Here is a 133707-nt window from a genome sequence, read left to right as displayed (position 1 = left end):
GGGGCTTCCCCCGCTCCCCAGCAGGAGCGCCAAGTGGGCAGAGTGGGGCAAGACCCCATGCCCCAACCCCACTCCCCAGCAGAAGCACTGGGCGGGCAGAGCAGGTCGGGGGACAGCGGTGCCCATTTTTCCAGGGCCCCCCAATTGCCTGGGGCCCCTGGGCCCAATCCCCATTGGCCCAGTGGCTAATCCACCACTGTTCATAGCTCAGGTTTTTCTAAACTTCTTATCATTTTCGTTGCTCTCCTCTGGACTCTCTCCAATTTCTCCACGTCTTTCCTAAAGTGCAGCACCCAGTGCTGAGCAGAGCGGGACAATGACCTCCCGTGTCTTACATACGACACCCCTGTTAATCCAACCCAGAATGACTTGTACCTTTTTTGCAGCAGTATCACCTTGTTGACTTATATTCAATTTGTGATCCACTGTGGCCCCCGATCCCTTTCTGCATACTGTTGCCTAGCCCGTTATTCCCCCGTGGTATGTGTGTGTTTCCCCCGTGCAGTACTTGGTACCTGCCTATACTGAATTTCATAAATTCTCTCAAATTTATCAAGAGATTCATCCGGGGAGTCTTCTAATCTGACATCCGTGTCACCATCTCTCCCTGTAGCTGTTTCCTCTGTGCTCAGCCCTGCAGTATCTGAGCTTTCTACACAGAGCTGAAAGCTAGGACCACTCTCCCCCACAGGCCTGAGCCTGGGACATCTGCCCCCCTCAGTGCCTGTCGCTCAGCATCTTAGGAACTCAGTGTCCGGCCAGTCTGTAATTCTGTCTGCTGCTCCGAGGGAATCTCATCCCCTCACCCTGGCTTTGCTGGGGTCAGTCCCATCCCTGTGCCAGTGGCTCTGACAACGGAGACGTGTTTCTATTGGTCCCGGTGTCAGGTCACGGATGAGACAAACCAACCCACTGCCTAATGGGTCAGGTATTTCCAAGCACCCACTGCCCCTGCTCCCTTCTCTGCCGGCTGCCCGCACTCACCTCCAGATGCAGGCGGCAGCTGGGCCCAGAGGGCCAGGAGCCCCAGGAGCAGGAAGATGGCCCCTGACGTCATGGTGCTGCCAGGGGCTGGGTCTGAGTCCCCATGGCTGAGCCGGGCAGGGATTTAAACCCTGTCCCTGCTGCAGCTGAGAGGGGAGGTGACTCATAGTGACCTTTGGGCTCCTTCCCTGGGCCAGCATGCAACTCACTGCATTTCACAATAAACCAGTTTCACCTGTAATTTCCCCTGCATGGAACGAGGAAACAACCCGGATCTTGTGGTCTGAGAAACCCCCCAAAGGAACCTGGAGAAACAGGTAGGCCCAGGCTCCACGGTCCCAGTCAGATCCAGGGACTGATGGCAGAACATGCCCACCCCATCCTAGGGGACAGTATCTGCTCAGTGCCCAAGACAAGGAGAAACCCTGGCATAAGTGTGTGTGTGTGTGCGTACTCGTGATTCCTTCCTGATCCTAGGTCTGGGGACAACCCAGCCCACAGAGGAGTGCGAGTCACCTTTTACTCCGGACACAGGGTGGGAGCCAGGTCACAGCCCGTTCCTCACTTAGTCCCCAGTAGCTGGTTCTGCCAGCCCCGCTGGGGCCCAGGATCCCAGACGGGATTGGCTCTAGGTGGATTCCATTCCCAGCACTGCCATGTCACCCCTGGCTACTGTTTCAGCCTGACAGATCCTCATCTAGCCATCACCCCTCCAGAGCTGCTGGTCCCCAGGCTGCCCAGGGTTCAGATCTCTAGCTGAGACCCTCAGCAGCTGCTCATCTCTGCACCTTCTCCAGGATTTCTGCTTCCCTAGGGAGCTGACATGCCCGGAGCTGCATGCAGGTGTCCAGGAGGGGCCTGTCCCTGGCTTTGGGCGGGGCTTCAGTAACATGCCAGGCGTGGAGGATGTTTGCTTTGGCACACGCTGCGGCAGGGCACTGAGGAGACTCCAGCAGGGCTGAGCAGCGCAGGGGGTGTGACGCCCTGGTACCAGCAGGGCAGACAGCCTGTACCATGTCACCACGCCTTCGTTACACCATGTCGCCTGCTACCCAGAATCCTCTTGGCCTTCTCAGCCCTGCTGCACAACGTGCCCCATCTCCATGCCCTGCTCACAGGAACCCTGGGCTCCCCAGCTCACCTCCCCGTCAGTCTCACTTTGCACCAGGCTGTCTCCCCACAGGGCGCTCTGGACCTTCCTGTTTCTCCAGGCTCCTTCGAGGGGGTTTCCCAAACCCCGGGATCCGGGTTGTTTCCTCGTTCCATCCGGGGGGACTGATTTATTGTCAGACAGCGCGTGCTGGGAGCTGGAGCATGGCAGGAGCCGATAGGTCACTGCGGGCACCTCCCCCCGCTCCTGACCAGGTCCCACGTGGACTAGGCTTTAAATCCCAGCCTGGTTTAGCGCTGGGCACTCAGACCCAACTCCTGTCAGAACCATGGAGTCAGGCAGCATCTTCCTGCTCCTGGGGCTCCTCGCCGTCTGGGCCGAGCTGCAGGCTGTAGCTGGTCAGGGAGATAAACGTAAGTAAGGGAAGTTGCCCATGGCTCAGATGAGGGTCCCGGGAGCTCTCTCTTTTGTAGAGGAAGTCACAACTTGCAGTGCAAGAATTGCCCTTAAATGTGCTTTCCCTGGGGCCGTCACTCCCAGACCCCAGGGCTCAGAGTCTTTGCTGGAGGTGGAAGTGGATGTTTCTCTCCTGTGGCACCCACTTTTCTTGGAAGAGCTCTCAGGTCAGGAGTGAACGGCCACAGCATGCAGGCCAGAGGCACCCTGCCGTCGCCTCCTCCCAGAGAGCACACGCGTGTGTTCAGGGCCATCCAGTGCAGATCTCTGCTCTCATCACAACCCATCTCCTCTCCCCAGGTGACATTTGCCGACTCCCGCCTGAGCAGGGCCCTTGCAAGGGACGGATCCCTCGCTACTTCTACAACCCGGCCTCCAGGACGTGTGAAAGCTTCATCTACGGAGGCTGCAAGGGCAACAAGAACAACTTTAAGACGAAGGCAGAGTGTGTGCGTGCCTGCAGGCCTCCTGGTGCGTGGGACAGAGCCCGGCCTCTCCCTCGGTGGGGCGGGGGCAGGTGCTGCCCAGATCCATACCATAAACTGGGGGGGCGGAATTACACTGGGGCTGGTCTCCAGCAGTTTAAGGAGCCCTGGTATCTCTCACGGTGGGAGGTCTGGTCAAATAAAAGGTCCCCTGAGTTCCAGCCCTGCTGTGGCTGGGGAGGGACCTGGGGGGTCCTAAATCACAGGGCTCGGAGCCGTGGCCCTGTTAGCCAGGAAGTCCTGAGTTCCAGTATAGCCTCCTACTGCGTGGCCCTGGGCAGCCACTGCCACCCTGTATCACGGTTTGACCTGCCTCCTGAAGAAGCTAATGGACACATGGGGCAGCCAGGGCCCCAGGGCCCCGGCCAAGAGCCTGGGCAGGGGAGACCGCGCTGCCGGCATCTGACTCCAGTTCTGGCACAAGTGGGCTGTTCTACTGGGGTTGTGCTGGAGGCTTCACTTCCACCCGGAAATCCTGACAGCAGAGACTAAACGCCCGGCCCCTCGGACCCAGCTGCCCGCTCTGTCCGTTGTGCAGCATGGTCTGGCTACGCTGGGTAGCAATCGCGGAGCTCTGAGCGAGAGCTGGCTGTGCAGTGCCATGGGCTGAGGCTGTCCTCACACCTGCATGCAGCACTAGGGCTGATAGCACAGGGGAAGGGTCCAGAGCGCTGGGCGGGGGGACAGGCAGCTCTGCAGCGGCAGGGGAACAAAACCCAGTCCCATGAGCCTGCCATACCCGATCCCAACTCCCAGGCCCCCCAGCCCAGAGCTGTCTCAGGAAGCTGGAAGTGTCTGCTGCCCTGGACCTCTGCCCAGGGAGCTGCCAGTTCAAGGTCCTAAGGCAGAGGCTGGGAGTCCCTTTGGCTGGTGCAGCTAAGTGACAAGACTGGTGTCTCCCTGTGTGCTCATTCTGCATTGCAGAGAGACCCGGGGTTTGCCCCAAGACCTCAGGCCCTGGCATTTGCCTGCATGGCTGCGACAGCGACTCTGACTGTAAAGAAGGACAGAAGTGCTGCTTTAATGGCTGTGGCTACATCTGCCTGACGGTGGCTCCATCAGGTGAGTCCCGTCTTCCGGCCACAAGGACACCCTGCGGCTCAGCAGCCGCCCAGAGACGCGCTGTGGCCCCATCCCTCCTGGCATGGGCACCTGTCTGCCTGGGATGGTGTCACCCTCACCAGCTGCCCTGTTGCCACGCCAAGCACAGGGCGATACGGGACCAGGGCGCTGACGGCTTCCTCCTATTTTCCAGGGTCTCCCTGACTCCCGTCTGCCAGGACGAGCTGCCTCAGCCCACAGGCCAATTGCCAAGATCGGATCAGCCTGAAGACAAAGCCCCAACCCCCAGGGTCTCTCCCCCATCCCCGGTGCTCTTGCCAGGAGAACAGGTCGAGGTTTCCTGGGATTCCTTCTCTTCCTCAATAAACATTTCCTGATGTCCCAGCACCTCAGCCTCTGCTTCCGTTCTCCAGGTCAGGCCTCCCCCAGCCTGGGCAGCCCCCACCACCCACCCCACCCCTCTGGGCCTGTCAAGCTGGATCCAAGGCAGCTGCTTCTGTTCAGGGCTGCAATCCAGAGACTGAGAGACGCTGATTGTCTATGGGGTGCTCCCGGGGGTGTTGTGTTTAAGCCCCCAGAGGCTGGGCTCGCCCTGTGTCCTGGAGGGAGAGGGTATTAAGGACCACCAGCCTCCGGGGGGGTCAGAGCCTAGAGGGGAGGGCACCTCATACACCCAGACACATTGCTGGGGTGGGGACGCACAGCTGCTCAGCACCTTAAGGGGAGCAGGGCTGTCTCCACAGGACCCCAGACAGCACCTCTGTGAGGGGTTCAGGGGACACAATCCAGAGTCGCTGGGGAACAGGCATTTGAGGTGAAAGGGTCGGGGGAGGATTTTCCAAGCCGGCCCCTCCCCAGTAGCTCTGGGGGGAGTCGCTTGGGGGAGGAAGCCCCAGCTCAGAGCCTGTCAACCCCACTCTCCCCAATGGGGTCGGTCCCTCTCCCCAGCAAGACCCAGTTCTGGGGATCCAGCCATATTATTGCCATGCAAGTCAGGCACCTCCTCCAGGTGTCCTGGTGGCGAGTGTCTCACGGAAGAACAGATGGGGGGGGCCAGGCGGGCTCCTCCCTCCTCTCTGCATCGCCCTGGCTGGTGTGGGCAGGTCGGGCCGGTCCCCTCAGGTGACCAGGCCTCCGGCCCTGCAGGGCTGCTCTGGACCCATCTGGCTGGTTTCTCTGGGAGGGCGGCTCTGGGGGCTCTGGGCCCATGTCAGGCTCTGGCAGTTCACAAGGGCAGCAGCACAAGCCCAGTGTGTCCACGGCTGATCCCCCGTTGCTCTGGGCCATGGCCATTTCCTCGTTCCCCTGGGCAGGGTTCCCCGTGTTGGAAATGGAAGGGACGGGGGCTGGGCCGTGGCACCACAGTCCCTCTGGTCAGTCCCTGCTGGACAGACGCAGCCAGGCTGCAGGGCAGGGGCAGCTGAGCAGTAGCCAGGGGTCCAATGGGCGCTGCTGGGGATCGAATCCCCCGCGGGGACTTTTTCCAGAGCCGGTCCCGTCTCCTGGGCCCCAAGGGGGCTGGCGGAACCAGCTACTGGGGACACAATGGGGAAAGGGCCGTGACCTGGCTCCCAGCCCATGTCTGGGGTTGAAGGGTGACGCGCACTCCCCCGTGGGCCAAGCTGTCTGTACCCCTGGGGCCAGGAAGGAACTACACATGCACACCCCGGAACCCCTGGCAGGAGCCAGGGATTTCCCTTCCCTTGGGCTCTGAGTAGGGTCTGTCCCCTAGGATGGGGCGGGCATGTGCCCCCATCAGTCTCTGAGACTGCAGCCAACGGGACTTTTGGGCCTGGACCTCCCTGTTTCTCCAGGCTCCCTTCAAGGGGGTTTCGCAAACCCCAGGATCCGGCTTGTTTCCTCGTTCTACCTGGGGGAGCTGATTTATTGTTGGACAGCACGTGCTGGGAGCTGGAGCATGGCAGGAGCCGAGAGCTCACTGCAGGCACCTCCTCCCCTTCTGACCCGGCCCCACCGGGTTTAAATCCCAGCCCGGCTCAGGGCTGGGCACTGGACCCGGCTCCCGGCAGCACCATGAAGTCAGGGGCCATCGTCCTCCTCCTGGGGCTCCTGGCCCTCTGGGTCCAGCTGCCGCCTGCGGCTGGGGGTAAGTGCAGGCAGCAGGCAGTGGAAGGGGAAGGGACCAGGGGATGAAGGGAGAAACCCAGCTCAGAATGGCTTTGCTCTGCCTTTCAGACACTTCTCTCTCTGCTCTGCCCCTCAGACCTTTGTAGACTCCCTGCTGACCCCGGGTCCTGTTATGCCATGATCCCTCACTGGTTCTACAATTGGCAGGCCAAGAAGTGTGAGAAATTCACATATAGAGGTTGTGATGGGAACGAGAACAACTCTGAGACTCAAACAGGATGTCTCAGGAAGTGCGGAGGGCACGGTGAGGCTCAGGGCTGGGGGCTGGGTCGCCCCTAGTCCTGCAGGACAGTTTGGGAAGATGGCCGGGCCACTGGGGCTGATCTCCACTCCCTGACCTGAGGGCCCTGAGCTCTCGCATGCTGAGGGCCCCTACACCTGCTAACTCAGGTCCAGCCCTGCTTTGTACAGGCCACAGATGGGAATGGGGGCGGGATATTCTAAACACGAGCGGTCGGCACAAACCTGTCCGACCCCGCGCCCTGTTCCAGCCTGTGACACAGGGCTGCCCGTAGGCCAGGGTACCTCCCTCTCCCACTGGGAGATAGGAAGAGAAATCAGTTACTGACTGACCGTGGCCTGAATGATCCAATGAGCTCAGGGGCTTGGGGTCTTTGCTGAAGCAGGAAGAGGGTATTGGTCATTTCTGGGCTGAAATGTTTCCACAGTGAAGGAGTGAGTCTCTTCAGGGCTCATCCCGATCTCTCTTGGGTTTCACACTCACGTCCCTAGGGACTGCAGTGGAGTCACCCCGTTTACACTGAACTCTGCAGTCACAGAGCTGCTGAGTGCAGGGAGGTTCTCAGACCCGGGATCCGGGTTGTTTCCTCGTTCCTTCCGGGGGGACTGATTTAGTGTCAGACAGTGCGTGCCTGGCGCTGGTCCATGGCAGGAGCCGAGAGGTCACTGTGAGCCACCTCCCCCCATCCTGACCAGGTCCCACCTGGGCCATTGTTTAAATCCCAGCCTGGCTCAGCTGGGCAGGGCACTCAGACCAAGCTCCCCACAGCAGCATGAAGACAGGGGCCATCTTCCTTTCCAGGGACTCTCAGACTTCCAGACGTCCATTTCCGTGTCCACGTGCAATCCTTTGTGCCATTCCTCTAGCGCTGGGAGGGGCAATGCCAGCTCTGCAGAGGCAGGAGGGACTCTTCCATCCACTGGAACACCCTTGCCCCAGGGTGCTGAGTCTCTGCTGAAGCTGGACACGGATATTTTTCCCTGATGATTTCTCACTTTGGGTGGTAAAGGCCACATCACATTGCACAGAGACGCCCATAGGACAAGCCTCTGCTCCTGCGTGCTCATGCCTACCCTCTTCATCTGGGTGTGCGGGAGACAGATCCTTGGCAGAAGTCCCTGCTTCTGAGTCCCTTATCTCTCTGTCCTGTGTCCGCAGATATCTGCAGCCTCCCCACTGAAGTGGGCCCCTGTACTGCTGCCATTCCTCGCTGGGTCTACAACTGGCATTCTAAGAAGCGTGAAGAATTCTCTTATGGTGGCTGCAATGGGAAGAAGAACAACTTTCAGAGTAACAGCCGTGTTAGTCTGTATTCGCAAAAAGAAAAGGAGGACTTGTGGCACCTTAGAGACTAACCAATTTATCTGAGCATGAGCTTTCATGAGCTACAGCTCACTTCATCAGATGCATATCGTGGAAACGTATCACTTCATCAGATGCATATCGTGGACGTTCCACGATATGCATCTGATGAAGTGAGCTGTAGCTCACGAAAACTCATGCTCAAATAAATTGGTTAGTCTCTAAGGTGCCACAAGTCCTCCTTTTCTTTTTAAGAACAACTTTGAGACTAAAGAAGATTGTCTCCAGGCCTGTGCAGGCCAGGGTAAGACCCATGACAACCTGGACAGGTGCTGCTACTTATACAGTGCAATGCTGGGAACACACCAGGGCCCCCAGGCTGCTCTCCAGTAAATGGGGCCCCTCGTGTATGTTCCCTACCTAATCCGACGGTGCCTGGGTGTAGTCTCGGTGTGTTTCAGGGCTTCTGCAGTTGGTATGGAGCATAGAATCATAGGACTGGAAGGGACTTTGGGGGCTCATCTAGTCCAGTCCCCTGCACTCATGGCAGGACTAAGTATTATCTAGACGTGGAATATGCACTGTACACGCACAGTGCGTGCATATCTGATGCGTGGAGACGGTGAATGTGTGTTTATCTGTGGTGGAAAGGGAAGCCCTCACTGAAAATGCCAAGGTCAGGACAGGCTGAAAAAAAAAGACAGATCCTCCCAAAACTGGAGGTTAACACTGAAGTCAGATTCACCAATCAGTCACAAACTGTGCTCCTGATCCCCCACACTGGTTATCAAGAAGCTAGAAAAGAAATCACACAGCCCCTTTATTGCATTCCAGTTCCCTGGCTCCCAATCAGCAGCTCAGTGCAGTAAGGTGAGGAGTTATTTGAAAACTCTTCTCACTCTACAAAATGTTCTTCTGAACCCCAAAGGGCCAGTCACATTGCCAGGTGAATATTAGGTTGGATCTTACCCAAAATACCAAACTGCCAGCCCATCCTTTAGCGTCTAAAACTAAAGGTTTATTAGAAAAGAAAAGAACAAGAGAGCTGTTAAATGGTCAAAACAATCAGGTCCATACATATGACTTCAGAGTCCATATATCAGGTTCTTAGTAGCATTGGGGAGTTTGCTGACTTGTAGAGTCCCTCTGGAACACATCCACAGCTTGGATGGGTTATTCAGTCCTTTGTTCAGAGCTTCAGTTTGTAGAGAAGTTACTCCAGAGGTGAGAAGCAGGATTGAAGACAAAAATGGAGAAGATGCAGCTGCCATTTTATATTCTTTGTCTTGTGGCTTGTACATCCTGTGTCCCAAACACAAACCTACAAACACATGGGCATGGAAAAGCAATTGCAGGCCCCTGTCCACAGACTCGTCCCTACATGTCCTGCTGACTCATAGGTGTAACCCCTGCCATCTCTCCGTGGGTTCATTGTGTAGCTGGCTGGATAGTGCTGATGCCAATCTGTCTGGGGGTGTCACCCAGAAACACAGCACAAGTTTGAAATACAAATATACCACACATATTTATAACTCACAATACAAATAGGATCCATACATATAAACATGATTATCATATTTAGCCAATCATAACTTTTCCACTGATACCTTACAGCGCATATCTTGTACGATTCATTGCAATTTTGTAACACTGGTATCAAGAACATTATAAATGGTCACAGCTAGTCTATACAGCATCACACACTGCATACATGGCCCATCTCTCACCGTCCCATAGCTGCAGACTGAAGGGAGCCCATCCCGTCCTGTCCTCCCACCCGCCCCCACCCTCCAGAGCTGGAAGAGTCTCAGTTCCTTTCTGCCTGCAGCTCTAGCCGTGCAAGTGACTAGCCAAGGAAATGGAAATATACCTGCTGGGTGTGTAAGGCACCTGGGGTCAATGCACCCTGATGCCATGTGCTGCTGAGGGTCAGCTCTGAGTCCCCAGTGCTGAGCCAGGCTGGAATTTAAACCGTCTTCAAGGCAGGACTGGTTAAGGAGTGGGGGAGGTGCCTCACAGTGCCATGGTACAAGGGCTCTGACGGCTTTGTCCTATTTCCCAGGGTCTCCCTAACTCCCGTCTGCCAGGACCCGGACTCCTCAGGGGACGAGCTGCCTCAGCCGCACTGGGGTCAATTGCCAAAGATCGGACTAGCAGGAAGACAAAGCCCCGACCCCCAGGGACTCTCCCCCATCCCCGGTGCTCTTGCCAGGAGAACAGGTCGTGGCTTCCTGGGATTTCTTCTCTTCCTCAGTAAACATTTCCTGACATCCCAGCACCTCGGCGTCTGCTTCCGTTCTCCAGGTCAGGCCTCTCCCAGCCTGGGCAGCCCCCACCACCCACCCCACCCCAGCCTGTCAAGCTGGATCCAAGGCAGCTGCTTCTATTCAGGGCTGCAATCCAGAGGCTGAGATGCTGAGTTGCCTGGTGGGAAACTTTCCCAGTAAGCACAGACAAGCTCTGGGATGTGCCTCGGGAGCTCTGGGAGCAGCCACATGGAGCAGACCAGTCTTTACACTAGTGCCCGGGTTTTCACAATTGTGCAGGTTTTGTGTCTAATTTGGCCTGTGCAGCTGCACACCTGGCTGCCTAGTGCATGTCACACATTTGCACACACAGTCATGTGCACTGGGCTCCCAAATGCACTTGCATATTTGTGTACAAGCAGCTCTGGGAACGTGTCCCACTGCCTGCTCAGTCTGAGGCGCTTTGTGAAGCGGCTGCTTCTGGGGGAGGTCTGGATCTCCCACCATTCCCACCTTTATTTGGCTGCCTCTGTGTGGCTGTTTTAATGAAACCCTGGGGAGGGCTGGGTCCGGCGGGCAGGCTCCCCAGGGGTCTCGGAACGCTCACATGCCTTGGGGCACTCAAACCACCAAAGAAGAAGTAGAATCCCTGGCAGATGAGTCCTGGCACACGAAAGCAGTTGCAGAAAGACAAGGTTCTTTGGCTCCCATCTACACTCGCACCCTGGTCAGGTGTCTTCTCCCTAACAGTGCCATCTTCCCTTCCTCCTCCTCTGGCATTTTGCTTTGGCCTTTGGCCTTTCACACGTCGGGGGGTGCCCTGACTGGGCTCGGGGGATAGAATGTGCTGGTCACTGGAAGGGGTGAGGGTTCATATTAGTGCGGATCTAATTTGCCACTAGAAATTGTACTGCAGGGACTAATTTTGGCCCCACTCCTGCAAATACCTCTGTGTTTGGCTTTTGGCCCATGACTAGTGTGATGAAGTGGGACTGTTCTTAAGCTTTCCTCTGAATAGTGTGGGGGTGCCTGAGTTTCCCCTATGCAGCTCTTAAGTATCTAGGTGGTGGGATAAGGGTGTTTGGTCGTTGCAGAGCCCTAGAGGGCAGGTGTGTGCAGGGATCTGGACACAGAGAATGGCCAACACCCTGTTTCCTGGCAACTGATGGCCTGGGCCCTTCCCCCCTGCAAGGTGAGAGCTAAAGGGTTGGAGAACAAAGGAATCAGGTGACCTCCTGGCCCGGGAAAGGAACAAAGCCCAGAGGAGGAGGGGCTGGACAGAGTTTCAGTTTGGGGCTGGCTGGGACATGGAGTGAAGTGCAGACGTGGTTGTCTGGCTCCCTGCCCCCCAAAATGGACCCAGCTGAGGGGTCCTGTTCTCTGTACCTACAAGCTCTGTTTTAGACCGTGTTCCTGTCCTCTAATAAACCTCTGTTTTACTGGCTGGCTGAGAGTCCCGTCTGCCTGCGGAGTTGGGGGGCAGGACCCTCTGGCTTCCCCAGGACCCTGCCTGGACGGACTTGCTGTGGGAAGCGCACGGAGGGGCAAAGGACGCTGAATGCTCCGAGGTCAGACCCAGGAAGGTGGAAGCTGGGTGAGCTGTGTGCCCTCCAGACAGGCTGCTCACAGGAAGGAGACTTCCCCAGAGTCCTGCCTGGCTTCATGGGGAGCAGTTCCAGAGCATCGCCCAGGGACTCCGTGACAAGTCCCATTGAAGTTAAGCATCTGAGCACGTGCAGGATCAGTGTGTTCCTCTGTGTTCCTGGCCACTGGCTGAGGAACTAGTGGAAAGGGCATCTCATGGTACCCTGAAATTAGGCCCAAGAGAGAAGAGAAGCTCCTGTCTGGGAGGGCAAGGGGAGAGCACTGGCCAGGGACACAGGCTTATGAAACCACAGACAGACATTCACAGCAATATCCTGGCACGGGTTATTTTTAATATCCACATTTATTGAAGAGAGGTTTTCATTTCTAAAAGAAAGAGACCAAGCTACCTCCCAGCGCACGTCACGTGGCAGAGAACACACGCTGCATCAACCAGACAGGAAGGTGGCTCGGACACCCAGCTACACGCAGAATGGTGGGCAAAGCAGCAGAGATAAACACACAGCTCCGTTAACAACAGTGTTACGGGGAGGGGACTTTTTACTTCAAGGAAGAGAATGGTGAAAACAAGAAGGGTTTTTACAAAGCCGGGCTCTTTGTGTTCCCTGATGTAGAACATACGTACGGCCTAACTCCCCAAGGACACTGGCCGAGCACCTGCACAATTGTGTCTCTAATCTGCAGGCACCATTACGACATCTGTCCGTGCAACGTGCAGATTAGCCGCACGGGTGGCCATTTGAACACCCAGTTGCCAAATACACAGCTTGAAGGTGTATCCTCAACGCTTGTTCATGGAAATCAGGCAGCCTACGACTGCACCCAGCACTGGGCTGGTGACTTGTGGAGAATCAGCCCCTACAACCCTACACACAATTTCTTCCCCTACATTCTAAGAGTTACATGTACACATTTACTAAGTGCTGTACTGGTGGGTCCTCAGAGTCCCCAGGAGATAGGTCCCCCCCATTCCACCCCTGGGGAAACCTACACACAGATAGACAATGTCTTACCCAAGCCAAACAGAAAAGGAGTACTTGTGGCACCTTAGAGACTAACCAATTTATTTGAGCATGAGCTTTCGTGAGCTACAGCTCACTTCATTGCATGCACACTGTGGAAACTGCAGAAGACCACAGTATGCATGCGATGAAGTGAGCTGTAGCTCACGAAAGCTCATGCTCAAATAAATTGGTTAGTCTCTAAGGTTCCACAAGTACTGCTTTTCTTTTTGCGAATACAGACTAACACGACTGTTACTCTGAAACCAAGCCAAACAGTTACACATGGCAGAGCTGAGGTTACAAACATAGCAGAGCACAGAGGGAATATACCCAGACCCAACCCACTAGGCCATCCTGGCTCTCTTTTTGCACGTTTCGTAAAGACATGACCTAGTCACACACTGTTAACCCTGGATTCGGGCGCCAAGTGTAAACAGCCCGTTTGCTCGCTCCACAATCCTTTCTCAGTAGCCTGCCAGGAATGGAGCTCAGTTTTTATGTGCACAGCTGGGTAACGGAGTCATACGTATGGTTTCCAACACGTTACCTCAAGTCTACACCGTCCCCAGGAGAATGGAGCGGCAGAGGCCCATCCAAGCTGCCCAAACCAGGGCTATGATTGCTCTTAGCCAGAAGGTCTGGCTGACCTCGGGGCAGGGGGAGCCACATCAGCAGCGGAATTTATGAGTAAATGAGTTTTCCTTCAGCTCAGCATTCCGGCTGCTGGAGGAAGACACTGGCCCCAGGCCCAGACTGAAGGTGTCCGGAGGGAATGGCTCTGGGTGCACCATGCGATGGGACAGGTATCAGAGAACTGGCCTGAACCTGGAACACCGCTAGGAGTGGAGAACATCAGTGCCAGGGGCTGGCTAACCCATCAGGAAAGATTTAATAAGACAGAAAATATATCCCAAGAAAAAGTGACCTGAAAGCTGAATCAAAGTGCTCAGACACTAGGGTGACGAGCTTAGAGTAAGAGCCTAGAGAGAGAACCCCAACGTCCCCTTGCACCCTACTCAAGCCAGGGAGCGAAGATCCCTGAACATTGATTTCCTTCACCCAGAGAGAGTGATCCCTGAGCAGTAACCTTGTCATTCGAGGAGGCAGCTTGTTCCCAGGCAATCACTGGTAAAAGAGAAGGGACAGCTGGAAAACATCAAACAGGAAAGAGAGGCTCTTGTTGCCAGGAATGTATTTGCCGGCTGATCTGATATCAGAAGGTTTCCAAACCATCAGCTGTTTAGAGCCACCATCCCACAGGTCAGAATTATCACCTCACTTGTCACAGTCTTCAGCCCCATCAGAGCCCCCATCCCTCAGAGAAGAATCCTCGCTCAGGTCAGCATCGCCAACTCCCCCGTCCGAGTCATCCTCGCTCAGGTCAGGGTCGCCATCTCCCCCGTCCAAGTCATCCTCGCTCAGGTCAGGGTCGCCATCTCCCCCGTCCGAGTCATCTTCACTCAGGTCAGGGTCGCCATCTCCCCCGTCCGAGTCATCCTCGCTCAGGTCAGGGTCGCCATCTCCCCCGTCCGAGTCATCCTCGCTCAGGTCACGGTCGCCATCTCCCCCGTCCAAGTCATCCTCGCTCAGGTCAGGGTCGCCATCTCCCCTGTCCGAGTCATCCTCGCTCAGGTCAGGGTCGCCATCTTCCCCGTCCGAGTCATCCTCGCTCAGGTCAGCGTCGCCAACTTCCCCGTCCAAGTCATCCTCGCTCAGTTCAGGGTCGCCATCTCCCCCGTCCGAGTCATCCTCGCTCAGGTCAGGGTCGCCATCTCTCCCGTCTGAGTCATCCTCGCTCAGGTCAGGGTCACCATCTCCCCCGTCCGAGTCATCCTCGCTCAGGTCAGCGTCGCCAACTTCCCCGTCCAAGTCATCGTCGCTCAGGTCAGCGTCACCATCTCCCCCGTCCGAGTCATCCTCGCTCAGGTCAGGGTCGCCATCTCCCCCGTCCGAGTCATCCTCGCTCAGGTCAGGGTCACCATCTCCCCCGTCCGAGTCATCCTCGCTCAGGTCAGCGTCGCCATCTCCCCCGTCCAAATCATCCTCGCTCAGGTCAGGGTCGCCATCTCCCCCGTCCGAGTCATCCTCGCTCAGGTCAGCGTCGCCAACTCCCCCGTCCAAATCATCCTCGCTCAGGTCAGGGTCGCCATCTCCCCCGTCCGAGTCATCCTCGCTCAGGTCAGCGTCGCCAACTCCCCCGTCCAAATCATCCTCGCTCAGGTCAGCATCACCATCTCCCCCGTCCAAGTCATCGTCGCTCAGGTCAGCGTCACCATCTCCCCCATCCGAGTCATCCTCGCTCAGGTCAGGGTCGCCATCTCCCCCGTCCGAGTCATCTTCGCTCAGGTCAGCGTCGCCATCTCCCCCGTCCAAATCATCCTCGCTCAGTTCAGGGTCGCCATCTCCCCCATCCGAGTCATCCTCGGTCAGGTCAGCATCGCCAACTCCCCCGTCCAAATCATCCTCGCTCAGGTCAGCGTCACCATCTCCCCCATCCGAGTCATCCTCGCTCAGGTCAGGGTCACCATCTCCCCCGTCCAAGTCATCCTCGCTCAGGTCAGGGTCGCCATCTCCCCCGTCCAAGTCATCCTCATCATCTTCTTCACCAGACACAGGTTTTTCATCAGATCCAGGTTTTAAAACAGACACTGGTTTTCCAGTTGACTCAGGTTCTGGTCCAGACACCGGTTTTGTTGTCCCCAACACAAGTTTTTCCTTCAGCTTGTCTTCTTCTGATATGTGCTTCCCTGGGTCATCACCATGGAGAGGAGAAGCTGTGCCAGAGATCCCTGAAAAGGGAGAGAAAACAGGAGAGTCAGAGACCCAAATATGCCTCAGTCACATATGGCTGCTGCCAATCCACCCTATGCACTTTCTTCATGCTGCAGCAACCTGTCCACAGGATATGAGCATTGCCCCTTACCTTGGATAGTCCCTAGGTAGTTGTACATATGGTACCTGATTCTGTTCTATTCAGGTTCTTATACTGCACCCATCCCTGTGGTATCTGAGCAACTTCCAGAAGTGCAGTAAGTGACACGACTGAAGCCCGTTGCTCAAGCTCTGTCTGTCTCTCAGTCTGACCTCCTTGGTCAGATGCCAGGTAAGAGCCCGGGCTGCTTCTAGCAGCCAGCTCTTCTTCCCCCACCTCACCCCCTCCAGTCCTTTGTTCTGGCCAGGAGATAGGGAGTTAGAGACTGACAAAAAACAGATACTGGGAGTCAAGGCAGGCTGGAGACAAGGAGGATTTTTACAGGGATGCAGTGTCTAAGGAACACTCCTCCTCGTGCATGATGTGCTTGCTTTTAGACAATGGTGAGCCCCAACCCAAAATGGAGTCACATGTGTTAACTTTTCCTTAACAGTTCTCAAGCTGGGGGATTGTGCTCAGCTTTCCTCATGAGAGGTGGAGAAATCTATATCCCTCTGCATCACTGGTGGCTAGGTGTCTATGACTTGGTGATTGGATTTTCCATTGTCTTCTTAGGTACTCCATTGGTATGGGGACTGAGGCCCAGACAGCGAGGTGACACTCATATTTATGTTTTTTTAGCCTGCCCTGAGAGCAAACAGTCCTTTTCCCCTTACTTGGTAACAATGCAGCATACAGGGGAAATTGAGGCACACACCAGAATCATAAAAATATTACAGAAAATATCCACTTTGTCACACTGAAGTATTGCTCAGACAAGGACCTCATCTGTCAAGATGGCATGGAGTCTCCTAGCCCATCAGAGACAGCAGAAACTGACCTGGAGACGCTGCCCTGTGAGAGCTTAACATCAACAAGGAATCCTAACTCCTAAACTACAGACTGACTTGACTTGACTGGGGCATGTATCTTCAACCAGAAGAGGATGAATGGGGGCTGCAAACTCCAAATTACTTCCCCCTGATAACCGTGCCTGCTAACCAACATGACTGCTGTCTTGCTAGGTTTCAGTTTCAATCAGTTCTTCTTGGATGAGCTGACCCCAACCAAGCAGTGGGCCAGCTTAGTGACGGTGCTGTTGTTGTATGTTGTGAAGGATAAGATAGAGCGATATGTTTCAGAGTAACAGCCGTGTTAGTCTGTATTCGCAAAAAGAAAAGGAGGACTTGTGGCACCTTAGAGACTAACCAATTTATTTGAGCATAAGCTTTCGTGAGCTACAGCTCACTTCATCGGATGCATACTGTGGAAAGTGTAGAAGATCTTTTCATACACACAAAGCATGAAAAAATACCTCCCCCCACCCCACTCTCCTGCTGGTAATAGCTTATCTAAAGTGACCACTCTCCTTACAACCTTACACAGGGTGCTTTTACTGTGTTGTTAAGCAGTTGTAGCTAATAACATAATACATGCATCCGATGAAGTGAGCTGTAGCTCACGAAAGCTTATGCTCAAATAAATTGGTTAGTCTCTAAGGTGCCACAAGTCCTCCTTTTCATAGAGCGATATGTCATCTGCATATTGTTGGCATCTGAGTGATGTCTCATCAGTTCTCCTAGAGGCTGCATGGAGATGCTGAATAGGACAGGAAACAGAATTGATCTTTCAGGCACTTCACAAGTGAGGGTCTAGTGGCAGGATTGCGACTTCCATCACCATCCTTTGGGTGCGTCCTTCCAAGAAAACTCAGACCGTTTTTCTGCCTCCTCCTGAGCCCTGCGTCCACCTTCAAACAGGGAAGAAGTATCTGACAAACACTGCAGAGAAGTCCAGAAGAATAAGAATGGACGCCTGCCCTCTATCCACAGCAGCAGATCATCCATCAGTGCCAGGAATACTGTTTCGGTTCCATGTCTTGGGCTGAATCCACACCGTGCTGGGGCTAGGATATTGGCTTTGCCTACATAAGCTTATAAGCAGCTTTCAGCTAACATCTCTGAGCTTGCATAGGAATGGTGGGTTTGAAACCAGGCAGTAATTAGCTAGGTCCAGTGCATCCAGGGTGGGTTTCTTTATTGTTGGCTGGACTCTTGGGAGTTTGAAGGAGGGAGGGAAGATTTCTTCAATAATGGAGGCACTAGCTGTTTCAGTCAGGAGAGGCACCAGTTACTTGTGGCCCTTTTTTATTAGCCAGGAAGAACAAGCCTCAAACTCCCAGGTTTTTGCTTGAGTCTCCTTCAGGGTGTCTAGTGCTCGTGGCATCAATGAGCTGAGCTCATGGAAGCAGGTTGTTTCTTGGCTGGCACAAGGGGATCAGATCCTTGAAGCCCAAGAAGACTTCCTGGATGTAGGTGATCTTTTCTCCTCATAGAATCATAGAATATCAGGGTTGGAAGGGACCCCAGGAGGTCATCTAGTCCAACCCCCTGCTCAAAGCAGGACCAATCCCTAACTAAATCATCCCTGCCAGGGCTTTGTCAAGCCTGACCTTAAAAACATCTAAGGAAGGAGATTCCACCACCTCCCTAGGGAACTCATTCTAGGGCTTCACCACCCTCCTAGTGAAAAAGTTTTTCCTAATATCCAATCTAAACCTCCCCCACTGCAACTTGAGACCATTACTTCTTGTTCTGTCATTTACAACCACTGAGAACAGCCAAGCTCCATCCTCTTTGGAACCCCCTTTCAGGTAGTTGAAAGTAGCTATCAAATCCCCCTTCATTCTTCTCTTCTGTAGACTAAACAATCCCAGTTCCCTCAGCCTCTCCTCATAAGTCATGTGTTCCTGTTCCCTAATCATTTTTGCTGCCCTCCGCTGGACTCTCCCCAATTTTTCCACATCCTTCTTGTAGGTTGGGGCCCAAAACTGGACACAGTACTCCAGATGAGGCCTCACCAATGTCGAATAGAGGGGAACGATCACGTCCCTCGATCTGCTGGCAATGCCCCTACTTATACATCCCAAAATGCCATTGGCCTTCTTGGCAACAAGGGCACACTGTTGACTCATATCCAGCTTCTGGTCCACTGTAACCCCTAGGTCCTTTTCTGCAGAACTGCTGCCGAGCCTTTCGGTCCCTAGTCTGTAGCAGTGCATTGGATTCTTCCGTCCTAAGTGCAGGACTCTGCACTTGTCCTTGTTGAACCTCATCAGATTTCTTTTGGCCCAATCCTCCAATTTGTCTAGGTCCCTCTGTATCCCATCCCTACCCTCCAGCGTATCTACCTCTCCTCCCAGTTTAGTATCGTCTGCAAACTTGCTGAGGGTGCAATCCACACCATCCTCCAGATCATTTATGAAGATATTGAACAAAACCGGCCCCAGGACCGACCCTTGGGGCACTCCACTTGATACCAGCTGCCAACTAGACATGGAGCCATTGATCACTACCCGCTGAGCCCAACAATCTAGCCAGCTTTCTCTCCACCTTATAGTGCATTCATCCAGCCCATACTTCTTTAAATTGCTGGCAGGAATACTGTGGGAGACCATGTCAAAAGCTTTGCTAAAGTCAAGGAACAACACGTCCACCGCTTTCCCCTCATCCACAGAGCCAGTTATCTCGTCATAGAAGGCAATTAGATTAGTCAGGCATTACTTGCCCTTGGTGAATCCATGCTGACTGTTCCTGATCACTTTACTCTCCTCTAAGTGCTTCAGAATTGATTCCTTGAGGACCTGCTCCATGATTTTTCCAGGGACTGAGGTGAGGCTGACTGGCCTGCAGTTCCCAGGATCCTCCTTCTTCCCTTTTTTAAAGATGGGCACTACATTAGCCTTTTTCCAGTCGTCCGGGACTTCCCCGGATCGCCATGAGTTTTCAAAGATAATGGCCAATGGCTCTGCAATCACATCTGCCAACTCCTTTAACACTCTCGGATGCAGCACAACCGGCCCCATGGACTTGTGCTTGTCCAGCTTTTCTAAATAGTCCCGAACCACTTCTTTTTCCACAGAGGGCTGGTCACCTCCTCCCCATGCTGTGCTGCCCAGTGCAGTAGTCTGGGAGCTGACCTTGTTCGTGAAGACAGAGGCAAAAAAAGCATTGAGTACATTAGCTTTTTCCACATCCTCTGTCACTAGGTTGCCTCCCTCATTCAGTAAGGGGCCCACACTTTCCTTGACTTTCTTCTTGTTGCTAACATACCTGAAGAAACCCTTCTTGTTACTCTTAACACCTCTTGCTAGCTGCAACTCCAAGTGTGGTTTGGCCTTCCTGATTTCACTCCTGCATGCCCGAGCAATATTTTTATACTCCTCCCTGGTCATTTGTCCAATCTTCCACTTCTTGTAAGCTTCTTTTTTGTGTTTCTTTTTTTCTTTTTTTGATCAGCAAGGATTTCACTGTTAAGCCAAGGTGATCGCCTGCCATATTTACTATTCTTTCTACACATCGGGATCGTTTGTTCCTGTAACCTCAATAAGGATTCTTTAAAATACAGCCAGCTCTCCTTCTGTGCGAGTTAGGAAGATCCTTCCTAGCAGGTGGCTGAACTGCTTCAGAGGAAATGAAAAGAGGCCCAAACATCTGACATGTTTGTAGTTCACCTACCCCCATTCCCAACTGGCACCAAAACCTGTTACACTACCTCCGTCCCACTCCTCCTCATAGGCACAGAGCAAAATGTCAAAAGCTTCAATCTCAGTTCTGCCAGGAGCTTAAAACAATACTGCTGAGCGATGTGAACTGTCCCTATTAATCTTGAGGTAGGTTCCCCCTGAGTCCCAATGACAATACAAGTTTCAGAGTAGCAGCCGTGTTAGTCTGTATTCACAAAAAGAAAAGGAGGACTTGTGGCACCTTAGAGACTAACCAATTTATTTGAGCATGAGCTTTCGTGAGCTACAGCTCACTTCATCGGATGCATACTGTGGAAAGTGTAGAAGATCTTTTTATACACACAAAGCATGAAAAAATACCTCCCCCCACAAACCCACTCTCCTGCTGGTAATAGCTTATCTAAAGTGATCACTCTCCTTACAATGTGTATGATAATCAAGGTGGGCCATTTCCAGCACAAATCCAGGGTTTAACAAGAACGTCTGAGGGGGAGAGGTAGGAAAAAACAAGGGGAAATAGGTTACCTTGCATAATGACTTAGCCACTCCCAGTCTCTGTGTGGGGGACGGGGGAGAGAGGAACCTAAATAAGTGGCCTCATTATCAGAGGTGCTGAGCATCCACAGCTTCCATGGAAGTCTGTTTAGGGGCCTAAACGCAGAGGAAGGAGCCTGATCCCCGGCACTCAAATTCGAGCCTTTGGGCTGAATTAGCTAAAAGGACTCTACAGGATGGTCAACATGGACCATGGCAATACGTGGCTGAACAACAAAGGACCCGATCCAGCTGACTCCAATGGGAGCAGTAGCAGGCTCACAGAGGTGCAGGGCATTTCTCCAAAGCACATGGACAGCATGGACATTTCCACCATTCAGGACTTCGCAATCCCCACCTTTGATTTTCTTCAGCCACAGGAAAGTGACCTTCTTTCCCTGAGTATATGCTCTGGGCCAAGGGAGACATTTCCGCTCTTGCCCTTTGGGAGCTAACTGAGGGCCTAGCAACATGGGCAGAGCTGATCAGTCAAGGAGGAATCAAGTGTTTTACATAAAGCGCCCCACTGGGAAAAAAGCAGAATAGATTTTGTTTGCTTTTTCTCCAAATACCCCTTTGAGCTGACACACGGCACACAATGCTCCAAACCAAACGGACCCTTTCTCAGAGATCTGAGCAAATTACCAGAAGCATTTCAGTGGTGGCTCAGGAGTGTCACTAAGGGCTGCGCTGTTATATGGGGATGCTTTCCAGGTCTGCAAAGTTAGTGTTTGGCTGCTGAAATGCCAGCAGGACCCCAAGGTTTGGTTTGTGTTAACAAACCCTGCCAAGAAGAGGGTACGTTTGAAGCAGGTCTGTGTGTCCTGGGCAATCAGGAGCACCCAGCAGCCCATGTTTGAGACGAGAAACAGAGTTCAGAGCAAAAACAGCCTTGGGGACCCATGTGAAGTACCATGGGTAGAGCCTCCCCTCTTCTCTCCCATCTGTACCTGGGTTCCTCAACCTTAGACAACCCTGTTCCCCTCGCTGACTCCTGCCTGCCAACCTACAACCAGCTCAGATTGTGGCTACTTCCCTCCCACCCATTTACATGCCCACAGCTTCTGGGGACTGCTCTCCAAGAATCAGAGAGTCGGTAGGTGCAGCTCTGATGCGTCTTCCCGAACAGGGAATTGGGGAGGGCAGTTAGGGACGATGTTCTGTGCCAAAGGCCACAGGAGCTGGAGCCAGGTGCCAGTGTGGATGAGGAGTCTGAGATGACGGAGATCTGGCTGGCATACTAGGCATGAGCATGGTGCACGGCCCCCATAAGACAGTGGGATGTTGTAGTGTAAAGTTTGGGCTCCTGCATATTCTTATATTGATAATAAAAGCCTCCAGTTAAAACAGTCCAGAGCCTGCCAGCCTGAGCCCTCGGATGCCTGGCCCTCAGTGACTGTCACTCCGCATCTCGGGAACTTGCAGTGTCTGGCCAGTCCAGCTGGTCTGTAATTCTGTCTGCTGCTCCGAGGGAATCTCATCCCCTCACCCTGGCTTTGCTGGGGTCAGTCCCATCCCTGTGCCAGTGGCTCTGACAATGGAGACGTGTTTCTATTGGTCCCTGCGTCAGGTCATGGATGAGACAAACCAACTAAAGTGTCAGGTATTTCTAAGCACCCACTGCCCTTGCCCCCTCCATGCCAGGTCTCCCCTCCATGCCCTGCTCCCTTCTCTGCCTGTACTCACTTTGTGTTGGAGCGCCCTGCAGCGCTGTCCAGAGGGTGAAGAGCCCCAGGAGGAGAAAGAGGCCCCTTGACTTCATGGTGCTGCCAAGAGCTGGGTCTGAGTGCCCAGAGCTGAGCCAGCCTGCAATTTAAAGTCGCACCCAGGTGGAGCTGGTTCAAGTGTGGGAGGAAGCAGCTCACAGGTGATCTATAAGGACAGCCCATATTTTAGCCTAATTCCACATTCTAAGGAGCCAGCTCCAGATATCTGTCCCTGCCCACACAGAATAAGGATATGAACAGGTCCTCGTCATGCTTAGAAATTGCCTTGGAAGACAAAAGCAAAGAAACCTAAGGAGGAAAGCGGAGGGACTGAGATCCACCAATGCCCAGGGTCATTGGCGACCGCAGAAAACGGGTCATGTAGGATATACTCCCTTGAGCCCAGCAGAGAGTCCTTGCTCCAGGCTTCAGAGGAAGGCAGTAGCTTCCCAAGTTCTTTACCAAGGCCACCTGTGGGGGACTTCTTCTGGAGCCCCAAGAATCATGCTGATTTGCACTGGGCTATGCACCGATTAGGAGACTGATCACATTTGTTTACTGACAAGCCATGGGCACACGTACGACTCCCCATTTCCCGGGAGGCCCAATCAGTTGGACTGTATCAGCGCCTCCCTGGGCTGTGGATTGGAAACAGCAAAAGCCCTCTCTTTTTAATGCAAATATCATTTCTTTTTCATCCCCAATGACAGGAATTTCCAGGAGTCCCCCTTCCTCACCCAAGTCCCTAAGAGGTGCTGAAATGCTATAAAATCTTCTCCTCCCCACCCCTCGGAGCAGAGGTGGGCAAACTACAGCCCAAGGGCCAGATCTGGCCATCAGGGCTTTCAATCCATCCCACGGGATTGGTAGCCCTGCGGCGCAGTGGGGCTAAGGCAGGCTCCCTGTCTGCCCTGGCCCTGTGCTGCTCCCACAAGTGGCCGGCACCACATCCCTGCGGCCCCTTGGGAGGCGGGGCAGAGGGCTCCATGCGCTGTCCTTGCCTGCAGGCACCGCCCACCGCAGCTCCCATTGGCCAGGAATGGGGAACTGCGGCCAATGGGAGCTTCAGGGGTGGTACCCACAGGCAAGGGCAGCACACGGCAGAGCCACCTGCCCCACCCCACCCCCAGGAGCCACTGCCAGACATGCTGACCACTTCCGGGAGCAGCACGGGGCCAGGGCAGGCAGGGAGCCTGCCTTAGCCCCGCTGCGCACCACTGCCACCCTGGAGCCGCTCAAGGTAAGTGGCGCCAGTCCAGAGCCCACACCCCAAACCCCTCCTGTACCCCTCACCCCAACTCCCTGCCCTGAGCCCCCTAACCCCCTGCCTTGAGCCCCCTGCTGTACCCCTCCTGCACCCCAACCCCCTGCCGTAAGCCCCCTCCTGCACTCCTCCCCCTTTCCTGCACCCCAACCCCCTGCCCTGAGCCCCCTCCTGCACCCGCACCCCCTCCTGTACCCCAAGTCCCTGCCCTGAGTCCCCTCCTGCACCCCGCACCTCTCCTGCACCTCAACCCCTTGCTCTGAGCCCCCTCCTGCACCCTGCACCTCTCCTGCACCCCAACCCCTTGCCCTGAGCCCCTTCCTGCACACCGTACCCACTCCCACATCCCGCACTCCCTCCTACACCCAAACCCCTTGCCCCAGCCCTACATTCATGACCTTGCATACAATTTCCCCACGCAGATGTGGCCCTCGGGCCAAAAAGTTTGCCCACCCCTGCCTTGGAGTCTTCTCTTCTCCAGACTGTACAGACGTAGGATCTCTAGCTTGTGATCAGAACTAAGGCTTTCCATAGATGTGATTAGTTCAGCAGCTCTTCTCTGCCCCTTCTCCTGAATTTGTGATTCTGTAGGGTGATGATGTGCCCTGAACTGGATGCAGGAGTCCAGGAAGGGCCTGTCCCTGGCCTTGGCCAGGGCTTTATAACATGTCTTGTCTGCTTTACACAACTCCTTCTGGTGCAGAATACAATCCTCTTGGTCTTTCAGGCTGCAGCTGAACAAACAGCAACCACTTCATGGCAATGCTAACATAACCCCATGAGTCCCTTTCATTATCCACAAAGTCATCCTTTGGTCCAAGTGGATGACTTCCGATTTATTCCTGCTATGCCCACCAACCCTTGCCTAGCCTCTCCTGTAACAGGTTGAAATATTCTGGATAGTGTCTGTGACCGTTCTGCTCTACGAGCTGGTGCCATTTACAGGGTCCTTTTGTTTCAATGACATCCATTTAACTATGCTTCTGCTATACCCAGCTTACATGGCTGTCTTCTGCTCCCAGACTGACTTGTGCAGGTTATGTGGCACATTTGCTAATGCCTAAATCTAAGGGCCAGATCTTGAAGCCCTGAAGCAAAGCTCCAACTGAAGTCAATGGATAAAGAAAGAGCCAAGACAACATGGAAGGACATTCGGTAACCAGCATTATCCACATTCACCTCATCAGGAGCGTCTTTGCCCTCTTCAACAGGAGATTAGATCACTCCGGCATGCACCAAATTGGTTTCTGCTAATAATTCCTGTCTCTGCAACCTCTTCCCTCCACCCGTCCTTGCTTATGGTCTCCAGAGTTTTACTGACAACTGAATTTAGATTCACTGACCTGCAGTTTCCTGGTTTATATTCTTTCCCTTTTTTAAATTGAGAGGCAATATGAGCCCTGCCCACATGTTTAGGTCTTGCGCACAGTACACTCTACCAGGAACAGGCTTCCTACTACAAACGTGCCTAACAGATGAGTCTGAAGACACTTGGATGGCAATGGGTGCACCATCAAACCTAGACAGACAGGGCCATTCATAGCGACTCTGCCTAGCATTCCATGGTGTACCCAGACAACCATGCAGGACCCCTAGTCTTCCACTCCCTGGGACCATTCGGGGGCCGAGGGGAGAGGTGACGCGTTCGGAGCATCCACAAACTTGACCTAACAGTGCAAAGAAAGTGGCATTAAAATACTAGAAAAGAAAGTACTGAGAGAATCCAGAGGCAAGCCAGCTTAGAGTAACTCCCAAAGCGGAGTCCCTCCTCAGCCGCGTGCCCCTGCAGTGGGAGAACGCAGCAACCAGCACTCAGACATACACACACCTTGTCTCACCAGTTCTGGTATGCAGTTGTATTTTGAAACAATATACAGAACTCTGAGAAAAACAACAGAAGTCCACGTCCCACAGAGAGCAGATGGCACCTCTCTTTCTCCAATCTCACCAGCTTCTTCTCTGTTGATCATGTTCACTCCCTGCCTCAAAGCAGCTGCGGAGAGTGGAGTGAGAGTCTTGTGTCTGGATATAAAAGTTCCGCACATCCCCCAAGACCTGAGCTTGGCGTTGGGACATTCAAGGCAGACACCGTGTTTTCCAAAAGGAAGAATTAAAAGCAGACTTGCAGCTGTGGGCAAAGTTAGCTGACTTCAAATCATTCAAAGCTACTGGAGTCGTTTAAGCTCTGACCCTACTTACAGTGCTAAAGGTTCAAGCTGCAAATACAGCTGCTCCTAGTTCCTGCAAGCAAGTTCCAAGTCCTCTGTCAGAGAAGCAAATCTCGGTCTTTCCATCGTCTCCTCACTTCTTCCTTAAAACCTTTCTCCTGCTTTTTTCCTTCTCTTTCCTTTCAGAATGACGACAATCGCCTAGAGAGAATCATTAAAGCAGAGAAGTTATTAGCTCCTGAAATGACAGCTTCAGCCTTAAAGGCCACACTTTCAGCTGGCCTCCACTCACCGTCAGATTATGTGCACATAAATGGCATTTGCACAGGCAGATCTGGAGGCTGAAGCCTAATTCTCCCCTTTGCAAAGGCAAGTCCCTTTTGCATTTATGTTGTTGTTCCATATTCAAGCAGCTATTCACATAGTTTTGCATTTACAATATTTTAAAAGCCAATTTTGGAAAACAGGACCTTTTATCTGAGACTTGCCTCAGTCCATCCTTACCCAGAGTACTCCAGGCTGGATGATGCTTTGCTCAGTGTGCTGTTGGAACCCACTGGGGTTTGGAGTCTGGATTAATGAGGGCAAAAATTTCATTGCTGAGTGGAAGCTCAGATTATTCCGCAGCACCCTGGACTCCCTCCCCACTTGTTCTCTCTCCGCTAGGCTTGTCCTCCGTCTGACCCCCTTTGGCTGTAGTGTAGCACAAAGGGGATAGACACATACTCACACAGAGGAAAGCAAACTGTATTCAGGATAGCCATTCTCCCAGCCCTCTCCAGGAGGCACTTCTTCCTGCAAGCCCCAGGAGGCACCATCCCTGGAGAGACACGGCAGGGGGCTGGCAGAGCAGGTTCGCTCTGAAGTTGCTCTCGGTTTGCAACTTGATTCCAAGTGCAGCATGTTTATAATTTTCTCAAATCCCATCAGTAAGCAGCTCCTCTTGCCCCAACCAACTAGAGACTCATTCCCAGTGGGGCTTCATGTCATTTGGCTGGGACTCTCTTTCAGAGGGGGATTCTCTCCCTCTCCCCCTCTCCTCTCCCTCACAAATTGCAGCCTTGAACTCCCATCTTCGCTCCCAGGCCAGTTGACCCTGTAAAACTCTCCTGGCTACACAGAGACTCACCAGAGTGAAGGCAAGACTGAGCAGCCCTTTCCCCAAGTTGACAGCCAACAGCCCCAGGACAGTAGCAAGGACAGGAACCGGTTTCCCCCAGCAGCAGGTGGAATTAGGGCTCACGCTGCTCCCTTGCTCTGAATCCAGCAGCAGAGTCTCCCTGGATAATGTGGCTGACTGGAGAGTCGAGCACTCTGAGAAGACAAAAAGACAGGTACAGGCAGTGCTAGCCCTAGGGCTAAGGTCAGACCAAAAGAAAGTGAACTCCCCCAGCCCCTACTACTGACAGCTAGACTTCATGCTGGGGGAGACAGGGGTTCAAAAAGCTGGGATCTATATGAGGCTTCCACACTCAAGTTACAAACTGCCACAATTGGTATCTGCAACCCCACCTCTGATTACTGCGAGGGGATCTGGTGCATTGTTATTCATGAGTAAATTAAAAATAAATATACTGTCACCAGATTTACCCTCCTTTACCTTGGGTGTGATTTCAGGCTGACGGGCTATCTCTAAGAAGTACCAGTTAGTGGGTCAGATGGCTTCCGTTACTGGGACATTAACTGATTTAAATGGAGTTACTCTGCATTTACACAAGTTTCAGAGTAGCAGCCATCTTAGTCTGTAACCGCAAAAAGAAAAGGAGAACTTGTGGCGCCTTAGAGACTAAATTTGTTAGTCTCTAAGGTGCCACAAGTCCTCCTTTTCTATTTACACAAGTGTGACTCAGGTCAGACTCTGGCCCAGAGCATTTGAGGGCAGACAAGTAGAGAAAACCTCCCTACTCAATTAACTGGCCAACAGGAGGGTGGGTGAGAGAATGGGGGATGAAGCATGTCAGAAGGTCCTAATGATCAGCCTGCACAGGACACAAATGCACCAGGCATGGGGAGGAGATGAGATACCAAGCCCAGAAATGGCTGAAGTTTGAAAGCTGCAGCTTGGCCTGGCAATAATTTTTATTCCCCCGAACCCCCAGGAACAAGGTATGCAGAAGGAATTAGTTGGAACTGGACATTATTTCTATACCTCTGAACCACTATGTGGCTCTTCACATGAAACCTAGAAAGACAAGAGTCCTCCCTGACTCAAAGTGCTTCCAGTCAGACTCAGCGAGAGGGAGCCATTCAGGGTGGCAGGCTGCTGAGGAAATCTGTGTGGGAAGGCTCCTTGCAAGAAGCAGGTTTTAAGTACAGGTTTACTCCACTCTTCCCGGCTGTGGCTCAATTCTGATGTCAGCACTGAGTGATCCACCACCTTCTATTGCATTTCCAGTATTCCACACTTTGCAGCTTCATGGCTTTCATCCCAGACAGTCAGTTGTTTATCCTGCATTGTTGTTATTAATCGTTGTTAGACTGAAAACACCATTGAGTTAATTGCTCCATCTACGTGGCTGATGCCCTGAGAGGTGAGAACTGCAGCAAATACATCCGATGAAATGAGCTGTAGCTCACGAAAGCTCATGCTCAAATAAATTGGTTAGTCTCTAAGGTGCCTCTAGTCCTCCTTTTCTTTTAGCAAATAACAGTTCACTCTGGACACACCCAGCTATTGATCTGAAATATCAAACTACCCAGCAATAGCACATAGTGATCAGATTTCAATGTACTGAGACTTCACAGCCCGAAGCCACGCTACTGAGGCATGGTGTTAGATCTCAGAGCTAAGTATGACCAGGCCAGGTCAATGCTTAGATGAGAGACCTCCAAGAGAAACCCAGGTGCTGCAGGCAGTGGCCCTGGTGTTACTCTTCCTTCTGAGGCAGTTCAGAACCCATACTCCACCCTTAGAGGTCCCTGGATCCTTTTCTCAAGAGCAAGGGTGTTTGCCTTGGTTTCTTGGCCAGATTCCAGTGTAGGAAGTTACAGTTTGGCTCCCTAAATCCCTGCCTGGATTTTCAGATTAATCAAATATGAGGTGTGCACTGGAGAATAGAAAGTTGTACAGACATGGCTGCATATAGCTCCTGGGGGAAGTGACATCTATCCAAGTTCCTATACGGGCCTAAACTGTCCGTCAAGCACGTTGTATGACAAATGTTATCAGTATTCAGGGACTGGTGGTAATAATTAGGCAATCATTTCCATAACCTGGAACCCAAACCAATTCCTCCTGCCTGCCCCAGGGCACTTTCACAAGTTAGCAATGCAGCAAACAAAGACACTGGGCCAAATTCAGCCCTGAGCAGATGTGACTCACTGATTTCAATGACGTGGCACACACTTACACCAGGGCTGCATTTGGCCGCTCGGTGGACAGTCCCACAAAGAAGTCCAAAGGCCCTTCTCTGGGAGGGCACTGTCCTGCAGCGCTAGGAGCCAGTCACAGGCTTCTTGTGTTTGAAAACAACTCACCGTCTCTAGCCTGCATCCTTTTTCCACTTTTGTACATGTTAATCGTTTTGAACCTTTGTAAAATGCTTTTGTTAGTGTCAGTAACTCCATCATTGTAACACACATTTCGTTACTGAAACGCGCACAGAGGGGTGAATCTCGCACCACTTCGTTTTCACACACATGGGGCAAGATTGTACCCTGGCCCTGTGTGGCTATGCAGGGGAGCAAGGCCTCACGCCCTGTGGGTGACCTTCCTGGGCCCAGGTGCAGGAGCAGAGCAGAGGCAGCCCTCTTCCCCTGGGAGCAAGTGGGCAGAATCATGGCTGGCCTGGCCAGGCACAAGCAGGGAAGTAAGCTGCATGCTCAAAAGGTGTCACAGCTCACTTCCCCCACCCAGTGCAAGAGCGGGAGCAGGAGGGGAATGGTGACTCTCCAAATCACAGGTCCTTCCTGGGCAGGAACAACTCTCTACTGCCCCCTACTCAGGGCTGAGCTTAGAATCATAGAATCATAGAATCATAGAATATCAGGGTTGGAAGGGACCCCAGAAGGTCATCTAGTCCAACCCCCTGCTCAAAGCAGGACCAATTCCCAGTTAAATCATCCCAGCCAGGGCTTTGTCAAGCCTGACCTTAAAAACCTCTAAGGAAGGAGATTCTACCACCTCCCTAGGTAACGCATTCCAGTGTTTCACCACCCTCTTAGTGAAAAAGTTTTTCCTAATATCCAATCTAAACCTCCCCCACTTAAAGGCTCAGTCCAGCCCATGGGAACTACAATGAACTGTATCTGGGTGACAGGTTTCAGAGTAACAGCCGTGTTAGTCTGTATCACTCCAAATCTCACTAGTTTCTTTAGCCCATTGCCTTTTGCTGGAGGAGGGCAAAGCTCTGTGCCACAATGTCCTTTTTCAAAGCTCTTTTGTATCCCTGTGATGTTTGGCTGTGATTCCAGCCCTATTAATATGGTGCTGCCAACTCACCTGATATCTGCAGGATAATGTCTGCCTGCTGATTGAAATGCCCAACTCTGGCCCACAGGGAACAGCGGTACGCACCAGAGTCCTCCGGCTGGACCTCAGGAATGACCAGCGATTGCTGCACATCCATCAGGAACTCCCTCTGGGTCCCTGAATACACATGCGTGCTGTTCTCATGTCTCCGAATCAGCCCCATTTCATGACTCTCATTGGCTACCTGCAGTGCCCCAACAGAAGCCCCATTAGCATGTCAGACATTGAACAGGGATAAGCAATGGACTGTGTTGCCAGAGATCTTAGGTCCAAACATGCTGATTTCCATTTTTGTGCAAACATTTGCATGCACAGCTGACTGTGATCATACAAGTGGGTGACCCCCCATTTGCTTGTATAAATTAGATAGTGGGTCATCCAGCTAGCGGAGCTGCATGTGCAAATGAATGTTTCTTTCATATGAAACAGGTGCAGCCCAATTGAGACAACGTGCTAAAATGCACCCCCAAACCTGGAAGCTGGACATGAAGATGAGGCCTTTAATGTCACTGAAGGGAGAGCCCACAGCAGCTACATGGAGGAGCTACCATCTCCTCCAAGAGTCAGGAGGAATAAGACAGAAAGAAGCAATGCCACAGTCCCTCTCTGGGTCTATTCCCCTATCTGCCCAACATTCACAGCTTGTGAAATAATGTAGGGAGGACAAGATCCCAGGGAGACATGCGCTGGGTTTGGTGGCCACGAGAAGCTTATAATTAAATTTGTTTTGGCTCAGAATGGTTGTGACTTTCCAGGACGGTTAATAATGTGGTTACCTTGTACCAGCCAATGGCCCAGTAGTTGTGCATCCCTCCAGCAACAGTGGGACACGGTAGGACTGCTGTTTCCCCACACTGGACTTTTATGGACCCAGCTGCCACAGCTGTTCTTTGCAGGAGAAGCCATAGGCAACAAAGAGCTAGAAATGAAAGGAGAGAATCAGGGTTATGAGCGGCCTGCTTCCCCAGACTTATATCCAGGAAAGGCCACCAATAAATCCGCTTCAGAATTCCTTATAGCAACAGGAGCTGTTTCCACCAGGGCTGGAACCCAGGTCACTTTGGGAGGGTTTCTCGTCAGTTCTGTGCCTACCCACTCACATGCCTCTTGCACCTACTGGCGCTTACAGGTTCCAGCACACCTTCTCCATCTCTACGCGGCACACGCCTCGCCCCCGAGTCCTCTGAGCTGTCAGAGGAGTTACAGAAAGGTGACTGTTGTTTCTCTGAGTTGCTATTAATTTATTTGAAAGAGACTTCTGACATTTAAAGCACCTTGACAACAGCAGAATGAGACCGAGGTCACTCAGTGGCCTTCAAAATGTGTTTTTAAATTTTACAACTATTATAAAAATCACTGTTTGCCTTTGTTTTACATACTGACCAACATCTTCAGACCTGGCTGCCTAAAGGTAGGCCCCTACGTCCAAATTTAGCCACTTAAATTAATTCTCAGGGTATGTCTAAACTACAAAATTAGGTTGATTTTATAGAAGTCGATTTTTAGAAATCGATTTTATACAGTCGATTGTGTACGTTCCCACTAAGCGCATTAAGTCGGCGGAATGTGTCCTCAATACCATGGCTAGCATCGACTTACGGAGCGGTGCACTGTGCGTAGCTATCCCACAGTTCCTGCAGTCTCCGCTGCCCATTGGAATTCTGGGTTAAGCTCCCAATACCTGATGGGGCAAAAACATGTCGCGGGTGGTTTTGGGTACACGTCGTCAGTCGCTCCTCCCTCCGTGAAAGCAACAGCAGAGAATTGTTTCGCGCCTTTTTTTCTGGGTTACCCATGCAGACGCCATACCACGGCAAGCATGGAGCCCGCTCAGCTCACCGCTGCTGTTGTGAGCATTGTAAACACCTCACGCATTATCCTGGAGTATATGCAGAACCGGGCTAAGAGACACCAGCACGAGGGTGATTGTGATGAGGACATGGACACAGACGTTCCTGAAAGCATGGGCTGTGGCAATTGGGACATCATGGCAGCAGTGGGGCTGGTTGATACAGTGGAATGCCGATTCTGGGCCTGGCAAACAAGCACAGACTGGTGGGACCACATACTGTTGCAGGCATGGGATGATTCACAGTGGCTGCAAAACTTTTGCATGTGTAAAGCCACTTTCCTTGAACTTTGTGAGTTGCTTTCCCCCACCCTGAAGCACAGGAATACCAAGATGAGAGCTGCCCTGACAGTTGAGAAGCGAGTGGGGATAGCCCTGTGGAAGCTTGCAACGCCTGACTGCTACCAGTCAGTCGGGAATCAATTTGGAGTGGGCAAGTCTACTGTGGGGACTGCTGTGATCCAAGTACCCAATGCAATCACTGACATTCTGCTACCAAGGGTAGTGCCTCTGGGAAATGGGCTGGTCATACTGGATGGCTTTGCTGCAATGGGGTTCCCTAACTGTGATGGGGTGATAGACGGAACGCATATCCCTATCTTGGTACCGGACCACCTTGCCAACCAGTACGTAAACTGCAAGGGGTACTTCTCAATGGTGCTGCAAGCACTGGTAGATCACAAGGAACATTTCACCGACATCAACGTGGGATGGCTGGGAAAGGTACATGACGCTCGCATCTTTAGGAATTCTGGGCTGTTCGAGCAGTTGCAAGAAGGGACTTACTTCCCAGACCAGAAAATTACCATTGAGGATGTTGAAATGCCAATAGTTATCTTTGGGGACCCAGCCTACCCCTTGCTCCCATGGCTCATGAAGCCGTATACAGGCAGCCTGGACAGTAGTAAGGCGCAATTCAACTATAGGCTGAGCAAGTGCAGAATGGTGGTAGAATGTATCTTTGGCCGTTTAAAAGCGCGCTGGCGCTGTTTGCTGACTAGGTCAGACCTCAGCGCAACCAAGATTCCCATTGTTATTGCTGCTTGCTGTGTGCTCCACAATATCTGTGAGAGTAAGGGGGAAACGTTTATGGCGGGGTGGGAGGTTGAGGCAAATCGCCTGGCTGCCGATTTTGAGCAGCCAGACACCACAGCGATTAGAAGAGCACAGCTAGGCGCACTGCACATCAGAGAGGCTTTGAAAACCAGTTTCATGACTGGCCAGGCTATGGTGTGACAGTTGTGTGTGTTTCTCCTTGCTGCAAACCCGCCCCCTTTGTTGATTTTAATTCCCTGTAAACCAGCCACCCTCCTCACTTCGATCACAGCTGGCAAAGGAAATAAAGTAACTATTGTTTTGAAACCATGCATTCTTTCTTTATTAATTAAAAAAAAGGTGAGATAACAGACAAGGCAGCCCAGGTGAGGTGGGGTGCAGGAGGAGGGAAGGACAAGGCCACATTGCTTATTGTAGCCACACTACAATTCAAAACTGTTTGAATGACAGCCTTCTGTTACTTGGGCCATCCTCTGGAGTGGAGTGGCTGGATGCCCGGAGGGGGGCCCCCCCCCCACGTTCTTGGGCATCTGGGTGAGGAGGATATGGTACTTGGGGAGGAGGGCAGGCGGTTATACAATGGATGCAATGGGGGTCTGTGCTCTTGTTGGCTTTCATGTCATCACGAGTGTGGTTTTTTTTTGCCTTCTAATCTGTGATAACCTCAGGGACGGAGATGATGGGGGAGCATAGAAACATATGCACCTGGGGGGAGATAAAAAGGGAGAGTAAAATTTCAGATGATACATTTCTGAGAACAAAAGGGAGACCCTTTCACAGTGAATCAAGCAATTCACAGCTGACAGCACATGTGCTTTAGGTACAAGGTGGCATTTTGCCTTTTATATTGAGTGCCTGCCAGTATGGTGACACATCACACATGGCTGGGCAACAGAATTCGGTTTCCAGACAGCTATGGTAAGCCTTTTGGTACGCGGGGTTGGCTTCTTACGCCTTCATAACATGTGGGAATGGTTTCAAACTGCAGCGCCATCCTTTCCCACAGCAAGCAATGCTGGGGTTGGGTTTCACATTTAAAAGGAGGGGCTGCGGTTTTCGGGTGGATGTGCAGCACACACCTCCCTGCACCCCACTGCGTGGCTATTCTCTGTGATGATTCCTTCACCCCTCCCCCCACCGCGAGGCTATTCTGCAGGATGATCCCTTTTAGCCCAGCGCAAACAACCCAGCATGAATGGGGTCTGATCCCTTACAAAAATTCCCCTATTTCAACCAGGTGACCATGAATGGTATCACTCTCTTGAGGCTAACACAGAAAGATAAAGACCAAATGTTGCTTGAATGCAACCAAAACCCAGGACCATTCGCTGCCATGTTTTGTGCTGCAATGATTCCAGTCTACTTGCTACTGGCTTGGCATGGTAAAGTGTCCTACTGTGGAGGACGAAATAAGGCAGCCCTTCCCAGAAACCTTCTGCAAAGGCTTTCAGAGTACCTCCAGGAGAGCTTCATGGAGATGGCCCTGGAGGATTCCCGCTCCATCCCCAGACACGTTAACAGACTTTTCTAGTAGCTGTACTGGCCACAAATGCATCCCAATTCTTCAGGGCAAATCAAACATTAAACACTATTGCTTTTAAACCCTGTACTGTAGTTACAAATGTGCACTCACCAGAGCTGCCTTCTCTGGCTTCAGGGTTGGGGATCCCGCCTTGGGAGGGTATTGGCTTCAGGGTGATGAAAAGGTCCTGGCTGCCGGGGAGAACGGATTTACTGCTTGCCTGCTGCGCATTCTCCTCCTCCTCCTCATCCACAAAATCCTCCTTTCTGTTGCGTGAGACTCCCCCCCTTGCAGGTGTCCACGGACAGTGGTGGGATAATGGTAGGGTCCCCCCACTAGAATGCCATGCAGCTGATATAGAAGCAGCATCTATGGGGCTCTGATCTGGAGCGACCATTTGCCTCCTTTATCTTTTGGTAGGCTTCCCTGAGCTCCTTGATTTTCACATGGCACTGCTCTGTGTCCCTGTTATAGCCTCTCTCCACCATGCCCTGTGCGATTTTGGCATATATATTAGCATTTCTTCTTTTTGATTGGAGTTCGGCCTGCACAGATTCTTCTCCCCATACAGCAATCAGATCCAGTGTCTCCCATTCGTTCCATGCTGGAGCTCGTTTGTGATTCTGGGGGGACTGCATGGTCACCTGTGCTGCTGAGCTTGCCACGCTGACCAAACAGGAAATGAAATTCAAAATTTCCCAGGGCTTTTCCTGTGTACCTGGCTAGTGCACCGGAGTTGAAAGTGCTGTCCAAAGCAGTCACATTGGAGCACTCTGGGATAGCTCCCGGATAATTGCGTCTGCACTACCCCAGATTTGACCCAGCAAGGTCGATTTTAGCGCTACTCCCCTCGCCAGGGAGGAGTATAGAAGTCGATTTTAAGAGCCCTTTAGGTTGACGGAACGGGGTTGGTTGTGTAGACACATTCATTTTAAAATCGACCTAACGCAGCTAAATTCGACCTAACCCTGTAGTGTAGACCAGGGCTCAGAGGAACTGAGCACCAGCCATTCCCACTGGCTTCAGAACAAGTTGTGGGTGATCAGTGCCTCTGAAAATCAGGCCAATTTTATTTAAGCCCCTAATTTAGTTTTTGTTTTGTTTTCTTCCTTTTCTTACCTGCATCAAAATACTTATTAAAATGCTCTCAGCATGGCCAGTGACCCATGGACACTTACTCATCTCTAGGTGGGCTAAGAGTTTTGGTCTCTTGACTCAGTCTAGTCTTCTATGTGGCAGCCAGGAACAGTTGACATGTACTTACTTAGGGCTGGTCTACACTTAAAAGTTTTGCTGGCTAACAGAATGTTGGGAATCATGAAGAAAGGGATAGATAATAAGACAGAAAATGTCATATTGCCTCTATATAAATCCATAGTACACTCACATCTTGAATACTGTGTGCAGATGTGGTCACCCCATCTCAAGAAAGACATTTTGGAATTGAAAAAGCTTCAGAAAAGGGGCAACAAAAATTATTAAGGGTATGGAACAGCTTCCATTTGAGGAGAGATTAATAAGACTGGGACTTTTCAGCCTGGCCAAGAAATGACTAAGTGGGGATATGATACAGGTCCATAAAATCATGACTGGTGTGGAGAAAGTAAATAAGGAAGTGTTATTTACTCCTTCTCAGAACACAAGAACTAGGGGTCACCAAATGAAATTAGTAGGCAGCAGGTTTAAAACAAACAAAAGGAAGTATGTCTTCACACAACACACAGTCAACCTGTGGAACTTGTTGCCAGAGGATGTTGTGAAGGCCAAGACTATAACAGCGTTCAAAAAAGAACTAGATAAGTTCATGGAGAATAGGTCCATCAATGGCTATTAGCCAGGATGGGTAGGGACGGTGTCCCTAGCCTCTGTTTTCCAGGAGCTGGGAATGGGGGACAGGGGATGGATCGCTTGGTGATTCCCTGTTCTGTTCATTCCATCTAGGGCACCTGGCATTGGCCACTGTCAGAAGACAGGATACTGGGCTAGATGGACCCTTGGTCTGACCCAGTAGGGCCATTCTTATGACATATCTATGTCAGTTAGAAGTGTGAAAAAAATCACACCTCTGACATCGCTATGCTAGCAACAGGTCCAGACACAGTTACACCAGCAGAAAAGTCATTTTGTTGATAAAGCTTATTTTGTTCAGGGACTAAATACAAACTCTACTGGCAATATACTGGCTTATATCTTTTGCCAGTATAAGTTGCATGTCCACTAGGAGGGTTTGCTGATATAGCTAAACCGGTATAGCTATACCACAAACACTGTCTAGTGTAGACAAGGCCTTAGTAAAAAAATAAACAAAAAAGTTGAAAACTAGTAGGAAAGAGAGCCATTGCACCCTTGCAAGCCAGAGGTATGGAATTCTACACTGTCCTTCAGATGTTCTGTTTCAATTAATCTGTTTGTTTGAGTCACACTACAGGATCATAACACAGGAGTCTCAGACACCGGGGAGAATGAACGAGAAAGCAGTGCTTGGAGGCACTTCATAGAAGCGAGTATCTTCAATGGCCCCCATTGCTGTAGTCTCTGAGCATGTCTCAATCATTACATGATTTATCCTCGCAACATCCCTGAAGTAGGCAAGTACCATTATTCTCATTTCACAGAGACTATCTGACATGCACAAGGTCACACAGGAAGTCTGTAGCAGAGCACGGAACTGTGACTTGGGTCTTGTCTACAAAGAGACTTAGAGTATGTCTACACTTTGAGCTAGAGGTGTAAATTCCCAGCTCAAGGAGTCAGACCTACACTTGCTCAGAGTGAACTAGCGTATGAAAAATAGAGCATAGCCACAGCGGAACAAGCAGGGAGTGGGGTTAGCTACTCAGAGTATGCACCTAGTGTCTCGGGAGGATCACATTCAGGGCAGCTAACCCTTCCTGCTGCTCATGTCGTGCAGCTATGCTCTACTTTTAGTGCGCGAGCTTGATCAGAGCTAGTGTGGGTATGTCTCCTTGAGCTGAGAATCATCCCTCCAGCTCAAAATGTAGATGTACCCAGAGTGAATGGCAGGCCCACTCACTTTAGATAAGCTATTACCAGCAGGACAGTGGGGTGGGAGGAGGTATTGTTTCATAGTCTCTGTGTGTATATAAAGTCTGCTGCAGTTTCCACGGTATGCATCCGATGAAGTGAGCTGTAGCTCACGAAAGCTCATGCTCAAATAAATTGGCTAGTCTCTAAGGTGCCACGAGTCCTCCTTTTCTTTTTGCGAATACAGACTAACACGGCTGTTACTCTGAAACCTGTCACTAACAGTGTGTGAGCTTGCCACGCACTAACTGGCCGCATAGACCCTGCTACCACGCACTAAGAGCTCCGCAGAGTAGGGTTTTTGTTATCATAGAGCCTTGAACACATCACAACCACTACTGTATTTAGTCTCAACCCCTCTGGAAGTAGGAAAGTATTATCCTCATTTTCCAGGTGGGAATATTGAGGCTCAGAGAGATTAAGCAACTTGTCCAAGATCTCAGAGTGAGTCTGTTGTAGAGCCAGGAACAGAACCTAAATCTTCTTAACCACAAAATCATCTTGCATCCTTCTTTAGGAGACACCTGGGGCAGAGGATAGCTCCCCATGTATCTGGCATATTATTGGCACTGCCAGGATGCAAATAATAAGAGAGGAGACTATTAGAGGAGAGGCTCTGATTGAATTTGGATTTAAGAATAAATTCCACTCCCAAGTTACAGCCACTCAGACAAGTAATAACATTCCCCCTGGAATGTACAAATAAGCCACACAACTCACGATCCCGTAGGGCAACAGTTCTCAAACTGTGCGTCGGGACCCCAAAGTGGGTTGCGGCAACCCCATTTTAATGGGGTCACCAGGGCTGGCTTAGACTTGCTGGGGCCTGGGGCCAAAGCCCAAGCCCAACTGCCTGGGGCCAAAGCTGAAGCCTGGGGCTTCAGCCCTTGGGTTTCGGCTTTGCCCCTCCTCTACCCCTCCCATGCCTGGGGTTCAGTCTTTGCCACCACCACACCTTCCTCCCACCCCACGCCCTCGGCAGCAGGGTTCGGGTGAGCTCAGTCCCCACTCCTGGAGTCATGTAGTAATTTTTGTTGTCAGAAGGGGATCGTGGTGCAACTGAAGTTTTAGAAAACCTGTCCTAGGGAATTCCACTTAACATTGGCCTGATCTGCTTCACTGTCAGGCCCTCATCTTGCTGGAACACACAGCCTGTTGTGGGGTACACTCCCCACCCTCCTTGCATGGAATACAGCCAACAACAAGAGAAAGAAATACAAAGGTGATGAATAAACGCCTAATGAGGACTCACCCAAATACAGGATCTGCATGGTCTGGGCAGCTTGCACTTGCAGGAGTACTTGTGCCCTCTAAGCTTCCTGTTCTAGTAAATGGAAACAAGTGGGCTTGGCTTTTTAGAAAATGAAAGCTGGCTCTTCATCAAACCCTGCAACACAATATGACGTACTAGCTGGAACCCTAAATGCCACACCGCCTGAGCATGGGGACAGAGGAATAAGACACAACTTCATCAGATTGTGATAAGGAATTTATTAAATTGTAACTGAGCATCTCCCCACTCACACTCCTAGGGCCATTATTTCTTCCTTTCAGACTTGGGCAGCCATTGTTCTGCTCCTCCCACAAAGGGTTTCATGCTCCCTCCGTGTTGCTCACTACATATAGAACTGATCCGTAATGCCAACACATTCTCCTCTTTCAGACTCCTCATCCACATTTCTGCTGGGATGTTGTCAAGAAATCAGCCAGTTGATGGTGGCCATGTTGAAGGGTGCTTAGGAAGAGCTGATATTATTGATTGATTGTGGGGGAAAAAAATTCTAATTATTTCAAAACACCACGTTACCCAGGAAATGCCTAATCCTGACCCAATTAAGTCAAGGACAACACTCCCATTGACTTCAATGGATACAGGCTCAAACCTGGGTTGAGCCTATGTAGCAGTATGAGCTTATTACTAGCCTTGTCCTTCCTTCCCACTTCTCTCCTCTTGTTCATCACACTCACCTCCTGTGTCTTATCTTATATTAGACTGTAAACTCTTCAGGGACAAAGACAGTTTTTTCCTGTATGTATGAAAAGCGCCACAGTACACGGGGGTGCCAATTCTGACTGATGTCTTTGGGTGCTATTTTAATGCATGCTGATAGATAAAATATAAGCATAGACAGATAAAATCTGGCCAACAAATTAGTAAATCTTTGTCAAACAACATAATACAATATAATACACGGTAATGTTTCTTTATATTGTAGGCTGGAGGCTTTGGAGAAGTCCAGTGCCACCAGCATCTGTGAACCAGGCCTGAATGAAGAGTTTGAAAGAGACAATCCTCTCAACACTTGGCTCACTTTACTAGAAGAAATGGTAATGTTTCACCCACCCGTATCAATAGAAAGGGTTTTTGTTTGCCTATATCCAAACCTTTATTGAAGCAAAAAAGTTTAGTTCATAAACGCATATGTTGAACCCTTCTAATTGTGCTCTGCTTTGTAACTAGAAAAGGAGGACTTGTGGCACCTTAGAGACTAACCAATTTATTTGAGCATGAGCTTTCGTGAGCTACAGCTCACTTCATCGGATGCATACTGTGGAAAGTGTAGAAGATCTTTTTATATACACACAAAGCATGAAAAAATACCTCCTCCTACCCCACTCTCCTGCTGCTAATAGCTTATCTAAAGTGATCACTGTCCTTACAATGTGTATGATAATCAAGGTGGGCCATTTCCAGCACAAATCCAGGTTTTCTCACACACACACACCCAGCTTTGTAACTGATCAAGATGAAGTTTTAAATCAGATTACAACACAGAAGAGAGACATCTTTCAGGTTCATCAGATCCTAATGTTCCCTGGGCTATTGGGGGAGGTGCAAGAGAGACGACAAGCTCCAGCTCCCAACGGAGGATTGGAGCTGCAGTAACTTTTTTTCCCAGTTAAATTCCAGCTTATTTTAGATGGAATGAGGGAAACATTTACTGATGATATGATGAAGCAAATGGGTTAATGTCTATGTGGGGGGAGGGATAGCTCAGTGGTTTGAGCATTGGCCTGCTAAACCCAGGGTTGTGAGTTCAATCCTTGAGGGGGCCATTTAGGGATTTGGGGCAAAAATTGGGGATTGGTCCTGCTTTGAGCAGGGGGTTGGACTAGATGACCTCCTGAGGTCCCTTCCAATCCTGATATTCTATGATTGTGGTCCCTCTAACATCCAAAGGGTGAACTGAGTTAGAGACCAAATCCAGTCTTTATAAGATCCCTCTATTCCTGATTTGGAATTAATAGTACAATTTTTCTTACATTTTTCAAGTTTAAAGCTATCTTAATGGGGAATATTTTACTAGGCAAAGCATCCCACTGCTCTCGTAAATTTAGCAGTTACAAGCTGTGTACGATTTTGGACAACTACTTGTTTTTCTTTGCATATACATCAGTTTTTATAGGTTTAATACAAATGACCTTGTGTAGAAAGACTGTTTCTTCATGTAGCATAAGATTTAAAATATTTAAATAGTCATGCAAGTTCTAAGGGCTGGACTTCCTCTTCATTAACTCCCCATGACATGCTTGTGTTTCATCTGCACACTAAACGGCACTTTTCTCTCCGCTTGGTTTATTTATTTGTATCTTGCTGCAATACTGCTTTAGCAAAGACACATTTCAAGGACTGTAAATGATTGTAAAGGTCTCTGCAGCTGCTCTGAGTATGGGTTACACTCTCATGCTCCCCTGAGCAAATCTATAGGCAGTTTAACACCTAGCTGCTTTATGGAACCAGCACCAGACAGGAAGTGGGAGAGATGACAAATAACCACAGCACACAGTCTCCAGTTCGTGTTGTCTTCTTTATGAGCCCCTTTTGGGTTGGTGGAAAGAAGACCCTGCTAATTTGCTTGATTTAAAAATCATCTTATGTAAATTTCTAGTGCCAAATTTCCCCCAGACTGGTCTGTGGGGAGCCTGTAAGGATGATCTTTGAATGGCACTGGGTTCCAAGTGCAGCAGCTTACACCTTGTCCAAAATCCTTCTTGTGTCCCAGGATATATCTACAACATCTGCTGCCCAATGCATGCCTGCGAATTCTGATGCAAAATCCTGGATTTTCATACACACACACATGCAAAACCGGCAGAGTGCACATACATTTGAAAATCAAAATCTGTGTTGTTTAAAGGGCATTTGGAGGGGTTGAGGTGGAGCCAGCTGCTTCTCATTAGCTGCCCAGCATGCTGGGCACAGGCCATGGCACAGTAACACACAGACTGCACCCTGGCTGCTAGCATTTCCAGATGTTAACAAGAAGTTAGTTAGTAAGAGTATTGCCAGCAGATCAAGGGAAGTGATTATTCCCTTCTATTCAGCACTGGTGAGGCCACACCTAGAGTATTGCATCCAGTTTTGGTCCCCCCACTACAGAAAGGATGTGCACAAATTGGAGAGAGTCCAGCAGAGGGCAATGAAAATGATTAGGGGGCTGGGGCACGACTTATGAGGAGAGGCTGAGGGAACTGGGGTTATTTAGTCCGCAGAAGAGAAGGATGAGGGGGGATTTGATAGCAGCCTTCAACTACCTGAACGGGGGTTCCAAAGAGGATGGAGCTGGGCTGTTCTCAGTGGTGGCAGATGACAGAACAAGAAGCAATGGTCTCAAGTTGCAATGGGGGAGGTCCAGGTTTGATATTAGGAAACCCTATTTCACTAGGAGGGTGGTGAAGCACTGGAATGGGTTACCTATGGAGGTGGTGGAATCTCCATCCTTAGAGGTTTTTAAGGCCAAGCTTGACAAAGCCTTGGCTGGGATGATTTAATTGGTGTTGGTCCTCCTTTGAGCAGGGGATTGGACTAGATGACCTCCTGAGGTCTCTTCCAACCCTATTATTCTATGATTCTAAATCTCGGCATAACATATGGATTGGTAACTGGTTAAAAGAGAGGAAACAAAGAGTAGGAATCAAGGTCAGTTTTCAGAATGGAGCGAGGTAAATAGTGGTGTCCCCCAGGGGTCTGTTCTGGGACCAGTCCTATTCAATATATTCATAAATGATCTGGAAAAAGGGGTAAACAGAGAAGTGACAAAATTTGCAGATGATACAAAACTACTCAAGATAGTTAAGTGCCAAACAGACTGCGAAGAGCTACAAAAGGATCTCACAAAACTGGGTGACGGGGCAACAAAATGGCAGATGAAATTCAATTTGATAAATACTAAGTTATGCACATTGGAAAAATAATCCCAACTATACATATAAAATGATGGGGTCTAAATTAGCTGTTACCACTCAAGAAAGAGATCTTGGACTCATTGTGGATAGTTCTCTGAAAACATCCACTCAATGTGCAACGGCCGACAAAAAACCGAACAGAATGCTAGGAATCATTAAGAAAGGGATAATAAGAGAGAAAATATCATATTGCCCCTATATAAATCCATGGTACACCCACATCTTGAATACTGTGCGCAGATGTGGTCGCCCCATCTTGAAAAAGATAGGGGGTCTGGAATGGCTCCCGTATAAGGACAGATTAATAAGACTGGCACTTTTCAGCTTGGAAAAGAGACGACTAAGGGGGTTATAAAATCATGGCCGGTGTGGAGAAAGCAAATAAGGAAGTGTTCTTTACTCCTTCTCATAACACAAGAACTAGGAGTCACCAACTGAAATTAACAGGCAACCGGTTTAAAACAAACACAGGGAAGTGTGTCTGCACCCAGCGCAGAGTCGACCTGTGCAACTCCTTGCCAGAGGATGTCGTGAAGGCCAAGGCCATGACAGGGTTCAATGAAGAACTAGGTCGGTGCACGGAGGACAGGTGGCCATTCGCCAGGCTGCGCAGGGAGGGTGCCCCGAGCCCTTGCCTGCCCGGAGCTGGGGATGGGTCAGTCCCTGGTTCCCTGTTCTGTTCACTCCCGTGGGGGCGCCTGGCCCTGGCCGCAGTCGGCAGACAGGAGGCGGGGCAAGAGGGATCCGATCGGATGGGCTCACAGCGCGCCTCTGGGGCGAGCGGCACCGGCAGCGGCAGGCGGGTGGGCCGGCCTGCGCGCTCTGACGGGCCCAGCCGGGAATCATAGAATATCAGGGTTGGAAGGGACGTCAGGAGGTCATCTAGTCCAACCCCCTGCTCAAACCAGGACCAAACCCAATTAAATCATCCCAGCCAGGGCTTTGTCAAGTCTGACCTTAAAAACTTCTAAGGAAGGAGATTCTACCACCTCCCTAGGTAACGCATTCCAGTGTTTCACCACCCTCTTAGTGAAAAAGTTTTTCCTAATATCCAACCTAAACCTCCCCCACTGCAACTTGAGACCATTACTCCTCGTTCTGTCATCTGGTACCACTGAGAACAGTCTAGAGCCATCCTCTTTGGAACCCCCTTTCAGGTAGTTGAAAGCAGCTATCAAATCCCCCCTCATTCTTCTCTTCTGCAGGCTAAACAATCCCAGCTCCCTCAGCCTCTCCTCATAAGTCATGTGTTCTAGACCCCTAATCATTTTTGTTGCCCTTCGCTGGACTCTCTCCAATTTTTCCACATCCTTCTTGTAGTGTGGGGCCCAAAACTGGACACAGTACTCCAGATGAGGCCTCACCCATGTCGAATAGAGGGGGACGATCACGTCCCTCGATCTGCTCGCTCTGCCCCTACTGATACACCCCCAGATGCCACTGGCCTTCTTGGCAACAAGGGCACGCTGCTGACTCAGTGATAGGGGCTCACTGAGCCCCAGACAGATGGGACCGGGGGCGGGGGCCTGGCTCGTGCTGTGCGGCCTCAGGCCCCGCCGGAGAGCGCGGGGGGCAGAGCCGCGGGCACTGACTGGGACCCAGCCCCCAGCCCCCAGCCCCGCAGCAAGATGGCGGCGCGGTTGCCATGGCAGCCCGTCGCGCTCCCTCCGGGCGAGGCGTCGCGGGTCTGATGACGTCCGCTCGGCCCCGCTCCTTCCGGTGCGGCGGGTCGGGGGCGCTGCGCAGCCGGGATGGGGGCCGCCCGGGATCCCGAGCAGCAGCCGGGGCCGCCGGGGGAAGGGGGCCCGGAGGAGGGGGACGGGCAGCTGGTGAGCACGCTGAGAGCCGGCGGGGCGGGGCGGGGCCGTCCGTGTCCGCCCGCCCCGCTCCCGCTCCCGCTCCCGCTCGGCCGGCGCCGTAAGGCAGAGCCCGGGCGCTCCAGGCCGGGGCCGGGGCCGGGGCCGGGCGGCCCCTGCGCTCGGAGCGGCCTGTAGGGTTTGCCTGACAGCCCAGAGCGCCCCCCCCCCCGATCTAGGGGGGCCGTCTGTGCCCCCCCCCGCCGGGCCCTGAGGTGGGCGGGGTGCGGGCCCCTCTCTGGGCACTTCCCGCTCCAACCCCCCTCTGCTCCTCCCCCTGCAGAGCCCCTGGAACATCATGATCAAGCACCGCCAGGTGCAGCGGCGGGGTCGGCGCTCGCAGATGACAACAAGGTACCAGCTGCCCCCGGGCTGGGGCCGTCACGGTGGGGTGCTGCCAGGAGGGGCCGCGCTGGGCAGCCAGCGCCCAGCCTTGCTCGTCCCGACACAGGGCTCTCCTGGCAGACGCGAGATGCCTTGGGCTTGCTGACGGGTCTCTGGCCTGTGAAGTCGCTGCATCCCGAGGTGTGCAGGTGCTCAGGGATTTTTCCCCTCTCGGGCAGTTAAAAAGACCCTCCCCTGCCACCCACCAGACCCACTAAACAATAGGATTAAACCCAAACAAATGGGGTTTGATATCAGGAAGAAGCAACGTTGTCTAGAGGACTGAGGAAAGGCAGTGTATGGGAGCTCCCAAATTCTAATCCTGGCTCTGCCATTAACTCCCGATGCGGCGCTGAGCAAGGCATTTTGGTGATCTGGGTCTTGGTTTCTCTGTCTGTAAAATGGGGCTTTTTACCCAGGGAAGTAATGTGCATAAAGTTCTTTGAAGACTGAAATGCTCTACAATTGCTAAGTGATGGTGGTCACTGTGAGATGACCCAGAGTCTAGTGGTAGCACAGGTCACTGGCTCAGCAGCCTGTCCAATCCTGGTGAAATGGAGATTCAAATGAGTATAAGAACGCCTGTTCTGGATCAAACCAATGCTCGATCCAGCCCGGTACCTGGCTTCTAACAGAGGCCAATGCCAGATACCCCATTGGGAATGATCCCAGAAATTGTCAAGTGATCCATCCCCTGTCATCCAATCCCAGCTTCTGGCAGTCAGAAGTTTAGGGACATCCAGAGTGTGAAGTTTGGTCCCTGACCATCTTGGCTAATAGCCACTGATGGACCTATCCTCTCGGAACTTATCTGGTTCTTCTTTGAACCCAGTTATACTTTTACATCACTCCTCTCCAGCTGACACTTGAAGCAGTGATGAATTCAGAGGGGTGTTATATCCAACACTTCTCTTCTGTTGGGAGACCTAGGTTTGGAGTCAGCGGGTAATTGTGCTGCTAGATTTGGTGTGGAAATAAGCTTGCAGCCTGTGTTGTTAGAGTTATGTCCTTTGTTAGAAGTCTGTGAACTCTGATGGACATCCATGTGGGTGAGAACATTTGGAACAGCATTGTAGAGTGGGATTCTGGGCCTTGGGGATTTTCTGAGCTATGTGGGGCAGTAAGGGCGGGTGGAGTAATTTATCTCGTGTTCAGCTTTACAGATCCTGCTGTCTCCATGGATTTGTTGCGAGCTGTTCTGCAGCCTAGTATCAATGAGGAGATCCAAATAGTCTTCAATAAATACATGAAGGTAAAAGCTCACTAGGAAAGGGAAATCTCTTGGGTGGATCTCAGCCTTTTCCTGCCTCCAGCCTGTGCTACTAGGCACTGACCCAGTGAAGCCCCAGCCCTGTAGCCCTCTTTACATACACACCGCAACCTTGTGAACTGGATAAGAAAGGCAGGTGGGGGCTGCTCAGTCTAACCCTGAAAGGGTCCCACTCAGAGGGCTCCCAGTCCCTTCTGGAGGAGTCGAAATGCGCACAGTTAAGATGAAACTTTAAAAACAAGTTCTGGTGGACAACAGCGAGTGACCAGAGAGGATGGACTCTGCTCCCAAGGGGCACAGAACTTCCTGATGGGATTGCATCCCGGGTGCTCAGTGCTGACCCTGATGACCATACAGTATTTGGTTGTAGCATGAGCAGAAGTGGCTCCTGGAGTCACCAGCCCCTGACTTTGTCTGTGCAGATGAGAGCCTTGTCCCCAGGAGGCAGCCTCCTCTGGAAAGAGGTTAGAGCAGCCAGCGTCATTCTAACCATCTCTTGGGCCCCTTTCCAGTTTTTCCAGAAGGCAGCGGTTAACGTGAGAGAGAATGTCGGGGAGGAGGTGGACCCAGAGCAGCTCATCCAGGAAACATGTCGGAGCTGCCTAGAACAGGTAGGGCTGTGCCATTGCCAAACACAGCTGGGGTCACCGCCCTCTGGGAGTAGCCGTGTAAGAAAGAACACAGGGGTGGAAATATCTGCCCCACAATCTCCTGAGGATGCAGAGACTCACAGGCTGGGTGCCCAAAACCTCACAGTACAAAATGTCCTTGCTAACATGCCTTTGTATCTAGGTCAGGGATACTCAGACTGTGGCTCACCACCCACCAGTGGCTCCTTATTGTGTCTCCTGCAGCTCTTTGCAGCACACAATATTAAGAGGTGTGTGACTTAATTATTAACCAATCAGGGTGCTTTTACTGTGTTGTTAAGCAGTTGTAGCTAATAACATAATACATGCATCCGATGAAGTGAGCTGTAGCTCACGAAAGCTCATGCTCAAATAAATTGGTTAGTCTCTAAGGTGCCACTAGTACTCCTTTTCTTTTTGCAAATACAGACTAACACGGCTGCTACTCTGAAACATAATATATGGTCAGTCATTTTGCTGTGCGAATTATACAGTAAATGAAACAATGAATTCACACTCCTGTGGCTCTTTTCGGTAATGTTGATCGCTAATTTGGCTCCTGAACCACTGGGGTCTGAGTATCCCTGACCTAGGGAGAGCTGGTTGTAGGGATCAGCCAGCAGAGGGCTCTGGTGGAAGGAACTGCATGCTCTTCTCCAGCTCATGCACACTGTGGTGATGTTGGCCTCATAAACATGACATGGATGAGGAGCCGGGGTATGGAGCCAGCTCTGAGCTGCTTCTCCTCTCCCACCCCTTTCTCTAGTTCTCTCCAAGTCTGGTTAATGCAAAGCCAACCAACAAGGAATTTCAGGGGTGATTCTAGGCCCCCAGCAGCAGTGGGATGATCCCATCACCGCTGTAACCCAGTCAGCCTCACACCAGCCATGCCTGGCCAGGAGGTGGGGATCTTCCCTTTCACATCCCGATCTTGACACTGTTCTCCAGGCCTGAGGCACCTGAAGATCAGACTATTGCCGTGTGCTCGGCATGGGGCTGCCCCTTACAGCCAGCTGGAGACTGGCGGTGGTGCAGAACGTGGCACTTACTTACTGAGCGGGGCCCTTTTCTGGGAGCACATGACCCCATGCTCCGGGTTCAGCACTGGCTGCCCATTGGTCTCTGCAGCCCTAAATAGCCTGGGACTGGCCTTACCTCAGGGATCCACACCTCTCTCCCTGGGCCAGGCCTCCACCGCCTCTGTTGGAGGGGTACTCAAATTGGATCCCTTTAATTATAGAACGGAGAGGGCGGTTGGCAGGACACTGTCTGTGAGGGCCCCCCCGGACTCTGGAACTTGCTCTCCCTGGTCTGAAACACCCAAATGTGGTGACCTTGGAGGCACTGTGCCCAGTCCTCTGTTTGGCGTGGGTTTGGAGGGGCTGAGGTTCTGCTGCTCAGAATGAGGAAGTGGCGGGGAGGAGCCCACTGTGTAGGTGGCTGACTGACTAGTTCCTATCTCTGAGATTCTAATGCTGCTAGGGTTTGTTTGTGATATTAATTATCTGTTGGGGCATCTACATTCCAGGAGAGGCGTCTCTCCGATCTTAAATTGAAGTAAATAAATTGATCTTAATTAGATTTCACAATTTTCTGCTCATTAATAGAAAGGAGCTACAACCTCCCAGTGAATGATCAGCTTTGCCTTTCCTCTGCCAGAGTTTGCACCCTGTAGAGTTGGAGAGCGCTTACTAACATGTTACATCAGAATGGGCACATTGTGCAGGGCAGCAGAAGCCACTCTCTGAACTGAAGCATATCTGAGTCTTCTGACGGGTCTGACGTGAGGGCTCGACTGATACATAGTTATTGTGCCCTCCTTGAAATCATGCCAAACAGAGTGGGCTTACGGGAAACAGATCCTGTGACACTAACTTGGTATCTTTTTGGTGAGGTTACAAGTGTGGTTGATAAAGGCAATAGTGTTGCTGTACCTTGTACACACTAGTGTGGCTGTAAAAGGCATTCGACTACGTACCGTACATTTTGATTAAGAAACTAGAATGATACAAAATTAACATGGCACACATGAAATGGATTTCAAAAGGGGTAAGTGACAGCTCTCTAATGTAAACGGGTACTCATCATCAAGCAGGTGTGCTTTGAGTGGGGTCCCGCAGGGATCAGTTCTTGACCCCACCCTGTTGAACGTTTTTATCAATGACCTGAAAGAAAACCTAAAATCATCCTTGATAAAGTTTGCAGATGACACAAAAATGCAGGGAATGGTAAATAATGAAAAGGACAGGTCACTGATAGAGCGATCTGGATCACTTGGTAAGCTGGGCGCAAGCAAACCATAGGCATGTAATGTGGCTCAGTGTAAATGTATAAATCTAGGAATACAGAATGTGGGCCATACTTACAGAGTGAGGGACTCTAGCTTGGGAAGCAGTGACTCTGAAAAAGACTTGGGGGCCATTGTGGATAATGAGCTGAACACGCGCTCCCAGTGTCATGCTGTGGCCAAGAGGATAAATGTTATCCTTGGATGTAGAAAGAGGGGGAAATCAAATAAAGCGGTTACATTAACTCTGTATTTGGCACTGGTTCAGCTGCTTCTGTGGCCAGTTCTGATGTCGACAAGTCAGGAGGGATGCTGGACAGGGGGGATCCGAGATGAACTATGGGAATTATTAAGGGATTGGAAAACCTGCCTTCAAGGAGTTCAATTTGTTTAGCTTAAAGAGAAGGTTAAGAGGTCACTTGATCCCAGTGTATAAGTACCCAACTAGGGCACAGAAGTTTGATGGGGGCTCTTCAGTCTAGCAGATGAAAGTCTAACACAGTGCAATGGCTGGAAGTTGAAGCAAGAATATTCAGACTGTAAATAGGGTGCAAATTATTAACAGCCAAGAGTAATTAACCATTGTGACAATGTACGAAGGGTCGTGGTGGATTCGCCATCACTGGACATTTTAAAATCATACTTGTATGTTTTTCTGGAAGATCTGCTCCAGTTCAAACAGAAATTAATTCAGGGAAGTTCTCTGGCCTGTGTTATTGGGGAGGGTGGGGGGGTGTCAAACTAAATGATCAGCCAGGTCCCTTCTGGCCTTTGAGACTCTGTGTTCATGTTATTCCAGTGATCTGAGCCAAATAGGCCGCGTGTAAAAGCTGTTATAGGAATCAAACCCATCTGTGAATGCCTCTCGGGGAGAGAACCTGTCCCACATCCAGCCTCCTTCCTGGCCCTCCTGGAGGCCCTAAAGTACAGCAGCTTCCTGGAGGCAGATAACCCTTCCCTCTCTCCCCACAGGCCAAGCTGCTGTTCTCTGATGGCAAGAAGGTGATACCCAGACTGACCCATGAGCAGTCAGTGCCAAAGGTAGAGCTGCTGTCGCAGAGGGCTGAACTTCAGGGACCTGGCCTGGGAGACTGGGGTTGGGCTTCTGATTGCTTTTTCTCTAGCAGTGGCTTGGCAGGAGCTAGGAGAGGCCCCTAGCAGTATTAGATTCTTACGTGCTGGTAGTGATGATCAAGAAATGGAACCAGAACAAGTAAGGGGGTGGAGCAGGGATCTCCTAGCCAGTCTGTCCTTTGTAAAGCCACCTGACTGCAGAGGAGAGCTCTGTGTAAGTGGATTTCTTGCCTTTCTGTCAGTCCTTCTGATGAGGAAATGGAATTGGGGAGAGTGAAGGCTGGGAGAGGAGGGGCCCAGGCCTGGTCTCTGCCTTGGGCAGGTAGAACCCCGTGTGCCCATCTCTAAGGATCAGGCTGGGGTGGCGCTACCTGTTCGAGTGGCACACGTTTCTGGGTGCAACGGAGAAGAGGGTAGTTGTCTGAGTGGCTAGGGTGGTTCTGTGAGAGAGAAGGGCTGTGTTCATCCCATCGCTAATTTCTTCGCCAGCGTGCCCGGCAGATGGAAGAGGAATCCAGTCGGCGAGGAAGCCCTGTTCCCAAAAAGGTAAGGCCCATGCAAGGACTCCACCCCAATACACTGCCTCATGAGGAAGCTTGGCCCTCATTTCTTGTGCAGGCCTCACTGGCTGCTCCCTCCCTATAGCTGAGAGAGGGTTAGGAAGGGGGAAGCCCCCAGGGCAGCCTGTGGCCCCGACTCTACTCAGGAATGCTGGCTCCTTTTGCCCAGTCTCAGCATTTCTTAATAGCTACTCTTAACAGGTTCCTCATGTGGTTGGGAGACCCGCCTTCCCAGCAGGGAATGCACATGTGTGCTTCTCAGGTGAGTGAGCTAAAGAGGGATTTCTCTCTTGCAGAGGAAGGGGCGACCTCCAGGGCAGAGCCTGCTGAACGATCGTGGAGCCTCAGGTGTGGCCACGTAAGTGTGGAGATAAGAGGCGAGACACAAGGTTGGCTGAGGAAGGGCGTAGGGCAGCCCAGCTCTCTCTCTCCTGGTGTGTCTCATGCAAATGGATCATGCAAGTGGGCGAGATGCTTTCAGCTGAGGTTGACTCGTGCTCTCTCCGAGTCCAGACCCTACAGGGAGGCAGTTCCAAACATGAGAGCCGCAGGGCAGAAAGTTCTTGGCTATGGTGAGATTGTGCATATGGGCAAAAAGAAGGCTCAGGCGAGGGGAGTGAAGATACACGTGGTTGGCTGGAGCCTGGCCAAGCTCAAACAAGTGAATGAGGAGCCTGTAGATGGGAGCGCTATGGCCCCGCTCCCTGCCAGTGAGAAGGCAGAGGCATAGTGCCTGTGCTAGAGACAGGAGGGTGGGGACTCAGAAGCCATAGAGAAGGAAATTGCAGTAACAGAGGTGACGAAGCTCTGCCGAGAAGATGGAGACTTGCGTAGGATTTGGGCCAAGTCAGGGCAACTGCACACAGGGGCAGTGTGTCACGCAGGTGGCAATGACAGATTTGCAGCCATGGGGGATGTAGAGAGAAACTCATGGTCAAGCATGGCATTCAGGGCAGGGCCTCTGGACGGAAATGGAAGGTCTGAGTCAAGAAGGAAGAGGAGTGTCTGGAGCTCAACGTGGGGGCTCCTCCTGGCCAAGAGAAGCATTTGTGTGTGTGAGACCTGCCAGCTTTTCTTCAGCTAAATGAGCCTGGTCAGGGAGGTCATGGGGGAGGGTTACGGAAGGCCCTGAAATATGTGTGGCTGAGTATTGTCAGGGTAAGGCTCAAGGCAGGGATCAGAGGAGCCAGGGGAGATACAAGAGAGTAGAGGGCTGAGAGTCTTGTGGGACTCTGGAGAGGAGAGGGGTTGATGCGGAAGAGGAGCCAGCACCAGAGAAATGGGTGTGTGGGGGAAGAGGGATATTCAGGGGTGCTCTGTCTGTCTGGAGAGGGGGAGGGGATGTATGTCCCGATCAGGAGAGCAGAATCGTTTTAGGCTGTAGGCAGCTTGGATTAGTAAAATCTATGGCTGGCAACACACTGTGGATGACCAGCCCTCCCCACAGGATCTGCTCCTGGCAGGCCCTTTCCTAGTGCTTTTTATCCAGTGTTGATTTAAATTCTTTTGTGGCTTCTTGGCATGAGCCTTCTGGGAATTCAGGACTATTTTGTGTTCTTTCCCCTTCAGGTGGAAGCTCAAATCCTGTGAGCCAGTGCGCCGGGAGGGACCAAAGGTACAGTGTGCAGCTGGCTGTCCTTTCTCTGGGCTTGGCTCAGTAGTGCTCCATGCAGCCTCCCTTCTCCCCATTGCCTCTGGCAGTGATCGTGCTGCCACCTACAGGAACAGAGGCTGATTCTAGGTCAGGCTTTACCCAGCTCTGCCTCCTCCCTGCAATGACAAAGGGGGGAGAGCAGTGGGCTGGGTGGAGGCCCTCATCTGCTGCCTCCATATGCACAGCCTGTGAGCACTCCCCGGTGCAGCCCAGCAGCTCAGAGGAAGTAGATTCCTCCTGGCTATGGATGAACTGTCCCAGGGCAGCACGTTCTGCTGGGAAGGCCAGAGAAACTCCACTGCCTGTTAGATCAGTCAAGGTATGAGGCGTATTTTCCCCTCCATGGAGCCCACCAGAGCCAGCGGGGCCCCTGCAGGAGTTTGCTACAGAAATCTGAGGCTCAAAGAAAGGGTGTTGGATCTGGATCTATTGGGTTTCTAATTTCTGCCCCTTTCCCAATCACTCTTTAGTGGGATCCAGCCCGGCTGACTGAGTCCACAACTTTTGTGCTGGGATCTCGAGCAAACAAGTAAGGAATCGCCCTGTGGGGTGCTGGCTGTGTGCCCCAGGGTTCTGGGTAAGGGGAAGAAGGGGGCAGCAGCACTGCCTCTGGGGCTGGAGCCCATGGTGCTCCTCTCACGAGTTAAATCTCTCTGCACTCTGAAGCAGAGTGGGAAGGGCACAGGCTCTGGGGACAGAAGGAAGCCTCCATACATCACACTTCAGCTGCCCCTCTGCACAGGCCTAACCCCCTCCCCCCACCATGTTCCTGTTTCAGGGCCCTTGGAATGGGAGGAACCAGAGGGCGACTCTACATCAAACACCCCCATCTCTTTAAGGTCAGAAACCTCAGCACAATGCTTCTTTTGGGGTTTGCTCAGAAGTTGCCTGTGATGGGGGTGGGGAATGTCTACTTGTGCTTGTATGTTCTCCCCCCTCACACCCTGCTGACGTTGCTTGTTGGCTCCCAGGGCAGGGACTCGAGTACATTGTGGACGTTACAATTTTTCAATCTATTGTGAAGTATTAAAGTGAATGTAATACACTAGACTTGCTTCCTGGTGGGTGATGAATTTGCTCGGCACAGGAGGCTTTGCTTTGAGGAGTAAGCAGGATGGGGCTGAGTCCTTATTCATAGGAAAATCTCTTACTGGGAGACATGGGGTTACCCCCTGGGTTTCCACAGAGGACTGGGCCTAGACTCTGTGTCCACACCCAGAAGTTGCCCCATGATGGTGGCTATAGATGTTGGTATGTTGATCGTGGTGTTCTCACCTTGCTGCTCTGTTGCAGTATGCGGCTGATCCTCAAGACAAGCACTGGCTGGCAGAACAGCAGCACATGAGGGCCACAGGGGGCAAGATGGTGAGTGTGGCCAGGGCTGGCTCCTGCCGCAGCCTGGGATCTTGGTGGGGACAGGGAGAGAATCGTAAAGTAGACTGGCTCAGAATTAAAGTGTGCAAATAAGCTGAACCCAGTGCAGTAAGCAGCCCGGATTCCAGGGCTCTGGGTTTTCTGATGGGCTCATCCATGCTGTAGCCCCTTCAGAGCACTGTCTGGCAGGCCACTCTCTGCTCCTCATCACTTGGGGCTGAGATTTAGCGACTGTTGCTTCAGCCGAGGAAGTCATCAGCTTTGATGCAACTGTTATGACGATGAGGGTTTGGAAGAGTGAGCAAGGTGGAACCATGAGATGCAGAAACCCACTTCCCCTGGACTCTCAGGAGCAATTCTGCTCACACCTGACCTGGTTTCTTTGAGGTATTGGGGTGTGGGTGCTATTTACAGAGCTAGCGCCACTACTTCATGCCAGCAGATCTCATTTCTGAGTAGCCAAGTGGAAAATCTTCTTAGCCTGTGTATGTTCAACCAGAATGGCTCCTAACCATCTCTTGTTTCCCAACTGCTGCAGGCCTACCTCCTCATAGAGGAGGATATTCAGGATCTGGCTGCCAGTGACGATTACAGGTGAGGCAAGGAACCAGGACTTCAGCTGTGCTGAAACCCCTGCCATCTCCCCTTTATGAAACTAGAAATGACAGGGGGAGGGGATGGGGGAGTCGTCATGTCCACAGGGAGCAAGAGAGCGAGCAAGGCAGGAAGCAGAGTGGGTCCTGCCTAGTATTATGCTCTACCAGATGACCTTGTGCTCAGCACCCACGACTGGGATGAGACTTCTCAGCACCCAGTGTGTGCCCACCATGCTGCACTCCTGAAAATCAGGCTTCTCATGGGAGCCCCTTCTCTGGAAAATCTTACCTGAGTAGTGGGTGCTGAGCTTTCCTGAATCTGACCAGACAGTGTCTGTGTCCCTCCCACATGCTCACTCCCGTCTCCCACTTGCTCACCAGGAGCTCTCTTGATTTGAAGCTGGAGGAACTAAAACCTTTTATCCCACCTGCCTGGATGACTGAAAAGATGCAGAAATATATGGAGACACTTCGCCATGAAGGGGACCCACAGCCTCCAGAGGGAACCCATGAAACATAAGAAACCTCACCCTCCCTCCCAAGCGGCATCCAGTCACAGCCTGTCAGAACATGGACTCTTGCCCGGTTTTTTTTATCTTTCCTTCCTTGGTGTTTCACTGGACATGTTGGGGCTTGTGCTTTCAGGGGCCCAGGTAGCAGAATGCTGCCCACAGGGAAAAGCAGTGCAGCAGCTGGGATTAAACCTCCTGAGAGCTGTTTGGGCCCTTCCCCTGAGTGGGTGGTGGCTGGCAGTAAGCAAAGTTACTGGCTGCTTCCTGCTTCTCCTGGGCGCTGCACTTTTCTGTGTGAACTTCCTGTTTCAGCTCCTCTCCGTGTACAAAGAGATTTGTAATAAACGCTGGTGCTGGAGCCTGCTGGAGCCTGCTGCGCCTATGCGAGGGCCGGGGCCGGGGCCGGGCCGGGGCCGGGGCGGGGCCGGGCCGGGGGGGGCTGGGGCCGGGGCCGGGGGGGGCCGGGCGGATAGCTGCGTGGGAAGGAGGGAGAGGGAGCTGTTGGTTCCTTAGCCAGGGCCCGTGAGCGAAGGAGAGTTTCTCCCCCTCCTTGGGGCCAGGAGCCGGGGCCGAGGGCGGGCAAGCGGCTCCTCCTGGGGAGGGTTCTTGAGGCGCTGCCCCCGGGGCTGTTCTAGGCCCAGGCTGCCCCGGTCCTCCGTGCTTGGGCCGCAGCCGGCCCGGTGGTGCGGGAGGGATCGGCCCTGCGCCGGGGGCGACACGGGTTCGGGGCCCGCGCCAGGGGCTGGAGTCGGGGCGGCCTGGCTGGGGCGGCCCTCCCCTCCCGGCGCCCCGCCCGCCAGCCCCGGCCGGGAGGGGGGCGGCGCTGCCGCCCCGCGGGTCACTGGCCCTTTAAGGGCCCTGCCCCGCCCTTCGCGTCACGGCCAGTTCCGGGTAACTGACGCTGCCTCGGGCCAATCCTGGGGCCCATCGGGCGGGAGGCCGGTTGCCCGGCCGCCCCCGTGCCCGACGAGCCGCGATTGGCTGGATCGAAACCAAACGGGCCGCTGATTGGCGGAGGGGCCGGGGGTTCGTTTCAAACGCCGGCGCGGGAGCGAGCGGCCGCGGGAGCGCGGGCGGGGCGAAGTAGCGCCGCGATGGCCTCGCAGAACGCGGACCCCGCCGCCCGCCCCAGCGCCGCCCGCAAGGGGGCCGAGCCCGGCAGCAGCGCGGCCCGCGGCTCCGTGGGGAAGCGGTGAGCGGGGGGGCCGGGCCTGGGCGCTGGGGGGCCGGTTGGGCGGGGGAGTGGGGCCTGGGCGCTGGGGGGCCGGTTGGGCGGAGGGCGCCGGGCCTGGGCGCGGGGGGGCCGGTTGGGCGGAGGGCGCGGGGGGGCGGGGGAGTGGGGCCTGGGCGCTGGGGGGCCGGTTGGGCGGAGGGCGCCGGGCCTGGGCGCGGGGGGGCCGGTTGGGCGGAGGGGCCGGGCCTGGGCGCGGGGGGGCCGGTTGGGCGGAGGGCGCGGGGGAGCTGGGGCGGGGGAGCCGGGCCTGGGCGGGCCTGGGCGCAGGGGGGCTGGTTGGGCGGAGGGCGCGGGGGGGCGGGGGAGCCGGGCCGGTTGGGCGGGGGAGCCGGGCCTGGGCGCGGGGGGGCCGGTTGGGCGGGGGGGCGGGGGAGCCGGGCCTGGGCGCGGGGGGGCCGGTTGGGCGGAGGGCGCTGGGGGGCGGGGGAGCCGGGCCTGGGCGCGGGGGGGCCGGTTGGGCGGAGGGCGCGGGGGGGCGGGGGGGCCGGGCCTGGGCGCGGGGGGGCCGGTTGGGCGGAGGGCGCGGGGGGGCGGGGGGGCCGGGCCTGGGCGCGGGGGAGCCGGTTGGGGGGGGGCCGGGCCTGGGCGCGGGGGAGCCGGTTGGGGGGGGGCCGGGCCTGGGCGCGGGGGAGCCGGTTGGGGGGGGGGGCCGCCGGGCGCGGGGGAGCCGGTTGGGCGGAGGGGCCGGTGGGGCGGGGGAGCCGGGCCTGGGCGCGGGGGGCCGGTTGGGCGGGGGGGTGGGGGAGCCGGGCCTGGGCGCGGTGGGGCGGGGGAGCCGGGCCTGGGCACAGGGGGGCTGGTTGGGGGGGCTGCGGGCCACGCCTCACCGCCCATGTCCCTCCGTCCCCGCAGGCTGCAGCAGGAGCTGATGGCGCTGATGGTGAGTAGGCGGCCCGACTGGACCCCAGGCCCGGCAGGGCTCAGCTGGGCCGGGGCTGGCCTGGGCCGGGTCCTGCGGGGCGGCCCCCGGCCTGCCGGGGGGGCTGCGGCGGGGGGGGCAGTGTCGCCGGGGCGTTCGCTCCTGACCGTTGTCCCGTCTCTGCTCAGATGGCCGGCGACAAAGGGATCTCCGCCTTCCCCGAGTCGGACAATCTCTTCCGATGGATCGGGACCATCGACGGCGCCGCTGGGACGGTGAGCCTGCGGGGGCTGAGGGGGGACAAGCGAGCCCAGGGGTCTGCCTGGCCTCCCTGAGGCACGGAGGGGCCTGGGTCCGTCCTGCTAACTCTCTATTTCCTCCCTCCCCCAGGTGTACGAGGACTTGAGGTATAAGCTTTCCCTGGAGTTTCCCGATGGGTATCCCTACAATGCCCCCACTGTCAAGTTCCTCACCCCCTGCTACCACCCCAACGTGGACACGCAGGGCAACATCTGCCTGGACATCCTCAAGGACAAGTGGTCTGCGCTCTACGACGTCCGGACGATCCTGCTGTCCATTCAGAGCCTGCTGGGAGGTGAGGCTGCCTGGGGATTGCCCCATGGTGTCCTGCAGCTCTGAGTTCCTGGGCTTCCCCTTTCCCACTGCAGTCTCCTCTCGCTCTCCTCACTCCCCTTGCTTGCCCAAAGCATGTTCTTGCCTCCAAGTGATTAGCCCACAGGTGGGCTGTGACTACAGCCCATCAGTATTGCTTCATCATTTCCTTGTGTCCCCGTCCGTTGTCTCATCCGATACTGGGACCATCAGCTCGGCTCGCTGGGGCAGGGACAGTGCTTTTGTTAGGTTTGTACAAGGCCGGGTGTGATTGGGGCTTTGTCCGTGGCTGGGGCTTCTAGGCGCTACCATGATACAAATAGAATGACAGCTACAGCTGACAGCAAGCAGGCTGGGGTGTGAGCTAGGGGAGGAGGGCACAGGGTGTTGAATGGAGCAGGGCATCACGGGGAGGGGGGGAGCATGTGACCAGATGCTAAACAACCAGTGGGGCCACTGGACAATCGAGGTGCTAAAGGAGCACTCAAGGATGATAAGGCCATTGTGGAGAAACTAAATGAATTCTTTGCATCAATCTTCACGGCTGAGGATGTGAGGGAGATTCCCAAACCTGAGCCGTTCTTTTTAGGTGACGGATCTGAGGAACTGTCCCAGATTTGAGGTATCATTAGTGGAGGTTTGGGAACAAATTGATAAATTAAACAGCAATAAGTCGCCAGGACCAGATGGTATTCCCCCAAGAGTTCTGAAGGAACTCAGTTCTGCAGTTTCACATTTACTAACTAGTCTGTAACCTATCATTTAAATCGGCTTCTGTACCATATGACTGGAGGATAGATAGTGTGACGCCAGTTTTTAAAAAGGGCTCCAGAGGTGATCATGGCAGTTACAGGCCTGTAAACCTGAGTTCAGTACCTAGCAAACTGGTTGAAACTATAATAAAGAATAATATTGTCAGATACATTGATGAACATAATTTGTTGAGAAAGAGTCAACATGGTTTTAATAAAGGGAAATCATGCCTCACCAATCTACTAGAATTCTTTGAGGGGGTCAACAAGCATGTGGACCAAGGGGATCCAGTGCACGTAGTGTAGTTAGATTTTCAGAAAGCCTTTGACAAGGTCCCTCACCAAAGGCTCTTATGCAAAGTGAGCTGCCACAGGATAAGAGGAAAGGTGCTCTCCTGGATTGGTAACTGGTTGAAAGATAGGAAACAAAGGGTAGGTATAAATGGTCAGTTTTCAGAATGGCGAGAGGTAAATAGTGGTGTCCCCCAGGGATCTGTTCTGGGACCAGTCCTATTCAACATACTCCTAAATGATCTTGGAAAAAGGGGTAAACAGAGAGATGGCAAAATTTGCAGATAGTTAAAACCCAGGCAGACTGCGAAGAGCTACAAGAGGATCTCTCAAAACTGGGTGACTGGGCAACAAAATGGCAGGTGAACTTCAATGTTGATAAATGCAAAGTAATGCAAATTGGAAAACATCATCCCAAGTATACCTATAAAATGAAGGGGTCTAAATTAGCTGTTGACACTCAGGAAAGAGGACTTGGAGTCAGTGTGGATAGTTCTCTGAAAACATCCACTCAATGGGCAGCAGCCGTCAAAAAAAATAGATATAAGAGAAAATATCATGTTGCTGCTATATAAATAAATCCATGGGACGCCCACACCAGGAATACTGCGTGCAGACGTGGTCGCCCTGTCTCAAAAAAAAAAAAAAAAAAAATTGGAATTGGAAAAGGTCCAAAAAACGGCAACAAATTATGTGGGGTATGAAATGGCTTCTGTATGAGGAGAGATTAATAAGACTGGGACTTTTCAGCTTGGAAAAGAGACGGCTAAGGGGGGATCTGATTGAGGTCTATAAAATCATGAGTGGTGCAGAGACAGTAGATAAGGAAGTGTTGTTACTCATAACACAAGAACTAGGGGTCACCAAATGAAATTAACAGGCAGCAGGTTTAAACACAAGGAAATATGTCTTCACACAACGCACAGTCAACCTTGCCAGTGGAACTCCTTGCCAGAGGATGTTGTGAAGGCCAAGACCATGACAGGGTTCAAAAAAGAACTAGATAAATTCATGGAGGATAGGTCCATCAATGGCTATTAGCCAGCATGGGCAGGAATGGTGTCCCTAGCCTCTGTTTGCCAGAAGCTGGGTATGGATCACTTGATGATTCCCTGTTCTGTTCATTCCCTCTGGGGCACTTGGCATTGGCCACTATCAGCAGACAGGATACTGGGCTAGATGAACCCTTGGTCTGACCCAGTAGGGCCATTCTTAAGGAGTGGGGTGGGCGTGTTGCTGTGTAAGAAACAGGCAGCCTCCTCTGTCCTCACACTGACCTCCCAATCCCGTCTCCCAATCCTCAGAGCCGAACATTGAGAGCCCCCTGAACACACATGCGGCCGAACTCTGGAAGAACCAAGCAGGTGAGTGTCTCCTGTTGGGGTCCATTAGGCACTATGGCTCTGGGCTACTCCTGGCTGAGCTGCCTGCAGGCCCAGCACAGGGTTACAGCTGCCCTCCAGCACCTGGGCATGGAGGGGAGGACAGCTGCCTTCAGACCTTTTTGGGTAATAATCACCCTCCCCAGGGACTGTACCTGATGGGGGGCCTCGGACTTGGCCACTCGCTCAGCCTGGCTTCATTGCTGTGCTCTGGCCTAGTAGAGGAGGATGTCTTCCTTCCTAGCCTGTCACAGGGTGACCCTCTCACCAGCTGCAGGAGCTACAAAAAAGCCCAGGGTGAGCCCCTGTGGTCCCAGAGTCTGCCCCTCTCCAACAGCTCTCCCCTCCCTCCCTAGCCTTCAAGAAATACCTGCAGGAAACATATGCAAAGCAGGCGAAGAGCCAGGAGACCTGACGCTTGCCTGAGCCACAGCTGTTTGTCTGTCCGTCCCTGTCTGCTCTCTGGAACTGTCCTCTGGCTGCTCTGTACAGGACTCTGTATCATAAGCTGTTTTAAATTAATTCTGCAGGTGGAACCCACGGTTACTGTATAAATAAACTCTCGTTTTTTAACTTTGGTTTTGCACAGATCGTAGTACTTGCATTTAGCCGCATGGTGTCTTGGGTCACAGTGACCCCCTCTGGCTTGGCTGCCATGCCGCAGCAGGAACTGAGCCCAGGGCATTTTGAACCAAGAGCTCTCAGCTGCTGATCTCCCACTGCCTGGGGCCCGTCACCCCAGCAGATGGAGATTCCAAGCACAGATCTCTGTGACCTCCATCACCGCCACTGCTGTGGGGGTGGAAATGGTTCCCTAGGGGAGGGGCATTTTGCAAGCTCTACAGGAATGAACACAAGTGGGAGAACAATGGCGTTTATTAATCCCCCCCATGGTCTCCTCTGCGATGGCTCCTCTTAACCACCCGTTCCCTCGGCCTGCAGTGCTCACCCAGCTTGCCAACGCTGTCCCACGTGTTCACTGAGCTGTCTGCCCTGCTGGCAGGGGTGCCCTCAGCCAACTTGTTCCTACCCCAAGCCAGAGCCCTCTTCCTGGTTCTCCCTGTGGGGCTCTGTGTGCGCCAAGGAATTTTTCTCTCTCAGCTGCTATGGCCAAGGGTCCTTGTTCTGGGTTTTCTCCTGCCCCTTGGCATGGGTAGATGGTCATGACACTGTGCAGCAGAGTGCAGGCCAGTCCTGACACTGCCCACAGCACCCTAGGCCACCTGCCACCTCTGCAGCCTGCCTCTCGCTGCATGACCCCTCTGCCTCAAAGGCCAAGCTGCTCTCAGGCCCAGTCTCTTCTGTGGCCTCCACTGTCCAGACAGGGACATTGACTCTGGTCTCCATCTCCAGCAGCATGGCCCCCACATGCTCAATCTGCTCCTCCAGGCTGGGGGCAGCTCCCAGCTGCTCTGTGCTCCTGGTGCCCTTGCGGCTTGGCCTCCTCCAGGGCTTGTGCCCTCCATCTGTGGTCTTCCCTGTGACTCCAGTGCTCAGCAGCTGCACCCCCCACCCCTGCAGGGGGAAGAGTTGGCAGAGATGATGGGCTCTGCAGAGGTCTTGGTGGAAGAGCTCCAGAGCTGACAGGGACAGCACCCACAGCCTCTCCAGCTCCTGCCGCTCCCCTGGGCTGGCCAGCGGCTGCTGCAGCCCAGCTAGGAGCATGTTCCGCAGGCCTGCAGGGAGATGTGCATTCAGTGTTACCATCCCTGGGAGGGAAGCCAGAAGAGCAAAGCACTGGATGGGCTCGAGTGGAAGGTAATTGAACAGCTGTCCTAGCAAGGAGCCAGCTGTGATGAAATATCCTGGTGACAGAGGGCCAAACTGTGAGCACTGAGTGCGAGCTGTGTGCTTGTCCAGTGGGCTTGCCCAAGACATCTGCACGGCGTGTTCTCACCTAGGGGTGTGGTCCTATGCACATCCTTGCAGGTGCAAACTCTGCCCTCTGTTCCTAGAAGGAAACCCCCAGCCACCAACTCTAATGGGGTGGGAGGAGGTTAAAGAGTAACTCTCTGAGGGGTAACAAGCAACCTCCCCATGGCTCACAGAGGGGTGAGCTCAATGCCACAGCTCAAGCCTCTACCACCTGAGCTCAGTAGGTCCGTTACATGGCAATGCTAGCTGGCTGTTACTCTCCATGGGGACAAGGCACTGGCGGGGGATGCAAGCATTAGCTCTCAGAACTGCCCATTGCTGCTGCTGTGTGGCCGGCCTGGCTCTGGGGCAGAAGATGCAGGCCGAGAGGGAGGCGGACATGGGGAGCGGGCTCCCATTTGAATGCAGAGGAAAGCAGGAGCTGGCCACAGGCAGGGTGGTCTATGCTCTTTGCTAGACCAGCCCAAGCTGTCTGAGCGCTGTAGCCCCAGGCCTGGGGAAGAGCAGGTGCCCAGCGCACAGCCCCTGTGCAGCGAGCACCCAGGGGCTGGGCTGGAGGCTGCTCTGTCTTTGTGCTGCCCTTCAGCTGGGATCTTTGGCCGTGCCTCCTGAGCTGGGCCATGGGATGGGGCAGCCACGGGCGGGGCAGCCTGGCATCTCCCCTCCTCTCTTGCCCTGCTCCTGGCAGGCAGTCCCCAGGCGATAACGGGCTGGGCTCAGTTCCTTACCCTTGCTGAGCTCGTGCGCCTCCTTGCTCCGCTCCTGCAGCTCATCCCGCAGCTGGGGCGAGTCCGCCGTGCCCCCCAGCTGCAGCGCCAGCTGGTTGTGCCACACGATGACTTTGCTCAGGGAGGTGTGGGTGGCTGCACACGCCCCCCTCAGCTCCCCCACGCTGTGGGAGTCAGGCGCGTGGGACATCTGCCAGGGCAAGGACCTTGCTGCTGGGTGGTCCCTCTCCAGCGCCCGCATGCAGCCCAGCCAGGACCGGCTCCCCCAGGGCCTCAGCTGGGCCTCGCTTGCTCCAGGGCCTGCTGGTGGGTGGGGAAGCGGCACCAGCCAGTGGGTCGGGCTGCACAGCAGGCCGGGGCCGGGGCCTCCGCGCCTGGGTGTAGCTGGTGGGCTGAGCCACAAAGGGCTCTCAGGGGCCTCGTGCAGGCTGGGGCTGCTGTTGCCTGTGATGCAGGACCCCTCGTCGGCTCCAGCTGTTCTCCGAGAGGCAGGGACCAAGTGGGAAGGTGGCCTGTGCCGAGCTGTTCACTGTGCACTCCCTGGAGGAGCCGGACTCTCCCCCCGCCAGCAGCGCCTCCCTGCTCCAGTCCTGTCACCGCAATGCAATGCAGTTCCCTGGGGGACAGGCCTGAGCCAGCCCTGCAAACTCTGGCTGTCGGAGCCGCTGCACCCCAGCCCCTCGGCTTCCCGGTCCCGGGAGCAGCGCCCTCGCTCCCCGCTGCTGGAGTCTCCTCTGGCTGGCCAGGCTGAGCCTGAGGCAGACTGTCAGGGGCGGGCTCAGGGGTCCCAGGGGAGCTGCGGCAGGTCTAGGCAGGCGAGAGGCGCCACTGGGCATGGCGCTGCCTCGCTGTTTTCTGGGGGTGGGTTTAACCCATGAGGCCTGGGGGGGGCTGGGCGGGGGGGGGAGTCCTGGCCTGTGAGGCTCCCAAAGTTTCATCTTCCTCCTAGATGGGACCCTGTCGCCGGCTGCCGTGGCGAGGAGCTGCCGTGGCCTGTGCTTGTGGCTCCCCGGCTGTGGGATCCCACCTGCTGACAGGTTGGGGGGGCCTAGCCATGGGCAGCAGGGGGTGACGACAGGCCCTGCCCCCCGGCCCAAGGCCTGCCCTAGTCTGGCTGTCTCCCTCCCCACCCTGAATGATTTAGGGGCTGTTTGAAAGTGATCCTCTAAAGCACGAAGCCCCTCCATGGGGGAGGCAGTCCCCCGGGGCCATGCATGTGGCCCTGCAATGCAGGGGCTGGCCCAGGACCCGTTGGGGTGGGGCCGGCAGCCCGAGCTGTGATCGCTCTGGTGACTGGAGCAGAAGCGGTTCCTGTAAGGGAGAGCAGAGGGGGCGCTGGCATGGGGTCACTGTGCAGCCTCTCTGCCACGCCAGGCTGGTGATGGCTGCCGAGGTTCCTGGCTTGGAGGGGCTCAGTGTGACTCAGCCCCCCCAGAATAAGAGCACCCCCATGTTCCCAGCCCCTGCGCCCTGTGGGCCAGCCGTGCCCTGTGGGCCAGCCCTTCCCTGAGGTAAAGGGATTCCTCAGTGGTGCCCTGGTCCCGGGCCCTGCCCCCTCCGGCTGTCCCTGCAGCCCCACAAGGGAGGGCCTGGGTGGCCGCTTGGTTCCTGCACCGCAGCCCCTGTGCTGAGATGCAAAGCTGCCAGCGAGTGAGCTCCTCCCCTGCGGAAAATCTGAGCTCACTGCTGGCCTGGTCCCCAGCGGCCATGTGGGAAAGGCAGCCCAGAGTGCAGCCCCCTGGCCGCGCCCAGTCGACCTGAGCCCAGCTGCTCCCTGCATGCACTGGAGGCCCAGCTGCGCCCCGTGCTTGCCTGCATGAGCCCTGCCTGCCTGGCACTAACCCAGGCTGCGAGCACGGGGGGGCAGGCGCCGCTCGTCAGCGGATGGCAGCAGTCTGGGGCACAATGGCCCTGCTTGTTGAGTGGGGCGCCAGGTGCTGCTACGAGCAGTTACCAAGTGCTGTGAGCAGGGCTGCACCGGCCACACGTGGTGATACCCACCCCAGGCACTGGCAGTGGTCCTCCCACCCTGCCCCAACGCCAGTGTCATGCCCCTGGGGGGACCTCACATCCCCCCACCTGCTTCCTGCAGACTCCTCCCGGGGTGCCTGGGCTGGGGTCTCTGGCCAGAGGGTCCCCTGCCCGCTCCACTCCCCATATCAGAACCAGCTAGAATCCAGGCTCCAGCAGGTTCAAACCTTTGACCCTTTTAATGAGGCTTCAGTACTATACACAGCGTTTACAGATGGGGGAAAGGCTCTTTCCAGCCATGTGAGAGGTGAGTCCACAACCCACCAGCCCCAGGGCATGGCCACAAGGGAGCTGGTCTCGGGGAACAGTGGAACTGTACAAAGCGAGCGCTTCGCGGGGCAGGGGAGACCAGGTGCTCTGGCTGGAGGCTGCTCCCAGAGTGGGCTTGGCTTTGCTGTGCGGTGATGGAGCAGGGCTGGAAGCAGGGTCTGGCTTGCAGGAATGTCCATCCTTTACTGCACACCTTCCATCATCTTCAGGAACTCTGCAGGCACAAGCAGCCAGACACCGGGTCAGCACTGGGGAGTGGGTGCGGGGAGCTCAGGGGCTGGGTTGGGGATGGGGGGTGCAGCATGCCCGTAATGCAGCACAACGCTCACTGGCATCGGGCTATCAGGGTACCCTGGCGCCCACACCCAGCTATGGCCCTTCTGTACGCGGGGGCATCCCTCAGCTCAGTGGAGAGGCTGGGAAGGTGGAGCACTTGGGGCTTAGGAGAGCTCTGAGCACAGATCTGCTGGGCTCAAGGTGGGCTGGGGAAGGGAGGAGCCCAGCCAAGGATGGGGGCATGAGAGCTGCTCTGGGCAGCCCCACAAAGCCTTGGTGAGGGAGCCCTGGGCCTCACCATCAAAGTCGATGCGTCCGTCATTGTTTTTGTCCCCATCTTTCATGAGCTCCTCAATCTCCTCCTCAGTCACGCTCTCGCCAGAGGATCGGAAGATCTCGGCCAGCTCCTCGGCATCGATGTACCCGTCTGTGTTCCTGTGGGGCAGGGCATGCGGCTCTGAGCAGGGCTGGCCGGGCAGGCGGAGAGCAGGGGCGGCCAGAAACTCTGAGCCCCCGGCCTGGCCCCTGCTCTAGCAGCCGACCCACTTGGTGCAGCCAGCGCAGGAGCCTGGATGACTGAGGCTCAGGTGGAACTTGGGGCAGAGATGGGCGTCCCCTGGGCTGAAAGGGAGGCAGCAACGCTAGTCAGGGCACAGGGGTCTGTGGCCACGCGTGAGGCAGCCTGGTCAATGGCCACTGGGCCAGGGACCTTCCTGCAGCCTGCGGGGGCAGCGAGACTCAGAAGAGTTCGGCAGTGATGTGACCCCCCCACACTGAGCTGGTCACTGCAGGTCCCCGCCCCCAGCCGCGCGGGGGGAGACGCGCGTCCTCTGAGCCAGGCCGGTGGAGCTGACTCACCTGTCGAAGACGCGGAAGCACTCTGCCAGCTCCTCCTCCGACTTGCCCTTGGCATCCTCCTTCATCTGACGCACCATCATGACCAGGAACTCTTCGAAGTCGATGGTGCCGCTGCCTGCGGGAAGAAGCCGCCCTGAGGTCAGGAACCGCCAGCCCCTGCCCCCTCCCCAGGGATTGTTCCGAGAGGAAGATGCTGCTCACCATCTTCATCCACCTCCTCAATGATGGCATCCAGCTCCTCCTTGGTGGGAGTCTGCCCCAGCATGCGCATGACAGTGCCCAGCTCCTTGGTGCTGATGTCCCCGCCGCCATCCGCGTCAAACATGTCGAAGGCGGCCTTGAACTCTGCAGGACAGGCCCGAGTTAGCAGGGAGCTTGCCCAGCTCCCAGCAGCTGAGAATGATCCTCAGCTCTGCCCAGTGCCCATCGCTCTGCTCGGCTCTGGGCCCCTGGCATCCTCCGGGTACCAAGGGGTGGGCAGAGCCATGGAGACAGCCCAGTGCCCTCCCAGGCTTGGGAGTAGGATGTGCTGGTCAGGTCTATCGCCCTCTTCCCTTCCCAGGAGAGGGCAGGTCCTGCAGACAGGTCCCCTTTCTGCGTCACCCTGGGCCAGCAGCTCCTGTCCTTTCCCCTCTCTGCGGGGAGCTCTGACAGCCCCTCCTGCCCAGTGCCCAGAGGGGCTCGGTTACACTCACCCGCAATCATTTCCTCGCTGAGGAAGGACCGCGCTTCCGCCTGCTGATCCGTCGTCTGTAAGGCAAACAGAACAGCTGCTCACCCAGAGCCCCAGCCCAGGCCCTGCTGCCTCTTCTCTCAGCAGGCCAGGGGGAGCTGCCGGGTCTGTCCCCTCTCTGCAGCAGGGTGCAGGCGAGGCGGGTCCCTGAGCCACACAGACCCAGACCCCAAGGCTGAGCACAGCCCCAGCACCTGAGCTCAGAGCCATGCAATTCTGGACTCAGCCGCACGTCCCAGAGCCCTGCCACAGAGCACCTGCCACCCAGGCCACTGCCCACCGTGGTCCATGGGCATCCCATGGCCTGGGTGCCGGGCGTGTGCCAGGGAAAGGCAGGCGTGAACGTATTACATGGGATTTACACAGACCTGTCAGCTGTGCACTGTCCTGGGCGGTCCCCAACCAACCCCTGCAGGGCTGCCAAGCATCCTGTGAGCTCTGCGGCTGGCCCCGAGATCCTGCAGGCCGCAGGGAGGGGCCTGCATGAACAGGCCACTCATGGCCAGTTGCTGCTGCTGGAACCCGGCTCCCTCCCTGCCATGACCTGCCCCCAGGCTCAGCTCCAGGGGCAGCTCCCTCACTCCCCACAATCCTCTGCCCCCCCAACTCCTCTGCCTCTCTGGTCATTGGGACTGGGGGGAGCAGCCTTGCGGCTGGGCATGAGCCTGAGCACCCGGCTCCCAGCTCTGCTGGCTGCCTGGTCACTAGCCTAGCCCAGGCTGCTCCATCGACACTTGCAGTGGGACCTGCGGGCTGGGGGTTCCCAGCCCTGGACGTGCGCGGCTATTCTTAGCAGAGACTCGGCTCCCTTTCAGGGGACCAGCGGGACGCCAGGCCCACGCACCTGTTGGGAATCGGATTGAGTTACTCCTTGAGGGCCAGGCCCAGGCAGCTGGTGGGAGCTTGCAGGCCTGCAGACGGGTGTCTTATGACCCAGAGCTCAGCTTACTGGCCAGCCTGCTGTGCTCAGCGCTGCTCCTGAATCCCAGCCAGACCTCTGCTTCCTCAGAGTCGAAATGCAGCCTCCTGCCCCCAGTGCAGCACTACCCTACCCCCAAGGGATGGGATGCTAGGACAGGGCTGCCTCAGGGCTTCCTCTCCCAGCTGAGTGAGATGGGAGCAGCCCCTGCCCATTCCTCACCCAGCCCTCTGGGCTCCTTAGTAACCGTGCCCTGTTCCACACCCCTGGGTTGGCACCGTTCAGAGGGGAGGGGGCGGGACAGTATGGGACGAAACTCTGCAAATCGCAACATCATCACCTTGTTTTCCCAAATGCCCCAACACCCCCCACCCGCAGGGACCTTGTCCCTGTAGCCCCGATCCGCCTTGATCTCATACAACCAGCCCAGCCGACTTCCCCCTGCTAACGCTCTGATCAGGAGCCGCCCTGTGCACAGCGCTCTCGCCCGCGTGCATGTTCCCACAGGCAGTGGCTCCTCCTGGAGCATAATCTCTGCCCTGCAGGACCTGACCGTCCCATGGCTCCTGTGCCAGCCTCTCCAATGGGCACACGCCTGAGCTGGCCATCTCCCAGCGGGGGAACGCACCTCCACCACGCACAGGTGCCCCCACCGTCCAGCCCGGCTCCAGCTCCCCCACTCCAGACTCTGCCAGCACAAGCCCAGGCCGCGCCATCTGCTGCCAGGCTGTTCCCGCACAGGGTCTTACCATGTTGACTGGTCGCCCAGCAGCGCCCACAGACCAGAGTCACCGCAGCCTGCAACACACAGACCCCAGGAGCTTCCCCTCCGCCCCTGGCCCCCCAATTTGTACTGTCCTCAACCAACATCCTGCCTCCCAGCACCACGCCATTGGGTGTCACCGGGTGCCGCTCCTGCAGCAGCCTATCAGCTGCCTCCCGTTAGCCCTCGGCCCCTGATTGGTGCCCAGGCCATTTTACCTAATTTAGCAAAAGCTTTATTGGCCGAGCAGTGGGGATTAAGAGCAGGTCAGGGAGCCGGCGAGGAATTCGACGCCTCCAGGGGGCAGGACACTGGAGACACGGCTCCTCCCAGCTGAGCACCTGCCGTGGGCTGGCCCAGGAGGGAAAGGGTCCCAGCTGGAGGCAGCTGGCTCCCTGGGAAGAGCCAAGGAAGAGCCCACGGCTGCCCGAGAAAAGGGGGCCTGAGGGGGAGAACGACCTTTTGCCTTCAGCGCAGCAAAGATGGTGACTTCCATATGGGCCCCCAGGCTGGGGCGGGGCTGGGGAGGGCAGGGGAGTGAGCTGGGGGGCAGGGGCAAGGCAGGTAGAATGGGGGAAGGCGGATGGATAGGACAGGTGCCTGCTCCCTGTCCCAGGCCGAGAACATCTCCTGCTTTTGTGCTATAAGCTGAGGAATCCCTGTGAGCTCCAGGCCCCCCAAGTGGTGGAAGCAGCCATGCCACACGCTCTGACCCTGCCCCTGCCCAGCCTTCAACCCCCCATCCTTTCCCAGGTGCCACTGTCCCATGGCTGGCTCATCTCCCAGCCCAGCCGGGCCATGCAGCTTGGCGTATTTATCCCTTTTTCCAGATGATGTGGGGTCTCTGCCAGCCAATGTCTACAGCTATTTGGGGGGGCAGGGTTTATTCCTTGTTTCTATCCCCCTCACCCCCCAGTTCTCAGATGTCCCTGCGTCGTCCTGTCTTTCCCCCACTCCAGCGCTCCCTCTACCCCATGGCTCCCTTCCCTGCATTCCTGTAACTGGCCCCTCAGGCAGGGGCCAGAGCCCATCCTGACTGTCCTCCAAACATCTCACCCCAAGGTGCCTCCAGCCGCAGAGCGCAAGGAGCAGCAGGAACCTCCTGGCTCTGCACCCGGGGAGTGGAACGCCCTGCACTGAGAAGCCTGACATGGCAACAGAGGGGATGGGACCAGCTCGGCTGCAAGAGGCCCCGGCATGGTGGCCGAAGGGCCGGGCATGACACCTGTCTAGCACTGGGTATGCTGGAGCACGAGCCGTGCCTGAAGGCGCTGTCACAGCTCCATGGATGGACACACCGGGGAGTGCCAGCAAAGTGCCCAGGGCTCTGTCCAAGGAGGGGAGGAGGATGCCATGGGACTACAGGATCCTTGGCTTGCTTCTGGCCTTGCCAAGCCCATCCACTCCACAGCTGAGCCTGGGAGCTGGGCACAGCCCTTGGGAGAAGAGCCAGGCCTGGATTTTCTCATCCACCCAGCAAACAGCATCTTCCCCATCCTTTCTCTGGGAGCGGGCAGCAGCACAGGCCAGAGGGGAGGGCAGGAGCACGTCTCCCCATGACACTCCATATACAGGCTTGCTGTGGGAGTGGAGCAGTCACTAGGGGGCTCGAGGAGAGGTTGGGAGCCCCGGCTAGGTAGCCTTGTCCTGCATGGCGGCTCAGATTCCTGGCGCCCTCTGGAGCTCTCCTGTTGTCACTCTCTTGTTTACATGGGGATCCGGTTTCCCACCCATCTAGGGAAGGGTGCTGTCCTTGGGAACACAGCAATAGCAAAAGAAGTGGAACCCCAGTCCCCTCCAACCCTGGGGGCCCATGGGAATGGCCAGGGCCAGGAATGGCTGCTTGGAGCCCAGACTGCCCCAGCCAGGCCATTCCAGACCCTGGAGTTGATGCCATGTTTACAGCCATGACTGAGAGCAGAGGGGCCACAAAGGGTCCGTGCTGGCCACTGGCGGAGGGGATGATCCAGGGACACTGCAAGGCTGGGAACTGGCACAGTCAGTGCCCAGGTGTGTGACGCTTTGGGCATCAACAAGTGTGCTACTCTGGAAGCAGGGTCATCAGCGAGAGTCCATCCCCATCCCTCTGTTCCCGCTCCCCATCCCCCCTTTGCATGCATACAGCCCTGGGGAAGGGCACAGAGCTTCCCCCAAATTCCTGTTGTGTCCCTGACGTAAATCAACCTGCGTCTGACATGGGTCCCTGCCGGCTTAGTGGAGCCGGGGCCGTTTGCACCGTCTCATTGCCTAGGGCCCCGCCCTGCTCAGGGCAGAGACCAGCACGGCCTCTGTGGTTCCACTGCCCTCTCAAACCAGCAGTGGGTCTCGGGCTTTAGGGTAGATGCTGCCCCAGGGCTGAGCCTCCTCCAGCCCTGGATGGCAGCTGAAGGGTGGCAGCCCATGGCCCGAGGAGGCAGGAGTGGGGACAGGGCCCGGGGGCACACTGGGCCCAGCTCCGAGGGAGGAGTCCGACTGATGGGAGCAGCTGAGCTGGGCTCCGTCTGATATTAATAGACATTCCTAAGAAAACCTGCCGAGGAGGGAGTGGGTGCATCTCTCTAAATAAGGAAGGGAAGCAGCTGGATCCAGGCTGGGGCTGGGAAGGATGCCCAGGCTGTGGCTGACTTCCCAGTTTGGAGAGACGCAGAGCCCTGGGGAGCCAGCAGCTTCTCACCCATGACAGGGACAGGCCTGCGGGCCCCAGGAATGGGGCTGTGAGCGTGAGTGTGTCTCTGTACCGTGGCCCCAGGACAGTATGTCTGCCAAACCCCTGGCACTTGCCCTCACTCTGCCAGCTGCTCGTGCCAACTGCTGAAACACTCATGTCCCTGTGGGGAGCGCATGGGAGAAGGGGGGTCCCCCTCAGGCTCAGGCTGAGCCCCCTGGTGTGTGGTGCTCCCTGAGGGTCTCTTGGATGCACTCGTGCACTGGGCAGTTTTTAGATAAACCCACCCTGGGCGGATACAGACCAGCTGGGCTGGATCTGATTCCCTGCTGATTCCCGGCACTCAGAGATACTTTGATCCAGGTTAGAGATGTGTGTAGAGAGCCCCTGGCGCTGGATCCAGATCCTGGGCATGGGACATAGAATCCTACTAGACCAAGTTAGAATCCGGACTGGGCACTCCACACACTGGGTTCGATCTGAATTGACTCTGGATTGGCTGGATGGTTGGGGGCAGGGGGGGGGAGAAGGCTGTTGCGGTTGGGTGCTCTGCGCACGGGGGTCCGGGACACCCAGTGGGAGACAGGGATGGATCCGGATTGGTTGGGTGCCGTTGTGTGGCTCAGGATTAACTCCGGATTGGGCGGCGGAGGCGGATCCTGATGAGGCGCTGTGCACACAGGGGAGCCCGATCGGGATCAGCCAGCCCCCGGCTGGGCAGGATCCGGGTTCCCGGGCGGAGGCGGAGCTGCGGCGGGGAGGATCCAAGGAGGAGCCGCGGCTGAGCGGCCATCGCAATCCGGACCGCGGCCCCGGTGAGCAGCTCGGGGGCCGGGGAGCGGCTCCGGGATAGTGCGGCCCGGCCCGGCCCCCACTGACCCCCCATTTCCCGCGGGCGGCCCGGCCCCCACTGACCCCCCCATTGATGCTCCATTAACCCCCTAGCTGCCTCTGCCCCCTCCCCTTTGGCCCCCAGCTGCCCCTCCTTCCACCCAGTTACCCCCGCTCCCTCCATGGGGTACCGAGCTCGCTGCCCCGCAGCCTGGCAGCCCCTGGCTGGTGCAAGGCAGAGAGAGGGAGCAGCGACCCTGGGGCTGGGGCCGGCTCTGTGCCGGAGGGAGCGGCTGTGTCCTGGGGGGCGCGGGGCCCTGGGGGTCTCATTTCCCCGCAGGTTTGTAGCGAAAACCACAAAGCACTTGGAGCACCGGATTGGAAGCTCCTGCCTGCACCTGTCGCCCTCCCGAACCCTGTCCTCAGCCTTGACCCCAATCCCGCCCCCCCCCCACTGCTCAGCCTGTGCCCTCCTCCTCTGGGGTCTCCCTGGACTGTGGCAGGTGCAGAATGGCCCCCAACGCCATCTCTGACTGCTGGCCACGGTCTCACCTCTCCCTGCCCCACCCCTGGATGCAAGCACCTTCTCCCACACAGGCCTGGTTCATTGCCCCCCTTCCTGACCAGCCTCTCCTCCTGCAGCTGCTGAGCCGAGCCCCATGGCCTCCCGCCTCCTGCACCGGCTGCGGCATGCCCTGGCTGGAGAGGGCGAGGGTGACCGGGAGGGACACGGCGGAGGCGGCTCAGAGGCGGAGGAATTCCCAGAGAGCTCCGAACTGGAGGACGACACGGACGGGCTGTCCACGCGGCTCAGCGGCACCCTGAGCTTCACCAGTAATGAGGAGGAGGAGGAGGAGAATGAGGAGGATGCCGCTAGCCAGGAGCTGGGGCTGCCCAAGAACCCCGGAGCCATGGAGAATGGAGGCAGGTGCCAGGGTCCCCTAGTTACTCGGGTCTGGGGTGGGGGTGCTGGCCCAGCCAAGACCCTTTTCTGCTGGGGTGGGGATGGGGATGGAGGCTCTGTTATTCCAGTAGCGCTGGCAAGGCCCAGCCGTGGGCCCCTCGTGCTAGGTGCTGTATAAACCCAGAACAAAGGCAGCCCCAAGGAGCGTCCAGTCTGAGTGCATGAGGAGACAACAGCTGCTGGGGGAGCACGAGGAACCAGCGAGACCACACCGGCCAGCCTGATGGACAGTGGGCTCAGCCAGCCTGCCGTCAAGTTGGTTGTAGGCCCCACAGCGTGTGCCTGGGAAGGCAGCATGGGGGAATGTGGGCTGGCATGAGGGGCCAGTGCCAATGGACTGCCCACGCCTGCGCCCAACAGGGAGCCCTGCACTCCCCAGGCCTCTCTCTGCAGGAGGGGCCCCGGGCCACTGGGGGCCCCGGGCCACTGGGGGCCCCGGGCCACTGGGGGCCCCGGGCCACTGGGGGCCCCGGGCCACTGGGGGCCCCGGGCCACTGGGGGCCCCGGGCCACTGGGGGCCCCGGGCCACTGGGGGCCCCGGGCCACTGGGGGCGAGCCCTCCCCCTCCCTCTCCCTTTACCAGGGTGGCTGGCCTGCGGGTGAGCGCTTGGCTTGTCTCCGGTGCAGATCAGAGCCCTGCTCCAGCTGAGCACCTGGGCAGTAACCTACTGACACGCCAGCTCCACGACTTCTGGAGGAGATCGCGCAGCAGCCTGGCTCCCCAGCGCCTGCTCTTTGAGGTCACCAGCGCCAGCGTTGTCAGTGAGCGCTCCTCCAAATACGTGGTGAGTGACACTGGCCGCGGGGGCCAGGCTGGGACTCTGGAGGGGGAGACGGGGTACGGGCTGCCCAATCCTGTGGGTGCTGGATGCCCCCTGCTCCTCCCACCCAAGCACGCCACTCATGAAAAGTGCTTGGGTCCCAAGACCCTTGGGAGTGTGCCGTCCCCGTTGGACGGAGAGGGAGGGCAAGGCGACCGGGGGGGCTGGAGCTGATTCTTGTCTCTGTCTCTCCCTGTGCTGCTCGGATGGCGCTGGCGGCTCAGACGAGCCTCAGGTAACTCTTGCTGCTGTTACCCAGCCTGCTCCCCTCCCCCTGCTCCCGCCAGCCCTTCCCTGCCCCAGGCAGAGCCACCAGGAGGTCTCTGCTGCCTGTCCCCTTCCCCAGCGCGTGCACCCGGCTGCGATCGGTTCGCTGCGCCGCCGTCCGCAGCGTTCCCCTCCCGCGTGCTGAGTCTGGGGGCAGGCAGATCCTGGAGAGCCTGTGCACCCCAGCTGCTTCTCGCTCACGGCCCTGCTCTCCCACAGCTCTACACCGTCTACCTGATCCGCTCCGGACAGTTTGACAAGGCCCCGGCCGCTATTGCCCGGCGCTATTCGGACTTCGAGAGACTGAACCGGCGCCTGCGTCACCGGTTTGGCTGCGACATGGCAGGCGTCTCCTTCCCCAGGAAGAGGCTACGCAAGAACTTCACAGCAGAAACCATCGCCAAGCGGAGCCGGGCCTTTGAGCAGTTCCTGTCCCACCTGCACTCCATCACTGAGATCCGCCGCTCCTCCGACTTCCTGGAGTTCTTCTTCCTGCATGACCTGCAGGCAGCACAGCGCCTCACCTGCAGCGGCATGTACCGCGAGGCCCTGGCCACCTGGAGCAACGCCTACCAGCTCCAGGACAAGCTGGGCGTCTGCAACTCGGGCCGCTTCCTCCTCACGCTGGCTGGCCTGGTGGTTTGTCACCAGGAGCTGGACGAGCTGAGCGAGGCTCATCGCTACTGCGAGCAGGCTCTGCAGCTCCTGGAGGCCCAAGACAGCCACTCCTTGCTGGAGCCCTTCCTTCAGGCGCACGTCCACCTGTCCTGGAAGGTGGGGAAAGACAAGCGCCAGTCGGAGGCCAGGCTGCAGGGGCTGCAAGGAACTGGGGTGGCTCTCCAGCAGCAGCCCACCCTGAAGGAGTTCTTGATCAAGGAGGCTTTGGACTGAGTGCCCAGGCCCCCAGCACTGGGACTGGGCGGGGACCGAGCAGCGTGGGTCTCGAGGAAGGAGGCTGCATTGTCCATGGGGACTGGAAGAGCAGCAGCGGCTGTAGATCAGGGATGGGGTGTGTCTTGAGCCTAGGCCTAGAGTGGTAGAGGGGGAGCTGCAGGTCAGGCTGAGTGTGCAGTGGCAGGGCTTTGTCTGTACGGTGCAGGGGGGAGAGCGGGACACTGGCAGAGGGGTGGCCCTGGACTGGCCCAGCACCTGCCTGTCCTGGGACCTGTTCTCTTGGAAATGTGCTTCTCCAAGGATGTGAAATGGCCCGTCCCCCAGTGCTGGGCGTGCAGCCTCCCTGGTGCCAGGTCGACTCCTGGCTCCCTTAGGGGAGGGAGCTGCTGCTGGGCCATATTGATACAGTACTAAAGGGATTCGCTGGCGCCAGGCAGAGTCTGGGGCTCTCCTTGGGAACTTTTAACAATACTTGAAGACTTGGTAGGAAAAGGGACCGAGACTCCCCAGAGTGTGTTCAGATTAATCCTCCCCTGGCCCCATTGCAAGGAGACAGCTCTCCAGCCTTTCAGCAACAACCCTAGGGGCCAGGGCAGCAGCGGGGGCTGGGAGGAGAGATCCTCAGGACCCACCGTGCCTTGTGCTTTGGCTGAGAGGTGAAGACAGTCAGTCCTCCTCCTCCTCCCCCTCTACCAGGCCTTACTGTGCTAGGCTACTGCGGGAGTGGCTGAGACTCCCCTGGGGCCTCTCAAAGCCTGCCCAGCCTGCAGGGAGAGCGAGAGCAGAAGCTGCAGCCAAGCCACTGGGGCTGGGGAGGAGAACTGAGAAAGGGAAGCTGGAAGGGCTCTGCAGCAGCTTTCTTCCCTGGCCCAGCCAGAGATGCCCTGCAGCCTGAGCTCCAGCCCCACGCTCTCCTCATACCCCTCTGGGTCTCTGCCCCTCCTCCAAGGCCCCAGGGGCTCCCTTCTGAGTAGGTCATAGCCCCAGCAGGGTGCTACTCCAGAGCAGATGTCTAAATGCCATGGAGGGACTGAGTCTGGGTGGGCCATGGAGGCTTTATTAGAGGGAGGCGGGGGACAGTGTCTGACAGGCCGCTCTAATCAACAGTCAATAAAACAGATATTCCCACGGCTGCTGTGACTGCGTGGTCCCTCTGGTGCAGCCCTGGGCGGTTGCAGTCTGGGCTGAGGCTTCCAGCAGCACGGAGCTCCTGCTGGCCTGAGGCTTCTTTCCACTCCTGCCCCAGATCTTGGTCATGCCCATCTTCGCGCAGGGGCCCAGCACTGCCAGCTGCCCAGCCTGCACCCCCAGAGCAGGGGTGGATGTGGCTGCTGCTGACTTGTCCAGCTACAGTTTGCTCTCAGCTGGGCTCTGCGTCACCCTGATGACTCCTTCCTGCGCGCAGGTGACAGCCAGGACTCCATCCCTGCGCCACAGCCGCCCATGCACCAGCCCTCGGCACCCACCTGCCCGGGAGAGAGAGCATCCATTATCCTGTGGCCAAGCAGCTCCCCAGCACCTGCAGCAGGGGGAGGACTTACCGGCCCAGGGGCTCTCACACTCGTACAGCATCCAGTGGTCAGCGCGGAAGGGGGCGTGGAACCACATGGAGTGGTCGAGGGACACCATGAACTTGACAGGATGCTGCCGGTGCGGGAGCAGAGCTGTGCCCAGGAAGGCATAGTCGGAGATGTAGGCAGCCACGCAGCAGTGCAGCTTCATATCACACTCCCCTGCCAAGCAACCAGAACCCAGCCTCAGAGTTCAGAGATGAGCCCGGTCGTGCCACGCTCGTCCTCGCGGAGTGGGTGCCTTGGGGAAACGTCTGTGGAGCTGCTGAGAGTTCAGCTCCCCTGAGGGGTGTATACTATACACTATACCTGGCCACTGAGCTGATGAGCACAGTGAATGAGCCAGCAGCTGCAAAAGGTGAGTCCCTGCTGCACCCGAACTGTTGGCCTGTCCTGGGTTAGGGAGGCAGTGGGGCTGTGCACACAGGCCATCACAGGCTTGGGAGCAAGAGGTGGGAGATCACTGGCAGCTCCCCCCCGCCCAGAACACGGACTCAGCAGTGAGGCTACACCCAGCCTTGACCGGGCCTGCCCCTTCATTCCAGGTGTGGGCGGGCAGGCTCAGCAAGGCAGATCCAAGTGTGGAGGGGCTTAGTGTGTGTGAATGGGGGGATCCAGGTGTGGGTGGCTCCGTGGGAGACCTGGATGCACAGGGGCTTGTCGCAGGGTTTTGAATGCAATGGCACTCTGCAGGGGAGTCCAGGTGAAGGTAGTTGGGGCTCAGCAAGGGGGGTCTGGATGTGGGGAGGGGGAATAGAGCTCAGCAGGGGGGTTGGTGTGGGAGGAGCAGTGGGGGATCCAGGTGCAACTGGTTGGGGCTTAGTGGGGTGGGAATCTGGGTGGCTCGTCGGGGTGGTCTGGGGGGAGTGGGGCTCATCAGGGTGCGGGGGTACTGAGTGCTGGTGGGTGAGGCTCAGCGGGAGGGTCCGGGTATGAGGATGTCTGGGTGCACGGGTGTTGGGCAGATGGGGGAGCAGCTCCCTGTACAGGGATCCCCCCCCCTGCAGCTAAGGAGCGACAGGTGCAGGAAGCAGAAGGGGGAATTTACAGAGCTTCCTGTACCTGGGGGAGAAATCTGGGAATGGGTCTGACCTAGCCCTGGATGCCGTGCAGGGAAAGAGGAAGTCCCATCCTCCCCAGCCAGAACTAGCAGCTGAGCCAGGCGCAGGGTAGGCGCCACCAGCCAGGTCTTCCCTAGTCTCACCCTCTGCCCCACAGTGATTTACCTGGGCACTTGAAACATACTGCTGTGGGAGTCACGTGACTGCTCTTTTGGCTTCCCTTTGCTTCCCCATCAGAGTCATTTTTCTGCAGGGAAGCATGTACAGTGGTGCAGAATTCCCCCAGGAGTCAGCTTCTCTGTAAAGCTCCAGACCTACATCTTGGCTGTGTGGCCAAAGAGCCTCAGGCCTCTGCCAAGGGGCACTTATCTGGCCACCCCAAGGTAGCGGCAGTTACCAATTGCATTGCAGCACTTGGCCCTTAGGATGAAATCCAGTGTCATTATCCCCACGTTACAAAGGGGGACACTGGCAAGTGTTGACTAGAACTTGCTCACGGCCACAGAATGAGTCCATGGCAGAGCTGGGTACAGGCCACAGGAGTTCTTGGCTGCCATTCCCTGCTCACCTACTAGGCAGCAGAGTCTTTCTGGGAGCCTGGAGGAAGTAAGGGGATGCTCTGGGCGTGCATGCCGGAAGCAGGTACTTAGTCCTTGACACAGGACTTACCAATGTAGCCTCGTGCCCGAACCCAGAGCAGCTGCTTGGGCTCCTGAGACAGCTGGCAGAACGTCTTTGACGGGCTCACAGGCTTGATCTCAACCGGTACCTCCTGGGCCAGGATCTTGTTGAGTCCCAGCCTGTATTTCTCCACCAAATTGGGATCCCTTTAGACAACAAACACAGTGACACTAGTGCTAGATTTCCAGCAAGAGCTGCTGTAGTGACGTCAGGGCTACAAGGGCAGCCCACTAGCCAAGTTGATTTGGGGGGGAATCCCCACATCGGCTGCAGTATGTCCGCTCACAGCCCCAGGATGGAGGTGCTCTGGCAGAGCTTTCAGGGAGCTTCCCATTGCCAGACAATCACACAGTCACTCTCCTCTGCTGAAGCTGGACCCATCTCTCGGGAGGTGGGTTTCCTCCCTCTGGGCTGACTCTGTTTAGCAAGCTGTGAGAGCTGCCTCTCCCCAACCATTCCCCAGCACACACAAATGAGGGCAGAAACTGCTGCCCTGCTTCCTCTCCGTTCACTCACTGCAGGTATTTCTGAATTAGCTCTTCTTGAGACAGCAGCTCCTCCGGGGGTGGCACAGTGGGCATGGTGAACTGGTGCTGCACAGGGCTCTCCTGGGTCTGCTGGAAGGAGGCCTGGCAGATGAGGATTGGCTTCCCATGCTGAATGGCCTTCACTGAGCGAACAGAGAAGCTCTTCCCTGTGCGTGTGCGCTCCACCTGGTATAGAACCGGCACCGTAGGATCCCCTGGAACAGGGAAAGGCCGTGTGACATAGAGCAACATCTCACTCCTAGCTACCCAAGGGCAGCGCCGAGCACCTGAGCGCTAACAGCTGCTGTTTGAAGGGGATAACATTTACAGAAGAAGGGACCCTCTGCCTGGCCCCCATCATCTGCATTAAGATCAGGACTTGAATCCAGAGCTGCCTTGGAAGCTACCAGGCTGATACCGCCTTGGGTGAGTTTCCTACCCAAGGATCCCTCAGTGAGGAGCAGTTTCCTAAGGCGTTCCCATGAGGACTCTTTGCTGCTGCCAATGTCTGCTTCAGGCTCACAGTCCCTGGAGGGGATTGGCTTTGCTGGGTGACTAACACACAGAGCAGTGCACTAATTCCCACCACCCCTGAGCTCAGGCACTTTACCCATTTTACAGCTGTATAAAACAAGGCAGAGAAGTGATTTGCAATATGAAATCCCAAACCCGCCACAGATAGGTGCTGTTCCTCCAACCAGTAAAGGGCCCCAGACCTGGATGACTCTGAAGATCACGTATCATACCTCAGCTTACTCTGCATGTACTGGCAAGAGAAGCTCCCTCACTTTACCCCAGCAACAGCTGGGCACTGCACCCAGATCGGAACACCCAGGGGGCTCCACCAGTTCCTACTAGTGACCTCAATATCCTCCCCCACCACACTACAGTGACTCCAGGTGAAGTGTTGCCTGGAGCATCCTTGGCAGATTAGCCAGGCAACCTTTTATTGTAGGTAAGTTCGTATACAGTGCTTGTCACCGTAGTATCGGAGCACCTTCCAGTCCTTCATTAAGTGACATGACTTATGTCATGTAGTAATAGTTCTCTCATCCTCTGACCCCCCAGGGAATAGGTGTCTTGTTTCTGCAGCTACAGACAGTAACTCTTCGCTTAATGTTGTAGTTATGTTCCTGAAAAATGCTACTTTAAGCAAAATGATGTTAAGCAAGTCCAATTTCCCCCATAAGAATTAATGTAAATAGTGGGGTTAGGTTCCAGGGAAATTTTTTTTCTCCAGACAAAATAAATATATACACACACACAGTATAAGTTTTAAATAAACAATTGAACACTGTACACAGCAATGATGATTGTGAAGCTTGGTTGAGGTGGTGAAGTCAGAGAGTGGGGGGATATTTCCCAGGGAATGCCTTACTGCTAAATGATGAACTAGCATTCAGCTGAGCCCTAAGGGTTTACACGTTGTTAACGTATCCTCACACCCGACAAGGCAGCATGAATGGAGGGAAGAGGCACAACAGATGCATAGCAGTGGCTGCAAACATTCCCTGCGGAAACTGAACAGTGATGAAGAACCCACGCTATCCCACTAGAGCACACCACTCCCTCCACTTTCCAACGTGCCGGGGGGAGGGGATTGTGTGTGTGAGAGCACCACACATAGTGTGTGCGTCTGTGTGTGTGAGAGAGAGACGTGCATTGCCCCTTTAAGTACGCTGACTGCACTGTAAGTACACCGCCCTTTTAAGCAGATCAGCAAATTGACAAAGCAGCTGCTGCCAGCAAGCTCCCTCCCTCTTGAGCCCTGTCATGTGTCATCTCTGTGGAGATGGGGTGTAGGAGTGGGGGGAGAGGAGCAGCAGAAAGGAGACACCCTGACATCAGCACCCATTCCCCCTCCCCCCCGGGCTGCAGCGGGAGGCTGGGGAGCAGCACAGGGCAGTGGGGGGAGGGACGGCTGAACAGGGAACCCAGGGGAGCTGATGGGGGGCTGCCGGCCCACCCTGGTTCCAAGTCCCCGGCCCCAGCGCCAAGGGGCTGCTCTCCCTGCGAGCAGTGGACAAAACAGCCGCTGCCAAACAACGTTACAGGGGAGCCTTGCGCAACTTTAAACGAGCCGCGTTCCCTCATAGGTCAGCGACACCGGAACACCCTTAACCGGGAGCAGCCACTGGTCGCTCTTTGTGCTAGGGCAGCGCGGTCAAGGTCAAGGAAATGCCCCTTGCACTTGGACCGGCGCCACCCCCCGGCCGGAGCGCGCTCTGGCTTCCCCAGGTCGCGTTTACCTGCTCGCACGAAGTAACAGTGCAGGGAGTGGGCGTGGACGTCCTCGCTCACCGCCTTGGCGGCCGCCACCAGAGCCTGGCCCACGATCTGCCCGCCGAAGAGCCGCCGCGTGGCGGGGACCCAGTAGTGCCGCCCTCTGCGGGGACAGGAACGAGGCGGAGATCAGCCCCAGGACACTGCCCCGTGGCGTTTCCCGCCGGCGGGGGACCAGGCGGAGCGGCTCTCCGGTCCGCGCTCGCTGGCCGGCCGCTTCCCGGCCGCGCGGGGGGGCGCTCCGGGGCGGGGGGCCCCGGGGCAGGGGGGCGCGGGGGGCCCGGGGGCGCGGGGGGGCAGGGGAAGCCCTGGGGGAGACGCCACGCGGCGATTCCCCGCTCTCCGGCGGCGCGGGCCGCGCGGGGGGCGCTCCGGGGCGGGGGGGGCAGGGGGCCCCGGGGCAGGGAGGTGCGGGGGGGGCAGGGGGCCCCGGGGCAGGGAGGCGCGGGGGGGGGGCCGGGGGAGACGCCACGCGGCGATTCCCCGCTCTCCGGGGGCGCGGGCGGCGGGGGAGGGGGCGCGGAGGCCGCGCGGGCGGCGGGGGGGGGGACGCGGAGGCCGCGCGGGCGGCGGGGGGGGGGACGCGGAGGCCGCGCGGGCGGCGGGGGCCCCGGGGAGCGGCGCCGCCGGCACCTGAACAGGTCCAGGTCCAGGGGCTCCAGGCTGAGGACGCTGGTGACCAGGACGCTGCGCAGGTCGCCGGCGGGCGCCGGTTGCCCCACATCGGGCCGGTCCCCGCTCCCGGGAGACTCGGCTCTGGCCCCCGCCGCTGGAACCCGGAAGCCGCCGGCGCTCGCGGGGGCCGCCATCTTCTTTAGTCACGTGACGCGAAGTCCACCCAGAAACGACCTCCAAAGGCGGGCTGCTATAGGCGTTAACACGAATGCACCCGCTGATTGGCTGCAGGAGCTGCCCATCATCCTGTACATCCGGTATCTTCTTGAAGAAGCGGGAAGTACCCGCCTAAGATATGGGGGCGGGACGTGCGATCTTATTGGACTGCTCAATTGTCAGTCACTTGTCACGTGATCCCCAAGTTCTGTGTTGCTTGGTGAGGCTGCTGTCAATCTGGGATCATAGCCGCTGATTGGCCAATTCGCTGAGGAGGGCGGTGGCTGTGGCTGGGTTAATATGAGCTGAGCTGGCTCACGTACCGTCTCCATCTTCATCAGCAGCTGTAGAGGCAGGTGGGGCTCGGTCCCCGCCCCCGCGTGAGCCCCAGCGCAGGGCGAGGGGCTCTTTTGCAGGCCCAGGCCGTGCTGGGCGCTGGGCCCATTGCAGGCAAGGGGGAGCCGGGCTGGGTGAACCCAGCTGGGGCCTGGGGCGGCGCCCAGCGAAGGGGCTGCCGGGGTGGCGTGGGGAGCAGAGAGGGTTAAGCTCAGTGGCGGCTCGGGGGGCTGGGGAGAAGTCCAGGAGTCCGAGAAGGGTTACAGAGGCCCTGGCTCTGAGGCGCGCGGGACGTTGCCCGCAGGAGACGCTGAGGTGTGTGGCATGCTGTGCAGCAAAGCTGGAGCTCTTCTAGCGCCGTCATGTTCCAGCCCTAAACTTGGGGCGAGGCTCGGAGCCTAGGCGTGGCGACAGGGCACATGCAGGGGACTGAAGAGCCATGGAAGTTGGCTCATGCTTTAGAAACTATGATGACTTCAAGGAGTGTTTCAGCACTTACAAGAAAGAGAACAAGTGTCACTATGGCTTAAAGAACTGTGTCTCTGTCCGCTTTTACAACCGGAAACATGGGACCAGCATCCGCGAGGACATCACGTAAGGCTCTTTGTGCTCTAGGGGTGGGAGGGAAGGGGGCCTCAGGCACTTATGAAAATACTCTCCTGTTTCCTGAGGTAAGACCAAGATCCTTCCTGACCCACCTGTGGTCATTAAAGATCCTCTGACCTTCTACCAGGAATAGGATATTAACCTTAGTGCCCGGCCAAGTCCCAGCACAGGGTCAGTCTGTGCTGCCTAACTAAATAGCTTCTGCAGTCTACATTGGAAATGGGGTTCTTTTTCACTTTTTGTCTGAAACTGCCATGCAGTGTTACCATATGTAGTTAAATAGCTGCCTTGGTCCATCCCAGAGGTGGATGTGCTTCACTGGAGAAGAAGTGGATCCTTTGAGAAGTGTTTCGGGACAATAACAATACCCAACTCTTCTCTGCACTTATTAGTAGATCTCAACATGCTTTACAAAGGAGGTCAGTGTGACTATCACTGTTTTATAGAATGGGAAACTGAGGCACTGATCAAGGAGATGTCATGCCCAAGGGTCACCCAGCAGGCTAGTGACAGAACGAAAAATGGAACCCAGGTCTCCTGAGGCCTAGTCTGGTGCTCTAGCCGCTAGGCATGAGAGTTATTTGTACCTGTTTGAAGTGATCAGTTGTGGCTGTGTCACATCGTCCTTAAAAATCATGGGCCAGATTTTCAAATTTGTGTGTGCTTAAGTTAAATGCAAATACCAGTATGCAGGCACTCATTGAAACTGGCAAGTATGACAGATAGCCAAACTCTCATCCTATTTTGAGTCAACATTAATTTCACACCTTCACCTTTTACTAATGTCTTTTTGGCTAGTACCTATCTCCTCCCATAATATACTCTCTCTCTCTCTTTCCCCTTAGTTCCTCTGGTAGTATTCCCTCATTTTGCGTTTTTTGTTGTTCATAGTTCTTTCCCTGTTGCCTGAACTGATTGATTGTTTGTTTGAGGGCATGCTCACCCCCTCTCCCTCGCCTGCCTGCCTTTCATTTCCAGGACAGCCTTTTTAACCTTGATCGGTGAGCTGATGACTTGTGAGACCATACAGGCTAACTTTTATTTCTTGCAATTTTCTTTTTCTGAGGAACTGTCTGTTGTGTGCCTTAATTAGTGTCTATTAGCATTCCCCAGTCACCTTCACACTAATGGGTTTTAGTATTGCCTTCCATTGCACCTTACTTAAGGTCTGATTATACAGGTCTTACTTATGTGAGCAGCCCTATTGAAGTAATGGGCCCAATTTGCCGTCTTTATAAGTTAGTGGAGTCACTCATGTGAATAAAAGGCTGAATGATCAGACTCCAGTTCCTTAATTCCTCCAAACTTGCGTTCTTGAAACATAAATTCCTGATGCATGATAGGAAATGCTTCCTTACTATGTTGAACTAAAGTAACTTGTCATCTGCTCCTCTTGTTGCAGAAGACAGCTGTAGGAGTGATTTGGGCTGCAAAGGAATATAATAAAAGCAAATAAAATTTCCTGAAGTGATCACGTCAGTGATATGCTTTGACCTTGCCACCTCCGAGGACTGGGAGTGTCTGAGACCAATTGCAGAGGATTAGTCAGAGATGGAGATTTCAGTCTAACCCAAGACAGTGATCAAACATTATAAGTATCACTTTAGCCTCTTCTTTCTTGACCTGTATGTAGAACACTAGCCATATTCGGTGAAATCATTTCATCCTAACATCTCCTATTATGGTGATATGTGCTTGTCATGCAGTCCTTGGCTACAGTGTTGGCATGTCAGAGAGGGAGATGGCTCTGCACCAGTACTGTTTGGTCAGACTACGTTCTGTTCCATTGCTAACTGTCTCTCCACTTCCCCAGGTTCATCCAGGTGAAGTTTGGCTGTGTCCGGACACGGGAATACAGTAAGAAGAGGAAACCACAGCCCAGCTTGTGCCCAGCTTTTTTTGTCCTGCAGTATAATGAGGAAATAGACCGGCTGGTGATTACTGAACTGAACAGTAATCACATCCATGTAGACCCGGGGGGAACTTCCTTGTCCCGTACTAGCTCTTCTCTAGTGACGAGAACCACAACCAAAATTGCAAGTTGCGTGGCAGATGGCAGCCCTGCAACAAAACTGCGTAGACAACAATCAAGAGAGGCAGAAGCCACTGTAACAGTCAGTGAGGAGTGTGTGATGGCTGACATGACTTTGAATGGGTCACCTGCTCCACTTAGCAAGGTTGCTATGCAACCTGAGGCAGTGAAGGAAAGTGTCTCAACTTCAGCTTTAGTCAGAATTGCAGAGGTCATGAAAAACTTCCTGAGAGTGGACATGGGCTCATTGGCCTCTATTAGCGTGGGCAGCAACCAGGACCTAGACAGACTGAACTTCCAGACCAGCAAGATGAGGAGCCTGTTTGTCAAATTTCCTGAGAGCCTTTTGTTGCACAGGGTGCAGAGTGAGAGAGGACATGTGCTTTATGCCTTCCTTGTGGAGAGTAAGGACCGAGTAGGGAAGATGGTGCACTTCGCTGTCCTGAAGGAGGACACCGGTGAGAATGTAAGCAAAATGCTGACTGTCTTCAAAGAGTTCAATCCTGAGTGGCAGAAGGTCAAGGTGGTCTTTGTGGACATGTCTTTCCTTCACAAAGCCACCATGCAGGAGCTCTTCCCCTCAACTCAGGTGCTTCTCTCTGTCTACCACACTGTCAGATTCCTTGAGAAGAAAGTAAAGGAAACAGTGGCCACTGTTTCCTTCAAGCATAAACTGAAGTTGGCTTTGAGGGAGGTGGTTTTTTCCACCTCAAATGCAAATCTAGACATCTTGTCTCAGCTGGTAAAGCGCTTGGTGGACAAAGAGTTGTACAACTATCTTCAGGCCAATTGGTTCTCCTGTGAGATGCTGTGGTACATGCATGCAAAGAAGGGCCTTCATTCCTGCAGCACCTACGTAGACAGTCTGGATCTCATCACTCATAAAATATCCAGTCTCTTCAACAAGCAGTTGTCCCTGGAGACCAGCATCCTTCACTTTGTTGAATATGCTGACTGCTTCAATACCAAAGGTCTGGAAAACCTGAACCAGGGTTTCTCAAGTGTTGAAGAAGAGAATCAAAGCAAACGTGTGGAAAAGCCGAAGGTGCGTACCCGTGCCTCCATGAAACGTACCCCTGTTGCTGCCTCACAGCCCCAAAACAAATGTCCTGAACCGCCCAACCAACTTGCCAAACAGAAACCTGCAAATACCCCAGGCACCATGCTGGCAGCAATCCGAGAGAGTTGCACAGACCTAGGCTACCAGCTGTGTCTGAATGAGTGGGAGGTGGTGCAGAAGTCAACTCAGCTCATTAATGTCCTGAAAGACAATATTGTGGTTCAGCTGCTAGAAGACACACACCAGGTCAGCAAAGACTGCAAGAACTGCAGCTGTTACTTCCACTGCCGGTACCAGCTCCCCTGCAGGCACATCCTGTCTGTGCTGCATGCCAACAAGAAGGCTGTGGAGGAAGCTATGGTATGCAAGCGTTGGCAGAAGAAGTACCAGCACCTTTCAGTCTTGGGAGATAACCTCCTAGATGATATTGGGCCCTCAATGGGTAGCCAACCAGCAGCAGAAGAAGAAAGATATGACAAAATCCAGTCCCTCAGCAAGGAGCTTGCTAATCTCCTGATGCAGTGTGATGGGGAAGAGCTAGAGGAGCGCAGCTCCACACTCAAAATGATTGTGGATATCTGGGCTAAATCCTCAGAGCCAGTGGAGGCTGGGAAATGCTCTACCTTCAGAAATGTGGGGGACTTGCCATTTCTTTGGGTAAAGCAGGAGGAAATAGAAATGGAGGATGCAGGTGCAACCTCTGAGAGATCATTGACAGGTACCAACATGTTCCTGATTTGAAATGCCAGACGTTCTCGATTCAAACTTGGAGATTCAACAAGCTGTTAGTGGGAGCTGATGGTTTAATCCTCTCCCAGCCTCTTATGGTTCTCTCCCCATTCCCTGTCCCAGGAGACTCAGGGTTAACTGTTAACTTCCAAGACTGTTGAAGATCTCAGTAATAAACTTGAGACTTTCCTGTGTGCTCGTGTGTCTTCTCGGACTAGCCATGTTGTGGGTTTCGTTTTGGTTTGGTTTTTCTGGTAAGAGATTATAGCTGGCTAGAAGATGGCAATTCCCACTTGCCAAGTACATGCTAGGTGTCTATGTAAGAACCTCAGGGCTGCTGAAGTCAAGCCAGTAGTGCTCCCTGTGGGATGGTCTCCTTAGCCCAGTCATCTGCCACAGAGGCCTGAAAACTAAGCTGAACCTGGTATAGAGGGCCTTACACTCAAAACCTGGTTATAGTGATTAAAATGAATAAGTTTCCTAACTCACTACTTTGATTTCTGAAAACTAATTCTTGGTTTTTAAATTTGGGGTGAACTTGTTCTCATTCCTTGCTGTGGTAAGACTTCAAAAAGGAAAAAAAAGTACTTGGCTTTGAACAGGCAGAGATGCAAGTCCAGCTGCCTTCCTCCCTACATCCTCTGCTGTGCACTATTTCAGGGCTGTGCCCTGCTCTCCTCTAAATAGCAGCTGGAAGAAAGTGCAATAATGAGTTTATGGTTTGTATGTTGCCGTTTGTGCTGAGACCACTGCAAGCAGTGGTCAGTTCGCTGCTGTGTATTTAGACCAAATTAATTGTTAAAATATGGTTCTGACTTTGTTTTGTCATTAAATTTGTTTTCCATTTTGTCTTGGGCCATACCCTGTCCTTCATGCTTGGCTTAAAATGCTTCTTTGCTTATAGTCCCATAGTGGTTTCTAACCAAAAGCATGTAAAGTAGTGCTGAGGCAGCTATCATCTCCAGTCTTTGAACTTCAGCCCTATAAACATGAAATATGTGCCTTCCTTGATTGCATTCAATGTGGTAGTGTCCAAGGGGAAGTGGCTTGGGAGCTCTGGGTGGAAGGGTTGTTTTTCCCACCATTACAATTTAATGTTAATGTAATATCTTTGTATACAAATAACTTACTTAATTGAGGATTTTTGTTTGCTGTAGTAGAAGCAATGTCCATCCTAGAAAGGAAAGAAAAACAGGCCCTTTCCCTTCAGTTGATCAGGATGGACCCTTCTTTCCTTTGTGTGCTGCCAGGGGCCTCTCCAACTGGAAAACTTGGAATAACAGCATTGGGCAATGCCACAGGAAGCAAAACTAACTCTCCAGAGTGGACTCTTGTCTGCACTAAACTGCTGCTAAGCCATTATCACACTCCAGACCCTATGTTAGTCCATGGTGGCTTTAAGGGGAGCTTTTTCCTGTGTGTGTGTGTGTGTGGTTTCAGAGTGGTAGCCGTGTTAGTCTGTATCCGGAAAAACAATGAGGAGTCCTTGTGGCACCTTAGAGACTAACAAATTTATTTGGGCATAAGCTTTCGTGGGCTAAAATCCACTTCATCAGATGCATGGGGTGGAAAATACAGTAGGAAGTTTAAATATATTTGTACATGAAAAGTTAGTAGTTGCCTTACCAGGGGAAGGGGAGTGTGTGTGTGCGCATGCACGCATAATGGAGGTTGTTTTGCCTTTCTGAAAGGCAAGCTTGGTTTTCATCAGCTGAAAGCAACAGAAGGGAGAGACCTAGCTGTGTTGTTTGATCAGAGGAGCCCTGTGAGTCCTCTATAATGATCCTAAAAGCTCATGCTTCAGAACTTCAGCTGGTCATCTCCAAGGGCCAGGAAGGAAACTCTTTTTCTGTGACCCCCATGACATATTCAGAGTTTCTTTCCTCCTTCCTTCCAAGCATCAAATGGGGATATGGGACAGAGTGGGCCAGTGCTCTGTGGTGGTGCAGAATTCTTTTTCCCAAGTGCTTGGGTCATGGGCCCATCTGAGGCTCTAACTGATTTCCCTATTCCAGATTGGGAAGGAATTTTTTCCCCAGTCAGATTGGAAAGAAATTTAGGTATGGGTGTCCCCTTCCACTGCAGCATGGAGTAGGGGGTTGCAGGCTAGGCTCATCTGCATATATCATTGTCAATTCCCTGCTATTTGCAAGGGCCTTGGCCAGTGGTGAGCCTCGCTCCCTCCAGTTCTCTGCCTGTGGCCCACTTTAGCTTAGTGTTCTGAAGGCTGCAATCTATGGGTCTCATCCTGTTGGTTGATTTGGGCTTGGTGCAGGGGTTGCTGAGTGATGCTGAGTGGCCTGTGGTATACAGGAGGTCAGACTAAATGATTGGGTGCTGCATGTTAACCTTAAACTGTATGACCTTGAGGCCCATTTTTAGGTCAGAGATGAGCTTGTGTGGAGGTGCCCAAATCCATGTGTCACTGGCACCATATCTCCTGGGCAGGATCTAGTTCTGGGCCTCTCTGAGGCAGCAGCTGCATGGTCTAGGTTGAAGCAGAGCCTGTGCAGGCCAGGGCCATGCCTTGGGGTAGGCAGTGGTAGATCCCCACTGAGATGATGGGGCATGTGCGCAGGGCCTTGGCCCCCTATCGCTGACACGAGAGCTGGATAGGAGTGGAGTGGGGAAAGCCCCCATGTCCCAACCCTGCTTCCCAGCAGGAGCAATCCCCAACTGGAGTGCTTGGTGGGCAGGGAAAGCGCCCAGACTCCCTGCTGCGGACAAGGGTAGCTCTCATGGCCCACTGGGGCCTGGGGGAGGGAGTGACAGAGCTTCTCTGGTCTTGGAGCCAGGGTGGGGAGAAAGGAGCAAACTGGTTGTGTGCTGTAGTGGGGGATGGGGAGGCTGCTGGGCACAGAGGCAGAATGGAATGTGCTCTGGGCTCCACAAAACGTTAAGCCACCTCTGCTGAGGGTGGAGATTGGCCTGAGCCTCCCCAGCTACCAGTGGGCTGGGCCTACCGCTGCTGGCTGTAAACTCCAGCAAACTTTGAGTGCACAAGAGCAAATGCAGAGTCCTGCACTGCTACGGACTAGGGATCAAGTGGCTAGGCAGCAGTTCTGCAGAAAAGGGCCTAGGGGTTACAGTGGACAAGAAGCTGGATATGAGTCAGCAGTGTGCCCTTGTTGCCAAGAAGGCCAATGGCATTTTGGGATGTATAAGTAGGGGCATAGCGAGCAGATCGAGGGACGTGATTGTTCCCCTCTATTCGACATGGGTGAGGCCTCATCTGGAGTACTGTGTCCAGTTTTGGGCCCCACACTTCAAGAAGGATGTGGAGAAATTTGGAAAACGTCCAGCAGAGGTCAACAAAAATGATTAGGGGCCTGGAACACATGAGTTATGAGGAGAGGCTGAGGGAGCTGGGATTGTTTAGTCTGTGGAAGAGAAGAATGAGGGGGGATTTGATAGCTGCTTTCAACTCCCTGAAGGGGGATTCCAGAGAGGATGGAGCTGGGTAGTTCGCGGGGGTGGCAGATGACAGAACGAGGAGCAGTGGTCTCAAGGTGCGGGGGGGAGGGCTAGGCTGGCGATTAGGAAACACTGTTTCAGGAGGAGGGGGGTGAAGCCCTGGACTGGGCTCCCCAGGGAGGTGGTGGCATCTCCTTCCTTAGAGGTTTTTAAGGCCCGGCTTGACACAGCCCTGGGGGGGCGGTTTGGGTGGGGTTGGCCCTGCTCTGAGCAGGGGTTGGACTGGAACCTCCCGCGGTCCCTTCCCGCCCTGGCTCAGCACCGCCTGCTTCTGGGGGGGAGGGGGTCGGTGTCACATGACGCAGCCCAGCGGGGTCTGAGAAATGTTGCTGCGACCTTCTCCACCGCTCCCATTGGAGGACGTGTAACCATGGAGACCGGACTCCCGCTCAAGGCCATGCTATCCTCTGATTGGTTAGTCTGTCCGTTCTCTCTGTACTCTGATTGGTGGATTCGCCTGAAAAGAGTCGGGATCTGTTTTTGATTGGCTGGCGTTCCGGAACAGCCGCTTTATGATTGGTGGTTTGGTTGGCTGTCAGTCTGTGCCCCGGGCCAAGCAAAGAAGATGGCGGCGATGACGGACCAGGCGCCGCGTTAAGGTGAGAGGGGGCGGGCGAGAAAAGGAGAACGGCCGGGACGGCTCCGGGAGCGGAGCGGGGGCGGGGCACGCCGGGACATTCCGTCGCCATGCGGAGGCCTCCTGCAGGGTCCGGGCTGGAGCAGTGCATGCCGGGAGATGGGGCCACCGCTCCCCGCCCGCGCGCACAGCCAGGGCGGGGCTGGAGCAGTGCATGCCGGGAGGTGGGGCCACCGCTCCCCGCCCGCGCGCACAGCCAGGGCGGGGCTGGAGCAGTGCATGCCGGGAGGTGGGGCCACCGCTCCCCGCCCGCGCGCACAGCCAGGGCGGGGCTGGAGCAGTGCATGCCGGGAGGTGGGGCCACCGCTCCCCCGCCCGCGCGCACAGCCAGGGCGGGGCTGGAGCAGTGCATGCCGGGAGGTGGGGCCACCGCTCCCCCGCCCGCGCGCACAGCCAGGGCGGGGCTGGAGCAGTGCATGCCGGGAGGTGGGGCCACCCCTCCCCCGCCCGCGCGCACAGCCAGGGCGGGGCTGGAGCAGTGCATGCCGGGAGGTGGGGCCACCCCTCCCCCGCCCGCGCGCACAGCCAGGGCGGGGCTGGAGCAGTGCATGCCGGGAGGTGGGGCCACCCCTCCCCCGCCCGCGCGCACAGCCAGGGCGGGGCTGGAGCAGTGCATGCCGGGAGGTGGGGCCATCCCTCCCCCGCCCGCGCGCACAGCCAGGGCGGGGCTGGAGCAGTGCATGCCGGGAGGTGGGGCTGCCCACCCCGCCACACACACGAGGGCGGGGCTGGAGCAGTGCATGCCGGGACCTCTCCCTTCCCTTGGCCCCACCTCCGTAGTCCAGTTCCGTGGGGGGCGATCTGCCCCCCCCCCGAGACGTGCTGCCCCCTGCAGGCGGCACCCCGCAGCTGGGCTTTGCTCTGGGGCTCCCTGGCCCGGTGTCTGCCCGTGTGGCCATGCCCAATGCAGCCGTCTGACTCCGCCCTTCTTCCTCCTTCCCTGCAGGCCCGTCACCCGCCGAGGCCGTGTGGCCGTTGGGATGGTCGCCAGGACCCTGGCTTTCCCAGCGTGGATGGATCACAGGGAATCGCCCAGTCATCAAGAGAGTCGGGGCTGAATGCTGTGAGGAAAGGGGGAATAGACCCCTCAGATTAACAATGGCCCTAGTTACCGTGAAGGAACTGCTGAGCTTTGATTGTGGCTCCCTGGTCGCTTATCAATTAGATAAAAACTCTCAGCTGGACTCTATCAGCTTCCAGACCGTCCTCATGAGGAACATATTTGTGCATTTTCCTGATGTCATATTCATCCACAGAACCCACAATCCGCGGGGCAAAGCTCTGTATATGTTCATGGTGGACAGACCTTTCCTGAAGCTGCAGGGTGAGATGACAAAGGTAATTCATTTTGCTGTCCCAGTTAAAGAATCTGCAGAAAGCCTGGCTCACATGTATAGGACTTTCAAGGCCTTCAACCCTGAGTGGAAGAAAATTAAGACCTTTCTGGTAGATCCACACTTTCGATTGTTGCAGACACTTTCAGAAGCATTCCCATCTGCAGAGGTGCAGCTATCTGTTTTCCATGTATGCAAGCACCTGCAGCAGAAGATTCATCAGATGTCTTTGGAATGCATCTCAGAGAGACTGATCTTAAATGCCTTGAGGAACACTATGTGTGCAGCCACTGAAAGCAACCTGAAAATGATGCATACCATCCTGAGTGACTTTGTAAAGCCAGATTTGCTTCCCCAGCTTCATACCCACTGGCTTCTCAATGACAAGATATGGGCTATGCACAGATGGAGGAATTGGATGGAATGCAATCAGTATTTTAAAGACTTGGAGATCATCACACGGGGCTTAAGCCAGGTCTTCTGCACTGGACTGTCTCTGGAGATCTGCATCACTTCTCTGGCGAAACACTACCAGAAGTGTGTTTCAAAGAGGCCACCTGATGCTGTGCTGTTCTCTGTTAACCCTCTGAGCAGTACCATGTCTACTGAGACAGTTTTTCAGAGCCTGCCAGCTCAGGACTCACCACCAACCTCTCACAACACCCAAATAGCTCTTCAGAATCAACCAGCTCAGAGTTCTCCACCAGTTTCTCCCAGTCTCACAGCAGCTCATCAGAAATGGCCAGGTCAGAATTCCCCTCCAAATCCCCTGGTTCTTCTTCCGCATCCCCTGGCAGCTCCTCAGAGCTCCCTGCTTCTTCAGAATCAGCTGGCAGCCCCTCAGATCTTCCCTTTTCAGAACGAGCCAGCTCCGTATTCTTTGCCAGTTTCTCTCAATCTCACAGCAGCTCATCAGAAATGGCCAGGTCAGAATTCCCTTCCAAATCCCCTGGTTCTTCAGAATCCCTTGCCTGCCTCGCAGAACCAGCTAGCAAACCCTCAGAGCCCCTTGGATCCTTTATCCCATGAAATTAAACTGGAGATCATCACTGAAGACCCAAAGGGTGACCAAGGTGTGGCGTGTAACCAAGAGACTGAAGACTGCATCAGGCAGTCACTGAGAGACATTTGCACAGAGCCTGCAGCCAGACTATGCTTGAACGAGTTTGCAGTGGCACAAAAGTCTGTGCAGCTCATAGGCACCAATGAAGACATAGTCAATATACAGATCCTTGAAGACACCCACAAAGTGAACCAAAGGAGCCTGAAAAGCTGCACTTGCCACTTCAATCAAACTTTCCAGCTGCCCTGCAGGCACATCCTGGCTGTGTTGAACTCTGATAAGAAGAACTTACAGCCAGAGATGCTGAGCGAGCAATGGCAGAAGGAACCTAATATCTCTCAGGCAGGGCAAAATGGGACTGATGGCCTTTTGGAGGTTCTGAAAAGCTCCTGGAATGAGTCTCTGGATAAATCCTTAGCAGTATCCTTTCTTACAGCGGAGATTAGCCGGCTTCTTACCCAGTGCAGCAGGGAGGAGTTTGATCGGAGGTACAACACCCTCCGAGAATTGGCCGATAGCTGGATTGGACCTTATGTTCAGGTGAAGCTGTAGTTCAGAACTGGAGAGCTCTGTGCCTCTGCTGTAGGCCTCTTCGAGGTGTGACTCTCCAGCTTTCTGGGCCTCTAGGAGAAGTGAGGTGTGAAATACTACAAAAATGTCTGTTAAAATGTAATCTAGTGGTATGTCTTCCACTTTATTCTCCTTAGAAACTAATAAATGTGAGCCTTAAATTTGCATCATGGTAGTTTTTCCCCTTTGGCTTCAGATCCTAAATATCTACTGGGTGAACACTTCCTCTTGCCTATGAGACCTAAGGAAGTGGACTTAGGTAGGAAGTCTGTCTCTGGCCTAGCCAACAGGAAACCCTGCTGGGAATGGAGTTGGGGAGGAGGGTAATACCTGGGACTAACTTGCCTGAACCATAGTTCATGCATTCAGACCCTCATGGGATCCTTTTGCTATCTGTTATTGCAGCAGGGTTCATATGGTTTAGTCCCAGGTGTGTATCTGAGCCAGCCTGTGGTTCCCCTCCCTTCCCTGTCATGGTGACATGGGGCTTCCCACTAGTCTGGTAGAGCAGTATTTGCTCATGTGAAGTCAGACCTTTGTTTTGAAACCACATCTTTTGTTTTTTCTCGTCTCACTTCATTGCCTCTAATTATTTAACTGAACCTGCTTGTTAAGGAGCCACAAACCTTGGAGGGTAGCAACCCATGCTACCAGGGAGCTGCTGTCTGCAGCCTCTGCTGTGAGCACTGGAGTGGTTTGGCTGGTTATGGCAACTCTTAAATTTGCCCTCTATCATCAACAGGTGTGTCACTGACATGGGCGGAGGGAACAAATCAATGTTACCGTAAATCTGAAATTAGAGTTACTGGAAGACAAACAGGGAAGTGGAGAAATCAGATATACAGTAGTGGGACAGGTATTGTAATGGGACAAAGGGGGCATGCAGAGGAGAGAGCAGCCACAGTCCCAGCCAGTAAGAGCTGTTGCATGACATGGGGATATATGGATGGGTTGGTGTGCGGTCCCTTTCTGGCAGCTTCAGGCAAAGAGACCCTGGGGGCAGGGATATGTAGATATAATATTCTGTACCAGCCAGCAGGGAGTGGTGAGGGAATAGGACAGAAGGTGCTATTTAGGTAAGTAATTTGTCCCACCCTAGCTAACCTGATTTATTCATGTCACATCAAATTGTTTGTGGTTTTTTTTTTATCAATGGTTCATTCACAGTTTTGTTAACCTCCGAATCAACACTCCATTCACAGGAACAGAACTACTGTATGGTTAGATATTTCCTTTTGAGCTAGAGTTCTGTAATATAATCTCCTTTATGTAAATATAGCATCCAATATTTTTGTGAAAGCCTTTTGCTTTGAATTGTGAATTTCTCCTTGGCTTTACTTCTCAAAGTGTGCTATGGAAAGGGGCTGGAAGCCTGTGTCTACTGGTCTCTTCCTTGGTCTGTCTTTCTTCCAGAACTGTGCATCCCCTGTCCTTTTTGGAGTTATCTCCCCCTGTACACCTTGCTCTGGATTCTCTGTCATGAAGTTCTGTGCAGCTCTGATCAGATCCTCCTCTTTAATCCCTGGCACAGGCACTGTGGGGATGCCAGCTATCATCATGGCAAGAGTGAGGATGCAGATGTCGGGAGGAGGGTTTTGCACTGACTGTCCACCTCTGTTCTTACTGAGTTTTATGGGCATAAGAAAAGCACCTCTGGGAGGAAATCCACAGGTAGCCAGTGGGAAGTCTCCCCCTGGGCTGCCCAGCTCACCAACGTGCTGCCCATTCCTTTGCTGAGTTGGAGGATATCCTTTCACAGAGACACTTGGATACATGCCAGAGGGGCCACATGGCCACTTGTCTCTGACCCATTCAGATGGATAATCCCATACAGAGATCTCATCCTGTTTATGCTGGGGAAACTTTCTAGAGTACCTTCCACAGTAGTGTCCACTGTAAGGCTCCCACCTTGTGTCCCTGTACCCTGATCTGCTACTGAGAGGGAACCTTGGACTCTGCTGGGCACCATTACAAGGCTGCTTTAGTGCCTTCTCCTGATACAGAAGGGTTGCTTCTATGTGTGAAGGAGCTGCAATTTCCTGTGGTTTCCGTCTGAGCACTCCTGGAACCAAAACCCCAGCAGGAAGAGATGTCTCCCCAGACTGATAAACACTTAGTAGGTTGCTTTTTGCCACTTGGAGCTGTCTGCTGGCATCTGTGAGGGGGAAGGAAAAGATAGAGGAGAAGACTGAATGTTAATAGCAGATTGGGCTTCTGCCAATCCTCAACAGGTGGGCTCCAGGGCTGAGGCAGGTCTCTGCATAAACAGCCTTTCAACCACTAAAATAAAGCGGCCGTGCTTTCAAAGGGGTCTCGCTGTGCTCTGTAATTGAGCACATTAACATTCTGTGGTGTGCCCCAGCACTGGAAATTGCAAATCTGAGGCCTAGCTTTGAAAATGTAGTCCTGCATGTTCCTAGATAGGTGCCTGAGGAGCAAGAAGTCAGTTTGTGGCAGAATTGATTTACAATATACATAGTTTGTACCAGGGTCTCTGCTGCATTCATATCCCAGGGCTGTCCATTACATCTACCATTACATGTGAAACACTGGAAATAAGGCATCACTATTTTTAAGTAAACATCTTTCCTAAGAGAAATTACACCAGTGGAATGAGAACTAGGGTGTAATTTTCATTCCAGTTGCAGGGCTCAGGAGACGCTCTCCTCCTGCATCCCACTCCACCCTGTGAGCTGGAAGCCGCATGGGTTAGTGATCGCACATTGCATTGGCAACTGCATTCCAATCCCAGCTCTGCTGTATTTTTTCTTAATGAGCTAAGGCCCGATTTTCAAAGAGAGGCTTGCTTTGTGTGTGCAAACACCTGCCCAGCCATTGGTGGGATTGACAGACATAGTCTGCAAAGAACTGATCCTCACATGGTGCTGGCTCTCTTTGTTTCCAGCTGAAAGAAAGGAGTTGGGCTTGAGGCCATTAGCCTCTCTTCTCAGCCCCCTCTCCATAGTGTGGTGAGAGTTAGTTAACATTTGGCCAGTGCTTTGAACATGGAGAGTGTGTTCATTCTGAGGGGTAGCAGGCAGGCTTTCCTGAGGAATTTAATAAGGAAGGTCTTGCAGACTTGGATGTTGCTGCCCTACTGTGGGACAGAGCGATGCTGACCCATCAAGAGTGTATTATCTGTACAAATGGACCGGCTAATCTACAGCTAGGGGTGGGGGTGGAATCACCTTCCATCCAGAGTGGGATGGAGGATTAGAGCTCAATTACGGGGAGCTCTGACATAGTTAATATGCAGCTTGGTTTTGCAGGGCAGATAGGACGATATGATTATAACTTCCTGGACCATGGAAAGGCCTTGTACAAAGCAGGGATTGCTGAGATAATTATGATATAGTCATGTCCTGTTTACATGCCACCTCGGGGTGGCATTTTATTTGGGCCTCCGTATGAAGTGTGGATTGTGATGTAACAAGCCCTTAATCCTAAACCTTCTATTTGATGGGTAAATTGGCCATGCAGCAAACAGATCTTTGAGCCACCTTCCAATCACTTTCTGGTTTCTGTACAAAATGATTCCATATTGGAAGGAAAAGCAGTTACCTTGGATGGAAGTTAAAAAACCCGAAGAAGCTTTTTCCTTCATTAAATAAGACATTGCCAGTGTAGGACTCAGGCTGGTGCCTCTTCTCCCCATAATGTACCAGCACTGACCTCTCCCCATTCTAGAACCAGCATCACAGGCCCTGACCTTACCTCACACTGGAACCAGCAAGCCACTGACCTCCCTGTCTGTTTATGCCACGATTCTAACTCTCTGTTCATCCCCACTGAGATCTCATGATCCTGCAAAGCAGGGAATTCTACCCCTGCTTCATCTATTCCATTTCTAATGGCTCTGAGTCCCTCTGTGCCTGGAAGAAGCAGCCAGGGCTCCACTTGGATTGTCCCTTCGGAACCTTCTTATGCAGGATGCTGATGGGAAGTGAATATCCCCCAACTCCTTTGGTTAGGGCAAGTTTATTGACTCTGAAATACCTGAAATTGACACAACCTCAGGGGGATATTCTGTGCCACCCTCTCCCCATTGCTATGTGGAGGAGTCTGAGACTAGGCCACACCAGTACTCCCAACAATTTGCTTCTGTTTTGAAGCACTTTATTATCCTCTCATTTTTATAACAACAATCTGGCACCAATCCCTCCATATCCCTTTGTGTGCAGGGAATCCCCCAACTGCTGCGATTCCTTCCCTTCTGCTATCGATTGTCTGTGCTGTAAGGCTCTGCCATTCCAGTGGTCTCTGTGCCATTTTATGGCACAGCAGACTTCCATGGCACAATGTGTGTCAGGATGGGTGTAACTGCTGAGGTTCCAGTCAGCTGCTGTGAAGTGGGGGGTGGGGGGTCACCTCTGCTCCTGGGGCTCCTTGGTTGAAGATGGAAGAGCAGTTCTGGAAGCATGGATCCCTTTCTGGAAGGCCATTCTTGGTCACTCACAGGGTCTGAAAGTTTGAAGGGCTTGCCTGCTGAAGGAGATCTTGTCATCTCATTCGTATTTGCAGAAGTTCTTCAACAGTGGAGGCAGGTCCAGCCCATCGATGGCCAATCGGTGGACAATGTGCTTCTGGATGACCAGTCTACAGAGGGTCTGTAAGGAAGGGACTGAAAGAGGAAGGAAAGGAAGAAGCTGAGCTTGCTGCTCTGAGAGCATTTGAATCACCCCAAGCTTAGGAGGCAGGCGGCACTGTTGCAGAAGAGAAGAGGACAGTGGCTCCTGGAAGGCAGTTTGTTCTGGGACAGCAGCAGGTTAATCTGCTTCAAGGGCACCATTAATTCAGACTCACAAAGATCTGCCTGCTGATTATGTTGGGGCAAGGCTCTCCGGGCAAATAGTGCTGCCCCTTGGGAGGGCTACTGATGAGAAGCAGGAGAGTGAAGGATGGAAGTACTTACTTTTCTGTCCTCCCAGTAAACCCTAGGAGAGCAGTTTATGTGCCTGTGCTGGTGCATTTTCCTGATGGATTTTGAAAAGGCCCTATTAATTCATCTAAACTCTGCATGAACTTCTGCTCCCTAGCCCTCCCCTCTCTCTCTCTTCCTGTCCCTGAGTTAGCAAACACGCAGGATTGAATGTTGGATGCCTCAGAGGTCTGCCTGGGGATTCCCCAAGAGACTGGTTTCACAACAGTGTTACGATTAACTGGTTAGAGCTGGTTTAGTCAGTGAGTTCTCTGTTCCCTTGCAGCAGTACTCCTGCTGGGCCGCAGGCTCTGATCCCACCCCCAAAGTCCCATCAGATTCCCTGTAAGGTTCTCAACACTCAACAGAAAAAATAAAATCTACAGGGTGCTTCTAGACATTTTATTTCTTAATTCTTTGAGTTATTTGAGTTATTCTGGTAAAAGTCACCAGAAACTCCTGGAGAGTGAATTCGCTATCCATAGTACAGTCTAGGCAGTAGCAAGGCCTGCTCACCCCATGTTATCCTGCTACAGTGCCCCACCCCTGACTACAGGACCATCTCGGAGAGTTCAAAGGACGGAATGATCTGGCCATTGTGTCAGCCCTGTGGTTAAGAACCCGTCAGCTGTGATTAACCTGAACTCTTGCTCAATGTCTCTGTGTAAAATGGCTGCCGTAAGTGCTGGTGACTTCTAGGAATTTGAGGTGCAGTCTGAGGCAGAGATACAAGTAGAGCACTACTGAGCCCAAACATCTTACCACTATTTAGAGGATGTGTCTGAGCTTGGGAGTATTTTCAGATAGTTTTGTTTACCTTAACGTGGAGGCACTGGGCGCTCGGGTTGTTATGACCAGGGGACTAGGTAAGAAGTCTCTCTGTTGCTATCTGCAGCAGTATCTTCCTCCCCAGGCCCACTCGCCCTGAATCTCACTTGTGACCCACAAGCATCACCAATAGTGGCAGCTTCTGCTTTCTGTGTTTACTCTGCAAACTGGCTCCTGGCCAATAAACAGGGGCAGTAAAACTTCTCTTTACATGCTAAGAAAGCTTTGCAGAAATAGAAATTACTGAAGCCTCAAGTTAAGTGAGAGACGAGCCACAGTCTGCCTCCTGCATGAGTTCCAGCCATTTTACAAAGCCCGAGTGAACATGCTGAGGCAACCTGCCTGGTACTGCAACTGCCCCCAACAGCTTCCAGCCTAGAGGGCTGACGGGGAAAAAGATATTTATTCACATTCTGAGCTGGACACAGGCCCTCCACAAAAGGTGTGGTCCAGTCCAGGAATACCATGAGAGGCTGCTTGCTACCAAAGTCGCTCATTAGAGCATTGAGGTCCTGTTTGATCAAAGTAGTTTTAATGATTGATAATCGCACATGCAAATACACAAGTCAGGTTCAAAATATCATTCTAGGACTGAAAAGCCTGCACAGCAGAGCACATCTTATCTCCCTGTGTTTGGATATTCACAGAACTAACTCTAAACAACTAGCTGAGAAACCACTGGATTTTAGCCTTGGTGCCAAAATAATCTGAACTTTAAGCCAGTGAAACAAGGGAAGGCTTCCCCTACATCGATAAGTCACTCTTGTGCCTGTTCCATATTTATAATTGTTCTTTGGTTTTATCGTAGTGTTGTACATGTGGCCTCACATCTAGAATCCAGGTATCAGTCAATAAGCACTGTTCCATTACAACAAATGTGGCATATTAGCTAGCATAGCAATTCTTATGTTACTAGCCATTAACATCTGTCAAGAGTTCTTACACAGTCTCCTTGTCTCACTTAGTACCTGGCCTCTCTAAGGTAGCTAACGAGGTGGCTAATTAGCGATGGTGGATTTTGTGACATGGCCACCTGTCCCATCAGGAGTTTGACTGAGACACCAAACTGATTTCACACATGGCCCACTGAACAGCTGTGGGGTGGAAATGACTTTACCGCTACTGGAATAGGCTGGATGGTCCTGTACCCACTATCCCTAACTATGAACATCTTCACCAGAGGCCGTAACACAGGAGTCCCTGGAAGTTCTGTAGCACATAAATGGCAACACACTGTTTCAGCTCACTGCACCCAAACCTCAGCCCAGAACTGCCTCTCTAAGCTGATCCCAACTTGGAAATGTCACAAAAATGAGAGCAGTCAGGAACTCAGGGACTAGAGGTGGGCAGGGCAGGGAGGCAGAAACTAGAGCCATGGAGATCAGGACACAGAGGTGAGAGCCTCTGGAGTGTAGAGAAAAGAGGCAACAAGGCCAGGGTGCCAGAAGATGGAGAGGTCAGAGATGCAGGAGATGGAAGGTCAGAGAAATGAGTGTTGGGGAACCTGAGCTAGGTCTGATTTTCAGGGGTAAAGCTGTATCCAGCAGAAAATGAGTGCTTTCTCCTGTCTAATCTGTCAGTCCCATGCCCAGCACCATGGTATCTGAGCTTGTGCCCCTTGTAGATTGAGACATTTAATCTTACTGGATGTAAGTAGTTTTTTTGAGCCTCACCCCACTCTGACCTTCCTGAACTCTGATCCAGCCAGAGAGGGCCTGTCCAGCATAGTTCTACAGGGAGGGGAGGAAACACAGATACCTACAGCCATATTCCACTTGAATGACACGGACGCTCTTCGTTGACGCAAAGACATCGATCACTGCATAGAGTGGGCGGGAGGCAGGGAGGCTCCTGGCACTCGGTCCCATGTCCTCTCCATTGATGATGATGTGCATGTCTGCCATCCCGTCAGACCGGATGGCATACAACACCCCAATCCTGCTCCTCCGGGCTGTCGGGGGCAGCACATTTGTCTTGTACAAGTCATCCAGCATGTGGCTGTACTGGCTAGGCCTGCTCCGTCCCACTAGCTTGTCTCGGGGAATCCTGACTTGTTCTATGAGCAGGTAGGGGTCTGAGAGGAAGCCTTGGACCCGAGCCTCCGAGCCATCTGGAGTAACACGGTTGTGGTGCCTGGTGATGGCAAAAACCCAGGTGTCCCCCATATTGACCAGGTCTGGGAGTGAATACTCTGGCACCACATCCAGGCTTCTTGGGTCATGTGCTGTTAGCCCCACCCGCAAGTGGCCACACCAGCCCAGCTCCTTCTCCTCGATCTCCACCAGGAAGATCTGTCCAGGCTCCAGGGGCTCCTGGCTGAAACATAGTCCGTTGGCAAAGCTCTCCACCCTGGTGGCCTGAGTGTGGGAGGGGTCGATGCGGATGTTGGTGCCGTGGACGAGGTGGAAGCGGGTGGGTGGGTGGCAGGCAGCAGCCATCTCTGTGGCATTCCCAGAGAGCACAGGGTTGTGGCTATTTTTAAGTAGGCCCGTCAGGCTCAAGCACCTGGCTCGAGTGGTGACATTTGTACACTCCTAATCGGGAAAGCAGAGCCCCACTCAGGCTCTCAAGGGTCCTAGTGCCACCAAGCTGCTATGTTTCAGAGTAGCAGCCGTGTTAGTCTCTATTCGCGAAAAGAACAGGAGGACTTGTGGCACCTTGAAGACGTCTTCTGCAGTTTCCACAGTATGCATCCGATGAAGTCAGCCTTAGCTCACGAAAGCTCAAGCTGCTATGGAGAGCCTGAGCGAAGCTGGAGAAAATAAGCCGGCATCGTGTCATGTCCCCCTGAGCAGAGCGGAGCTCACATCACTAAGGGGCTGTGGGTGGACAATGCTGTCACAGCCGGCACCCGAGCATGAAAATTAAACACTTTGCTACAGCTCGGCCTGCTGTTATTGCCCTTCCCTCGCCCGGGCCCTGCCTCCCCTTCCAGGCCCGGGGCGGGTTCCCCGCGGCTGCGGCCCCCGGCGCTGGGCTCACCCAGGCAGGCCGCCCTGGGTGTATTTCCGAGTGAGGCAGGGCCTGGCGATCTGTGCCCGGGGCCACCTGCTACCGGCAGCCGGAGCGAGGGGGCCAGACAGCAAGTGTGAGCATCGGGGCGGGGGGCTAAGGGGCCGCTATGTAAGAAAAAGCCTCGAATCTCGGGGCTGTCCCTATGAGACGGGACATGGGGTCATGCGACTTGGCCCACGGGTGGCCTGGGTCACAAGCCGCCCACCGGCCCTTCTGCGGGCAGGGGGCCCGGCTGCCCGCCCCGACACCCCCAGCCGGGCAGGGCCACGGGACGGGGCGGGTCCGTCTGCGCCCCGGGCGCCCCCCGGCCCGACGCGGCTCTGCCCCGCCCAGCGCCCGGCCCCTCCGCCAGGCGGCGCTGCTCCCGCACGGGACAGAAGCCGCAATTGAGGGCGGGGACTGGCCGCCGCTGGGCTCTGATTGGCTCTATTCGGGGTTGGCCCCGCCCCTCCGCGATCAGCTGCGCCCAGCGTCACGTGACGGTCTCGGTTTATATGAACGGGAGTCACGTGCCTTGCCTGCGAGTGAAGGGGAACCTGCTGCCGCTGCCGGAAGGTGAGAGCCCGGGGGGGGGGTCCTGGCCCGGGGGGGTGAGGGGGTGGAGCTGGGGGGTCCTGGCTCTGGGGGCGCTCTGAGCGGGGCCGGGGGGGTCCTGGCCCGGGGGGGGGTGAGGGGGTGGAGCTGGGGGGTCCTGGCTCTGGGGGGTTCTGAGCGGGGCCGGGGGGGTCCTGGCCCGGGGGGGGGTGAGGGGGTGGAGCTGGGGGGTCCTGGCTCTGGGGGGTTCTGAGCGGGGCCGGGGGGGTCCTGGCCCGGGGGGGCTCTGAGCAGGGCCGGGGCGGAGTCTGGGGGGCCCTGGGGATGGGGCCCTGGGGCCGGGGGGCTCTGAGCGGGGCCGGGGGGGTCCTGGCCCGGAGGGGCGAGGGGGTGGAGCTGGGGGGTCCTGGCTCTGGGGGGCTCTGAGAGGGGCTGGGGGGGTCCTGGCTCTGAGCGGGGGGTCCTGTGCTGGGGTGGAGTCTGGGGGGCTATGGGGATGGGGCCCTGGGGATGGAGCTGGTGGGCTCTGAGCGGGGCCGGGGGGTGGAGCGGAGTCCGGGGGGTCTTGGGGAGTGGGTCCTGGCCCCTGGGGGCTCTGAGCGGGGCTGGGGGGGGTCTAGGGGAGTGGGGGATCCTGGCTCAGGGGCTGGGGCGGAGTCCAGGGGGCCCTGGGGATGGAGCTGGGGGGCCCTGGGGCTGGGGGGCTCTGACTGGGGGTGGGGGCTGGGGGGGTCCTGGCCCTAGGGGGAAGGGCTGAGTTTGGGGGGCCCTGGGGGTCCTGGGGCAGGGCCGGGGCTCCCCCTGCTGGGCTGACTCTCCTCTACCCTCCTGCAGATGGGGCCCGTCCTGCTCTGTGCGCTGCTGCTGGCGGCCCCCTGCGTCGGGGCTGTGCTCTCCACCGACGAGGTGACCTACCTGCCGGGGCTGGCCAAGCAGCCCTCCTTCCGCCACTACTCGGGCTACCTTCGCGTCGACCCACACAAGAGCCTGCACTACTGGTAGGGGCGGGGTGTGGGGACTCTTTGCCCCTCTGCTGCCCTCCCTCTGCCCTGTGTGGGGTCCTGGGGGGGATGAGCTGTGGGTTGGGGTCTGGGCTCATGGGGTACTTTGTCCATAGTAGGAATATTCCACTGGGGGCGGCTCTGGTGATCCTAAAACCTGGGGATTTAGCCATTAACCAACCAGGCTGCGTTTACTAGGTTGTTAACATGGGTGGTGCTACCCCTCCCCACATCTCCCACTAGAGTCCAGAGCCCCCCACCCGGCTGCTGTGGAGGGAGGAACTGCCCAGAGTGCTGGGCCATGGGGGGCAAGAGCAGGAAGTAGGAGGCAGCCTTGGAGTGGAGTGTGGGCAGGACCAGGCCTGTGTAGTTGATAAAATATATGTGGTCAGTCATTTTGCTGTGAGAATAACATCTGTGCACTAAATATTTCCATGTCCTACTGTTTCACTATGAATCGATCATTGCTTTGTTTACTAGAGCACTAATTCCCACTCCTGGCTTTTTTGGGTAATCACTAATTTGACTCCTAAACCATTGAGGTCTGCGTATCACTGTCTGCAGGTTTACAGAGGCTCAGAGCAACCCTGAGAGCAGCCCTCTGGTGCTGTGGCTGAACGGGGGACCTGGTTGCAGCTCCATGTCTGGCTTGTTGACAGAGCATGGCCCCTTCACCGTAAGTAACCACCATCCCTCTCCTTGGCCTGAGCCACCCTAAGTCCCCCGCCCTTGCCCTGGTTTGCTGGCAACAATATCTCTCCAAGGGTTGACAGTGACTGGGCTGTAACTGCAGGGAGGGGAACCTTGCTATCTCCTGAACGCTGCTGGTTCAAGCCACCTAGGCACTGGGTTTGGGGATGGTTCTGCTGCTTCCTCCAAGGGGGACAGGCTGGCTAGCATGAGGGTGCATCTCCTGCATTGGCTCTTCTGTTATGGTAACAGAGGCTTCTCCTTTATCAGATTCAGCCAGATGGAACCACCCTGCAGTACAATGACTATTCCTGGAATAAGGTATGGACTCCACTTCCTGAAAGGGACTGTCTCCTCCACCCTTGCCACGGGAGTGGAACGGCTTGTCCTGTGCACCTGGCAACAGCTGTGCTAGGGTGCAGGCCAAGGAGGGTGCTGGGCCTTGTACATGTTGTGGGAAGCCCTAAGCCTTGCCTTCATTTTTCCCATAGAAATGGAGCCTCTGGCAGGTTCTCCCTTATTTCCCTCCATCTTGCCTCCTAGGTTCTGTCTAGACTAGGACATAAAGCTATGGTGCTAGGGAGTTAGCCAGCATGTTCTAGCCAGCACCAGAAAGAAGTGAGACTGAGACTTTAACCTGACCATGTTAGCAGGTGCTATGGTTAGATTGGAGATCAAGCTAGTACCATGATCTGGCACCTTCAGAGCCTCAGAGTGGAGGGTCTTGGCTGTTACCTATTCTCCCTGAGTGATCTGTGGCTGTCTCTACAGATTGCCAACATGCTGTACCTGGAGTCCCCAGCAGGTGTTGGCTTCTCCTACTCTGATGACAAAAAGTATGCCACTAATGACACCCAGGTGAGTGAGATTCTGGGGCTGCTAGCAGTGACTGTCCAGCTCCTGCAGCAAGGAGCTGGTTCCAGAGCAGGGGGCCTAAAGCACAGCCTGCCTCAGCCTCCTCTCTGATTGCAGGTGGCCCATGATAACTACCTGGCGCTGAAGGAGTTCTTCCGCCTCTTCCCGGAGTACAGCAAGAACAAGTTCTTCCTCACTGGGGAGAGCTATGCGGGCATTTACATACCCACGCTGGCTGAGTGGGTGATGCAGGACACCAGCATCAACTTGAAGGTAAGGGATATGCAGGCTCTGGCCCCTTCCCTGGAGCATATGGTGAGGAGAGAGGGCAGCCATGTGAATCCCACTAGCCTCATGGTTTCTTCCTGCTGCTGCATGTTGTAATGTGGGCCAGTCCTTGAGCAGATGGGGAGGGACCAGGTGGCCTCAGTGGAGATGCCTTCCAGCAGAGGGAAGAGTGTGCCAAGGGGACAGGTCTCTCCCCATGGCTTTGCATCATACCATGTCCATGCTGCGGGGTCTTAAACTGCTCCGGATTATCCATCTCCAGTGGGGAGTTTGTGGAGACCCCATTGTCCAGACCAGCTTGCCCTGCCCCGATTCTGCTCAGTGGGTGCCTTGTTCCCTACTCTGGTGTGGAAGAATGCCTAGCAAGTTCTGCCTGTTGCGCCCTGTGTTCTAGGGACTCGCTGTGGGAAATGGCCTCTCCTCCTATGAGATCAATGACAACTCCCTGGTTTACTTTGCCTATTACCATGGCCTCCTGGGAACCAGGTAAGAATGTGCAGGGGCTGTGGGCTACTGAGTCTCAGCTAGAGGGATCTGGCCTCGAGCGCTCAGAATCTGAGTGCAAATGGGAGAGTCAGTGGCCATTCTCTGCTCTGGCCCAGCCTTCCTGGCCAGGGTGCTGCCCTTGAAACTTGGTTCCCGCAGCACAGCTGGGGCACCAGCAGGCCAGTTCCTCGCTGTTGCTGGGGGGTTGCAGCCTTTCCAGGGACAGGGATCTGCTGTGATGAAAGGGCTTGGAAGACTAGCCCATGCCCCCAGGGCTCTGCTTGCTTGGGATTCCATTCTGTTCTACTTGAGGTCTTCCCCCCTCACCCTCCTCTCTGCAGTGTCTGAGCCTGGCCGGGCACGCAGTAAGGGATGTGACTGACATCTGTCACATGGGGCATGTTCTTCCTCCCTCTCCTCGGGGAGGGTTGCATGCAGTGGAGGGGTGGTTCGGGTTTGGTTTCTGTGCCGGCACTGCTCTGTCTTACTGGAGAAGGCTGGTCGGAGCAGCGTGCTTGGCACAGGAGGTTTGGGGTGGTCCCTTGTCCCACAGTCTGGGGCCACTCCTGAGGCAGCTCTGTCACCTGCTTTTCCCTGATCGGGACAGCTCCATTGTGTCTGAGGAGTGGAGTTCTTCATGATTGTCAGCCCAGAGCCTTAGGTTTGTAGCTGTTCTGCATGCAGCCCAGTGAGCACTGTGAAGATGAGGACTCTCCTTGCTGTCCTGTGGGAGCAGAGGACAGGGGTGATGTGCCCATGGAGTCTGTGTAGCAGAGAAGTGCTGCAGTGCTTGGTAGTCATTGGAGTTTCCTACAGGCTGGTGGCTTCATGTCCTGGCCTCTTGCATTGTTCCATGTTCTCACAAGGGTCTCTTGCTCCAGGCTGTGGACAGATCTGCAGCGCTTCTGCTGCTCCCAGGGAAAATGCAACTTCCATAAAAGCTCCAACCTGAACTGCACACTCAGGGTGAGTATTGGCCAGGGAGTGCTGGGGAGGTCCCGGCGTACCACATAGCCCGTTGTAGCAGTGCTCTCATTCCCTAGGGCAGCGCGGAGTCTGGCTGATCCCTGCGCCCTGTGTTGGGTTCTGCACCAGCAGCAAGGTCCTTACCCTGGCTGTTTGACCAGGCATGGCTCCATGAAGGATTGGATCCAAGGGCAGGGTTTAAAGGGACAGGGGGCTGAGCAGATGGGCCCATGGCAGCTCCTTGAATCAGTCAGTGCCCTTCAGACCATGGTAGCACCTGAGCTATAAGTTGCTGTAACATGCCTGCTGGATTCCAACCCACATGGCTTGTTCCAGATGCAAGAGATGATCCAGATCGTGGAGGAGTCAGGCCTGAACATCTACAATCTCTATGCCCCATGTGCTGGCGGTGTCCCTGGAAGCTACAGGTAGGAACAGCTGGCTCCAGCTCCTCTCCGGGTGGCTGACTTGAGTCTGGAGAGATCAGCACTGCTTCAAAGTCCTGCAGCCCAGTAGCCAGTGGGAGGAGTGCAGGAGTCTGCCAACCTGTTGCAAATAGGTCCTTGCTGGCCATCTCGGCAGGGGCCCTGGAGAGGATCCCTCCAGGAAGCAGCTTGGGTTGGGGTTTCCCGGCTGCTGTCTGGGGCTCTGTCCTTCCTCAGTAGGATGCCTAGACCAATGGCCTAGTCTAATAATCTGCCCTAGAAAGGGGAACCTGAGCAAGTGAGGGTTGGGGGTGGAGGCGCTCGCAGAGGGGCCCAGGCCTGGTTCTGAGGCTGCTCGTGCCCTGGTTGCAGGTATGATCAAGATCAGCTCATCAGCCATGACCTGGGCATCTCCTTCATCCAGCAGCCCCTGAAGTACTCCTGGAGGCAGGTAAGTGTCAGGGCTCCTTCTCTCTGGGGTGTAGGGAACGGGTACCTGCCTGCCCTCACGAAGTAGGAGCAATGGTCTCAAGTTGCAGTGGGAGAGGTTTAGGTTGGATATTAGGAAACCCTGTTTCTCTAGGAGGGTGGTGAAGCACTGGAATGCGTTACCTAGGGAGGTGGTGGAATCTCCTTCCTTTGAGGTTTTTAAGGCCCAGCTTGACAAAGCCCTGGCTGGGATGATTTAGTTGGGGTTGGTCCTGCTTTGAGCAGGGGTTGGACTAAAACCTCCTGAGGTCCCTTCCAACCCTGCTAGTCTGACTGAGGGAGCCCCGTCCTGCTGTGCTAACCTAGTTGACCTCTGGGGCAGGCAGTGTCTCAAACTCTGGGGCTGGCACTGGCTCTGGTCAGCCTGCAGTGCTGCCCATGGTGGGCCAGGGCAGAGGAGGTTAACTCTCCCTGCTGCGTTGTGCAGGAGGCTTGGGGGAATTGGGGGTCTGCCCCATGGCTGCAGCTTTTCTCTCTCCTTATAACTCTTCCTCTCCCAGAATCTGCTCCGGATGCCAGCAGCCAAGAAAGGGGTTCGCCTGGAACCCCCCTGCACCAATTCCACAGCCTCCACCACCTACCTGAACACCCCTGAAGTGAGGAAGGCACTGCACATCTCTCCAGAGGCACCTGAGTGGCATATATGCAGGTGCGGAGGCTTCTGTCCTGGAGGGGACCCTGCTTCCTGGCCAGCACTGGGTGGGTCTCTGCCAGTGTAACTCTGCCTGTTCCTTCGCAGCTCTGAGGTGAACCACAGCTACAAGCGGCAGTACCTGACTGTGACCGACCAGTACCTGAAGCTGCTTGGCACCATGGTGAGTCTGAGAGGTCCCAGACCCCTGGGGGAGAAGTGACACCCGAGGTGGGGTTCAGCTGCAGGCATGTCTGACACAGCAGCTCCACAGTCAGCTGCTGAGCTTGCCCAGCCCCTTCCCTTGGCTGCCAGGTGCTCTGAGCAGATCCCGAGGTGAGGCGCAGAGCTGCTGTCCCTCCGCCTAGGTGATGCCCTTGTGCTCTTGGCAGAAATACCGGATCCTGGTGTACAATGGTGACATTGACATGGCCTGCAACTTCCTGGGGGACGAGTGGTTTGTGGACTCCCTGGACCAGAAGGTAGGCAGGGGAGGGGGACTTGCACCCCATCAGCACATCACTGCCCAGCACTAGCCTGGGACTGCTGCAGTGACCAGGCATCAGGGAAAAGCTATTGGCAAAGAGCCAGTACTGGCAGGAGTGTCTGGGGAATGGCCTGCCCTGCCCAGAGCTGGGGGAGGGGACACCTGGGGAGAGCAAGGGGCCAGATTGGCACAGGGTCAGCTCTAAGGCTGCTGAGCTCTGGTTCCAGGTGCAGGTGGCCCGCAGGCCCTGGCTGTATAATGATGGGACTGAGGACCAGATCGGGGGCTTTGTGAAGGAATTCACCAACATCGCCTTCCTCACCATCAAGGTAACCAGCCCCACCAGTGTGGCAGGGTGGGACCCTGGGCTGCAAGCAACATGTTCATAGCAGCAGTTGGGAGCTGAGCTGCCCCACACAATCCCCTAATCACCCCTTCGACCTCCCTGCCTTCATCCTCGTGCTGGGGTGAGATTCAGCAGCTCCTCTGTGCTTTAGCCTGAGGCTGAGCTGGCCTGGGAGAGGAGGCCAGGGGGCTGGAGCTGTGGCCTCACACACCCTCTGGGACCTAGCGACCTTCAGCCTTGCAGGCAGGAGGGTGGCTGGGCCAGTTGCAGGGAGAGTTGGGATATCTTGTGGGACGGGGGCCTGGCTGGCTCTGGCAGAGGTTGAGAATCACTGGCCCACCCATTAAGGCTGCTTGGATGCTCCCTCCAGCCCTGCATGGCTGGTCTTGACCTGGTGCCTTCACCTGTCTTCTGCAGGGAGCTGGCCACATGGTGCCCACAGACCAACCGCAAGCCGCCTTCACCATGTTCAGACGCTTCATTCAACAGCAGCCCTACTGAGTGTGTGGCAGAGCGGGGCCCGCGCTGCTGCCTGGGGCAGCTCCTCGCCTCGCCTCTCCCCTCCCCAGCTATGGGCCACTTCCTGGCACGACCAGGGCCTCTCGCTGCTCAGCAACGGCAGCAGATACGGGTTTTCCACAGTGCTGAGCAGAGCCTCTGGCTGCTGGCCCAGGCCAGTGTGTGTCCTACTGCTCCCTAGCTCCTCCACCGGGGGAAGACTGGCCTGGGCTTCCCTGCTTCCTGGGGGTGCTGCCCTTTGCCTCTCATGGGGGCCCCTGCCTGTAGGCAGTGCAGGCTTGGTACCAGTGCACAGCAGGGGCAGGGGTAGAGCTCAGCGGATGGGAGGCTGCCTGTCTCAGCACAGCTGCTCTCACTTCTCCAGAGCTCCTGCTGTGGCCTTTACCTCATGGGGTTCTGCTGCCTCCTGCCCTGGAGCTGCCATCTCACCTTGGGGGTGGAACAGCACCCAGGTCCCCTGCACATGTCCCATAGGGCTGGCTTAGGCATCACACTCTGTGCCTGCAGGAGGCTGTGCTGTCTCAGGTCTGCCCTGGAAAAGTTCTCACGTGTCCTGATGAAGGAGGTTTGAAATGAAGACATTCCTGGCCCTGCCCCCACTCACTCCCTGGGGCATGGGCTGCTCCCTGGGCCTTGCAATAAAATGTCACAGCTGAACCTAGATCCTTGTGACCGTTGCACATTTCTTCCCCCACATCCCCACCAGCTCATGGGGCTAGAGCTTGGAGCCTGGATGTCTAGGGGGCCCATGTGAGCCAGGGGTAGGAGTAGTAGAAGGAATAAAGTTTCCTTGGTCAGGTGAGAAGCAGCTCCCCAGTGGCTAGGGGAGACCTTCATAGTCTCCCCCCTGCAGATGTTCTTGGCCCTTGTGGGGAGGGGCTGTGGTGAGGAGGCTGGCTGGGCCTCACCTCTGCCCCAGTCTGGCCATATGCTCCCCAGGGGGCAACTAACCCTAGTCCTGCCACTGTTGCTGGGAAGTGCAGTGCAAGCCTGTGCAGCAGCCGAATGGCACTGAGGGCCCCAGAGGGAAGGGGGCAGCCTGCAGCAGGGGTGGGGCTAGGCCATTCCAGCCTGTGGGGTGAGGGAGCAGTTGGGCTCCTAGTACTAGCTACCCCAAGCTAATAGCTCTTCCCTACAGTGGGGATGGGGCCAGCAGGGGCTAGCTCCCGAGGCCAAGGGTTGTCAGGCAAGAGGCCCTGGGTTCAGAGGAACACCTCCCTCTGGAGCTGCTGTCCTGCCCTGGCCCCTGAGAGCTACTGGGCCAATGCAGCTATATTCCAGGGGGTCCTTGGGGCCAGCATGGAGCTGAGCTTGGGGGGTGGGGGTGCATGCAGAGCCCTCTGGGCACAGGAGCCCCAGATTTCCCCACTCTGTGGGGGCTTGCGTACTGCTGGGCTGTGTTCCCCAGCTGGCTGTAGCCCTGGTTCCTGGGCCCCCATCAGCTCTAGGGGCAGGGGGAGCAGTCTGACAGCTGCTAGGAAAGGCCCCTCCCCCAGTGATGCCCAGACTGCCCCGGCTGGGTCTAGCCCTGTTTATTGGTGCAGTTGCTGCCATGCCCCAAGCAGCTGCATGCGGGGCCAGGTGTGGCCTGCAGGGGCTGGCTGGCTGCTTTCTCGTGAAGACTCAGGCAGGCTGGCCTGGGGTGCCGTGGTGTTAAAGGAAATCAGCAGGGAAGGGTTAGAGCCCAGCTGGGGTTGTTGGCTCTGGGCCCAGCGGACGGCTGGCCTGAGCAGGCTTGTATTTCTCAATCACCTCCCGAAGTCCCTTAGAGAAATGGAGATCTGCCCCCACCGTGATGAATCCCTGTAGGGTGTGAAGGGAAGGAGCATTAGTACTGCAGGGGCCTCACCTCTGCCCCCCCAAGCCAAAGAGTCACAGGGGCCCAGCCCTGTAGCAGCCCAGTGCCTGAACACAGCTGGCCTGGGGGGGTGCAGAGAGCTTAGGGTAGCACTGTGGGGCCCGGAGCTGCTGGGCCTCGCCTACAAGGCACACGTACCACATGGCTAGTGACTATCTCCTTGGTGAAGTCCATGCCCTCAGGTAGGGGGATCGGGACGCCCTTCTTTGTCCTCTCTGCAGAAAAGAAAAGGGAGCCTTTGAGAGTGTCCTTGGGCCAGTGCCCAGACCAAGCCCAGTGCCCAGACCAAGCCCAGCCCCCTCCTGCAGCACAAGTCCCTACCGTTGAGGATGGGCATGATCACCAGCTGCAGCAGTGTCTTCAGGGGGGCCTGCAGTGGGAACAGCTGTGGGGAGAGAGGAAGAAGTGTTAGAGCTGGGCTGGGACACATAGCTCCCCCTGCATGCACCCCCACCCCCGGGAAGGGCCAGCACCAAGTCTCCACAAAAACAGGAAACCCAATAATAAGGGCGGATTTCAACTATCCCCACAGTGGCTGGGAACATCTTGCCTCAGGGTAGGATAGAGACCAAATTTCTAGCCACACAGGGGAAGTCACACGGGGAGGGGATTCTGGTAGTGCACAGGATTTAGTCTACAAGTTGCTCAGTTACAGCAATCATCATGTAATTCAATTTAATATACTGGGGGATGGCTGTCAAAGAAACCCACCCCAGTAGTATTTAACTTCAGAAAGGGGAACTACACGAGCACGAGGCAGTTAGTTAAATGGAAATTAAAAGTAACAGTCATGAGTGAAATGACTGCAAGCTGAATGGACACTCCGTAAGAGAGGCTCAAACTCAATGTAAATCCCAAATGAGATAAAACAGTAAGAGGACCAGAAATGCCACCTGGCTAAACAGAGTAAAAGAGGGGGCTAGAGATAAAAAGAACAGGAAGACTTGTGGCACCTTAGAGACTAACATTTATTTGAGCATGAGCTTGTGAGCTATAAAAAGGCATCCTTTAAAAATTGGAAGTCGAATTCTACTGCGGAACATAGAAAGGAACAGAAACTCTGACACGTCACGCATCGAAGTATAATTAGGCAGGGCGCAAAAGACACACAAAGCTAACGCTTAAGTACATCAGAAACAGGAAGCCTGCCAAACAGTCAGTGGGGCCACTGGACGATCCGGAGCCCCTGGACGATCCAGGGCCTGAAGGAGCACTCAAGGAAGACACAGCCATTGTGGAGAAACTAAATGAAATCTTTGCATCAGTCTTTGCTGCAGAGGATGTGAGGAGATTCCCACACCTGAGCCGTTCTTTCTAGGTGACAGATCTGAGGAACTGTCCCAGATTGAGGTGTCATTAGAAGAGGTTTTGGAACAAACTGATAAACTAAACAGTAATAAATCACCAGGACCAGATGGTATTCCCCCAAGAGTTCTGAAGGAACTCAGACATGAAATTGCAGAACTATTCACTGTGCTATGCAACCTGTTGCTTAATTCAGCCGCTGACTGTACCAGATGATTGGTGGATAGCTAATTTTTTTTAAAGGCTCCAATGGTGATTCTGGAAATTACACGCCGGTGACCCTAATTTCAGTACCAGGCAAACTGGTTGAAAGTACACTAAAGAACAGAATTAGCAGCCACATAAATTAATACAATATGTTGAAGAGGCACATGGCTTTTGTAAAGGGAAATCATGCCTCCACCATCCATTAGAATTCTTTGAGGGGTCCACAAATGTGGAAAAGGATGATCCAGTAGATATAATGTACTTGGACTTTCAGAAAGCCCTTGACAAGGTCCCTCACCAAAGGCTCTTAAGCAAAGGAAGCTGTCATGGGATAAGAGAGAAGGTCCTCTCCTGGATTGGTCGCTGGTTAAAAGATAGGAATCAATGGTCAGTTTTCACAGAAGAGAGGGGTAAATAGATCCCGCAAGGAACTGTACGGGGACCGATGTTGTTTAACATGTTCATAAATGATCAGGAAAAAGGTAAACTGAGGTGGCAAAATTTGCAGATGGTACAAAATTACTCAGTATAGTTAAATGGAAAGCAGACTGAAGAGTTACAAAGGGATCTCACAAAACTGGGTGACCAGGCAACAAAATGGCAGATGAAATTCAATATAGATAAATGCAAAGTAATGAACACTGGAAAACAATCTCAACTATATATACAAAATGATGGGATCTAAACTCAAGAAAGATCTTGGAGTCTTCTTGGATCGTTCTCTGAAAATATCCCAATGTGCAGCAACAGTCAAAAAAGCGAACAGGATGTTGAGAATCATTAGGAAAGGGAGAGACACCAGTATATTAATCCATGGTAGGCCCTCACCTTGGCTACTTGGTGCAGTTCTGGTGCCCTGTCTCAAAAAAGACATATTAGATTTGGACATGGTACAGAGAAGGGCAACAAAAATTATTAGAGGAATGGAACAGCTTCCGTATGAGGAGAAATTAAAAAGACTTTTGATATGGTCTCCCACAGTATTCTTGCCAGCAAGTTAAAGAAGTATGGTCTGGATGAATGGACTATAAGGTGGAGAGAAAGCTGGCTAGATCATCAGGCTCAACAGGTAGTGATCAATGACTCCATGTCTAGTTGGCAGCTGGTATCAAGCAGAGTGCCCCAAGGGTTGGTCCGGGGGCCAGTTTTGTTTAATATCTTCATTAATGATCTGGATGATGGGATGGATTGCACCCTTTAAGCTGGAGGGAGAGGTAGATATACTGGAGGGTAAGGATAGGGTCCAGAGTGACCTAGACAAATTGGAGGATTGGGCCAAAAGAAATCTGAAGTCCTGCACTTAAGACGGAAGAATCCCATTCACTGCTACAGACTAGGGACCGACTGGCTAAGCAGCAGTTCTGCAGAAAAGGACCGAGGGGTTACTTTGGATGAGAAGCTGGATAGGAGTCAGCAGTGTGCCCTTGTTGCCAAGAAGGCTAATGGCATATTGGGCTGCATTACTAGGAGCATTGCCAGCAGATCGAGGGAAGTGATTATTCCCCTCTGTTTAGCACTGGTGAGGCCAGATGTGGAGTATTGGGTCCAGTTTTGGGCCCACCCACTACAGAAGAGATGTGGACAAATTGGAGAGAGTCCAGCGGAGGGCAATGAAAATGATTAGGGGACTGGAACACATGACTTATGAGGAGCGGCTGAGGGAACTGGGATTGTTTAGTCTTCAGAAGAGAAGAATGAGGGGGGATTTGATAGCTGCTTTCAACTACCTGAGAGGTTGTTCCAGAGAGGATGTTTCTAGACTATTCTCAGTGGTAGAAGAGGACAGGACAAGGAGTAATGGTCTCAAGTTGCAGTGGGGGAGGTCTAGGTTGGATATTAGGAAAAACTTTTTCACTAGGAGGGTGGGTGACGCACTGGAATGCGTTACCTAGGGAGGTGGTGGAATCTCCTTCCTTTGAGGTTTTCAAGGTCAGGCTTGACAAAGCCCTGGCTGGGATGATTTAGTTGGGGACTGGCCCTGCTTTGAGCAGGGGGTGGGACTAGACGACCTCCTGAGGTCCCTTCCACCCCTGATCCTCTGATTCTATATGCCTGGGACTGTCCAGCTTGGAGAAGAGACGACTGTGGGGGGATGTGACAGAGGTCTATAAAATCATGGCTGGGGTGGAGAAACTGACTAGGAAGCGTTATTTTCCCCTTCACATAACACAGGAACCAAGGGTCACCCAATGAATGACCAGGCAGCAGGTTTAAAACAAACACAAGGAAGTACCACATCACCCAACGCCCTGTCAGCCTGTGGAACTTGTTGCCAGGGGATGTGAAGGCCAAAACTATAACTGGGTTCAAAAAAGAACTGGATAAATTCATGGAGGATAGGTCCATCACCGGCTTTTAGCTCAGATGATCAGGGATGCAGCCCTATGTTCTGGGTGTCCCTAAGCTTCTGACTGCCAGAAGCTGGGACTGGCCGACAGGATGATCACTCAGGAACTGCCGGTTCTGACCATTCCCTTTGAAGTGCCTGGCCACTGGGCCAGGAGGACCGTTCTTATGCCCCCTGTACTTGGCCTGAGTAATAGGTTTGCTGGACCGAGGCCCGTGTTGGGGTCACGGCAGAAGGCAGAGCAGTTTAGGGCCAAGCAAGGGCAGCTGCAGGCCTTGGGCTGGGTGTTCTTTTTTAAAGTGAGAGGCCCCCCTTCCCGCCCCCCATCTTTGGGAATGTCCCACCTTTTCCACACGCTGCCCCGCTTTAGGCACCGCCCCCTGCCAACCTAGATGTTTCCCCACTCCCCTCACCATCCCGCAGCCCCCCATTTTCTCCCCAAATCCCTTGGTGGATTTTCCCTGGGGATGCAGGGAGAAGAGCTGGTCCCCTGCGGCTGTCCCACAAGGCCATGGGCTCCATGCAGGCCGCCTGCCCCACTCACCGCCAGGGACTCCAGTGCCGACTGCTTGGAGTAGATCCGGAACCTGCCCGGAGGGAGAGAGAGCACTGTGAACACAGCTTCGAGCTCCAGCCCTGGGACGGCTCTGCAATCTGTGCCTTGGGACGCTGCCCAGACGCCCTAGCAAGGGGCTCCCAGGGACAGGGGAGTTACCTTCTCAGATCCAACTGCACCTCCAGCGCTTTCCCTCGCAAAGACACCTTGGCACTCAGCTTGGCATCCTGGAGGGGAGACAAGGCCACAGCCCCATTACTGCCCACCCCAGGGAGCAGACAGCCCTGCCCCATGCCTCCCTGCCGCTCTGCAGCGGCAGGTTCGCTGCTGGCCATGGGCTCATGGGACCAGGTTCTGCACAGCTGCATGACCTGTAACAGGTTGGGGCTGGGCTCCCTGCTGCCCCGGGGAACAGCTCACCATGGTCATGCTGGAGAGCTGGATGGCGGGGTGGTCGACGGGCACCAAGGAGATGTTCAGGACGGCAGCGACTGAGACAGAGGTGCCCGTGGGTTTGATTGTCCAGAGTGGAGGAGCCGACGCTTGCAGCACCAGCTTCAGGGGCGCGTCCACCACAGCGGGGCTCTGTCGGGGGAGAGCAGGGTCAGGGGGGTGGGGGAGCAGGCAGCTCAGGGGCTGAGCCGGGTCCCCGAGGGCAGCTGGCTCTTCTCACCAGCTGCTCCACTGCCATCCTCCTGGGGCCTGGGCCCGCACTGCACCCCCCACCCAAGGAGCTGCACCCCCTCCACAGGAATGGCCTCCTCCCAAGGTCGCCCACCCCATGACCACCGATCTTACCAGCATGATGATGCTTCCGAAGAACGTGGCTCTCAGCAAAACCTCCAGGTCCTTGGGCACCTGAAGCAATGTACAACCGTCCTGGGTAAGGAGGTTCCCCCGCGGTGCACTGCTGTTACCCAGCCCCTCCCTCCATGTGCACGCCCAGCGTCCCTGCCCCTTCTCCCCCATGTGCACGCCGCCCCCACTGCCCTCTGCACACCCCGCGTCCCTCCCCCCATCCCTCCTCACCTCCTCCCCTGCAATCTCCTTGCTCAGCACCCCCGCCTGGTAGTAGGCGTCCATGGCAGAGTTGAAGAAGTACTCGGAGAAAGCCGCGTAGACCATGCGCTCCGTCTCCTTGATCACCGGTGCCGCCGCCTGGTTCACCAGCGTCTCGTTCGACTGGTAGTAGAACATGCCCTGGGCAGCGCAGAGCTGGTGAGTCCCAACCCCCAGAACAGGGCTCCCCGGGCACTTGGCCACTGCAGCCCCGGGTTCGGGCCTGGCGTCCCCACGCAGTGGTATCTGCGCGCGTGCTGGGCCAACCCGGAGCGCGCCCCGGAGCCAGGGCATCACAGGGCGTGGCCCCCTCGGACACGCTGGAGCCGCTCCCCACTGCCCCCCGTTACCTTGAAGTCCAGATCGAGGGTGTCGGGGGAGACGACGGGGTGGCTGAGGAGGGAGTAATCGATGCTGATGTGCTCATCCACCGGGCTGCGCACTGTGCCCAAGGAAGGCAGGGTCAGTGGCCTGGTGAGGCCTGACCTCGACCCAGCCAGGCTGACTCCCCCTCCTCCCCGGCTCTGGGCCCTTTCAGTCCTGCCCCCAGCTTCCCGAGCAGAACAGTCGCTGAGCCCCAGCCTGTTCCCGCAGCTGCAGCCCACTGCCCTCCGAGCGTGGACCTGCCCCCCAGCATGGCAGCACAGTGCAGCCCTGCACCGAGGCCCAGGCTGAGCGGAGCCCAAGTCCGGTCTCGTCAATCCAAGCCCCCCTCACGGCCCCAGGGATGCGGACTCACCCGACACCGTGTCCAGCAGCGAGTTCAGCTCCACACGCCCCGCGTAATGCAGCGCGGGGCAGATCTGAAACAGACACCACAGGCTGGGGACGGGGTCGGCAGGACGGGGCCAGGCACACAGGCAGGGAGGAGGGTCTAGGCTGGCGGGTGCCCCTGCAGCCTCCACAGGAGCGTCTCCCTCTCCCAGGGGCCTAGCCACCGACCCCAAGGGACCGGGACCGTCCTGCCCCAGCTCCAGGAGCTGTCGTCCGACTTCGTTAAAGCCACAGCGCAAGAGGGCACCCGGTGCCCCTGAACCGGATGGAGCGAGAGCACCAGCTCCTCCCAGGCACCGTGCAATGGCTGTGCCCCCCAACCCCATCCCGCAGCCCCCTCCCACCCCACCTACCCCTGCTCTGCCTGCCCTCCTGTCCCGCAGCCCCCTTCCACCCCACCTTCCCCTGCTCTGCCTTCATCCCCCAACCCGCAGCCCCCTTCCACCCGTGCCCCCGAACCCCGACCCGCAGCCCCCTTCCACCCCACCTACCCCTGCTCTGCCTGCCCTCCTGACCCGCAGCCCCCTTCCACCCCACCTTCCCCTGCTCTGCCTGCATCCCCTGACCCACAGCCCCCTTCCACCCGTGCCCCCGAACCCCGACCCACAGCCCCCTTCCACCCCACCTGCCCCACTCTGCCTGGGCCCCCCAACCTGCAGCCTCCTTCCACCTGCACCCCTCAACCCCGATCTGCAGCCCCCTTCCACCCCACCTTCCCCTGCTCTGCCTGTGCCCCCCAACCCCGACCCACAGCCCCCTTCCACCCCATCTGTCCCCGCTTTGCCTGGGCCCCACAACCTCAACCCGCAGCCACTGCCCTCGTGCTGACCACAGTTCATGATTTGGGGCTGGGACCTGCAAGGGGGAAGTGCCCTCTGTTGATCCACTCCCTGCCTGCTCAGCCCCCGCTGTTTGTGCCCCTGTCCCCAGCCCCAAGGGGGATGTCTCTGCCCACATCATACCTGCTGATTGAGAAGGAAGCGTATTCCTGTGGTGATGAAGGCAGACAGGAATTCATAGACCTTCCTGTGAAGACAGAATCACAGTCCTCAAACCCCTGCCCTCTTGCTAGGAGACCAGAGAGCCTCCTGGCATGAGAGCAAAGGTACCATGGGGGGCGATGGGGCTGCTGACCAGTGGTTGGGGGACAAAGCACCGTGAGGTGGTGCCCAGGAGTGTGGGACAGGTGGCCCCCCAGGCGGTACCTGAGTGTACCCGTGAAGCCAGTCTGCATCCTGGCAATGGAGGCATTACAGGTGATGTTAGAAATCTTGAGGCGCCCGGCCTTGTCCATGGAGAGCTTCAGCAGGGTGCGGACGTTGACGCCTTCGGCAGAGGCATTGATGGAGCCAATATCGTAGCTGGGAAGCAAATGGTTAAAGCAGGTGAGCAGCACCCACGTAAACAGGCACCTCCCAGCTGAGCTGCCCCAGAGGAGCCGCTGCCCCGAGCCTGCATGGGGTGAGAAAGCTGAGGGGTGGGGGGCGTCAAGAACCTGAAGGCAAATGTCGGAGTGAGCCTCTGATCCCAGCCCGGCGGGAGGCCTGACCGCCGCTGGCAGGGGAAGGGGGAGAGGGCCTGGGACCGGACCCCGGGCTGGTGGGGAGCGGGGGGAGAGGGGCCTGACTCTGCACTGTGGGCGGAGGGGGCCTGGGACCCGAACCTGCACTGGGGGGGCGGAGGGGGAGGGGCGTGGTCGCTCACAAGAACCAGTAGAGCAGCTGACGCCGGAAGCGGAGGCTGATGGAGGCATTGTTGATGTTGAAGGCAAGGTGCTGCGGGGGCTGGAAGTGCAGGTTGGAGAGCGCCAGCTGCAGGTCCATCACCTTCACCCTGCGGGGGGCAGAGGCAGAGTCAGCCGCACGCCCCAGCCCTCTCCCTCCGCCCAGTCCCCCAGCGTCTCTAGCTCGGCTTTGCCGCCCCGGCTGTGGCCATGACTCCTGGGCTCGTGCTGAGCCACGTCGGGGTCACTGCAATGGGAGAGGCCCCGGCACCCCTGGGCAGCAGCATGCCCCGAGGCCTGGGTCTTCAGGGCTGCACCCAGTCCAGGGCTACCAGCCCCTCCCTGGAACCCTCCCTCCACCTCCTGCCATAAGCCAGCTCCACCCATCCCTGAGTCACGCCCAGCTGCCGGCTCCTTGCCCCTTTGCAGCCCCAGCCAGCCCCACTGCACAGTCCCAGCCCATTACACATGCTGCTGCCTCCGGCCCCTCCAGCCCCAGGTCCTGCCCCCGTCATTGCTGGTGAAGGGGTGCCCAGAGGGAGCGTGGGATTCTGGGCCAGAGGCAGCAGATGCCACCCAGAGCTCTCCCCCCGACCCTCACTGACCCGCTGATGTTGTACTGGAACTGCCCTTCCTTCCCGTGCAGGTCAGGGATGCTGATGTGCTTCAGCTCCTGGTCCACAAAGCGCAGCCCTTCCTGCTTCACTGCAAAACAACAGCCCCGCTCTCTGCCCCGGCCTTGGCTCCACAGGGAGGAAAGGAGGCCAGGGCCCTGCCCCGCCTCCCCTTCAATCCCAGGGCACTGGCCAGGCCTTTTCCTGGCAACCCGATTGTATGTAAACAGCACAGAGAGCCCACCCTCCCTGGGGAGGGAAGGAGCCCAGTGGGACTGGGGCAAAAGGACAGCGGAACATCCTGCCCCACCCCACCAGCTCAGCACCGGCAGCCGGGAGCATCCCGTCGTGGGGAACCCCGGAACAGTGGGCACGCCCTGGTCTGGTGCCACCTCGGGGTGCCAGGCCAATTGACTCCTGCACCGCCAGCTCCTTACCCAGCTCCAGGCCCTTGGTGGTGATCCGGATCTTGCACCCAGGGTTAGCAGCTGTCACTGCAGCGACCAGCCAGGGCAGCCCGAGGAGCAGGAAGTTGCACAGAGCCATGGCGTGTCTCTTCCTGGAGGAGGCCAGAGCAGGGTTGTCGAGACCAGCGGAGCAGGCAGCTGGGCACCATTCTCAGCCACCGAGTCACTGCACCTCCCCGCTGGCCGGAGATGCCCGGACACCAGGCGGGCGCGGGCAGCCGGGGTGAAGAAGGCCCCTAGCCCATTACCATCCATTGCGTGGTCCTACCAGACTCTGGCCCAGGCCCCTGGCCGCCCCCCAAGCACTGTGGCTCCCTCCCTCAGTCACCCTGCCCAGATGCTCCCCCGATGACACCCTGTGACTGGCTCCGCTTCCTCCCATGCAGGTCACTTGGCTTCCTGGGGCCGCCCCCCCCGGACCCCCAGTGCCACCTCGCCAGGGGTCTCCCAATGCGCTGCCCAAAGAAGGGCCCAGGGAGGGACAAGGAGTGTGTGAGCTGCCCCGGGGGGGCGCCCAGCTGAGCCAGCTGCCATGGGCGGGAGTGGTGTTGCTGAACCCCCACTGCCCGGTCCTGGTGCAGCACCCAACTCCTGGGCATAGGGGAGCAGGGCCAGGGCGCGGGGGGGTCCCCACCACTGGCTGCAGGCTCCGGCAAGACCAGCCGCATTCAGCCGCTGCCCCGATCTCCCGGCCCCCTCCGTCACCAGCTCCAGCCCGTCTGCGCGGGGCCAGGGCTCGGCACGCCGGCCCCTTCCCCGCCGCGGGGCCCGATGCTGCACCCCGGCTGCCCCTGCGCCCCCCACCCCGGCCACACGCCTGCAGCAGGGAGCCAGGGCCCGGGGCTGCAGGAAGGGGTGGAATCCGCGTCCAGCCCGCCTCCCCCGCCCCCCCCCGGCTGGCCTGGCCCGGCCCGCCCCCCTGCCTCCCCAGGCCAGCCTGGCCCCTCGCCCGCACATGCCTCTGTCCCCAGGGGAACCGTTGCTGGGCTCAGAGCGCCCCGGGCAGCAAAACAAATGGCTGGTTCCTGCCAGCTTCCCGCAGCAGCGCCGGGAGGGACAGGGCACCCCCAGAGAGGGGGAGGGATAGGGCACCCCCAGAGAGGGGCACAGCTGCCCCCAGAGGGGGGAGGGGATGGCCACAGGTGTCCTGGATGCAGTTGAATCAGGTTAAAAGTGGAGCAGAGAGCGTTGGTTCTGCCCGCTTGTGCCACCCCGTCCATTGGGCCTTGCACCCGCAAGGGACTGCGCATTGCGCTGTATGTACCTGGGTGAGATCAGGACTGCGTGGAACGGGCTGGGGCCTTGCCCCGTCTTTGCCCTGGCCAGAGTGCCTCCTGCTGGGAGACATTCCCACACTCTGCCCCAGTGAGAACGCCCCCACTCCTCCTCGCTCCCTGACCAAGCCAGCCCGTCACCCCTGCCTCCCCCTCGCTGCCTCACGTGCTCCTGGCTTTAACTCCAGCAGATTTGGGCAGATTGACGTTCTTTGAAAATCCCCTTGAATCCTTGCCCCCTCTCGGGGCCGATTATCCACAGCTGCAACAGGCCAGCATTGTGTCACCCCCTTCCCCCCCCAGGCACTGTGAGCAGGTCGCTTGCTCTTCCCCCAGAGCTGCCAGGTCCGGGACTCCCACCCCAGCCCCTGCACCCAGACGTGCTCTGGAAACCAAGTCAGGGCCTCAGCAGTACTAGCCAGCTTGCCAGAGGCTGGGGCTGGAGCAGGGCCCCCGTCCTGTAGTGGTAGCTAAGGTTGCAAGATCAAACACCAAACATGAGATTTGAACCCACAACTTTGCTATTAAAAGTCTTATGCTTTACCAGCTGAGCTAGTCAAGGTCAGTTGGTAAAGCGTAAGACCCATAGCGCTGGGCACACTCAGAAAGCAGAGGCAGGGCAGGGGCAGCTGGCTGATCTTGGTCTCCAGGCAGAGCTTCTGCATAACCCCTTTCCATGCCCGTTTGCTGGGTAGGGAGCAGCCAGCCAGTCCACACACGTGCTCATGAATCTGCAAGGGTTCTGCCCACACCATGGCAAGCAGGATAATGCTGCAGCCATGGATGCGGTCGCCATGCCCATCACAGGCACGGCAGGGCAGAGAGATCCATCCCATCCCCCTGCCCCATGCCGGGCACCCAATGAACAAGTACTCCCCACATCGACCTTATCGCAGCCTCACCCCTGCTCCTTCCAACCCGCACCTTAGCGCTCGCCCCCGCAGCCAGCGCTCACCCATCGGGAAGAGGTGAAAATCTCGGCTCTCCAATGAGGAATTCCCCCCATCCCCCCCTCCAGTGGGGCGCCCTGTGCACACGGCCCCTTCCGCAAAGACCCACAGCTGAGACGCTGTCACCCAGCCGCCCCCTCCTGGGTTGTAACAGGAGCAGAGTCCCTGCAGGCATTGTACAGGGACCCCCCTCCCTTAGTGGGGCCCTCTCCCTCCTACCCATCTCTACAGCTTCTACTGGGCTCTGGCCATGGAGAGAACTTTGGGGCACCCCCAGACACACACACTCCCCATCTGGTTACAAAGGGCACTTTCCTTCCCTGGGCCAGGGCTGCCTGTGTGGGCCTGGGGATTTGCCTGGCTGCACAATACCCGCTTCATTTCTTGTACTTACAGTTCCCTGGGGTTACTTTTTCCTGGCTCTCCCGGGGCTGAGTCACGTGGAGGGAGGCAGGGCAGGAGAGAACCACTGGCTCCAACAGTTTCTCAGGGGCTGGCTGTGCTTCCCCTTCCTTTATATATCCCACTGTCTGCCACTCCTCATGAGCCCAGGGCTGGGAGGAGACAGTGGGCCTGGGAGGCAGCGAGAGGCGGAGAGGATGCAGGTCTCAGGCATGCCAAGACCAGACTCTGCCAAGCCAGTTTCCCCTGCCTATGGGCTGCCTGCCCAGGGACAAAGGGCCTGGGCTCCCAAACCAGCACAAAGGGCCTGGGCTCCCTCAGCGTGTGTGTGCAATGGCCGTGAGCACGTGTGCAAACCACCCAGCACACGCTCCTGAGGCCACAGCAACATTTGGCCTGTTGGGGTTGTGGGGGGCGTGAAGCAGCTGGGGGGGGCATTATGTCTGCACTTAGGGGTCAGGCTTGTGTTATGCTCCCCGCTATTCACGTGTCCGAAGCGAATTCAGTGCTGGTGCGGGGGCCCTCGAGCCTATCCCCACAGCTGGCCCAGCACAACCAGCGTCCCACCCCCACGCTTCAGCCCTGACCTTCTGGGGCCACCTCCAGGGGGCAGAGGCGAACACCGATGGCCTTGGCCCCTGCGGAGGCTGCAAACAGAGGTCAGGTTGCGCTCCTTGAGGCAGGAGCCGAGCTGGGGGCAGCCTGGTGTCCAGCCTACTGGGGCTACACACTCAGCTTAGTCAGTCCCTGGGGGCTCTGGACACACCCCTCTGCCCAGCCCCACCTCTGCCTGCTGCCGCCTCCCCATGAGCCCAAAGGGAGGCGCCAAGGCCAGAGCCGAGGTTCTTAACCCCACAAGGGGCAGTCACCAGGGCTACCTCAGGAGTGTCCATGCTCCATGCCAGAGCTGCCCCACACCTGACCCAAGCTTGCTGGGATCTCACAGTCACAGGGAAAGGCTCCCCACGCTGGGATTTCCTTGGGAATGGCCCCTGCTGGTTCCTTCAGGGACACTCGTGCAGATGCCACAGACTGTTCGGAGAGAAATCGCATGAGCTGGGAGTTCTGCTCCTGGCCACAGATGCTTGCACAATCCCGTGCCTGACTGGCAGGCTGCCAGGCCCCATGCTCTCTCGGCTCTGGACGATCCCTGGGAGGAACCCCCTTCAGGGTGACAGCCCTCCGTGAGGGTTAGACCCTCTGGCCAGGCCACCCCGGGACTGCAGCCCCTCTGAGCCTTCTGCACGCTCAGCTTTCTCCAGGGGCCTCCACGGAGAGTCCCCACCCAGGGGGAGCAATGCAACCCCAATCTCTTGCCTGCAGTGACCCTCAGCCAGCATAACACAGGAGGGTTTCTTCTACATCCGAATGCAGCACAGGAAGTTCTCAGGGCCCTCGGGCCTAGAAACTCTCAGCAGCGTCCATCTGGGTCTGCCTCCATCCAGCCTGCTCTTTGTCCCCAGTCCAGCAGCAACCTCCTTCCTTCCAGCTGACCACCCTATATCCCCTTCCCTAGCCCCTCCTCCACCTGGGCCCTCTCTCTTTCCTCCTTTGTTTCCACTGGCCAGAACCAGCGCCTTCCAGATCCCCAGGGTCCTCTCTCCTCAGGCCTTTGTCCTCCCGCTGGCCAGAGCCAACTGGCTTCCAAGGGGATGGGCCTCCAGGTCACTGGTTGCTACGTTCCACCTTCCACCGTGTGTGTCCAGGTCATTGTCTGGGGTCCAGGCCGCTAGGCGAGGTCACACTTGGTCCTCTGCAACAGCAAACACCCTCTCCCACCACCTTGTTACACACACAGCACATGGGGCAAAGTGAGGCACACACTGTTCATACAAAACGCTAAGAAAATTCTCCTCCCTTCATCTCTCACACACACAATTAGAACAATTGTGCAAACAAATGTCCACATGGGTCTGTGTCTAATCTGCACACGATTATCATGTGCATCTGGATAAGTGCTTGACTAATTAGGAGTCTTTGTGGTAAGATCACAGTAATTGCTTGTGTGTTTGCACAGCTCATGTTGCCTAAAATCTGATCCTAAGAGCCTAATAAACAAAAGGAGAATTAACAAATAAACAGCAAAGTGCTATTTGCTACGTCTGGTGCAGCAGGGAGAGCTCAGGGAACCCTGTTCTCATGGAAAGCCGGAGGAAAACAATGACTTCCCAGGTTGTTGCAAGGTAAACTTTACTAATTTGTGTTCCACTTTGGGTGCATTTTAAGGTAGCTAAACTGGGGTACCCACTGGGAAATACCACAAAAAGAGCAGTTCCCAGCGACGACAGGGCAGCCAGAATTGGTGAAGGGTGTTTGGAAAATCCCTTTAGGATATTTGTATGTAGAATGTACGACTTCCCAGAAGGATGTACTAATCAGTGTAGGCATCTGAGGGCTCAGGAGATGCTGATGTGGTTTCCTGGCGCAACTTGGCCTAGCCAATGCTGGAAAAGCTGCAGTTTGGTGTGACCCAGAGGAGACCATTAACAGCGCTTTGTCTCACTCTCACCATCTCCCTGGCTAGCAGCCCCAGCTCACTCCCACAGACTGGCTGTCAGGACTTCAAAGCTTCTTTGGTCATCTAGCTATTTGCAGACTAACCCTCTGTTGGGATCTTTCGGAGGGGAACCACCCATCCAGGCAGCAGGAGGCTGAAACACGTGATGAAGCAAGCTGCTTTTGTGCAGAAAGTCCAGCTGAGCAGCAGAGCCATGGGTGCTGCTCACTCAGTCTCCCTCTGTAGAGGGACGCAAGGCGGGGGAGAGGACCGAGTTTTAATTCTATATGTTAAATTACTAGGGATCTAACAATTAAATCCCTAAAAGAAACCAGCCCATTTAATGTGACCACAGGGGCAGAACAAAGGGCACTCGTTAGCTAAATGAGAGGTTCCACAACCCTAAATAGACTGGAGAGCCGCCACAGGAGCAGCTGGCTGTGGGTCCTCCAAAGATCACCCCACTCTGTCTCCACCTGCAAAGTATATGCTGCAGATGCTGTGACGAAGCAGGACTGTTCTTAATGTTTCCTCTGAATAATGTGGGTGTGCCTCAGTTTCCCCTAGGCAGTTCTTAAATATCTAGGGGGTGGGGTAAGGGTGTATGATCATTGCAGAGCCCTAGAGGGCAGGTGTGTGCAGGGGTCTGGACACAGAGAATGGCCAACACCCTGTTTCCTGGCACCTGATGGCCTGGGCCCTTCCCCCCTGCAAGGTGAGAGCTAAAGGGTTGGAGAACAAAGGAATCCGGTGACCACCTGGCCCGGGAAAGGAACAAAGCCCAGAGGAGGAGGGGCTGGAGGGAGTTTCAGTTTGGGGCTGGCTGGGGACATGGAGTGAAGGGCAGACGTGGTTGTCTGGCTCACTGCCCCCAAAAATGGACCCAGCTGAGGGGTCCCGTTCTCTGCACCTACAAGCTCTGTGTTAGACCATGTTCCTGTCGTCTAATAAACCTCTGTTTTACTGGCTGGCTGAGAGTCCCGTCTGACTGCGGAGTTGGGGGGCAGGACCCTCTGGCTTCCCCAGGACCCCGCCTGGACGGACTCGCTGTGGGAAGCGCACGGAGGGGCAGAGGATGCTGAATGCTCTGAGCCCAGGAAGGTGGAAGCTGGGTGAGCTGTGTGTCCTGCAGACAAGCTGCTCCCAGAAAGGAGACTGCCCCAGAGTCCTGCCTGGCTTCATGGGGAGCAGTTCCAGAGCATCGCCCGGGGACTCCGTGACAGGTGCCCCTAACCACGAAGGCAGGGCAGGCCCTTACCAGGATGTCACTATTATCCCAGGGCCCTGGTGCCAGGTGCACACCAGTGGGTGAAACTCTCTTTTGCTGTGAGGCTACAAAAAATTTCACAGTGGCTGGGCTGCTTTTGAGCTGAGACCACTGTCCGTCATTTCTGCCCCATACGGTCTGTTTCCTTGGCGCCACCCCCGCCCCCTGTTGTGCATCCCCCCCCAGTCTGGAGCTGTTGTTTCTTGTTAATACTTAGGGGGTCTACACTTAAAGCGCTACAACAGCGCCACGGTAGTGCTTCAGTGTAGACGCTGTGCAGACGGGAGGGCGTCTTGTCGCTAGGTAACCCACTGCCCTGAGGTGCAGCTAGGCCAGCGGAAGAATTCTGCCATTGACAGAACACTGTCTACACTAGGGCTAGGTCACTCTAGCTGGGTCTCTCGGTGGGTGTGTGTATTTTTCACCTCCTGCCCCCCGGAGATGTAGCTACACCGATGTCAGTTCCTAGTGTAGAGAAGCCTTAGACGGTAAGCTCTTTGGGGCAGCGACTGTCCTTTGTGTTTGTACAGTACCTAGCTCCCTGGGGACGCTCTGATAATACAAATAAATAATACTAGCACCCAGCCAGCCACACTCCTGGGTTTTTTGGGTTGCCGAGCTAGCCTCGCCTCTGCACTATTGCATTAAAGTGAACCTTCCTCTGAGTAAGGACAGAGAACCTCCATAACGCACCTGAGAGGGAGGCCCTAGGCATTTACTGTGGCATAGCTGCATCTCTCAGGGGTGTGAAAAATGCACACCCCTGAGACGCAGCTATACCGACCTAACCCCCGGGGTAGCCCAGCGCTAGGAGAATTCTCTGTCCACCTAGCTACTTCCTCTCAGGGAGGAGGATTACCTGCGCCGATGGGAGAACCCCTCCTGTTGGTGTGAGAAGAGTCTATATTGAAGCTGCAGCATTTTAAGTGCAGACAAGCTCAAAGTGTGGGCTAGTGGTCCAGGCATGGGTCTGGGAGTCAGGATGCCTACGTTCCATTGGCAGGGTCAGGAGGAGAGTGAGGTAAAGTGTTTAGAGCAGAAGGAGCACAGAGACAGTTGACTGGGTTTCCCATCTGAGAGACTTGCTGGGCATTTCACAACTCTTGGCCTCAGTTCCCCTCTCTCTGAAATGGGGCTGATGATACCACTTCCTGGCGGACTTATGGGATTAATTAATGTTTGGGACATGGGTTCTCAGGGTTGCTTCTGGTGTACAAGGACCTTCACAGGCAGGAAATATTCAGTCGTAAAGGGCTCTGCAGTCTAACAGGGAAAGGTATAACAAGAACTAGGGGCCAAAAGATAAAGCTAGACAAATTCAATTTAGAAATAAGGCACAGGTATTTAACAAAAAGAAAAGGAGTACTCGTGGCACCTTAGAGACAAACCCACTTATTTGAGCACGAGCTTTCGTGAGCTACAGCTCACTTCATCGGATGCATACCGTGGAAACTGCAGCAGACTTTATATACACACAGAGAATATGAAACAATACCTCCTCCCACCCCACTGTCCTGCTGGTAATAGCTTATCTAAAGTGATCATCAAGTTGGGCCATTTCCAGCACAAATCCAGGTTTTCTCACCCTCCCCCCCCCCCCCCCCCAAACTCACTCTCCTGCTGGTAATAGCCCATCCAAAGTGACAACTCTCTTTAAAATGTGTATGATAATCAAGGTGGGCCATTTCCAGCACAAATCCAGGTTTTCTCACCCCTCCACCCCCCTCCAAAAACCACACACAAAAACTCACTCTCCTGCTGGTAATAGCTTATCCAAAGTGACCACTCTCCTCACAATGTGTATGAAAATCAAGGTGGGCCATTTCCAGCACAAATCCAGGTTCTCTCACCCCCCCTGAGTTTGTGTGTGTACGGGGGTGGGGGGGTGAGAAAACCTGGATTTGTGCTGGAAATGGCCCACCTTGATTTTCATACACATTGTGAGGAGAGTGGTCACTTTGGATGGGCTATTACCAGCAGCAGAGTGAGTTTGGGGGGGGGGGGGGCGGAGGGTGAGAAAACCTGGATTTGTGCTGGAAATGGCCCAACTTGATGATCATTTTAGATAAGCTATTACCAGCAGGACAGTGGGGTGGGAGGAGGTATTGTTTCATGGTCTCTGTGTATATGTCTTCTGCAGTTTCCACAGTATGCATCGGATGAAGTGAGCTGTAGCTCACGAAAGCTCATGCTCAAATAAATTGGTTAGTCTCTAAGGTGCCACAAGTCCTCCTGTTCTTTTTGCGGATACAGACTAACACGGCTGCTACTCTGAAACCTGTCATTATGCAAGGTATTTAACAGGGAGGGTGATTGATCACTGGAACAAACTGTGACACTAGCAGACCAGGTGCCAGCTCAGACCAGGGTCCCCATGCCTCAACTGAACACTGACACACACAGCTGGAGCCAGTCCGGCTCACCTGGGTGTTAGTAATGTTAAAACAGGAAGTACAGGAACGTGTTGAGTGTTTAGTCTATCGAATGCTGGGGCGCGGCTGCCTGCATTAATCTCACATATAGCATCTGTATCCCATAGTATAAGGTAATGCTTGAGCATTGTGAGCCGTTGTAACTGTAACTCTCCAGGCAGGAGGGGACATTAACCAGTGTGAAATGCTGGTCTCCAACAGATGTTATGTCCTGCCCGACAGGGAAGGCCCAGCAACACCAGATGGACTAAAGTGGAACGTTAGAGAGGACTCGAGACTTTGCTGTTTACTCTCCTCCTCCCCTCCCCCATGAAGATGAGTCTTGCAAGCACAGCTTAAATTCAGCCGGAGCCCACCGCAGCAGGACCTCTGGTAAATATTTTCAAACTCCCAGGAGCCCTGGCACCTCCCACAGGTTTCAGCCTGCAGGAGGCCCCAGGGCTTGTGGTCTCAGCCCTGCAGCGCATGCTGGGGCTCAGGGCTTGAGCCCCAATGTGCACCATGGGGGCTGAAGCCCCGGCTAAAGCCCTGATCCCCAAATGGGGAGATGGGGCTCCAGTAAATAATTGTTGAACTTAAGCCCTGCTTGCAAGTGAATTCCTCCCATCAACTGAGCTTGCAGTTCAAAGCAGAAGTAGAAAAGGGAATACTGTCAAGGAGGAACAGTATCTTTATGCTGCTTGGACTGTGAGAACAAGATTTCTAGGCATAAGCAAAAAATCCCTAGTGCTTTGCTTGGATTAGCCCTAAAGGACATCTACAGCTTGCTTATTGTAGAAGCTTCTGTTATTTTTGAAGCTGAAGATTTGTGTGTGTTTGCCTGCTTTAACCTTGTAAATAACTCCTGTTTCCTTTTCCTAGTTAATAAATCTTTAGATAGTTTATTATAGGATAGACAAGTACTGTCTGTGGTGTGAGATCTAAAGTACACTTGACCTGGGTAAGTGACTGGTCCTTGAACTCAAATATTGTTGTGATACTCAATGTAAGGGACCATGTCACAAAAGCAGGGTCCCCTGGGTGGCGAGACAGACTGGCATGCCCACGGGGACTGTGTGACGCTCTGGATAGGCTGTTACGGAGCCCAAGGAGTTTGCACTTGATCACTGGTTGGGAACAGTCAGCCCTAAGCTTACTACTCACACTCCTGAGCCCCTGCAGGACAGTTCACCACAAACTACTAAGGGAAGTGCAGGATTCTCCATTTCTTGACACCTTCAGAGCCAGACGAGAGGCCTTTCTGGAAGATGCTTTAAGGTATGTCAACACTGCACGCCGAACTAGCATGGCTATAAATGGCAGTGTGAACAGTGAGGCTTAGCTTGGGCAAGCTGAGAGCGCTACATGCTTGAACCCTAATGTATACATCCCTGCCCGGCTCTCTGCACACCCACGCAACGCCTCCCATGGCTGCACCACTGGTGCTCGCAGCAAAGCATTCTGCTGCCAGAGCCTGGCAGCCCGGCCGGGACGGGCAGAGGGGGAGGGCAAGGCTCCCGTGACTCCCGCCCCCAGAGCCTGGCACCCCAGCCGGGACGGGCAGAAGGGGAGGGCGAGGCTCCCGTGACTCCCGCCCCCAGAGCCTGGCAGCCCGGCCGGGACGGGCAGAGGGGGAGGGCAAGGCTCCCGTGACTCCCGCCCCCAGAGCCTGGCACCCCGGCCGGGACGGGCAGAGGGGGAGGGCGAGGCTCCCGTGACTCCCGCCGCCAGAGCCTGGCACCCCGGCCGGGACGGGCAGAGGGGGAGGGCGAGGCTCCCGTGACTCCCGCCGCCAGAGCCTGGCACCCCGGCCGGGACGGGCAGAGGGGGAGGGCGAGGCTCCCGTGACTCCCGCCGCCAGAGCCTGGCACCCCGGCCGGGACGGGCAGAGGAGGAAGGGGAGACTCCCGTGACTCCCGCCCCCAGAGCCTGGCACCCCGGCAGGGACGGGCAGAGGAGGAAGGGGAGGCTCCCGTGACTCCCGCCCCCAGAGCCTGGCACCCCGGCCGGGACGGGCAGAGGAGGAAGGGGAGGCTCCCGTGACTCCCGCCGCCAGAGCCTGGCAGCCCGGCCGGGACGGGCAGAGGGTGAGGGCGAGGCTCCCGTGACTCCCGCCGCCAGAGCCTGGCAGCCCGGCCGGGACGGGCAGAGGGGGAGGGCGAGGCTCCCGTGACTCCCGCCGCCAGAGCCTGGCAGCCCGGCCGGGACGGGCAGAGGGGGAGGGCGAGGCTCCCGTGACTCCCGCCGCCAGAGCCTGGCACCCCGGCCGGGACGGGCAGAGGGGGAGGGCGAGGCTCCCGTGACTCCCGCCGCCAGAGCCTGGCACCCCGGCCGGGACGGGCAGAGGAGGAAGGGGAGGCTCCCGTGACTCCCACCGCCAGAGCCTGGCACCCCGGCCGGGACGGGCAGAGGGGGAGGGCGAGGCTCCCGTGACTCCCGCCGCCAGAGCCTGGCACCCCGGCCGGGACGGACAGAGGAGGAAGGGGAGGCTCCCGTGACTCCCGCCGCCAGAGCCTGGCACCCCGGCCGGGACGGGCAGAGGGGGAGGGCGAGGCTCCCGTGACTCCCGCCGCCAGAGCCTGGCAGCCCGGCCGGGACGGGCAGAGGGTGAGGGCGAGGCTCCCGTGACTCCCGCCGCCAGAGCCTGGCACCCCGGCCGGGACGGGCAGAGGGGGAGGGCGAGGCTCCCGTGACTCCCGCCCCCAGAGCCTGGCACCCCGGCCGGGACGGGCAGAGGAGGAAGGGGAGGCTCCCGTGACTCCCGCCGCCAGAGCCTGGCACCCCGGCCGGGACGGGCAGAGGGGGAGGGCGAGGCTCCCGTGACTCCCGCCGCCAGAGCCTGGCACCCCGGCCGGGACGGGCAGAGGAGGAAGGGGAGGCTACCGTGACTCCCGCCCCCAGAGCCTGGCACCCCGGCAGGGACGGGCAGAGGAGGAAGGGGAGGCTCCCGTGACTCCCGCCCCCAGAGCCTGGCACCCCGGCCGGGACGGGCAGAGGAGGAAGGGGAGGCTCCCGTGACTCCCGCCGCCAGAGCCTGGCAGCCCGGCCGGGACGGGCAGAGGGGGAGGGCGAGGCTCCCGTGACTCCCGCCCCCAGAGCCTGGCACCCCGGCCGGGACGGGCAGAGGGGGAGGGCGAGGCTCCCGTGACTCCCGCCGCCAGAGCCTGGCACCCCGGCCGGGACGGGCAGAGGAGGAAGGGGAGGCTCCCGTGACTCCCGCCGCCAGAGCCTGGCAGCACGGCCGGGACGGGCAGAGGGGGAGGGCGAGGCTCCCGTGACTCCCGCCGCCAGAGCCTGGCACCCCGGCCGGGACGGGCAGAGGGGGAGGGCGAGGCTCCCGTGACTCCCGCCGCCAGAGCCTGGCACCCCGGCCGGAACAGGCAGAGGAGGAAGGGGAGGCTCCCGTGACTCCCGCCGCCAGAGCCTGGCAGCCCGGCCGGGACGGGCAGAGGGGGAGGGCGAGGCTCCTGTGACTCCCGCCGCCAGAGCCTGGCAGCCCGGCCGGGACGGGCAGAGGGGGCAGCTCCGGAAGTTCCCCGCTGCCAGAGCCTGGCCCCGCTGCACCCAGCCTCGTGTCCCACCCGGGCCAGGCCCCAGGGACACCCAAGTGCCCACGTGCC

At 55.6% G+C, this 133707-nt stretch overlaps 13 protein-coding genes across 19 annotated transcripts; 7 read left to right on the top strand and 6 right to left on the bottom strand.

Annotated features, from left to right (window-relative positions):
* Positions 1-2371: 2371 nt before the first annotated feature.
* On the top strand, positions 2372-4478 carry SPINT4 (serine peptidase inhibitor, Kunitz type 4). Its single transcript, XM_084645315.1, has 4 exons — positions 2372-2508; positions 2852-3022; positions 3961-4098; positions 4292-4478. The coding sequence occupies exons 1-4, from the start codon at positions 2424-2426 to the stop codon at positions 4300-4302; spliced, it is 405 nt and encodes a 134-aa protein (XP_084501441.1). The 5' UTR covers positions 2372-2423; the 3' UTR covers positions 4303-4478.
* An 8335-nt stretch (positions 4479-12813) lies between these two features.
* Positions 12814-22386, bottom strand: LOC311529363 (uncharacterized protein). The gene is made up of 2 exons (XM_084645314.1): positions 22301-22386; positions 12814-15433 (listed from the first exon to the last, which is right to left on the bottom strand). Exons 1-2 carry the CDS (start codon positions 22374-22376, stop codon positions 13920-13922), a joined length of 1590 nt encoding a protein of 529 aa, XP_084501440.1. The 5' UTR covers positions 22377-22386; the 3' UTR covers positions 12814-13919.
* A 22187-nt stretch (positions 22387-44573) lies between these two features.
* DNTTIP1 (deoxynucleotidyltransferase terminal interacting protein 1) lies at positions 44574-55441 on the top strand. Its single transcript, XM_084646366.1, has 13 exons — positions 44574-44711; positions 45022-45092; positions 46278-46374; positions 46905-47003; positions 50281-50349; positions 50872-50928; positions 51239-51300; positions 52512-52557; positions 53067-53125; positions 53375-53435; positions 53890-53961; positions 54509-54564; positions 54948-55441. Exons 1-13 carry the CDS (start codon positions 44634-44636, stop codon positions 55084-55086), a joined length of 966 nt encoding a protein of 321 aa, XP_084502492.1. The 5' UTR covers positions 44574-44633; the 3' UTR covers positions 55087-55441.
* Positions 55442-56000: 559 nt separating this feature from the next.
* Positions 56001-60781, top strand: UBE2C (ubiquitin conjugating enzyme E2 C). The gene is made up of 6 exons (XM_084645988.1): positions 56001-56270; positions 57165-57192; positions 57360-57446; positions 57562-57766; positions 60131-60190; positions 60565-60781. Exons 1-6 carry the CDS (start codon positions 56173-56175, stop codon positions 60621-60623), a joined length of 537 nt encoding a protein of 178 aa, XP_084502114.1. The 5' UTR covers positions 56001-56172; the 3' UTR covers positions 60624-60781.
* A 288-nt stretch (positions 60782-61069) lies between these two features.
* On the bottom strand, positions 61070-63227 carry LOC311529971 (regulator of G-protein signaling 9-binding protein-like). Its single transcript, XM_084646246.1, has 2 exons — positions 62812-63227; positions 61070-61884 (listed from the first exon to the last, which is right to left on the bottom strand). The coding sequence occupies exons 1-2, from the start codon at positions 63050-63052 to the stop codon at positions 61370-61372; spliced, it is 756 nt and encodes a 251-aa protein (XP_084502372.1). The 5' UTR covers positions 63053-63227; the 3' UTR covers positions 61070-61369.
* Positions 63228-65019: 1792 nt separating this feature from the next.
* Positions 65020-72846, bottom strand: TNNC2 (troponin C2, fast skeletal type). Of its 4 annotated transcripts, none has more exons than XM_084646139.1 (6): positions 72782-72846; positions 66942-66996; positions 66448-66591; positions 66247-66361; positions 65687-65823; positions 65020-65326 (listed from the first exon to the last, which is right to left on the bottom strand). In XM_084646139.1, exons 2-6 carry the CDS (start codon positions 66949-66951, stop codon positions 65295-65297), a joined length of 438 nt encoding a protein of 145 aa, XP_084502265.1. In that variant the 5' UTR covers positions 66952-66996; positions 72782-72846; the 3' UTR covers positions 65020-65294. The 4 variants fall into 4 exon arrangements, with proteins under 4 accessions (XP_084502265.1, XP_084502264.1, XP_084502262.1 ...); XM_084646138.1 differs by lacking the exon at positions 72782-72846 and adding an exon at positions 72741-72759; XM_084646136.1 differs by lacking the exon at positions 72782-72846 and adding an exon at positions 68648-68721.
* On the top strand, positions 72817-76231 carry SNX21 (sorting nexin family member 21; the record flags this gene model as incomplete). Its single annotated transcript, XM_084646133.1, has 3 exons — positions 72817-73081; positions 73749-73906; positions 74429-76231. 3 exons carry the CDS (start codon positions 72817-72819, stop codon positions 75098-75100), a joined length of 1095 nt encoding a protein of 364 aa, XP_084502259.1. The 3' UTR covers positions 75101-76231.
* On the bottom strand, positions 76139-82152 carry ACOT8 (acyl-CoA thioesterase 8). The gene is made up of 6 exons (XM_084646135.1): positions 81860-82152; positions 81193-81329; positions 78933-79158; positions 78405-78562; positions 76645-76836; positions 76139-76569 (listed from the first exon to the last, which is right to left on the bottom strand). The coding sequence occupies exons 1-6, from the start codon at positions 82033-82035 to the stop codon at positions 76451-76453; spliced, it is 1008 nt and encodes a 335-aa protein (XP_084502261.1). The 5' UTR covers positions 82036-82152; the 3' UTR covers positions 76139-76450.
* Positions 82153-82619: 467 nt separating this feature from the next.
* On the top strand, positions 82620-87669 carry ZSWIM3 (zinc finger SWIM-type containing 3). The gene is made up of 2 exons (XM_084646132.1): positions 82620-82987; positions 84813-87669. The coding sequence occupies exons 1-2, from the start codon at positions 82833-82835 to the stop codon at positions 86830-86832; spliced, it is 2175 nt and encodes a 724-aa protein (XP_084502258.1). The 5' UTR covers positions 82620-82832; the 3' UTR covers positions 86833-87669.
* A 3101-nt stretch (positions 87670-90770) lies between these two features.
* Positions 90771-94063, top strand: ZSWIM1 (zinc finger SWIM-type containing 1). Its single transcript, XM_084645313.1, has 2 exons — positions 90771-90893; positions 91878-94063. Exon 2 carries the CDS (start codon positions 92030-92032, stop codon positions 93878-93880), a length of 1851 nt encoding a protein of 616 aa, XP_084501439.1. The 5' UTR covers positions 90771-90893; positions 91878-92029; the 3' UTR covers positions 93881-94063.
* A 3935-nt stretch (positions 94064-97998) lies between these two features.
* On the bottom strand, positions 97999-102982 carry NEURL2 (neuralized E3 ubiquitin protein ligase 2). 2 transcript variants are annotated; one of them, XM_084646425.1, is made up of 2 exons: positions 101407-102975; positions 97999-98519 (listed from the first exon to the last, which is right to left on the bottom strand). In XM_084646425.1, the coding sequence occupies exons 1-2, from the start codon at positions 102080-102082 to the stop codon at positions 98404-98406; spliced, it is 792 nt and encodes a 263-aa protein (XP_084502551.1). In that variant the 5' UTR covers positions 102083-102975; the 3' UTR covers positions 97999-98403. The 2 variants fall into 2 exon arrangements, 1 of the variants encoding a protein (XP_084502551.1); XR_014713925.1 differs by having other exon boundaries at positions 98406-98519; positions 98811-102982.
* Positions 102983-103101: 119 nt separating this feature from the next.
* On the top strand, positions 103102-111037 carry CTSA (cathepsin A). Its single transcript, XM_084646424.1, has 15 exons — positions 103102-103214; positions 104028-104191; positions 104759-104870; positions 105155-105205; positions 105656-105742; positions 105857-106012; positions 106422-106513; positions 107395-107479; positions 107816-107907; positions 108277-108355; positions 108894-109042; positions 109133-109208; positions 109417-109506; positions 109739-109840; positions 110275-111037. Exons 2-15 carry the CDS (start codon positions 104028-104030, stop codon positions 110356-110358), a joined length of 1419 nt encoding a protein of 472 aa, XP_084502550.1. The 5' UTR covers positions 103102-103214; the 3' UTR covers positions 110359-111037.
* An 855-nt stretch (positions 111038-111892) lies between these two features.
* On the bottom strand, positions 111893-125404 carry PLTP (phospholipid transfer protein). Of its 3 annotated transcripts, XM_084646423.1 has the most exons (17): positions 125230-125403; positions 124791-124944; positions 121257-121378; positions 120811-120910; positions 120187-120315; positions 119688-119843; positions 119445-119508; positions 118448-118511; positions 118059-118150; positions 117679-117849; positions 117448-117507; positions 117070-117234; positions 116809-116876; positions 116638-116680; positions 112556-112619; positions 112373-112449; positions 111893-112179 (listed from the first exon to the last, which is right to left on the bottom strand). In XM_084646423.1, the coding sequence occupies exons 3-17, from the start codon at positions 121363-121365 to the stop codon at positions 112054-112056; spliced, it is 1488 nt and encodes a 495-aa protein (XP_084502549.1). In that variant the 5' UTR covers positions 121366-121378; positions 124791-124944; positions 125230-125403; the 3' UTR covers positions 111893-112053. The 3 variants fall into 3 exon arrangements, with proteins under 3 accessions (XP_084502549.1, XP_084502547.1, XP_084502548.1); XM_084646421.1 differs by lacking the exon at positions 124791-124944 and having other exon boundaries at positions 125230-125404; XM_084646422.1 differs by lacking the exons at positions 124791-124944; positions 125230-125403 and adding an exon at positions 123905-124063.
* Positions 125405-133707: the final 8303 nt, after the last annotated feature.

Source organism: Lepidochelys olivacea, assembly GCF_965140295.1.
Source record: "Lepidochelys olivacea isolate rLepOli2 genome assembly, chromosome: 13".
Classification (NCBI taxonomy): Eukaryota; Metazoa; Chordata; order Testudines; family Cheloniidae; genus Lepidochelys; species Lepidochelys olivacea.
Note: the sequence above shows the minus strand (reverse complement) of the source record. Positions and strands in the feature narration are given on the sequence as shown.

What these genes read in the sequence shown, in the direction of transcription:
- LOC311529363 (XM_084645314.1), bottom strand. Translation starts at nt 22,376, where the DNA reads ATGAAGTCAAGGGGCCTCTTTCTCCTCCTGGGGCTCTTCACCCTCTGG. An exon ending in GCAGGGCGCTCCAACACAAA is followed by an intron (nt 15,434 to 22,300) that starts GTGAGTACAGGC and finishes CTCCCTTTTCAG; the next exon opens with GGATCTCTGGCACAGCTTCT.
- UBE2C (XM_084645988.1), top strand. Translation starts at nt 56,173, where the DNA reads ATGGCCTCGCAGAACGCGGACCCCGCCGCCCGCCCCAGCGCCGCCCGC. An exon ending in AGGAGCTGATGGCGCTGATG is followed by an intron (nt 57,193 to 57,359) that starts GTGAGTAGGCGG and finishes GTCTCTGCTCAG; the next exon opens with ATGGCCGGCGACAAAGGGAT. An exon ending in TCGACGGCGCCGCTGGGACG is followed by an intron (nt 57,447 to 57,561) that starts GTGAGCCTGCGG and finishes TCCCTCCCCCAG; the next exon opens with GTGTACGAGGACTTGAGGTA.
- DNTTIP1 (XM_084646366.1), top strand. Translation starts at nt 44,634, where the DNA reads ATGGGGGCCGCCCGGGATCCCGAGCAGCAGCCGGGGCCGCCGGGGGAA. An exon ending in CGCTCGCAGATGACAACAAG is followed by an intron (nt 45,093 to 46,277) that starts GTACCAGCTGCC and finishes TCTCGTGTTCAG; the next exon opens with CTTTACAGATCCTGCTGTCT. An exon ending in GGGCCACAGGGGGCAAGATG is followed by an intron (nt 53,962 to 54,508) that starts GTGAGTGTGGCC and finishes CAACTGCTGCAG; the next exon opens with GCCTACCTCCTCATAGAGGA.
- ZSWIM3 (XM_084646132.1), top strand. Translation starts at nt 82,833, where the DNA reads ATGGAAGTTGGCTCATGCTTTAGAAACTATGATGACTTCAAGGAGTGT. An exon ending in AGCATCCGCGAGGACATCAC is followed by an intron (nt 82,988 to 84,812) that starts GTAAGGCTCTTT and finishes CCACTTCCCCAG; the next exon opens with GTTCATCCAGGTGAAGTTTG.
- ZSWIM1 (XM_084645313.1), top strand. Translation starts at nt 92,030, where the DNA reads ATGGCCCTAGTTACCGTGAAGGAACTGCTGAGCTTTGATTGTGGCTCC.
- SPINT4 (XM_084645315.1), top strand. Translation starts at nt 2,424, where the DNA reads ATGGAGTCAGGCAGCATCTTCCTGCTCCTGGGGCTCCTCGCCGTCTGG. An exon ending in AGCTGGTCAGGGAGATAAAC is followed by an intron (nt 2,509 to 2,851) that starts GTAAGTAAGGGA and finishes TCCTCTCCCCAG; the next exon opens with GTGACATTTGCCGACTCCCG. An exon ending in GCGTGCCTGCAGGCCTCCTG is followed by an intron (nt 3,023 to 3,960) that starts GTGCGTGGGACA and finishes TCTGCATTGCAG; the next exon opens with AGAGACCCGGGGTTTGCCCC.
- PLTP (XM_084646421.1), bottom strand. Translation starts at nt 125,252, where the DNA reads ATGCTGGCTGAGGGTCACTGCAG. An exon ending in GCTGCTGGACACGGTGTCGG is followed by an intron (nt 118,151 to 118,447) that starts GTGAGTCCGCAT and finishes CCTTGGGCACAG; the next exon opens with TGCGCAGCCCGGTGGATGAG. An exon ending in GTGCAGTTGGATCTGAGAAG is followed by an intron (nt 116,681 to 116,808) that starts GTAACTCCCCTG and finishes CCCTCCGGGCAG; the next exon opens with GTTCCGGATCTACTCCAAGC.
- ACOT8 (XM_084646135.1), bottom strand. Translation starts at nt 82,035, where the DNA reads ATGGCGGCCCCCGCGAGCGCCGGCGGCTTCCGGGTTCCAGCGGCGGGG. An exon ending in CTGTTACTTCGTGCGAGCAG is followed by an intron (nt 79,159 to 81,192) that starts GTAAACGCGACC and finishes TCCCTGTTCCAG; the next exon opens with GGGATCCTACGGTGCCGGTT. An exon ending in CTAATTCAGAAATACCTGCA is followed by an intron (nt 78,563 to 78,932) that starts GTGAGTGAACGG and finishes TGTTGTCTAAAG; the next exon opens with GGATCCCAATTTGGTGGAGA.
- LOC311529971 (XM_084646246.1), bottom strand. Translation starts at nt 63,052, where the DNA reads ATGCGGGCGCTGGAGAGGGACCACCCAGCAGCAAGGTCCTTGCCCTGG. An exon ending in GGCGCACGAGCTCAGCAAGG is followed by an intron (nt 61,885 to 62,811) that starts GTAAGGAACTGA and finishes ATCTCCCTGCAG; the next exon opens with GCCTGCGGAACATGCTCCTA.
- TNNC2 (XM_084646136.1), bottom strand. An exon ending in TGAGGAGGTGGATGAAGATG is followed by an intron (nt 66,362 to 66,447) that starts GTGAGCAGCATC and finishes TTCTTCCCGCAG; the next exon opens with GCAGCGGCACCATCGACTTC. An exon ending in CGGACGCATCGACTTTGATG is followed by an intron (nt 65,327 to 65,686) that starts GTGAGGCCCAGG and finishes TTGTGCCTGCAG; the next exon opens with AGTTCCTGAAGATGATGGAA.
- CTSA (XM_084646424.1), top strand. Translation starts at nt 104,028, where the DNA reads ATGGGGCCCGTCCTGCTCTGTGCGCTGCTGCTGGCGGCCCCCTGCGTC. An exon ending in ATGACTATTCCTGGAATAAG is followed by an intron (nt 105,206 to 105,655) that starts GTATGGACTCCA and finishes CTGTCTCTACAG; the next exon opens with ATTGCCAACATGCTGTACCT. An exon ending in CATGGCCTCCTGGGAACCAG is followed by an intron (nt 106,514 to 107,394) that starts GTAAGAATGTGC and finishes CTCTTGCTCCAG; the next exon opens with GCTGTGGACAGATCTGCAGC.
- NEURL2 (XM_084646425.1), bottom strand. Translation starts at nt 102,082, where the DNA reads ATGGCTGCTGCCTGCCACCCACCCACCCGCTTCCACCTCGTCCACGGC. An exon ending in CATTCAAGTGGAATATGGCT is followed by an intron (nt 98,520 to 101,406) that starts GTAGGTATCTGT and finishes TTCCTCTTTCAG; the next exon opens with TCCCTTCCTTACAGACCCTC.